A 139,817-nucleotide genomic window follows, 5' to 3' on the forward strand; every position below is an offset into this window, starting at 1 on the left:
CCATTGACTGACCCTATGAGAGGTTCAATCTCACCAAAAGAAAAGAAGCAAAAGTCACTTTGTTTTGCATACATCTCTTCCACTATTACAGTATGCCATTGTCACCAAGTAAACATGTACCATATTTTTTTTAAAAGAAAATAAAAGCGGCCAAATTCTTTCATTCTGACTTCATTGACAAAGAAACAAATGGGGTCTTACATGGAGTGAATGTTCAATATGCTTGTTGAGTGAAAGAACAAATGAAACAGACATGTTGCCCTTCTGCATATTTTATTTTCTTTCAAGTCCAAGCCTTTGTTCATTCCATTCTCTATAACTAGAATATTTCTCCTCCCCTTCTTTTGCCTGTTGAATTCTACTCATCCTCTAAAGGTTGACTCAAATGGCACCTCTTCCAGTAACTCACAAGGAAGCTAGCGAGGCTGGAAACATTCATTTCTAAGGATTACTCTTTAATTACCTGAACTCTGGGAAGGAAACAGCCAAACGATAGAAGGTTGCTAAGGGCCTGAGGCTTTTCTCAGGCTTAGTAGTCAAGCACACACCACCCACACACATTTGCTTATATTCTAAACTGTCATTGACTCTTTTAAGGAGGTAGGATCAATGGGATGAAAGTAGGAAAATTAAGTTCCTTCCTTCCACACCTGAAATCCATTCAGTCAACAAGCATTTATTAAGCTGTTACTATGTGCCCCTCACTGTTCTACACCCTGGGAATATAAAGAACAGCACTTGTTCTCAGAATCTTATGCTTTAAGAGTAGGGGAGGAATGTGTAAAACATATACAAGATATTAACAGGGTAATTGAAAAGTGATACCCTGGCTTCATAGGGAAAATATTTGCAGATGGGAAGGAAGGAAGGGGAGTTGTCTGGAAAAGGTTTCATGTGGGATTTGAGTTGAAATTTAAAGGGAAATTAAGAGGCAGAAGGAGTAGAATATTACAAGCATGAGAAACAATGCAAAGGCATAGGAATAGGAGAGAGTGTCATGTGTGAGAAATTGTCAATAGGCCAGTGTCTAAATCTTAGAATTTGTGAAGGGGTAAAGATTAGCCAGAGAATAGGAGTAATCATGAGAGCATCTTGTTAAAAAGAAGGAAAGGTTAAAATCAAGAGTACATGTAGAGGGCTTTGTCTTGTCTTCCTGCAAGTAAGGGTTGAAAGAAGAGTAGAAGAAAATATCTGAGTGATGTGAGAAGATGGAACTCTGCCTCAATCTTTTTAGTGAAGTATGAGGTGACCTCTTCAGCTATGGGGAGTGGAGAATGAAGGGGGTGTTGGGGGAGGTTTAAAGAAGAGACCAAAAAAAAAAAAAAATCACCATGGAGAGTGGTATGACCAATCCTTTAAGGAAGAGTAAATGATTGTTTTGCTGTACTAACATATAATGTGATATTAGAAAACAATTATTTGTAGTGAAACCAGTCAGTACTGTTTTGTGATCTCCAGATCTATTTAGAAGCATAGTAACAGGAGTGTAGGAGGTGAATGATAATGATAATTCAGGATTGAAGGGTAGGAAAAGGGAGAAGGGGGGGGGGGGAATATAGCCTGTGCAGTAATGATAGCCTAGGAAAGAACTGAGAGATGAAGGGATTGGAAGTCACAGTGAAAATAAAAATTAGATTTGACAGAGTGATGGGGGGAAGGTGATCAAAAGTCATAAGATGAATAAATGATTATCAGATGAAGAAATTATGGAGTTCAAAAACATGGAAGCAGAACTTAGGAAGTCTAGAAAAGAATTCTAAAAGAGAAGGGTCCAAAACTAAGTGAGCAGGGCGACATCTCTAGATCTGATTGCCCCAAAATAATCCATCTTTATCACTCCCACTGACCAATGGTTTTTAATACAACTTCCATGTCACAGGAACCAACCCACCCAGTGTTTGTTTACTCCTTAGCAAGAATCCAAATGCCTGTGTTTCAATCCATTAGAAAGATCCCTGTCTAAAAAAACAGGAATCAACTTGTTCAACCCTGTTAAATTACCAAGAATTTCAAATGTTCATTGGCTATTCTTCTCTTCTTTCTCTGAAGCATAGTTCTCTACCCTCTAACCTTCTGATATAGGTAAGAATTCCCTCTGCCTCTTCAAATCTGCTTTTTTCCTTATTTTTCTTGTAAGTATATCTTTCAGTTTTTCAAATAATCTATATTTCTTCCTGATAACCTGAAGAAAGAAATGTATGGAGGTGCAAAATATTCAAGAGGACTTGCAACTGTAGTGTAAGGGCTTGCTGAGTCCTTTTCATGACTGCCCATCTATCTTTGATGTCCACCTGATTCACTCAACTTTCACCTATGGCTCCAAGAAGCTGTAGCATGTACATTCACCACACCCTCATAGAGTATAGGAATAAATGGACTATTCCTTAAAATAATAAGGAGCATATATTTTAAACCGTCAGTAAACATTATATGTAATGGCGATAAACTGGAACCTTTCCCTGTAAGATCAGGAGTGAAACAAGGTTGCCCACTATCACCATTACTATTCAATATAGTACTAGAAACGCTAGCGTCGGCAATAAGAGCCGAGAAAGAGATTCATGGAATTAGAGTAGGAAATGAGGAAATCAAACTATCACTCTTTGCAGATGACATGATGGTATACTTAGAGAACCCCAAAGACTCTGCTAAAAAGCTATTAGAAATAATTCAGAACTTTAGCAAAGTTGCTGGATACAAAATAAATCCACATAAATCCTCAGCATTTTTATACATTACCAACACAATCCAAGAGCAAGAGATACAAAGAGAAATTCCATTCAAAATAACTTTCAATAGTATAAAATATTTGGGAATCTATCTACCAAAGGAAAGTCAGGAATTATATGAGCAAAATTACGAAACACTTGCCACAAAAATAAAGTCAGATTTAAATAATTGGAAAGACATTGAGTGCTCTTGGATAGGCCGAGCGAATATAATTAAGATGACAGTACTCCCTAAATTAATCTATGTATTTAGTGCTATACCAATCAGACTCCCAAGAAACTATTTTAATGACCTAGAAAAAATAACAACAGAATTCATATGGAACAACAAAAGGTCGAGAATTTCAAGGGAAGTAATGAAAAAAAATTAAATGAAGGTGGTCTAGCTGTACCTGATCTAGAACTATATTATGAAGCAACAGTCACCAAAACCATTTGGTATTGGCTAAGAAATAGACTAGTTGATCAGTGGAATAGGTTAGGTTCACAGGGCAAGATCGTGAATAAAAATAGCAATCTAGTGTTTGACAAACCCAAAGATCCCAACTTTTGGGATAAGAATTCATTATTTGACAAAAACTGCTGGGAAAACTGGAATTTAGTATGGCAGAAACTAGGCATGGACCCACATTTAACACCACATACTAAGATAAGATCAAAATGGGTCCATGATTTAGGCATAAAGAAATTAGAGGAACATAGGATAGTTTACCTCTCAGACTTGTGGAGGAGGAAGGAATTTGTTTCCAAAGGAGAACTAGAGATCATTATTGATCACAAAATAGAAAAATTTGATTACATCAAATTAAAAAGCTTTTGTACAAACAAAACTAATGCAAACAAGATTAGAAGGGAAGTAACAAATTGGGAAAACATTTTTACAGTTAAAGGTTCTGATAAAGGCCTCATCTCCAAAATATATAGAGAATTGACTTTAATTTATAAGAAATCAAGCCATTCTCCAATTGAAAAATGGTCAAAGGATATGAACAGACAATTTTTCAGATGATGAAATTGAAACTATTTCCACTCATATGAAATGGTGTTCCAAATCACTATTGATCAGAGAAATGCAACAACTCTGAGATACCACTACATACCTGTCAGATTGGCTAAGATGACAGGAACAAATAATGATGAATGTTGGAAGGGCTGTGGGAAAACTGGGACACTGATGCATTGTTGGTGGAGCTGTGAGAGAATCCAACCATTCTGGAGAGCAATCTGGAATTATGCCCAAAAAGTTATCAAAATGTGCATACCCTTTGACCCAGCCATACTACTACTGGGCTTATATCCCAAGGAAATACTAAAGAAGGGAAAGGGACCTGTATGTGCCAAAATGTTTATGGCAGTCCTTTTTGTAGTGGCTAGAAACTGGAAACTAAGTGGATGCCCATCAGTTGGAGAATGGTTAGGTAAATTATGGTATATGAATGTTATGGAATATTATTGTTTTGTAAGAAATGACCAACAGGAGGAATACAGAGAGGCTTGGAGAGACTTACATCAACCGATGCTGAGTGAAACGAGCAGAACCAGGAGATCACTATACACTTCAACAATGATAGTGTATGAGGATATATTCTGATGGAAATGGATATCTTCAATATAGAGAAGATCTAATCCAGTTCCAGTTGATCAATGATGGACAGAATCAGCTACACTCAGAAAAGGAACACTGGGAAATGAGTGTAAACTGTTAGCAATTTTTTTTTGTTTTTCTTACCTTCTGAATACAATTCTTCCTTTGCAACAACAACAACAACAACAAAATTCGGTTCTGCACATATATATTGTACCTAGGATATACTATAAGATATTTAATATGTATGGGAATGCCTGCCATCTAGGGGAAGGGGTGGAGGGAAGGAAGGGAAAAATTCGGAACAGAAGGGAATACAAGAGATAATGTTGTAAAAAAAAAAAAAAAAAAAAAAAAATTACCTATGCATATGTACTGTCAAAAAAAGGTTATAATTATAAAATTAATAAAATTTAATTAATTAATTAATTAAGAAAAATAAACTGTCTCAGTAGCTAGACTAACCCAAGTTGAGGGTAACCAATGTACCTCAAAACCCATTTGTGAGTTAGTGGAGTTTCTGTCTCAAGCACGTGAAGACTTCCTCCAGTGAAATGGGCAATGAGAATAATTAGTTCGAACAGCTATGAAAGTAGCTGTAGTAGGTATTGTGATTAGACGTCAAAGACACCAAGGTCATCCACTGCATCCCAAGCCATTACCAGTTGTCCTGACTTTTGTCCTGCCACTGGACTTTGATAGCTCTGGGAAAGTGAGATTGGCAATTTTTGAGCAACTCTGCCTTGCTTAAATCCAATTCACATACAAATAAGACATTAGCTCATAATGTTGATGATTCTTTTCAAAAATGAAAGACAAAAAACAACCAGAAGTTTAGAATAGCCCTTATTCCTTCAACTCTAGTAGACAGACCAACTCACATTTTGTACATATGTAGGTAAATGTTACTCAGCACTGGAAGAATCACAAACAAAATACATTAAAATATTCCTTCTTTTTTTTTTTTTTTTTTTTTTTTTTCTATGTCCTACACTGCAACTAGAACTTAGGTCTTGTTTGCTAAGAGCTTTCTTGGACATCTGTGGAGGCCGATGATTTTTAGGTAGGCATCAAGACAGAGAGAAAAATGGACTTGAGATGAAAAAGATTTTTCACTGAAACTGACCAAAAGGGGAACAAACCACAATAGATGTAGGAGAGAGGAATGAGGGACATTAGTTGATTTGCCAGTGAGCAAACAAGGATGACTCACTAGAACTAGAGTGAAAAAGTGGGATCAGACCTAGGTGCCAAAGTAGGGACCATCTGGCAACTCTGTTGTCTGCCATCCAGTGCAGGGTCATAGATGAAGAGTAGAAAGGAACAGTTGTCAATATAAATACTAATTGTGATTAAATACAGAGTGATTTCAATAAGCTGTATGGTTCTGATCTCAGGAGCTGAGTGCCATATCAGAGGCCAAAGAAGAACCTGCAATTCAGACATTCTGAACTTGCAGGTCCTCCCAGAAGGCCAATAATGTCTGAATCAAGCAGCAATCTCTTGAAACTGTGAAAGATAAATAATCTGATAGACCCAAACCTGAGTCAGAGTCTTGTAGGATATGAAATAAACCGCCCCCCCTCTACTCCAGACTATACCATTTTGGAAGCACTGATAGCTTTCATTTCTCCAGTCAGTGCTGTAAAAAACAAAACAAAACAAAACAAAAACAATAGGATGCAAAAGGATAGAAATTCAGATTAGACATGTTCCCCAGAAGTGTACAGAGCCCAGCAATAATATAACTATCAAAATCAAGAAGTACATTGGAAGAATGAACAAAAAAAAAAACATGACCAGAAAAACCTATTATGGCAACAGTGAAACTCAAAACACACAGGAAATAATGCCTGAAAACATCTGTAAGAAAAATCTCAAAGAAAAATGTAACTTGGAGGCAGGTAGGTAGTGCAGTAGATACAGCACCAGTCCTGAAGTCAGGAGGACCTGAGTTCAAATTCGGTCTCAGACACTTCCTAACTGTGTGACCCTGGACAAGTCACTTAACTCCAATTGCCTTAGCAAAAAAAAAAAAAAAAAAAAAAAAAAAAGTATCTTGGACACAAGTCCAACAAAAATTCCTGGAAGAGTTAACATATGAGTTAAAGAAGGAAGTTAGAAATTATTTTAAAAGTAAAATGGGATCAATGGAGGAAAAATGGTTTAAAAAAAGATAAAATTCAGAGGGGAACAATATGAAAAGAAAACCAATAGCTTAAAAAAAAAAAAAGCAAACCTTAACTTAAGTAAATAATGACTTAATAATTAGAATTGGCCAAATGGAAATTAATAACTTTGAGACATCAAGAAAAAAATTAAAATAAAAGAATGTAAAAAATCTCATAGGAAAAACAACTGGCCTAGAAAGAAAAGAGAATTAAAACATTATTGGACTACTTAACAAAACAAAACAAAAAAGGACCTAGATATAGTTCAAGAAATCATAAAGGAAAATTTTTCAGACATCTTAGAATCAGAAGGCAGATTAAAATTGAAGGAAGCCACCAGTTATCTTCCAAAAGAGACCCCAAAATGAAAACTCCTAGGAATATTATAGCCAAAATCCAGAGCTCTCATCAAAGGTTCTTATCACTCCAGTTCATTCAATTATCAAAGTGGTTTTCCTAAAATGTGACCATGTCATCCCCCTACTCAATAACCTCCTGTGGCTCCCTATTGCCTCCAAGATCCAATACAAAATGCTTTATTTGACATTCAAAGCCTTTCATAATTAGCACCACTCTAACTTTCCAGATTTCTCCCTTCCATCTAGTGACACTCATCCCCTGTGTTTCCATGAACAAGATCTTGCATCTTTCTGCTCCAGGTATTTTCTCTGGCTGATATCCATGCTTAAAATATTCTTCCTTTTCATCTCTACCTACTGGCTTCTCTAACTTCCTTGAAATCCCAGCTAAAATCCCCTATTAAATTATAAGTTCCTGGTAGCCAGAAACTGAGTTTTATCTCTTTTACTATGCCTAGAACTTTTTACCCAGTGCCTGGAACATAGTAGGTGCTTGATGAATATATATTAACTATATATTTATAGTAGAGATATAGATATGTATTACATGGATTTTGGAAACCAAAACCATTTTCACCATTTCATCTAGAGCCCTCTGCTGTCTCAAATTGGAGGTTTCCCCTTACAATTGTTGTGTAGGAGTGCCATCTCCTGGCTAAATAACATTATTTCTATTGGAAATGCTTTACAAAATTTGACCTGTCAGTACCTACTATGTGCCAGACACTGCGCTAAAATTCTGGGGATGCAAAAAGAGGCAAATGTCAGTTCCTGTTCTCAATCCACCAGGAATTTGTTTTCTAATGGGAAAGATCACAGGCAAACCATTATATACAAAGCAAACTAGATACAGAGAAAGAATTGATAAATAACAGTTTTAGATAAATAGATAGGTGTATACATACATAAATGTACATACATAAAATTATAGCCTTCTCTAGGGTAGGGTAGATAGGGAGGAAGAAACAGAGAACAACAGACAACTTAGAAGAAAGCACAGAAAAACAAGTTAACTTTGAAAACAATGTAGTACCTATTATGTAGTTTTTCAAAAAGAATAAACAAGGTGAAATGGAAATTCATGGCTTTATATTGAATCCTCTATGTTGTACTGTATACATGGAAATGGTCTTTTGTGTGTGTGTATGTGTGTGTATCTAAGTTCAAAATATATATATTTTTTAAATTGTTAAAGTAACTAAAAAGTAATTAATCCATTCTGACTGCTGGCCAGCTGATTGTAATATCCCAAGGAGGTCAAAGTTGGAAACAGAGATCCAATAAAATTTTTAAAAACATCCAGAGGATCATAACTCTAGAACCCTGAACTTTGAGTTCAACTCCCCATTTTCAAGTTAGGAACTAAGACCCTAAGTTGTCTATGTGACTTTTGCAATATCATCAGAGGCATGACATGAAATCAGCTCTTTTGGATCTGAAGTCAGTGTCTGAGTGACCACACTAGGGACAGGAAGGGGTAAGTGAACTTGCCTAGGATTATCTTGTTAGGCAAGACCTTGATAGGATATGAAACCCAATGTTCCCTATCTGAAAGACCAATGCTACTCTCACATTGTGTGGTAGCAAAGATCTAGAAACAAAGTGAGTGCTCATCAACTAGGTACTAAGTTATGATTCATGTGTCTGAATATGTTAGATATGCTTTAGTATATTGTAAATTTCCTAAGGGTGGGGATTTTGCCATTTTATCCCATTATAATATTGGCTCCTAATTCTTTAATTGAAGTGAATCTTAGTGGACAGAATGTGATTTATGAATGTGATGATATGCATGATGAATTCAAAGGAGAAACATAGTGTGATTGGATCAATATCTGACAAACTTTCCTCTATCACTACCATATTGAGTTAGTTTTTTTCCTAAAAAGGCAAGTAAGCTTCCTTTCTTGGACTTTCTTGACCCAACATACTAATGCATGATGCAGCTTCCTGGTGACCTGAGGTCATATTGATTTGGTTTTCTGATCACCTAACTTCATAAAAAGGCCCACCCTCATAAAGTGGGGATCATCTGCACTTGGAGGATGCCCCAAGATCATCATAATCACCACACAGAACCCCACACATGAAAAATTCCCATTATCCTTAGAAGATAACAGCAAAGTGAATGATCACGATCATGCTTCTTCTTTAGTGTCATATTCACTATTAAATCTTGTCAGTTTCTGATGTTTAACCTCACAACAGAGCCACTGGACATGTTCTTCCATGGGTCTTTAGGAGCAATAGCCAGGCTGAATCTTCCCAGGATACTAATTGAGGGCAATAATCTGGAAGCATTAGATTCTTAGGGTTCTTGGATTCTGGGTTCTTGGCTGTCTCCATTAGGGTCTGAGAAGGTGGGAAAGGTAGGTGGTGATTTGATTTGTCTAGGACATCCTGATTCTCCTTCAGGGTGCCTTGTTGCTTCAGTTAGATTAGCTTTCCTGATTTGTGAAGGGGAATTGGTTGGCAAGTAGTAATTGTGTATTTTCCTACATCCTATCCTTCTCTTTCTTTCCCATCCCCAATTTGTAAAGAAGATGGTGAGACAAGGAGTGAGCTCAACTTCAGTGTTTTGTTAGGTTTAATCTGCTTTTATTCCTTTTCCTCTCTTCCTTCCCCCAGAATTTTCTGTTCTTACTTTCCTTTTAACCCACTTTTCAAATCCACTCTTTTAGAATTGATTTTGTTAGGACTCATTTCTTCATTATCTACCTTACCTTTAATTCCTCCTTTTCACTTATCCCTTTTTCCTCCTATTTCCCTATTGAGTGAATCGTATTTTGGTTCAATCAAGTACCCAACTACGTCTATATGTGCATTCTTCCCTCCTTTGATCAATTCAAATGAGATATACAAGTGTCACCTGCTTCTCTCACTCACTCCTCCTTGTTTATATTGATTTCTACTAGAGTATCCTAAGCGTTTTTCTCATCCTTTGTTCCCAGTTCTCCTCCCTAATCTCTTCTCCCCACTCCTCCCAATATATTCCACTTTCCTTAAATCTTTTCTTAAAATTATCTTTCCAGTCTTTCCTTAATAGGGGCAGCTAGGTGGTGCAGTGGGTTAGAGCACTGCTCTGAAGTCAGGAAGACCCCAGTTCAAATCTGACTTCGGTTCCTAGCTGTGTGACCCTGGACAAGTCATTCAATCCCAAAAGCCTCAGGGAAAGAAAAAAAAGATTATCAAAAGAATAAGAAAACTACTCCCAGGCCTTCCTTCCAAAGGTGATAGTATTCCAAGGATACATGTATCCTCTTTCCACATTAAAATGCAAATTATGTATCCTCTTTTAGCCTCTTATGATTCCTTGCTTATGTTTTTTAAAAAAATATTTCTCTGGATTCCTGTGTTTGTATTTCAAAATTTATGTGTAGATCTAATTTATTTTTTTTTTCATAAGAAATAGTTCACTATTTCATTAAATGTTCATCCCTCCTCCCACTCTCCACAGAATTATATTCAGTTTTGGCAGGTAAATTATTCTTGATTATTAGTCTATATCTTTTGCCTTCTTGAATATTATATTCCAACTTTGCTTTATTTAAAAAATAAAATTTCTGTCTCAAGGGGTTATTAGTTCCTATTTGATCAATTCTAATTTTCAGAAAGTTTCTTTTCTCCCCCTTGAGTTAGGCTTTGTTCCTCTCACTCTAAGCTACTGATTCTTTTTCCAATTTTTGCTCCCATACCTCTCATTTACTGACATTTTTTTTTCCTCTACTGCTCTCATTTGGGTTTTTAAAATATTTTTAAAACTTTTTTTTATTTCTAATTTTTAATCTCAGAAATTCTGGTTGGACTTGTGCCCAAGCTGTTTTTTTTTGTTTTTGTTTTTGTTTCTTTTTTGGTGGGGCCTTTAAATGCAAAGTTATTTATATCTTGAACACTCCTGCAATCATACCTTTTTTATGTTGGATTCCTTTTATTTTTTTTCCCTCATTTTTCAAGCCTACTTCCTGATTTCAGATTTGATGTTAGGGTTGGACTCTGGAAATAATCTCTAATCTAGATTTTTGTCTTCTTGAATCTTTCTGCTGCTTTTTTGGGAATAGTGTTTTGTTCCAGAATCTCAAAAACAACTCTGGAACTTCTCTGTTCTGGAAACTCACTTTAGCTTTGAACTTTATATAGTAAAATACATCTTCACTCTTATGCCCACTTCATATGATTGCCTTGTTCTTCTCAGAACCTCCATTTTTAGGAAGAGGCCCAGGCTACTTATACTTTCATTCCTTTCCAGAATATCCTTCATTTCTTCCTCAGAAACCTCTCCATCCTTGGAAGTTCATTCCAATCCTGAATTTCACAAAATAGAAGTACTCACATCTTCTGTCCTATTCCTCTCATTGACTGGTTCCTCCAAGAACCTATATTTTAAGGACAATATCATGTCTTTGTTGCTTTCCAGGCTTATTCCCAACTCTTTCCTTAGATTTTCTCTGTCCCCATGCTCAGTGCTTCACCTCCCACCCTATAAACCCATTCCCAGATTTCTGGGTTCCTTTTATATGTTGTCTTCTATGTTAGATTATAAACTTCTTAAGGACAGGGACTATCTTTCTTACTGCTTGTATTGTATTCATTGTACTTAGTACAGTTGCTGGCATATAGTAAATACTTAATAAATGCTTGTTTATTTGCCTTTTTTTTTTTTTAATTTTTTTACCTAGAAGCTTTCAGTGCTCCCATTGTAGTTTGATGTAGGACAAAATTTTACTACTTCCATTTTAGTCTGACCTTTGCAAGTTCCAAATCTGAGTTTAGTTCTGTGAAATACTCCTATCAGATTGTCCCAGTTAGAAGTTCCAGTAGACTGCTTCTGGACTTAATCATTATTAGTCAGCTAGAAATTTCTGATTTCTCAGAGTGATACAACTTAAGGCTCTTATTTGATCTGGCATTCATGCCCTAGTTACATTGCTACAGGCTTCAGACTGGGCTGGAGGTTGTCACCGAGACCCTGAACTGCTCCTAAAACAGTGTTCTATTAGGTTTAATTATAACTCCTAGAGTCAAAACCACATAACTACTGTTTTCTTCTGAACTTGTTCCTATCCCAGTACACAGCCCAAGATAGTGCCTAATCAATTACTAAAGCACTCTTCACCCTGAAACCTCACTTCTAAAGCTCCCCACTATGAGAACCCCTTCTTAGTCTGCCCGGATCTGTGACCACAAAGTGGGTCACACTGAAGGACAATCTGCCAGTTGGTGGGGTTCCACATCCTGCACAAAGTCAAAGTCTTCCTGAAATAACCTCTTCTTGCCCTGGTGCAGAACCTGTTTTCTTCAGTTCTTGTGCACCTGTCATTGTCCACCCATCTCTTTACTTATATCCCTTTGTTGACCTGGGATGTAAATATGACTCATCCTGATTTGTTTTTTTTCTTGGATTTCCTGATTAATGTTCAATCTAGTATGTTTTCTGGATCTTTTGGAGGAAATTTGTCAGGAGGAATTTTGCTCTCCTTTTCCCTACCCATAATTTTTCAAAGATCTCAAGATTATAATAATCCTATCATTGGCATTATAGTTATGAAATACAAGTGGTTTGGGACAGTGTTCCCAGTTAGGGAGGAAAAAAGTCTCTAACAATGGGCTCAGGAATTGGGATTCCAGTTCCTCTACCAAAAGAGGTCTCTTCCCTGAGTGCCCCCATGTCCTCATGCTACAACTAATGGGAGAAAATGAAATTCAAGAAGCGGGTTATCTACAAATGTATATTTAACTACAGATATTCATGGGAAATAATATCAGATCAGTCAGATGCAGTCTTTAACAGGATAAAGAGACATGGTTAGGAATGGTTCTTGTTCCATACATCTGAACTAATTGGGATTAGAACTGTCAGTTCTTCCTGTAAGATGCTTCTCTCAGTGTTCCAGCTGAGTGCCAATAATAATAATAATAATAATAATAATAATAATAATAATAATCCCACAGTCTTATATCTCCCATTTGACTCTTTACCTTTCACCTTTCATGGTCTCAGCTTTGGTTAGATGAAGGGAACTGCTGCATAACACATTATGGTTGTGTTACTGTTCAATGTGTTAGGAGAAAGACCTCCCCTTATCTCCACCTTTTCATCTCCTTCTTCCAAAATGAGATTTTTAAAAAACTGATCTCTATTGAGATTTTCTAAAAATTCCTGAATTTTTAGCTGAAAAGAGAAAAGAAACCTACTCTCCAATCTTATCTTTTCTTAGTCCTCCTCTCTTTCCAGGGTAGGAAGAAACATAACTCCTAGGCTTTTGTCAGCTTTATAACCCTTGCTGCAATGACTGTTACATCAGGAATACACCCCCTTCTCATTTCTGCCAGCGTCCTTCTCTATTCAACTCAGGAACCACCTACTCAAAGACTATCTTAACATTTAAAACCCTGCACAATTTGGACTCCTACCTACTCTTCTAGGTTTGCAGTACATTTTGCCCTTTCATACATTCTTTTTCAGTCATGATGAGCAGTTAAGTGTTCCATGGATAGGACATGCCACTTTCTGTTTCTATGATTACAGAGATGGCCTAATTCTATGTGGTTATGCCTTCCTTCATTCTAAAAATAATTTAATCTTTGCTTTGTATATACTTTTTATGTATTTACCTGTGTATATGACCCACAATCTAGGAGTATACAAGTTTCCTGAGAGTAAGGACTATTTTGTCTTTGAATGCTCAGAACCTAGGACAGTTCCCTAAGCAGAGTTCTGCTTATTAAAGATTTTATAAATTAAAATAATTGGCTTAATTATGCCAAAATGAATTGTTAATATTCTCTTTCTCCATTCATTCATTTTTCCTGAAATGCTTTAGATCTCTCCTTTTTTCTCATCACACCCTCTTTTTGTAGACATATTTTATAGGTTGGATCTTCCCTGCAGTAAACTCCCTGATGACAGACACTATCTTTTTTTTTTTTTTTTTTTAATCTTTGAATCCTCATCTTATGTGCAGAATCTTGAAAAATAATTAGTATATAACTTCTATCTATTTATCTGTTTACCTATTTATCCATCTATCTATCCATCTATCCATCCATCCATCTATCTCTACCTAAATCTATCTAAACATATCTATAATTATCTATGTATGTCAGTGTGTGTGTACGTATGCGTGCGTGCACTAAATCTGGAGAAAGAGAAAGAAGGTTTCAAGCCTTGGCTGTGTCACTTTATACTTGTATAAACTTAGGTAAGTAACTTAGCTTATCTGAACTTCATTTTTCTCATCTGTTAAAATGAGGGGATTAGGTTAGATGCCCCTTCTGTCCCCTTTCCAATCCTAACAGTATGATTGTGTTTGTGTTTGTGTCCTTTGGAATTGAATGAAAAGAATGACAGGAAGCTAGAGGAGGGAAAGTGTGGGAGTTATTCACTAGTCAGCCAGTTCAAGGCCACATGCTCTTGACTACAGACAACATAACTCATTCTTTTCAAGTAATTTGGCCAGAAACAAAGGGAAAATTTTCCCCATAAATGTATAAAATAGAATACAATGTTATTTTAAAAGACTTCCTGAAGACCAAACACTTGATTAAGATGAGAAAGGAAACTGAGGATGAATATAAACAATAATTATAGAAGATGAACATAGTTAATACTTGTGGAGTTTTTTTTTTAATACATTGTTATCATGTAAAACATTTCCATATTCGTATGTTGTGCACAAACCCCCCCAAAATCAAGAAAAACAAAGAAAATAAAAAAGTATGCTTCAATCTATATTCAGATACCATCAGTTCTTTCTCTGTGGATGAACAGCATTTTCATTGTAAGTTCTTCAGATCATTCCATTTGTCTTGGATGTACTTCTGAGAATAGCTAATTCATTCAAAGATGATCATCTTACAATTACTATCACATTGTAATATCTTACTTTGCATGAGCTCATATAAGTCTTTCCTAATTTTTTTTTCTGAGAGCATCCTGCTCATCATTTATTATAATATAATAGTATTCCATCACAATCACATATCACATTTTGTTCAGCCATTCCCTCAATTTATAGACATCCCCTCAATTTCCAATTCTTTGTCATCAGAAAAGAGCTTCTATAATATTTTTGTATATGTGGATCTTTTCCTTTTTTTTTTTTTTTTTTTTTTTTTTTTGCTGAGGCATTTGGGGTTAAGTGACTTGCCCAGGCTCACACAGCTAGGAAGTGTTAGGTGTCTGAGGTCAGATTTGAACTCAGGTCCTCCTGACTTCAGGGCTGGTGCTCTATCTACTGCGCCACCTAGGTGTCCCATCTTTTCCTTTTTAAAATAATATCTTTTTAGATATAGACCTATTAGTGGCATTGCTAAGTCAAAGAGTATGCAGGGTTTAATAACCTTTCATATACTTTTATAATTATGTATAGTTTCATAGGCCTGGAGTCAGGAAGACTCTTCTTTCAGAGTTCAAATCCAGCTTCAGACACTTGATAGCTGTATGACTGAGCAACTCACTTAACCTTATTTGCCTCAGTTTCCTCTTTTGTAAAATGAGCTAAAGAAATGACAAATTGCTCCAGTATCTTTGACAAAGCAACCTCCCCCAATAGGGTCATAATTAGAAATGACTAAAAATGACTAAGCAGCAACAAATAAGAATGTTGTTAAAATAAATATTAGCAATTACATACTAGTTCTAATCTATTCATTTCCTCCTACTATGGAATGTCCAGTAACAAGATTTTCCTGTTATGTTTAAGGTATGCCTGGGGCCATTTTAGTAGATTTCCTCATTATTGGCTCATAAGTTCCATCCAGCAAAGAAGGGAAACTCTATCCATGGTATTCCATTTACATACGTCCTCTTCATACTGAAACTTACTTCCTCTACACTAGCACTTTACTTACCATATTGCAGAAGAAAGATTTTTTTTAAAGAAAGAAAATGAAACAGATCCTTGAATGGTAACCCATTAATCCCCAAGAAATATGTAAATCTTTAGAGTTGTTTTTCTTTTAGAGGAAAGCCTTTCTTTTCCTCCCTCCTTCTCTCCAGATCAGGTCCTGTCTCAGTGTGTTCTGCCCATCTACAGATGGTATTCTTCATGACCATCCCACAGTCCTAGTCCAACAGCTCAGGAGTTTCTCCAGCCAGATGAAGGCGAGTAAAACACTCTCAGAAATTAAAGCCAAAAGAATTCTTCCTTAGAGGTCATCAAAATAACCCTTTGATTTTAGTCTCTAGATCCTCCAGATGCCATCTCCCAGGGGTAGGACAATGGTAGAAATTCACTTCCTCCAAGACTCACCTATACATGAGGATGCACACGGTGTATTTTTCTCAGTGATTTAAATGAGAGGGAAGAGCATTTGCTATAATAAAATTGTTCCCTCAAAAAAAAAAATTGTGAAGCAATATGATAGTGTGGACTGGAAGTCAGGAAGTCACAAGTTCAAATCTTGTCTAAGACACGTGAATGAATGATTAAACAAAAGAAAGGGGGAAGCATCTATTAAACCTTACTATGTACAAAGTATTGTGCTAAGCACTGGGAATACAAATAGGAAAGTATGACAGTCCCTGATCTCAAGCTCACATCTAATAGGGAAAAACAATACACATAGAAAGTTTCAGCTGCAACTCAGCTGATAGAAAGGTTCCATGATCCTTAGGACATAACTTTAAAAAACATAGTAATGTCTTTTTTTTTTTAAATCATTCCCACCTACAAACTCCTCAATTTTTTAAAAGTGGCCATTTCCCAGTGCTAAGGATTTTGATGAAAAAGTATTTGTTGAGTTTTCAGTAGCAATGACCCTGGCACCCATGGGAATTGTTGCCAGTTCCCAGCTCTACAAGGATTGCTTTCATGAAGGATTTTTATGGGGCTTGAGCAGGAAAAGTCAGGGAAGGATTGTCCCAAGCAAGAGGAAGATATTTACCAAGTGTTGCCTAATCTTTTTTGCTAAATATGAGAACAAAGTTTAAATGTTTTCCTCTTCCCCAGCTTTGAACTTTTCTTGTTAGTCTTTCCTTCCATTTCTTCTCCTATTTTTACCAGTTACCTCTACATTCACCCTGTGAATCTCTCTGGTTGATCACTATTTATTTTCCCACTTTTCTCAAACAGGAAGTGAATGGGGGAGAAGGAAGGGCTCAAGAGATCTCCATATCTACTACAGAGAGGGCAACTTTGTCAACTGTCTTCCTCCCAGTACCTGGGCAGTAAGTACAATTCTTAGACTATAGGAAAGATGGTCTCAAATTGGAAAAAATTGTAGAATAATGCATGGTTTATTTTGGGAGGGAGGGAGAATAAGTATTTATTAAGCACCTATTTATGCTAAGTACTTTACAAATATTGTCTCACATGATCTTGATGTGCATGAGTAAAATGCTTCTGACTATTTCCTGATAACAAATGTGGGCAAATGATGTCCCCTCTCTATTTCAGTCTATGTGTTAAATGAGGATTTTAAGGCCTACAGAAAACATGTTACCAGGTTGTTTGAAAGACTCAAATTGAAGTCATACATTTTAAATTTGCACAAATTGCAAATTTTCAAAGAACACATATGATATGCTTGATATTTGTATTTCTATCTCCTGGGTTTCTAGTTAAAGCATTACTCTTAAAAACTAGTTATTCAATACCCTATTACCAATTCCATCTCCTTATAAATGGAGATTAATTCTCTCTGTTGTCACCTTTTCCTATGCTTTCCTTCTCTCCCACCTTTTCAAAATTAAGTGCCTCCTCTCTTCATTTTATCATCAGGGAAGCTAGGAAGAGCAATGGACAGAGCACTGGGCCTGAAGTCAGGAAGGACTCATCCTTCTGAATTCAGATCCAGCCTCAGAAAATTACTAGCTTTGTGCCTATGGGCAAGTCACTTCACTCTGTTTGCCTCAGTTTCCTCATCTGTAAAATGAGCTGGAAAAAGAGATGGCAAACCACTCCCATTTTAGCAAAACTCAAATGGAATCTCAAAGAGTTGGATATGACTAAAATGGCTAAATAAGAAAATGCTCTCTGAGCCTCTGTTTCCTTCTCTGTAAAAGTAATATGTTGGAAAGGATAATCCATAAAGATCCTCCCTATTTCTTTAATACCACCAAAACTAAAACTCTTAGAATCACAGAGCTGAAAGAGTCCATCAAGAAGTTGTCTACTCCAATGTGAATCTGAATATAAATGGCCTCTAAAATATTTCTGACAAGAAGTTATCAAGTCTTTGCTTGAAGCCTTTGCAGTGAGTACTTAGAATATGGAGAAAGCTCACTACCTTTTAAAACAATTCATTTTATTTCAGGAGATTCAGGTGTAAATGGCTTGAAAGTTTTCCTTATACTAAATTGAAAAGTGCCCCTCAAAAGTTTCTACCAGTTACTCATAGCATTTTATTGATGTGAAAATGTAGACTATAAGGGCAGCTAGGTGGCACAGTGGATAGAGTACCATCCCTGAAGTCAGGAAGACCTGAGTTCAAATTTGGTCTCAGACACTTAACACTTCCTAGCTGTGTGACCCTGGGCAAGTCACTTAACCCCAGCCTCAGGGGGGAAAAATGTAGACTGTATATTGTGAACAACATAAAATGTAGAATGTAAAGCCCCTGGGGGTAAGGAATATTTTCTTTTCTTTTTTGTACTCCCAGAATCTAGCATGTAATAGGTACCACAAATATTATGGATTTGTTTTGTCTTTTATTAATTGAAGTACTTAATTAATTAATTTAATTTTTAATTAATTAATTTTAATTTTAATTAATTTATTTAATTAATTTTATTTGATTAATTATTTAATTAATTAGTTTTATTAATTGAAGGGTTTAAGACAAATATCTGGGACAACATTCTCCTTCTTCTAGATTAAAAATTGATGACTCCCCTTTGGGTTGGAAGATTCAGCCAATTCTGAATCTACTTAAAGGTACTCTCATACAGCCATCTTGTCTTTGAAACTAATAAGAAACATTTGATTCGATGCTTTCCTGAAATCTCTGTGCTTATATTTAACTCAAACATTCCTCTGATCTACCAGGCAGATACCCTTGTACAAAAGGGAACAGAGGTCCCTATGGCAGGTTGTACTTTTGATGAAGCCAGCCTGACTTCGTGATGATTGTTCTCCTTTCCCAATAGTAACACATGAGGTAACTTCTAGTTCTTGCTAACTGCTTTCTGAGGAGGACTGGATAATCAGAACAGGTTGGACAGGTATTTCCATTTTGCATTCAAAGAATCTCTCCACCTTAGGTTCACTCCACACAATCCATCCCAGTCCCATTAATAGCCTTGGTTTCTGGATCCTCAACTCTCTAACAAACTCTAGTCAACCTTTTCATTTTTCACATTTTCTTTTTTTGCTTTTTGTTTTTTCCTGTCTTTTGAAGGTCACTGAGATCTTTTCCAATTTTAATTCTCTGGTTGTCAGGGAGAATAAAAGATCAGGAAAGATAAACAAATGCTTCCATTTATCCACAGATTCAGCACTATTGGCAAGGCATCAACCAAATGACTCTGGCTTGGTTATATGATGTAGGTGTATTCAGTTGAAATCAGTAATTATGTTTAAATACTGACTGGGAACAAACCATTGCTTTGGGTGCTAGGAATATGAAGATAGATACATCTATTATGTTTTCAAAAAGTTGATCATCTAATGGGGAGAAGGGAAAGATTTATTCACATAGGTTTGATGGGGGAAGTGCAAAGAAGAAGTCTAGATGCCAAGTTATGAAGAAGCTGGGAAGGAAGAAAGTGCCTTCACAGCTGCCTGGAAGAGATGGTAACTGAAATAGGTTAGACTTAGAGATGGGAGAAGGCAAGTCATCGAGATATGATGGACAGTGACAGTTTAACTGGAAGGTGGCGCATCGGAAGAAGCAGCTAGGTGGTGCAGTGGGCAGAGTGCTGGGCCTGGAGTTAGATTTTATTAAATTCAAATCTGGCCTCAAATATTTACTTGAGCAGTTCACTTTACCCTCTTTGCCTCAGTTTCCTCATCTGTAAAATGAGCTGGAGAAGGAAATGGCAAACCACTCCAGTGTCTTTGCCAAGAAAACTCTAAATGAGGTCATGAAGAGGTGGCCATGACAAGTCACACACTAAACAAAAGCTTCACAAACAACAGTGTCCAGGAAGATGCGTGGGGTGAGATCCTATTTCTTAACATTTACTGTGTGAAACAAAAATTCGGAGCTGGGAAGGATCTTAAAGTCCAACCCCCTCACTTTAAAGATAAATAAAACAGTGAAGTAGTTGGCTAAAGTCTAAAGGCCATAAGCTTAAGAGAGGGGATGCGAACGCATGTTCTAGAGCTTAGGGTTTTTCCTATTCTGCTTCCCTCATAGAGGGATACTCTGGCCAGCAACTTTCAACAAAGCAAGGAAGGAGGGAAATAAGTATTTATTAAGTGCCTACGAAGTGCCAGGCAGTATGCTAAACACTGGGGACCCAAAAAGGGAGATGAGACAGGGTCAGAGCTTAATCTAGCTCATGCTAACTCTGGGAGGGAAGCACTTCATTCCCATCTTAACAGAAAAGGAGGCAGGAAAATGTAAATCGACTTGCCCCAGTTTATCCACTCAACACCTGTCTCTGGACTCCAAGCCCAGCACTCCATCCAGAGTCTCCTAGCTGCTTCTATTTTCGAGACAAACCAAGGGAGGAAAGGGGGTGTTCAGCCGTCTATTTTGCTCTCCTAGTACACGTGGAAATGCAGGAAACGGAAGCTCGGGCCTGCTGGGCTAAATGGGGCTGATGTTTCAGGGTCGGTGGGAATGGAAGTTGGGTCAACTCAAATTTTTTGCACTCGCTCATGTCTCTTTTTCATTCTCCTTTCTCTCCTCTCTCCCCTTTTTCTCTCTTTCACTCTCCCTCTCTTTTCCACTCCAAGCCAGGGCTTTCACAGCCCGCCTCGGACATTACAGACTCAGGAATTCTCTTCACTAGGAGCACGCACGTCGGGGATTTTCCGGGGCGGGTGGGGCGGGGCCCCAGAGACAGAAAAAGGGGTGGGGGAAGGGGAAAGAGGCGGGGAAAGATTGGAGGCCGAGGCCTGCGTACGCAAGTACGTACGCTAGAGCCCCCCCACTGCGCCGGTGCGAGCTGTACGTCTGCGCAGAGCGTCGGGACTGTTGCGGAGGTGCGAGGATGGCGGCGGCGGCGGCGACCCCTGGCCTAGGCTCGGACTCGGAAAGAGCTGGTGAGCCCGGACTCCGGTCACGGGCCGTAGGCGGCGGCGGCGGTCCTAAGGAGGAAGAGCGGGAGCCCTCGTGCCCGCGGCAGGAGCTCACGAAACATTCGTACTGGTTCGACCTTTGGCTCTTCCTGCTCTTCGACCTGGTGTTGTTCGTGTTCGTCTACCTGCTTCCCTGGTGAGGGGCGCCGACGTGAAGGGCGTGGGGCACCCGAGGGGAGAGAGGACTCTGCGGGCCGGGGAGCGGCGTCCGCCTCGCCTCGGCGCGCGCTCCAGGCCTCTCGGCATCTCCCGGAGTTGCAAGCGCTTCCCCCATTAGAATTGGGGTTCCTGGGGGCAGGTGTCACATTAGTCTTTCCTTAGGTCCTTGGCACCCCCTGCCTGGGGGAAGGGCCATTCAGTTGTGGAGAGGAGATCGTTATGGGGGTGGGGGGTGTCTTCCCGGAACCTCGGTATCCATCGTCGGCAGGTATGCCGAGCAAGATGAGTATTGCTGGTTCTTTTCAGAAAGGTATGACACTAAACTGCGGTCTGCGAGGCCGAGAGTGCCAGGAAATAATCTGATGGCTGTGTCCATTTTACTGTGAATTTCTGTGGGTTTGAATGTGAGCACGGATGCTGTGATACTTGGATTGAGTTTTATTGTTCACTGTCCTAACTTTGTGCCCTCTCGGAGGCGGAAAGCCTAGAATGTAGTGGGCCAGAAAAAAGGGGATGAAAAGTGGGCGGCTGTGGAAGGGCCCAGGTTAGTCTGGTAACTTATGCAAGAGCAGGGTGGGACTTTTGATTTGGGGTACACGGTAAGAGGTAAGGACTCTTCTGACTGGAGGATAAGGCAGTATGTTTGGAAAAAGTTGGGATCAAGGACTTGGAAATACATTCCTGTCATTACAGGCATGCAGGGATTTGATGTTGCAAAATAAGTAACTATAAGGAAACTCCCGAGGGGAAAAAACCTCTGCTCCTTTCTTCCGTTCTCCATTTTCTAATTCTGTAAAATAGCATTTCTTAGACAGTCCTTCTAAAATTGGTCTTTGATAACTATGCACTTGTTTTAACTACTTGGAATTTAATCTTAGCAAAAGATAGGTAGGCTTAGACTGATTAAAAAGGTGGGTAGCATTGAGCTAAAAGGTGGGTAGTACTGAGAAATACTGAGAATCTGTGAAGCTTCCTTCAGTAATCAGTGTCTTTTTTTTGTTTTGAGGATATAAAAAATAGTCCCTAACAATTATTCCCACATGCAAATTTGACTCAAAACAGTTGAATGTAAAAAACGGAAGATTTTTTTCCTGTCAGTTCCTTCTCCTAATAGTTCATTAGTATTAAATTAATTCGGTAATATAATTCTCAGAATGAAGCTTTCCCCCCCCCTGCTTTTCTGTATGCAGATAAGAGGGAAACACCATTTTATATATATATATATATACATACACACATTTACATGTATATATGCACATATGTATATATACACACATTTGCCAACTAATTAGGTAACAGTGATTATCCTTTAAAAATTGCTTACAGTGGTTTAAAATTCTAGAAGGGCAGGAAAAGGGTTAAATAGAAAATTATTGAAGTACCTGTTTTTTTATTTTTTTACAGAATTAAAGTGATTCCTGTATAAAGACTTGGTGTGCTGGATGGTTTTTGAAAATAAGATGTTCAAGAGTTTCCAACAGCCATGGGACTTCCTTCTGTTCCGCAACAATCATTGGATCTTCTTATACTCTCAGATATTTGTATGACACTGTATTCATTGGGTAACAGCTTTTGCTAAATTGATACAAACAGCCTGCAGTTCTTGCAGCAATAACTTTTTTCAAATGTTTAATGACTTTAAAGTGGCATAATATAATGCTTCATTTTTACTCACTAATTATAGCTATATATATCTTTGATATTTAAGAAAAATGTGGAAGTATCTGTTATTGGATTTGTTGTTTACTAGGGGACTACGATAAAATGCGTCATCTCCTTTGGCCCTCTTTAATATGGTTTAAAAGGGAATCATTTGGTGACAGTGAAATTATAGCAGTCTCCTTTGCAGTTTGTTGTATTATTATTCTAGGCTTTTAAAAATTGTTCTTTACCTCATTTTCCCCAGGCCATCTTCTAGGACATTCTTTAGCCTTACAAGTCTCTAAACATCCCTGCATTTGGAAAGGAATTAGATACTCAAAAAAACCGGAAGTATTTTAATGGAGGAAATTAGATCTACTACTCCTCTGTCCCATTCTCCAAAAAAGTTTACAATATTGTGACTAAAGGTTCTTCTCTCCCAGAACTGGAAGTGAACTGTATGGAAAGCATAGCCAGTAAAACTGGCTCGATGATAACAGACTTTCTTTATGACTTTTCTGAACTTGCACCAGCACTTCTTTCAAGAGCTGTCTACTCTGAAGACTCATAATGAAGAGGATAGCAAGGTAACTGGCTCTTTGTAATAAATAATACTGTATTATTTGGCTATAATCAGATCAGTTAAGGGTAGCTAGGTGATATAGTGGATGTAGTACTGGGCCTGAAGCTGGGAAGATTCATGTTCCTGAATTCAAGTCTGGCCTCAGACACTAGCTGTGGTTTTTCCTTAGTTTCTTCATCTGTAAAATGATTTGGAAAAGGAAAAAGGCAAACAACTCCCACATCTTTACCAAGAAAATCCCAAATGGGGTTCTCAAAGAGTCTGAAAAACTGAACAAATAACCATTAGGGTCTAATTGTCCAGCAATAGACAATTAGATTTGTTTGCATTTTCCATAAAAGTAAACAGATAGCCAGCATGCCTCCCTTCCCTCCCCAAAAACACAGTTCATACATATTAAGAACACAAATGCAGAATCTAATTTAAAACTTATTTACCTTTTAACAATTTTAAACTAGAAGAAAATGATTTCCTAGGAAAATAGAGCATTCTAAAGATAGTTTGAAACATTTTTTTCATTACAAGAATTAACACATTACAAAAATTACCATGAAAACTTCATAATCAAATTATAAAAATAGGCACCCTAAAATTAAAATAAAAAATATAAAATGTGCATGACAAATTAGCAATCAGAAATTCTGCCTGCACAAGGAGTATACATTCAAATATTAAAAAGTAATGACATTTTGTAGTTTTATCACTTCTATGTAATTCAATAAAAGCTGTATAACCAAAGGTTCTAACTAAAAGTAGTACCTGGAATAAATAGCCTATTTGTATCTGATAGTTGGTATACTCAGTGTTGATAAAGTGCCAATACCAAAGACTTTTCAAATATCTGGAAGTCAGGATTAATATAGTTGAAAGCAACAATACATTAACGAATCTTTTGAAATACTTGAAGTGGGTCTGTTATTGCTGATGATCCAATTATGCAAGCAGCAAAGTTAAATACATTTTTTCAAGTAGAATTTTACAAACTTTATATTATTTACAAATGTCAATACTAAAAGCTTTATAATAGAGCCTTGGATAAATGATAAAATACATTTTACTTAGTCTGTTCAAGTATTTCTAAATTGTATGTAAAGATATAAACAATTATTCGGAGCAGTAGGAGGAGGACTTTCAAACCTTTGAAAAATTTTAGAATAAATGGAAGACAAATATAAGTCAGGCCAAGATTTGGTTACAAAGCAAATACAGAAACTTTGTACAAGTAATTAATTTCTATTCTTATGTTGAAGCATAGCAATTTATATTATCTCATATTTCAGAGTATTCTCAAATACTCAAGCATAATGTATGATCAGATGATTCAGAGAAAAAAGATCTGCTTTGCAAATTTTAATAAAAATTCAATTAAAAAAATTAAGTAATGACAATTTCCCATTTCAGTTATTTGCAATAGCAAATTTAAGTAAGAAGATTTTTTTAAAGTAGAATTTTATAGACATCATGGAGGTTTTTATCAGCCAAGGAATCATCCCTGGCCATGTGACCGATCAAGAAAGGACAAATTGCAGCAAGAACCAGATTATAAATTTTACTAGTAATATAAAGTATTGGTGAATATAAACTATTGTGAAGTATCTGTTTTATTTTTGGTAATTTTTAATTCTCAAAATCTAGTTTAGCTCCTTTTCCCTTTCTTAAACATTCTGAAAAGCTGCTTCCTCAAATTGTAAGATCCTTGATTAGCAACTAGAGTGAGGAAGCAAGTAGTATGTGAACAGTTGCATGCAAAATGAGGGCATAGTTAATTAGTTCTCAGGTAGTATACAAATTCCAGGTTTTAAAACCCTTTGCAGACAAAAAGCAGAAACATCACATATCTTCAGGATTCTGTTTCATATATATATATATATATATATACATATATATATATATATATAAAACAAAGCCCAAGGCCACAGGCTTAAAGCAAAAGAACTGTTTTTTTTTTAGCTCCAGGACATTTTATATCTAATGGAGAATTTGCTCTACTTTTTATGCAAAGTCTAGCTGGAAAGAGAAGATATCTGCTTTAAAATGTTTGCATAAATTAAAAGAATGATTCAGAATAACATTTTATTAACACTGAATTCCAATTGACCATCGAAGAATAAATTTTCCAAATTTAAGGGACAGAAATCATAGAAATCATTTTGCTGAATTATTAAATGAAGTTCACAATCCCTGGGGAAAGATTCAGGCAGCCATGGAAAGTATTTATTGGTGGCTCACAATAAGGGTCTGGCGCCATTTCATAGCATTGGTTATTAGCTTTCAAAATACAAAACATAAACAATACCTTCAGGATTCACATAAAATTAGAGACAACAATTAATAGATATAAATGTCCTAAAGGCTAATATCTGAATATTTTTTAGCTTACGTGACTGAAGTAAAAATTCATGGCATACCAAACTCACTGGCTTGATGTAGCTATGCTACTGTTGAAGAGGCATTCTCAATAATGGATTTTCAATGAAACACAAAAATAGAGCTCTAGGAGGGAGAGATATTTCCCTTCTGTTCCTGACTTTGAAATTTTAGTTCGAAATCATTCAGTTTAAGGCTTTTTCCCCTCCCAAATACTATAAAAAGGATAAAATTTACACATTAATCTATTTAAGACACTTGAAGGTATCATAGGTAGTAGACTATCATAGAAGTCAAAAAACAAACAAGACTATGGGTAAAACCTCTGGCAGTTTACCCATGAAAAGTGCTTCCTTATAAGCAAATACTGCTCCGACTAGCCGCGTCATATTACAGACACATGGCAGCATTGATCAAGTATATGTAACTGCTGGTGAGCTGCATACACATTTATCTAACTATCCTGAAGGTTACTGGCTGACTACACACATGCTTGCCTGAATAGCTTCTGCTATAGTTTCTGATGCCTACATGCACAATGAACCCCAAGGAGTCCCATTTAGGAAGGGTTAGAATGCTGTGAACACAATATCAACAAGGAAGGGCTTAGGACCAACAGGTGTCAAATGCCAAGGCTTACAAGCTTTTCTTCTGTCTCTCCCAAATCTCATCAACTAACTTGGTTCCTACTCTACTGTCTTGAGTAGACTGAGTAGTGCTTGCTTGCTGACCTTAGTTTAGTCTCTCTGTATGCATTGCTCACATAGCAGGCCAGGCTTATACATTGGCTGGCTCCAAATCTTCATGGAACACAGCTTTCAGCCTCGTTTCAGTTTGGGATAGAGATTTGTTATCTTGTATGTCACTGCTCTCTGAAAAACAAAGCTTAGGTCTCTGGCAGTATTTCAGTCTGTACGTATCAGTCATACAGTTGTCAACAGAAAAGTAGGTGGTAAGGGAAACGAGCCCAGGTGGCTCTGGCATATTGGGCCATGCTTCACTTTGGGGAATACCTTTACTAATTGACTCCAGAGGGATATGGAAATCAGTGGAAGGGCTGGATCGGACTCTCGGTTTGTACTCTGCAAGTTCTTTCCCTTGGCCTATTTCTTTCAGTCTTGTTTCTGCTCCCACTTGGGAAGGAGTATTGATGGCATGCTTCTGGATGTTTGGAGGCTTAGCTTTTCCCTTCCCTGAGAATTCTTGCTCAGGGCTTAATTCCTTCTTCTCTGACCGTGACACTGCCATGGCTTTAGTATACCTCTTTGGAGGCAAAGGAGGTGGCAGACTCTGGCAGGTGGCAGGTTCTAATACCCCAGAGTTATCAGAGGGGTTGACAGGCTGTACACAGTGAGTGACAGCAACCTGCTTAGCAGAGCTGCAGAGTTCTCCCAGACTTTGCTGGGCAAAGGACTCAACCACTTTCATGTGTATTGATGACTGGGATGAGGAGAGAGTTTCATCGCTATCAACTAACTTAGTTGAGGCAGAATGATCAGAGATGTGAAAGGGGACAGATCCCCTAGCACTGAGCAAAGATGGACCATTTTTTTCAGGCCTTTCTGAATTGAGCCTTTCAGGAAAATGGCATTCATTTGAAATTTCAAGCTGCTTTTCACTTGGTTGGGGGAGGTATTCTCTTGTAACATGGTCCTTGAAAATCTGTGGATTCGATGGGGATAAAAACTTCTCACTGGTATCATGCAGATGAAATCTAAAAAATAAAGGAGGAAATATTAAATATGGAGAAACAGCATTTTCAGACATAACTGTTACTATTTGTGTGTGTTGTAACCTACGTCTGATTTTCTGAAACACCATACACTTAAAATACTTAGTATCACAGTGAAGACATAATTTGCAAAATTTCTAAATATGTGTATAAATATGTATCTATAGCTGCTTTAATAAAAGATCGCTGAACCTTAGACTAAGAGATGAGAGAGAATCAATAATTCAGAGATCCAATTCAGTTCTTTCTCTGTCTCTTTGTCTCTTCTGAGAGTGACTTAATTACTTTTCTATTATTGTCCCAGTCAGCTGTCTGACACAAATGTCATAATCAATGAAATACAAGTTTGAGAGTTTTCTTTTGGGCTGAACTTTGGCATATAAAGGAATAACAGTAACAACAACAAAAACCCAGAAGCAGCCTGGTAGGGTGCCTATAATGCTGGCCTGAGGAAATCAGGAAATCCTGACTTCACATCCCCCTTTCATCCACTCTGGCCAAGTCATTTAACCTATCACTGCCCTGACAATTGTCAGTCTTCTGAGCTGCATGGGAAGGGGTAGCTCTACCAGCTATAAAAAATTTAATAATGAGGAGCAATGAAGAAAGTGTAAATATTCTATGCCAGGGGCATAAAGCCAAATAATAAATTCAGTATTTGAAGAGCTTAATCTTTTTAATAGCAATAATGAAACAAATGCAATCATTAAAGGATAAGATCAATCAGTAAGTACTTATTGTGCTGGGTGCTAAGGATTACCACAGAAGAACAAAAACCAAGAGAAGCCCATATCACAAGGAAGGGACATCTTAATGTGCTTGTTTGGTTTGCAGTTTTTCTTCCTTTGAACACTGTATTGCTAAGGTATTTTTCTTCTACAATAACTTACTGGTTCTCTTCGGTGACAGAACCTGCTCTTTAAAAAACATTACTTAAAAATAAAAATAACATTTTCCCATCAAAAGGTGGGGATTGTAACATTGTATAATTATTAGGAAACAATAAAAGACATTTATAAAGAACTGCCTTCACTGCAAGATTGAAAAAAAAGGAATTTCAACAATGCCATCATTTAGAATTTATTTCTTACTATTTCTATCATCATTACCTCTTCATTAAAGGATTTTCTACTTGTAGATGCAAATCTGGATGGAAATCAAGGGGTCCACAGGCCATTTCTGAAATCTTGTTTTCTCTCAAATCTAAAACAAAAACAAAACCCCATCAAATGTTTTAAATTATTCCTCAGAATATTCCCTTTTTGTTCCCCCTAAGAGGAGAATTTTCACTTTCACTTGGAGCTGCACAAGACACTGCAGGATCTCATTTGCCATTGAGAAACAACATGGTGCTGGATGGAAGACTGGCTAGGAAAGGAGAGCCCTAATACAAAATGTATTTAACCATAGGCATAATTGCCAAAGTTTTCTGTATTTGTTTTCTCAGATGAAAAAATCAGGGAGCAACCCTTAAAAATGTTTCTAAATCTCCTGGTGGCCTTCCTTTGAATGCACTCCAGTTTATGTCCATTCTTTAGACATGGTGCCCAGAACACAAGTAGTGGTGAAATACCTGATAAACTGCTCTGATAACTCAGCCCCAAGTGCTTTTGGCCATCTGCCTTGGGCCTTCAGATAGCCCATCTGGCTCCCAAGCCTACCTCTGACAGCTCCCCTTCCACCATGGGAGTAGAGCTCAAATTTAAAAAAGAAAAGAAAAAAAAAAAGGAGGAAAAACCACAACTAAACAAACAAAAAAAAATCTGACCACAGAAAGTTATTATAACAGGGATGATCAAAACATACACTCAGAAGAGGTCAATGTCAAAATATTATATAAAGTGGCCAAATGTCAGGGAGAGATAAGACTACATAGAACTATAATATTAAAAGATCAGAAATCGTGGAACACAATGATCTAGAAGGCAAGAAAACTAGTGTACAACCAAGAAATCATCAGCAGAATTAAATATATTAGGTCAAGGGAGAAAATGATCATTCAATGAAATAGAAGGATTTCAAATTTTCATAAGACCAGAATTAAACCAAACATTTGAGCTCCAATGTCAACATTCAAGAGAAGCTAAAAAAAAGATAAAAAGAAAAAGAAAACAAAGGATTCAATAGAGGTAAATTGTTTTGATACTTACAATTCTTCAAAACTGCATCACTAGTGGTTTAGCAAGAAGGAATATACATAGAAGATACAAGTATAAGGTGAATTTAAGGGAATGATAAAAAATAAGGGGTGAGAAAGAAGAGTACACAGGGTATAGAAGGGAGAGGATAGAATAGGGTAAAATATTTCACATGAAGAAGGAAAGACTTTTATTACAGTGGAGGGGATGATGGGAGGCAGAGTGATGGGCATCACTTAATCAATTGAATAGAAATCTCTCTTACCCAATAGGGAAGAAGAGAGGAAATTAACAGAGATGTGGGGACAAACAGAAAGGAAGGCAGATCAGAGAAGTGGTAAATAGAAGCAAAACATCGGTAAGGGAAACAATGGTTACAAGAGAAAGGATAAACAATAGGAAAAACAGGAAAGAGAGAAACATACAGGTAGTAATCATAATGTGAATGAGAGGAACTCTCCCTTACAACAGAAGCGAAGAGCAGAGTCGATCAAAAATCAGAACCCTACAATATAATGTTTACAGGAAACACACTTGAAGCAGACATAATATTCTATAATAAAGAAAAGGGGCTGAAGCAAAATGCTTCAGCTAGGGCAGTTAGATGACACAGTGGATAGAGCACTGCCTGTGGAGTCAGGAAGACCTGAATTCAAATCTAGCTTCATACACTTAAACACTTCCTAGCTATGTGACCTGGGGAAGTCATTTAATCCCAATTGCCTCACAAAAAGAAAAAAAAGAAAGACTTAGAATGCTTCAGCTGAAGTAAAAAAATGCAATTTTGATCTTAAAAAGCAAAAACAGACCTAATTAGAAGAGATAATTAAGGAAATCTTGCTAAAAAAGTACCATAGTGGGGCAGCTAGGTGGTGCAGTGGATAGAGCACCAGCCTTGAATTCAAGAGGACCAGAGTTCAAATCTGGTCTCAGACACGTAATACTTCCTAGCTATGTGACCCTGGGCAAGTCACTTAACCCCCGTCTCAGAAAAGAAAAAAAAAAAAAAGTACCATAGACAATAAAGCAATATCAAATATATTTAATATTTAATAAATATTTAATATATGCATTCAAACTCTTAGAAGAGAAAAAAGTCATCAAAACTGTAATGTGTGACCCCAACTATCCCCTTAGATCATTAAATCCAACCAAAAAAATAAGGATCCAAGAAACCAGCCAGTTGCATAACTTCTCTGCTGCCATCTCTCAGTGATTTCTACTTTCTTCAAGAGCTTCACATATCTTCCATCTCTTTTATCTGTTGAGTTAGCAACTCCAACTGTCTCATGGATATCTCAAACTGGATACCTTCCTGGCTTCTCAAACTCAGCATGTTCAAAAGAGAGTTAATTTTTCTTTCTTCCCAAATCCTCTCTCAAAAATCAAGGGCACCATTATCTATTTTGTCACCCAGACCCATAATGTTGGTATCATCTTTTAATATGTAACTGTCTGAACCTCCACATATTCTATCCAATACCAAATCTTGTTTCCACCTTTTCAATATCCCTTATAGATACACTTCTTCATTCACACAGTCACAAACCCTAGTTTAGGCACTTATCACCTCTTGTCTGGACTATTGGTCTAACCTTCAGTTTGATCTCTATGCCTCAAGCCTCTCCACCTGAATCGATCCTCCTTTCATAGCTGCCAACACAATTTTCCTGAAGTGTAGAACTGACATGTTGTCCCCTAGTTTAAGGAGCTCCATTGACACCTACAAGATGAAATAAACTAAAGTTCTTTATAAGCTGAGGGTACCTTTTCTGACACTTTACTCCCACAAACTACAAACTCCAGCCAAACCAGCATATTTCCAGTTCTTTGAACACACTAAGCCATCCTTCTCTATCTTTACACCATTTCCCTTCACCCTTCCAATGCTCTCCTATATTCATCTCTATTTCTTGGTTTTGCCAGCATCTTTCAAGACTGTTACTTCAAATTCTACCCAAAAACAAAAGCCCTTTTCTGGGCCCCCAAATTTCTAAATTCTCTTCCTGCAAACTACTCAGATATTCCTTATTCACTCTCTTATCAGTAGTTAAAGCTTGACCCAAGAGCTATTTCTCCACAGTGCTTTCTCTGATGCCCTGAATTATCATTCTGTCAAAAGATTGTATCCTTGACATACTGGTTTCATAATGGACAAGTTACTCAATCTCTGCCCGTCTCATTTTGCTCATGTATAAAATGGGGTTAATAATAATTAGAAAAACCTCCCAGTATGGTTGTAAGGGCAAAATGAGATATTTGTAAGATGGCCAAAGTTAATGAGGCATAACTATGACAATCTCTTCCATCCACCAAAGAGTTATTAATTCATAAGAACCAAAAAAATAGGCTCTTTTCCTAGCTGAGGTCACAGTGCTTCATGACAAGGTTTGACTTTCTGCAAAAACAGTACAATGAACACTAGTTTTATATAAGCCCATAAGCACTATAATGTATCCTTCTGGACAATAATACTTTTTTTTGATGACTTCTGGATATGAGAACAATTCTAATATCCTAGCAAGAGCATTAAAAAATAGTATTCTACCTAGTATATATATATTAAAGGAAAACCCGTTTAAGAGTAGTTTATCCCATAAAAATAGAACTGTTGACTTTAATATATTTCAGAAGTAGTGCCATTGATCCCATTAATCCTGGTGAGGGTTTCTATGGCAGCAGCAAATAACTAGTGATCTTCCCTGATATATCCTACCATCTAGAACTGAAAAGACCTCAAAGCCAGCTAGTCACATCTCCTCATCTTACAAAGGAGGAAATGGATGTCCAGAACAAGACTTGCCCAGGTCACACATGTTCAGAGGTGAGATCTGAACCCAGGAAATCAAAGCTCTTTTACTTCAGCTAAAGGGGAACAGCCTCTGAGCAAAATGAGTTGAGATCCAGACACTTTAATGGGAATGGGCAGGATGGAGTATAAGCCTTCACTCATGTTGTCATTCCTCAGGCTAAGTGAGATAAATCAAGAGATGGCATAATGTCCCCTCCCAGCCTGTGAGTTATGAGTGCTCATCATGAAAACACAATCATAAAGATGGGGACAAGACCAAGAAAAAGATGGCCTACTGTAATAACTGATGTTGGTGTCCATCTCAAAAAGCACCAGATAGATGTACACCTGTGATGACTGTGTTTAAAGAATGACCTGCCTTGGCAGGATGATCAGGATGCTGTAACTAAAATCTGTTAACTGACTGTGCTAACTTGTCTCATGGACAAACTAACATTACAGATGATGCAATATGTATGATTCAGATCAATTCTAGGAACATGCCACTGTAACTGGAAAATGCCAGTTTTCCTTTACAACGGATTAAACTTTCTAGTGAATTTGAACTCATTTTTTCTTTAGATCCAAATAAGGTCTCCCCTTCATAAAGAATACATTGCTCCTCACATTCGTTTTAACCTTTTTTAGTCAGTACAACTTGAATCCATAGAATCTCATGTAAAAATGTGTATGAAATGAGCATTTCATTATCTCTTCAAAACAGATTTTGTCATTCCCTAACCACTGCCAACCAACCACTGTGAATCAACTCATAATCTGAGAACCAGAAAAAGCATTTTTCCATACACACTGAAAAAAAAAATTAAATAGTTTGAAGTTTCACATACAGAAGGAAATGTGTAATCTGAAGAAACTAGTTCATCTCTGTCTTCGTACAAATCACTGACAACAACATAAGGCCCAAACCTACAGTAGTAATCTTACCAAGTAGAACACTGTCCATGACAGCTTCACAAGAGACGGGCAGCAGGAGGCAGCAGAACCTTATAATTCATGTACAGTGTTCTGTGCTTCTGGGCCTCACTGACAGCAGGATTCCAACAAACTTAAAAATAGACGTGTTATTTTTCTCTTCTGCTGACACAGGCATGAATGCATAGTTAAAACACATACTGGAATCTTTACTGGGAATTTTGGCTCTAGGTGCTATGCAAAACCAAAGATGACAGATTTTAACACCACACAGAGAAAATCACTAGAACATAACACACTGGAATGATAAACTAATGAAAACTCTGATTTGGCACTCCAGAGGAAAAAACAAATCCTGACATGTTCCTGTCCACAAAGTTTATCTGAGTAACCTACTATTCTGGGAACAAAATGCAGGATTAACAAAGCACACTAGGCACATGTAATGTGTTTTTGCAACATTTTAAATTAAACACTTAAGGCAAGTTATAGTAACCCTGGAAAAGTGAATATATAAATAATTTCAAAAGGTATATTTCTTTTTTTTTTAAAGGTATATTTCTTAAGAAAATTATGAAATTATGACTGCTACTTTTATCTCTAAGGTTGCCAGTTTTCAAAAGGAGAAATGGAGAGACTTGATTATTTTAAAAGCTATAGTGTAAAACACAACATATATAAGAAAACTGTCAAAAAAAAAAAAAAGCTGATAGCCTCTTTTTTTTCATTTTGACATCTATGAACTGACATAGGTGAATAAAAAATAGACTTTAATACTTTAAAATGCTAAATTTTAAATTTAAAAATACATTTAAAAATCAAAGTATATTAAGTTTTCAAGTGATATGGCATTTTGGAATAAAATGTGTTTTCACAACAAAATCTACAAGTTTATCTTCAAACAAGTTGTCTTGCAACATTTTTAAAAGCTACTAGGGAAAAGTGGCCAGTGCCTATTATTTTTATTTTTGTTTATATAGTTAAATGTTTGTTTTTGTTGACAGTTACTAAGTTTAGAATACATCTTTAAAAAGAAATAGTACAGTTCTTTACTACTCCCCAACGAGCATGGCCACCTAGGTTCCTCCCCAAATTCTCCACAGCTTTTCCCTCTAATCTATCTTTTTGTAGTACTATTAATGCTATCCTATCTTCCTGGTCCATAGTCCTGGATTGGGCTCAAAAAATTGCCATGACTTGCTACTTCCTAAGTAAAATACTAATGCCTCAATAGGGCCCTTGCCCCAATGGAATCCTCTCACTGGCCTGCCTGGCTTCTTCCACCCATTCTGCATCCTGGACAGATCTCACTACTCATTGTCCCCTGCATAAATTCAGTCCTTTCAGACTTGACTTCTGCTTATCTAGTTGGATTCCTTCCTTCCCTTAAAGCTCACCTCAAATATGACTTCTATGTCAGGTCATCAAAATGTAGTCCAGACACTGCTTGGTAGAGCTGCCTGTGCCACTGGTAAAAGAGTTATTGTTTTCCCTCCTGACACTAAACTGCTTCTTTGTAGCTTCTTCGTTCTAAGTTTAGCTATCACTTCTAGGGTAGTTGAACAGTTCTGCACAAATTTTCTTCAAACACTCAAAGCCAGTTCACGTGTTCTTTCTGATACTAAATGATTACTTCCAGGTTCTTTAAACCCACCCTCACTTGGAAGACTCTCAAGGCCTTTCACCAGAACACAGCAGATGCTTTTTAAAATACCATTTTACAGAGGGCTTTTAGGCTTATGAAGCACTTACCACCACCTTGGGAGACAGTTGTTATTTTACATTTCAAGAAACTGAAGCAGGCAGAGCATCCTACTTCCCTGTAAGTCTGAGGCTGGATCTGAATTCAGGTCTTCCTGACTCTAGTTCCAGTACTCCATCTACTGAGCCCCCGGCGAGCTGCCTTTACACTACTTTTTCACATTCCTTCTCTCAGCTGAGGTGTTATAGCCATACTGTGGACAGGTGTTACTTCACTTTTATTTTAAAAAAGAGCTAATGCCACAAAATGCTGGCCATACCTGTGTGAGACCCAGAGAACTCAGGCCTCCTGTCTTCTAGCTAAGAGCCACTAAGTGCTGCCTCTAATAGCATCCCAGGTGCTCTAGTGAAGGTCAAGTTTCTAGTTTTCAAGATCACTTTTCAAATCTGTGATTGTCTCAGATTTTTGCAGCTACTCCTCCAAAGAGGTAAGGACACAAACACCTACTGTGTGCACAGTGTTGTGCTAGGGTCTGGGTCTGGGTCTGACTCCCCCTGAATAAGAGCAAAGAGACAAAAATACAGATGCCTGGACTGTGATAGGGCCCCTTGATTGTCACCTCATACCATCTTCTTTGAGGTTTCTTCCTTTTCTTATTAAGTGTCTCATAGGGATGGCTTTGGTTCCTCAATGATCTATCTGCTAGTACCTCCTCATTATGGAAAATGGAAATGAACTGTTGTTGGCTGCAAAGGAGTATAATGTATATATACATTCATACATTTACCTATTGCTCTATTACTAGCACTTGATACAGGCATACAATAGGTGCTGAACATATGTGTTTTATTGGTTAGTTAAGGCCTTTCCCCATCTGCTGGAGTCTTGGTTTTCAGTCCCTTCTATTATGCATCCATCTTAGACTCTTAGTTAGGAATTCTATAAGGAATCCAGAAGGAAAGAACACAGGCATTAGGTTATTGTTCTTCACCATGGGAGCAAAACCCCACTGGTCTTGGCCAGGCAAGGCTGAAGTTTATTTTTTTATTATTTATTTTTTTTTTTCCCTTGAGGCTGGGGTTAAGTGACTTGCCCAGGGTCACACAGCTAGGAAGTGTTAAGTGTCTGAGACCAGATTTGAACTCGGGTCCTCCTGAATTCAAGGCTCCTGCTCTATCCACTGCGCCACCTAGCTGCCCCCAAGGCTGAAGTTTAAATCCACGTGAATTAGACACTATTTCTGCCTACACAAATAATTTTCGTTGCAAGCATTTGTTTTGAAAGCAATCCAGCAAGTATTTAGGTGCCTACTATGTACAAGAACAGTGCCTGGGCTTTAAAAACACCAGTACTAAGAATGAAGCAAGGAGTTGATGTTCTAATGAGGACATATCTAAGAAGGTACAGAATATACAGAAAGAATATACCCAGAGTAGTAAGGGAAGGAGGAAGGGAGGCCATTGGCATTGGCATTGGTGGATGGGAGGGATTCAGGAAAGGCTTCATAGCAGAATATGGGGCCTTAGCCCATAGGAAGTTCCTTGCTAATTTGAGAGGAGTACAGAGCAAAGGCACCATCACATTTTCAAAGTCTCATCTGTCTTTTAAAAAATAAAAAAGCATCCCCAAGGACAATATGATGAGTTTATTCACATTTGTAACAGAAAGAAGGCAAGTTTGACTGGTGCAAAGAAGACAGGAGGGAGAATGATGACTGATGAGGATGAAAGGAAAGGCTAAAGGGCATTTTCCTATTCTATCTTAGGTGCAATAGGGAGCCCCTGGATTTTCCAGTGACAAATCAGTTCTGTGCCCAAGGATAATCAATGGCAACCAAGTAGCTCTCCATGACCACCACTTTGAGAAGACCCCCTGAATCAGGCACTGCTTCTCCTAACTTTATTCATTGGACATTTTTTTCTCATCCTTCACAAGTATCTACCCCATCGAGGGCATTGTTCCTTCTGGCCTCCTTAGCCACTTTGAATGTGATGTCTTCCCAAATAAACTGCAAACTCCAAGAGAGCAGGGCCCGTTTTGCTTCCTTGTTTTTCTATGTCTCTAGCACTTGACATAATTCTGGCACAGTTCCAAGTATGGTGAAAATTATTTCTGAGCACCCTCACATTTTCTTTTTTTTTTTTTTTTTTATAAAAATGTTTTTATTCATGTCTTCTGTTTCTTACATGATCAGAGTTATCCCAAGCATCACCCCCTTCCCATTCCCAGAGAGCCATTTCATATGTAGTACATCAAAATATCTATATATGTATATGTACACACACACACACACACACACACACACACACACACACACACACACACACATACACAAAGACACACATGTGTCTATAGTACATTCCAAAATCTTGGGGAGGAAATCAGCAAAACTGTTCAATATGATGGGGGTTGAAGTCCCTTTAAGATTCCTTTCTAATTGCCCAACCCATGGCTGACCTTGATTCACAAATCCTGGTCTACAGCACCCTTTGAATATCTGTGCCCAGTCCCCACCCTCAGCTCAGCTTCCCCCAGCCCTCACCTGATCTGAGCTAACTGAAAAGCCCGCTGAGAACTTAGGGGTACCGCCCATCATCTTTTAGGTATAAAAGAGCACCCTCACATTTTCAAAGTCTCATCTATCTTTTAAAAAATAAAAAAGCATCCCCCCAAGGACAATATGATGAGTTTATTCACATTTGTAAAAGCAGAAAAACTCATATTGCAAAGTTAAAAACAGCTACAATATCTAAGAGCAGCAAGCACAGTCGGTCTACACTTCAAATTATCTAATTTTCCTAACTTTTAAGAAACAACAACTCTACAACTAATATTTGACTTTGGGGCATCATGTTTCTCACGATGAAAACCAAGGCTCAAAACTCTGGGATTATCAAGCTTGAGAGTTACTTGGTATAATCTCTTCCTCAATATCCAGCTATAGCAGCACAGCTATTTTAATACATGCCACAGAAAAACACATCGACACCCATTGACAAATTATCTATATTTAGACAGGAAGGATGTATCCTTTGATGGTAGAAGAAAAAGAACACTATTCTGAAAACTCTCAAAGGTCTTAGGCATGAAATATAAACCACAGAAAAATGTCTGACAGAAAAACTCATTTAAAAATATGATTCTCAAAGCAAGGACAGAATCACAGTAGGCTTAGAATCTATAACTAAACTTATTATCATCCTTGGATACTTTCCTGGGGCATCTGTGGAGGTAAGTTGGGGTTGTGGAAAGAGGATGGGAGGAGAGCCGAAACAGGTCTAAGAGGCCAAACTGAAGAGCCCATGACTGACCAAATGGTGATTTCTATGTCTGTTATCCATTAAATATTATGTTTAGCGAAGAAAGGAGCTATGTCTATTAAATTTTTGACAGGAAATTTCAGGGCAATTCTTGCCCAAGGATTAGCCTCCTCAAGTTTAGAGATGTTCACACAGCAACTCTCAGACTCAATATATGAAGTTAAAAAAGAAGCTGTAATCTGCATCAGTAAAGAGCAATACTATACTACAATTTATCAGGTTAACACACAATTGCTAGAAATTATATTTGTGGTTTGTAAAACTGTCTTAAGTATAGAATATTTTAAAATACAAATAAAGGAAAAGTGCTTTAGAGCAATTTTTAATAGCACCCAAAGCTTTGTGACTCTTTGTTGATGACAACCAGGAGACAAACAATGCTTTGTAGCTAGGAGTGAGTCTGATTGTTGTTCAAATTCACTGTCTTCTGGGGTGATTTATGGCAACCTTTTAACTGTCTCCTTTTAATATTCAGCCAAAGATCCTGTGAGGCATTTTAATTTGGGAAAATGTATTCTCTCAATATGACATCATCTGATGAAAACAAAATAATTAAAGGTTTCGTTACAATCAATGATGTATCTATGGCAGAAACAAGGTCCAAAACTTGTGTTTTTTTCCCCAAAAGTATAAACAAATGCACCTATTTTTCATTCTAAATGAAAATTAACTAAAAGAGGGAACACTGAACAGGAATGGATATTCTTTGGAGAAAGAACAGGTCTCATATCCCATATACATATATATCTATATATATCTATATATATATATACATATATATATATATAAACTGAATCAACTAAAGAAATAGAGATTTTAACTTTGTGAATTGGAACTGACTACTATTTCAAAGCTTGAAGGATGAGTGAAGATGATGTGCTCCAGGTAGTGAAATTCTACATTAGAGTATCTAAAATACCAATCTGGGAAGATCAAGAAATTTCTCAGAGCTGCCATTTAATCATGTGGTTCCTCTGCCCCAGACTTATTTCCTTCTTTTAGCCTAGATAAGTACATAAGAATAGGGAAGTTGGTGGCCCTGGCATGCTGCCTGTTGCTGTTTAAAGGACAGAAAGCCATCAAAGCTGATTCCTGACTTAAAGGACAACTCTAACATTGCAAGTATAGGAGTGAGCCTTTTATACCATTGGTAAGAGATGAGGGTCTTTGTCCATATTCCCTTCCTATTAACCAATTCAGAAACCTAATTAATGTTTCAAGTAACCAAACACGCCAGGAAGCATCCTGGCTGAAATGAGTAAACAGCCATTGAAGATTTTCACACATTTATAGTATGTCTGAACTAGAAGAGCTTTCCATCTGATCACCCTTTTCATTTTGCAGATGAGAAAAATGAAGCCAAGAGGATTTCTTCAAGTCATCTCATCTACTGAATGATGCCTGGCTTATACCCCACATCTCCTAATTCCCAGCTTGAGGGAAATGTTTTGGCCACTATACATGTGTGGTCTTTGGGCTTTTCTGCCTGTGAGAATGAACTAGATAGCTTTTCAATTCCCTTCCAACTGAGACAATGATTTCTATAACATGAAGAGTAGGGACTTTTCCCTTATGTTAAAAAGGTGGCGGAGTATCTTAATTTAATTAAATATAAAGTAAGTTATTTCCTCTCATCCACTTATAATATTTTTTTTTGGGGGGGGACTTTAAAGACATGTCAAAAATAAATATTAATACGCTAAAAGTTCATCAATCAACACAAAACATAAAGGAATATAAAAATCTTTTTCCTTTTTTTTTTTTTTTGCTGAGGCAATTGGGGTCAACTGACTTAAGTGACTTGCCCTGGGGCACACAGGAAGTATTAAATGTCTGAGAGCATATTCGAACTCAGATCCTCTTGACTTCAGGGTTGGTGCTTTATCCACTGTGCCTAGCTGCCCCAGGAATATAAAAATCTTAACACTGCTCTCATCTTGAATATTCCAAACTAAGCCAAAAAATACTGTGAAAATTGGAGTACTCCACAAAAAAAAAGATATTAATTTCTTTTTGTGTACATAAATTTCTTGGAAATAAGATAAACCAACTTTTAAAAAATGAAACAAAATTTTCACATTTTATATTTAAATTCTTAAAACTTCTAAAGAAAGTATACTCTAATATGCTCCAATCTTATTTGTGTGTAAGTGAGGAAGACTTAGCTCAAAAACAGGAAAAGAGTTAAAACCAGACACTTATTAGCTATGTAATCCTGGGCAAGTCACTTGTTTGCCTCAATTTCTTCAAGGAATATCAGTGTTAACTAAGTGTAGAACAATCTAGAATAGGGGAAGACGTGAAGCAAAGAGACTGCCTTGGAAACCAGTGTAAAAATCCAAGCATGAACTAAACTGGCTGCCTTTATGACCAGAAAGAAGGCCAGCAGGTAGGAAAGCAAGACTGTGAGAATGGGCCTACCACCTGATCACCAAGTTCGCCAGCTGAAGACTACTTACCAGATAGGGCACAGGGGCATGACTTTCTTGAACACATTAACTCTAAAGGATGAATATAAGCATGACATTTTATTTTTTACTGCTACTAATAAATGAAATTCCTACCTTCCGGATGGTCTTTGCACTGTCGGAAGTTTTGTTGCAAACTGTCTACATTCAGTTTATTTGATTGAATCTGGTTACTGTAAAAATAAAACAAAACATCTGGCTTAAAAAGAATACAAATGTATTAAGAAATTCTTTTAATTTTCATTCTGTAGATCTTTCTTACAATATTCCCCAAAGAATTACATGATTCAGTTTTTATGCTGAGTGTTCCAATTACCTTAGAACTAACTGAAATGACAGAAGAATATGAAAAATGACATCTGGCTTAAAAAGAATGCAAATGCAATAAGAAAGTGTTCCAGTATCTTTCATGCAATATTCCCAAAAGAATTACATGACTCAGTTTTTACATTGTCCATAGTGTTCCGATTACTACAGAACTATGTATGAAGAATATGAAAAATAAATTGCAGTGGCAAATATTTAAAATAAAAACAGGAAAGAGTTAAAACCAGAGTCATTACCTTGACTAGGGGTGATGAGGATTTTCTTCCTCAAGAAATATATGTACTTCATAATTCTACTCTGAACAGTTTCTCTTTTAAGATTTTGAAGATAAGCTATAGATGAAGAGACACTTTCCATACATTACCTTCTAATAGAGAGCAGCCATTTCTTCTGCTGGCCTAGCATGTCCTGGAACAACATCTAGAGAGTAGGAATGACCACATCTATTTTGCCGCCCCCCCCCCCATTTCACTAGAAATGCTCACCTTTTCTTACTAACTACCAAAAAGGGATGTTTATGTAACTTCTGGGGCTAGAGTAAAGCCAGGAAGCTGCTCAAGCTCTTCCAGTTTCCCTCAAAAACCACATGAAACCAAGCCTCTGAAAGAAGTGTGACAGAATGAAACCATTTTCCAGTTCAAGACAGATTGGAAAAGCTTAAAGAAAGGTCATTCTCACTGGGGTGAAAGAGGTGTTCAGCTCAGCTCAGAGTCTGGGAAAGCCAGTGAGAAGGTCTTAAATCACAACGGATCAGCAACTGAGACTCTTGGTCCTGACTCAGTAGTGAAGCAAATCAATAAAGCAGTCCACAGTCCCAGTTCATAAGGTGGGGAAAAAACAGGCTGTTTCCTGGAAAGAGCAGATAAAGCTACTCCTACAAACACAAGAGGTTCCTGTGTTCAAAGCTAAGGCTCAGAGCTGCACAGGAAGGTTGAGACAGTGCCTCCTTATCCCAAGAGCAAAAATAAAAAAAGAAGAAATGCCAAAGAAAAGGAAAGAATATGAGAAAAAAACAGAAAACAACCTTGACCACAGAAAGCTATTATGGTGACAGGGAAGACCAAAACATCAACTAGGGCAAGGACAAAATGTCCACAGAGGAAATCTCAAAGAATGATATCCAAGTCCAAAGAAGCTTCTTGGAGTGCTCATAAAAGATTTTTAAAAAGTAAATAAGAGAAGTAGAAGAAAAAGTGAGAAAAGAAATGAGAGGTATGCAAGAAAGTTAACAGCTTAGAAAAGGAAGGCAATTCCTTAAAAAATACAATTGGCCAAATGAAAAGAAAAAAAATTCACTGAAGAAAATAACATCTTCAAAAATAGAATTAACCAAATGGAAAAAGAGTTAGAAAAGCTAATTCAAAAAAATCATACATTAAAACTAGAACTGGCCAAAACTAATGACTACGAGACATCAAGAATTATTCAAACTAAAAAGAATGAAAAAATAGAAGAAAATGTAAAATACCTCAGTGGAAAAACAGCCAACCTGAAAAGTAGATCCAGAAAAGACAATTTAAAAATTACTGGTCTACCTGAAAGCCATGAGCAAAAAATCCCCAGCCTGGATAGCATTCTTCAAGAGATTAACAAGGAAAATTGCCCCAATATTCTAGAAACAGTGGGGGAAATAGTCATTGAAAGAATCTATCACCTTCAGAAAGAGATCCCACATGGAAAAAAAAACACAAGGAACATTGTTGCAAAACTCCAATGCAAGGACTACAATGTCAAATAAAAAATACTGCAAGCTGCCAGACAAAAACAATTCAAACTACCAAAAAGGTTCAAAAAGAAATAGTTGCCAGGATCCCTGGAGTTTGTAATATTATCAAACTGATAACAAAAAAAAATGAATACCAATATCTATCTTTGCATTGTGAGCTACAAAGTGATCACATGATGGCAGATTTTAACAGAAAGGTAGAAATGTATGGCTAATACATCGCTTGATTTGTTCAGATGTACTTATTATTCCTAAGTCATTTCCTTTTAGTTATTTCAGTTCTCCCCAACAAGCTCTCTCTCCACAAAGTCCTTCCCTAGGGTCTACTCAGGCTCCAATTGTGATGGTGAGTGACCTCAGGCTCTCTAAGAATCTGCCAGCTGAGGGCAAGTTCTGTGATATGTGGTGCCAGAAAGGTCTTTTGAGCACCAGCTCAGAGGACTTACTGGGTTTACAAATGAATCTGGCACTTTATCCATAAATATCACTTTATCAATAAAACAAAGAAAAATATTATAATATTTATATATATAACATATATTTTATTATATATATTTTTTAAAATAATATTTTTATTTCAATATTAATGTAACTGCCAGTACCAATGGTGAGATTCTTTTTCCACTGGCCAATGAGTAATGTGCTACTAGAGGACAAAACCTTATCAATAATGACATTCTAGGACCAGAAGACAAGCATCACAGAGAAGTGCCCTCAAAAAAGCAATTAAACCGGTGATGTCTCAAGATTAGGGATAACAGGATGACATGATGGTATACTTAAGAGAACCCCAAAGACTCTGCTAAAAAGCTACTAGAAATAATTCAAAATTTCAGCAAAGTGGCAGGATACAAAATAAATCCACATAAATCCTCGGCATTTTTATATATCACTAACAAAATGCAACAGCAAGAGATACAAAGAGAAATTCCATTCCAAACAAATGTTGAGAGTATAAAATATTTGGGAATCCATCTACCAAAGAAAAGTCAGGAATTATATGAGAAAAATTACAAAACACTTGCCACAAAAATAAAATCAGATTTAAATAATTGGAAAGACATTCAGTGCTCTTGGATAGGCCGAGCGAATATAATAAAGATGACAATACTCCCCAAACTAATCTATTTATTTAGTGCTATACCAATCAGACTCCCAAGAAACTATTTTAATGACCTAGAAAAAATAACAACAAAATTCATTTGGAAGAATAAAAGGTCGAGAATTGCAAGGGAACTAATGAAAAAAAAGTCAGAGGAAGGTGGTCTAAGTGTACCTGATCTAAAGCTATATTATATAGCAGCAGTCACCAAAACCATTTGGTATTGGCTAAGAAATAGACCGGTAGATCAGTGGAACAGATTAGATACAAAGGACAAAAAAGGGTACATCTATAGCAATCTAATCTTTGACAAACCCAAAGATTCCAACATTAGGGATAAAAATTCATTATTCGGAAAAAACTGTTGGGAAAACTGGAAATTAGTATGGCAGAAATTAGATATGGATCCCCACTTAACACCATATACCAAGATAAGATCAAAATGGGTCCATGATTTAGGCATAAAGAGGGAGATAATAAATAGATTAGAGGAACAGAGGATAATCTACCTCTCAGACTTGTGGAGGAGGAAGGAATTTATGACCAGAGGAGAACTAGAGATCATTATTGATCACAAAATAGAAGATTTTGATTACATCAAACTAAAAAGTTTCTGTACAAATAATACTAATGCAAACAAGATTAGAAGGGAAGTAACAAATTGGGAAAATATTTTTAAAAACAAAGGTTCTGACAAAGGTCTCATTTCCAAAATAGAGAACTGACCATAATTTATAAGAAACCGAACCATTCTCCAATTGATAAATGGTCAAAGGATATGAACAGACAATTCTCAGAGGAAGAAATTGAAACTATATCCACTCACATGAAAGAGTGTTCCAAATCACTACTGATCAGAGAAATGCAAATTAAGACCACTCTGAGATACCACTACACACCTGTCAGATTGGCTAAGATGACAGGAACAAATAATGACAAATGTTGGAGGGGATGTGGGGAAATTGGGACACTAATACATTGCTGGTGGAGTTGCGAAAGAATCCAGCCATTCTGGAGAGCAATCTGGAATTATGCCCAAAAAGTTATCAAACTGTGCATACCCTTTGACCCAGCAGCGCTACTACTGGGATTATATCCCAAAGAAATACTAAAGAGCGGAAAGAAACATATATGTGCCAAAATGTTTGTGGCAGCTCTTTTTGTTGTAGCTAGAAACTGGAAGATGAATGGATGTCCATCAGTTGGAGAATGGTTGGGTAAATTGTGGTATATGAAGGTTATGGAATATTATTGCTCGGTAAGAAATGACCAGCAGGAGAAATATAGAGAGGCCTGGAGAGACTTAAATCAACTGATGCTGAGTGAAACGAGCAGAACCAGAAGATCACTGTACACTTCAACAACAATACTGTATGAGGATGTATTCTGATGGAAGTGGAAATCTTCAACATAAAGAAGATCCAACTCACTTCCAGTTGATCAATGATGGACAGAGGTAGCTACACCCAGAGAAGAAACTCTGGGAGGGGAATGTAAATTGTTAGCACTAATATCTGTCTGCCCAGGTTGCATGTACCTTCGGATTCTAATGTTTATTGTGCAACAAGAAAATGATATTCACACACATGTATTGTACCTAGACTATATTGTAGCACATGTAAAATGTATGGTATTGCCTGTCGTCGGGGGGAGGGAATAGAGGGAGGGGGGGTAATTTGGAAAAATGAATACAAGGGATAATATTATAAAATATATATATATATATATATATAATAATAAAAAAAAAAAAAAACACAAGATTAGGGATAACAGGTGGATGGGAATTCTGTGGGTTGCATTGATGACAAGATGTTCAGACACCTAGAGAAAGAATCCCAGCATATGTACAAGGGTTTTAGAGGACAAAGGCAAATGGTGCTGGTCATGAATAAGCTATCTGGGAACCAGAAAGCAAATTAATGGGATCACAGATCCAGTCAAGGAATAAATAAAGGCAATCATGAATGAAAATGGTAGAAGAATTCTGCCATCAGTCCAGCTAGGCTGACAGATCAGAGGATAAGACACACTTTCATCACTACAATACAATAAGGCAGACCATGCAAGTAACATCACTTCCACTTTAAGATGAGGAAAGTTTGTTTCAATATAAGGAGACACAGTTATTTGAAACAACAGAATGAATCCCTGATTGCTGAGCAAAAGCCCATTATTTCACTCACTTATGAAATCAGTTCACATTTGTTGTTCAAAACCATGGAAAAATTCCAAAGACTTTCAATATTGCTAAGACATTTATCAAAGAGTTCACATTATTGAAATAAATAAGAAATAATTCATTGTCAATGTAAAATTATTAAGATCTATTTAGCACACAGTAAACTTGCTGGCTGGAATTTCAGACTGTGGCTATTCGGAGTGAAAAAGGCAACTGCTCCTCCAACATGAAAATTTTCCCTCAAAAATCACACACCTAATTGCAGCAGAAATACTATCAAAATGAAATAAAATACAGGATGAAAGACACTTCATCTTTTGATGAAAACTTTCAAAATGTTTAGGTGAGTGATACTTTTCCCTGCTTCTGACATGAAAATCTTTATGAATCAGAATCTGAGAGATGAGACAGGACAATCTTTTCATTTTACAGGTAAGGAAACAAATCCAAAGATATTCACAGATTTGCTGATTAGTCCTAAACACAGATATTTTGACTTTAAATCTTGAATTAAAGAGTTATCATCCCTTCCACATCACATGAGGTTAGGGGCAGTCTTGCAAACTGGAAAATTAACATGAAAATTTTTGGACCTCCCTTCATACCAAAGAAATCTGATTTTTTTTCCCCTCTTTTTTATGGTGTATTTAAAGTATATTATTATAAAATTTGGATTAAGTGTTTGATGAAAGGCTCTGTGTGATCTGCTGGCCTTTATGTGTCATCTGCAGCTTCCACAAAACTCCCCAAAAATTCTCATTTAATTTTTTATGCAACTCATAATATATTAAAATCATAATGGGGAAAATTGTGATGTAGAAGGGATAACTATACTGAATCATGACCTAAATTTGGATAAATGCTTCAGAATATGAAGAAAATGCCGACCTATAATTTCTTTAAAAGAAAAATGAATCTGTATTTGTATATAAATATTTGTTGAGAGCAACCAAGAATGCAGACAAAATGGTTTCCTTTTAGTCATGTGTATTACCTGCCAGACCGTATTTCTCTTGTACTATTGGGATTTGCTGTGTTCCCTTCTAGGAGTGGAGAATCCAAGCTGGCAGACCCACTACTGATCCGATCACTGCTTTCATAGCCTGACTCAGTCCTTTGTATCTGCCCACCATCACTGAGAACCTTGTTCTCCACAAGGCCTTTCCCTTTTTCAGGTCCTTTCCCAGTAGATTCAAGGGAACTCCTGCTTCCAGTCTCTTGCTTTCCTTCATCTTCATATATGGTCATCAAACCTTTTTGCTTGGTTGTCTCTTTGGGCCAGTTGTTGCCTCTCTGATCTTGGCTGTGTTTGGATTTACTATTTGCTTTGTGCCTTGGCGCAGCATGTCTCTTCTCAGCATCACTGAAAACGCTGTCAACATTCAGCGTCTCTCTCATTGGTTTCCAGCTGCGGGCCCGGCTGCGGCCACTGCTGCCACTGCAGGTGCTGCCCCTGTCCCGAGAGTCTTGGCTGCTGTCTGTGTCATATCCAGTGGCACTGTCGCTCTTCCCTTTGCTGGTTATCTTTTCCCCTGAAGCAAGCATCTGGGGTTTGATTGAATTTGGCACTTGTATGGAGGTCCGACCCTGGGGTGTGGCACGCTCATGTCGTGAAGACACTCTCCCTTGGCTGGAAGATCCAGGTTGGCTGCCATGCTGCCGAAATCCATTTGCTGAGGCAGCAAGGGGTGCTCCAGATTTGAAGCGAGACAGATCTTCACTGGGCAAATCTGAAAAATGAAAAAAAAAAAAATGCACTAAGTCATTTTTTTTACACATGAATTGAATGTGCTATCTGCTGTGAGAAGGAACACTCAACCACAGGCATCTCTGATAATAATGCTTGTGATATCTGGCTGCTGGGGTGAGGGCAGACAAAGGGGCCTCTACTGAAAGTGTCTTGGCTTATACGATGGCACCACAACCCCTAATGGATTTCTAAAGCAGTCTTTGAGATGTGAGAATAATAACCAAAATAAAATCAGGAACAGGGAAGGGGAAGGATTGTAAGAGGTCACAATCACCTATGTCTCTTAAAGGGCACATCTGAGAAAGACAGCTAAGCACTCAGCCTTGAACTGATCTTCAGGCATGTCTTTGTCAGGTGTTTGTTAACAAGACTTGTCACTTACCTCGGTGTCTCCCAGTCTCTTTCCTCTGTTCCCTCTCCAAATCTCTTCTTTGGGAGGAGAGGAAGTTTTTCTGTTCAGCGGCTTTTTGAGCACATTCCCTAGAAATGTCCTTGAGCTTCTCCCTCTGGTCACTATGACCAAGTTTAACTGGAAAAAAAATCATTCTGATCATGAAGGAAGATCTATATTTTCTTTTGAACAATTAGAAAAACTGGGATAAATCTTAGTACTGAAATATTTAAAACTGGTATATGCCAAAAGAGCACAAGATTACCATTTACTGTGTTATTACTAAAAATCTAAATGTGTCAGAATTAGAAACTGGTCCAGCTGAAGCCTGGAATGAGTATTGCCTAAAACAAAACAAAAAAAAAAAAATGTGCTCTCTGAAAAAGTAATATCTCTGAAAGATAAAGTTACATCAAACTTTAATATAGATTATTCTAGTATCAGAAAATAAAAAGAAAACTTCAAGCATTAGGTATTAAAATTTTGAAAGAAACAAACATTAGTCTTTTTTTTTTTTTTCCATAGATGCTGTTAAATTCTGGTTCCTACCTAAGATTAACCATTGTCAAGGCATAATAAAATATTTGTTTATAGTAAAAAAGGTGAACACTACCATGCTTGGAGTTTTGAGTTTCCTAACCAAAACTAAATACACCCTTGATCTGTTTCACTTCAAACTGAAGTCACACAAATTATAATCCTGACTAAGAATCAGACAAAAACAAAGCAGAATCTGATTGTACTAAGAATCAGGTCAAGAACAAACAATGGTTTTAAAGCATTTCCACTCTGCACAGCATTGACTAATGCCCCACTTACTGGGAGACTCGCACGTTACAATGTACTTCAACTCAAATTCTTCAAACATGACAAATATGGAACTATGTTTAAAAGGATTGTACAGATTTAACTTATTTCAGATTGTTTGCTAAGGGAAGGAAGAGTTAAGAGAGGAGAAACACAGACTTACAAAAATGAATGTTGAAAATTATCTTTACAAGTATTTAAAAAAATAAAATACTACTGAGGGGAAAAACAGCATATAATTACTGAACCAGGGGAGAGATGAAGGAAACAACTTTCCTCAACATCCTCCTCTATAAAGTGAGAAGACTACTAGATGTCCTCTGAGGTCTTTTCCAGCTCTCCAGTATATGGAAAGACACAGACAAAAAATGAATAGGATGAGATAATAAGGGTGGGATGATCTGAGGGGGATAATCCTATCACTGAAATTATGAGTCTATTAAATTATGTTATATGCCCAATTTAGATTATAGGTTTGGGGTAACCTCCTTGACCCACTGGTACCTCATAAAATGCTGAATTCATAGTTCAAACAAAGCTGAATGAAAAATGAGCCTTAAAAACATATATTAAAATATAATGAAACTGTGAAACACAAAACTTTGCACTCTACTGGTGACAAGACAACACTTGCTAATAACTAAGTGCCTTGTTTATGTACATGAGTAGGTCTACACAAAGAATTTAGGTTTCTTGAAAAAAATTAGGCTGCATTACAAATTTTAAAATGACATTTCATAGACAGACAGACACAGCCCACAAATCTATACCTGGTCCTTTCCCACCACTCGCCAAGACAGGGCTTCGAGTCAAAGTCACAGTGTCATCAACATGCAATTTTTGATTGATTCTCTGCTTCATCTGATGACCATATCCATCTTCTTTGGTACTTTCTGGTTTATGAGTAGAGGGCCTTTCAAAACCTTTGAAATAGAAACATTGTCAACCATTAGCTAAAAACTAATCATTTTCTGGCCATTCTTAAAATTAGCTTTTGCTTTTAGAAGATTAGTCCTCCTCCCTCTTCTCAATATGGTACCCTTTTAGCAGAAGGTGCAGAGATCCAGTTTCTAGCCCAGTGGCCTAACCAATTAGGCAGGGAGTTGTGAGTTTCAGTTTAGTCATGATTTCTGGAGTTGTGGATTTCAGATACCTCTGCAATCTCTATGAATTTCTGGTAGTAATTATCTTCTAGTCTTCCATACAATTAAAAAAAAAAATCTGGCTCACAGATTTTCACAATCTTTGCTCCCAATAAATCCAGCTGATGCACACTGTCCTTAACCCACCAATCACCTAATGCAGTCTGGTCCCCAAATCTGGACACTGATAGTGAAGGCACTGAAAAAATTACCCAGGTCTTCATCTGCAGAGGTTTTATAATGGGACCAGTGGACGACATGTCTAAGAGCATCTTCAGTGGACACAGCTGAACCATCCGGATTTGCATAAAACAGAAGCAGTGGCTGAAAATGACATCTCGTGCACTTGGAGACCACGTCTTTCCATTTAGTCCCAACCTAAAAAGATTTCAAGGTCAATGATCTACATAACAATCATTAGATGAACTGAGTATTAATGATACTTTAAAAAGAGGGAAGGGAAGGAGGACCAGAGAGGTGTCTGACATTCCCATCTTTCCAGGTAAAATCATTTGCTACAGGGTCACATTGTCTAAGGTTGATTTCCATAGGGCTACTAAAACTAAATAATGTCACATCCTACATGCATGGAGGTTCAGGAGTTGTCAGCCTCAAAATGTGTCAAGGGTACAAAAAGGAAAAGGTTTTTATTTAATTCACAAGGAATTTAGTAGCCTATTTCTCCACTTTAAACTGGATTATTTGTTTAGGGGAAAAATATCAATAAAAGCTTTTAGGAGATTACAGGGCTTTTAGAATTGCCAATAAATGCTATTTCTATCATTAAAATGAAAACCCAACAGTAAATCAGTGAATTGTTTTTTTTGTTTGTTTGTTTGTTTGTTTTTTTAAATTAATCTTTCATTTGCCTATAGTTTACTGTGTAGGGACAATTTAAAAAAAAAAAAAAAAAAAACATCTTCAGTGAATGATGCATGCTCAAAACAGTCCATGATTTAAGACAATTATGTTTTGAATCGTTCCATGACATTAATCTGATGCTCTCCCTCTCTTTTCCACCTCAGCACAGTGGGAACCCTGTGCTCCTAAAGTCTATGCCAAGGGATGCCATGTTGTGTCAGAGCTGACCTAGTTTGGTTAGAAACCAAGACCCATGACTGAACAACTCCTGCTGGTCAATGAAAAACCTAGTGTAACTCAAAGTTCCACATCACCAGATATCTGGCCTCGGTAGAGGGTGGGAAGTGAGAGGGGGCCCGTGGACTTTTTTTTTCCCCCCAGTAAACTTTCTATGATATGGAAAGATTCAAATATCCAAATCGACATAAAAAGAATAACCACACAGATAAAATTTTGAATCAGCTGAACTCATAAAAAGTCATTCTATCAAACAACAAGCCTGTCCCTGTGAATGGATCAATGATAATGTACACAAGGACGGAATGAGCACTACTTTCACCAATTAAGATCGCAACCTGTTCACTGTCATCATGAGTTTCTGGGCACCAGAAGACAGACTTCTAAGATGGCCTTTAATTATGTGTCCAGACTCATGTTTAGCAGATATTTCCATGAAACCCTGTTCATGTTTCTGAATACTTGCAGGTACTCAAAAATATGTGTTGGTTAGTCAATGGACCATGATTCTGTGTCTAGGATTTGAGGCACACCACCACACCCTCTTTCCTCACTGAGGCATGGAGTATCTTGGTATTAATAAAGCTTGGCAGACCTGTGTTTTATATCAGAGAGACTATATATTTCGTAATTTATTTTAAAAATATTTAACAAAGAAAAATCTGTCTATGTCTACAATTCTCCCATAATCCAAAGATCTTCTTGAACTTTTGGCAGCAAGAGTTAAAATAGTTAAAAAAGACAGATGGGTCAATCAGCCAGCATAAAAGATCCTTTACCTCTTTCACAGTGGCATCATCAAAGAACACCCACTTGGAACTCTTGGTATGAAAAGCGAAGGCACAGTAATGTCGGCTGGTGTAGCAGATCATGCCAACAAGATGAAGCTCACTAGTCTTGGCATTTTCATCAGTTACCCTATAAAATAACTGTATAAACAGATTACGCATTGGTAACTGCAATTTAGTACAACTGTACCAAAATGATTAACAGTCTTCCTGTATCCCTTCCTTTACTCACTCACTACTGTAGAAACTTCTACCTTCTCTTGTCACCATCAAAATCACTACAAATCTTCCTATCATTAATGTACAATTTATTGTTATTACTCCAATAGTGAAGATATTACCATTTCTGACTACATTAAACTCAAATATCAATGCTACTAAAACTGATTCCCTCAGGCAGTACTGGTAGAGTAGGGAAAATACTGGACTTGGAGTCAGGGAGACGTGGGTTCAAATACTCTCTTGGAGACTTCCAAGGTAGATGACACAAGTCCTTTCACTTCTCTAGACCTCAGTTTCCTTATGTAAAAAATGAGGAGGTTTGATGCAAGTACCTCTAACGTCTTTTTCAGTTCCAAACCTATGCTATCCAAATTTCTAGTGAAGTGATGAACATATCTTGAAAAACACAATGAAAACACTGCCCAAACTCCTCATTTTCTAAAACTGTACTAGACTCTCTTTAGTTCCCCTATATTTTTCTACTCACATAATTTGTGAAGACTTCGATCAATGTGGTGAAACATAATAAGTTAACTGAAACATTTATTCAGAAATATTTATGGCCTGCCTATGTCTGAGAGGGACTTGGTGAAAACTTTATTAGAAACCAGTTAGGTAGAATATAAGTTCCTAATAAACAGGGGCTGTTTTGTTCTGTCTTCGCATTATTGCCATCATTTAGCACAGTGCCTCACATATAACAGGTACTTAAATTTTTTTAAGCTGAATTTCTAAATGTTTCAGGTCCAGTTTTCTAAATTCTATATCAGAACAAAATGATCTAATGAGAATTATTACATACATATGTGAATAATAAGTGAAAACTTTTATTAGCTTTTTATAAATGTTGGCTACTGATTCAAAACAGTTCAGTAGAAAATAATAAGACAACTTTTTTTAAGGGATCAATGTACATAATCTGGAAATTCTGGGACAAGGGAAGACTAATAAAGGAAAGTACACTAGGTCCTATTCAAAACTTAATTCCTAACATTTCTAGTACTTGAAAATAAGATTACATTATCAAGATCAGTATGATTTAATGACTGTGTTCATATCATTGAAGGACAGCCTTCCAGACACTGGAAAAAGCAAAGGCACAAGAGTAAAGCCCTACTTTTGACATTTACTGTTTAAATGATCTTAACCTTCACAAGCCTGTTTTCTTTTCTGTAAAATGAAAGGGAGTTGGACTAGCTGATTTTGAAGGTCTTTTCCAGTTTTATGTCATGACCCTATATGTTAAGGAAATAATATGGTAAAGAGGAAAAGAGCCTAGACTTTAGCTGGCATTAAATATCCCAATGCTGCCACCTGCCTCCTTGAGGACCTTAGAAATTAGCTTCCTGAGTCTCAATCCCCCTTTTTTTTTTGGGCAGAGACAATTGGAGTTAAGTGATTTGCCTAGAGTCACACAGCTAGGAAGTGTTTAGTGTCTGAAGCCAGATTTGAACTCTGGTCTATCTACTGTACTACCTAGCTGCCCCCAATCGCCTTATCTGTAAAATCAAGACAAGGTTAGATTAAATGGCCCATAGCCCCTTCCTGTACTGTGTAGTCTGCAATCTTTTATGATTTCCTTTAGAATGGCTCTCTCATATATACAGACAAGTGTAAGAAGGAACCTCAAAGGTCATCTAATCAGATTCAATTCCCTCAATTTATTTCATTTAACTATGAAGAAATTGAGCCCAAAGAGGAGTAAATTGACCAAGGTCAAAGTAAACTGACCAATTATCAGTAAAGGAGGCAGGGTTCAAAATTTCAGTTACTTCTATACTATAACTATACTTCTATACTATAACTACAGTTATTTCTTTCCTACTAGACCACACAATTTCTCCAAATATCAGAATTATAACAAAAAGTTCACTTTAAAGACAAAGTTAAATGGAGGAAACAAATCGAATGTGTCAAAAATGAAAAGCCCTTTAAAAATAACTGGATAAATCACAATCACAAAGAGGTTCCCTGAAAACAACCCGGAGATACCAAGTGAAAATCATCTCTTGGTTTGGGAGAGTATGAGAGATGAAGCTATCTACTTAGGGCCACAAGCTTATGTCAAACCACAGTACCCATTGACTGCCCAAGTCTCTGCTGCCAAGCCCAGCTCTTATTTTTCATCATGAAGCCTCTGACTTTGGGGGGGGGGGGGAAACCACATATTAATGGAAATAGAAGAATGGAAATACCCCTGGAAGATAAAGGTGTGTAGCCAGATTGCGAACAACTTCCTCAGTCAGATCAGAATGTTCAGAATCCCAAACTAAGCCAATTGTGACGATCTCAGGACAATTCATTAGAACACGGCGGATTTTTATTTTTTGGCCACAGTTACTCTATAGGAGAAGAAAAAAAGGGCAAAGTAATAAAACTAATAGAAACAGAAGTTTCATGAATACCTTGCATGTTAGGTTTTATTATAAAAAATTAAGTTCATCTGGGTAATATTTTAGTTAGAAAATTTACTTTTTCTTGCAGGCAAAACCTTGAAATGGTAAGGAACTTTATTTTCTAATATATTTTATGTTGTTTTCTATTATGTTATATTTCTCATCACTTGTAAATTAATCAAGAATAGATTAATCTCTTAAAAAGTAGCAAAATTTAAGGGTAGTAATCAGGCTCTCTACCACAAGACCATGAAAGTTTTCAATACAGAATTTGATGATCTTATATATTTTATCTTATTCTTAAATTGAATGATATATTTAACATGTATTAGACTACCTGCCAGCTATCAGAGGGAATGGGGGGAAGGAGGGGAAAATTTGGAACAAAAGGTTATGCAAGGGTCAATGTTGGAAAAATTACCCATGCATATGCTTTATAAATAAAAAGCTTTAATAATTGAATGATAAACTTCAGGAACCAAAAAAGAATGACAGAAATTGAGGCCCATTTTCTCAACTAATACTTACGGGACATTTTCTAAAGTCATCAGTAGTATTTGCAGCTTGCAGTAATTCTGCAAACATTTCAGGCTTTAGGCGTTCATGTCTTTCAATCATTTTTTCCACTTCATTACTGCATGTAAAAAGAAATATTTCCAAATCTTAACTACAAATTTTAAAAAGACAAAATATATTGAGAACTAAGAAATACTTTGGCTGCAAAAACTAGACTACTTTATTTTTTTCAAAATAGTATTTTGGGTTTTTTTCCCCTCAAATTTTTTTTCCCTCCCTTGCCTTTTTCCTAAAATGGTAGGCAATTTGATATAACTTATATGTGTGCTATTATGTAAAACTTCCATGATTAATCAGTCAAAAGAAAAAAAAAAAACAAACAAAAAAAGAATAAAGTGAAAAAGTATATTTCAATCTGTATTTAGAATCCATTGGTTATTTATCTGAAAGAAGATAGTATTTTCCTTTATAAGTCCTTCATACTCATTTGTCCCGGATCATTGTGTTACTATGAAGAGCTAAGTTATACATAGCTTATTATCCCAAAATGCTGCTGATATTGTGTACAAATTTTCCTGGTTCTGTTCATTTCATTTTGCACAACTCTTTCCAGGTTTTTCTGAAATCTACCTATTCATCATTACTTATAGTACAACAGTATTCTTTTACATTCATATATCACAGCTTGTTCTGTCACTTGGCAGTTGATAGGCATCCCCTCCCTCCATTTGCAATATTTTGCCACCTCGGAAAGAGCTGCTATTTTTTTGCACATGTCGGTCCTTTCCCCTTTTTTATGATTTCTCTAAGATACAAGACCCAGTAATGGTATTGCTGATTCAAATGGTATGAACAATTTGGTTGCCCTTTGGGCACAGTTCCAAAATGCTCTCCAGAATTCACAATGCCACCAACAGTGCACAGTGTCACAATTTTCCCACATCATTTTCAATAATTATCATTTTCCTTTTTTGTCACATTAGCCAATCTGACAGGTGTGTGAAACATAGGTTATCTCAAAAGTGATTTAAAATAATACTTCTTGGAAATCTTCAACATAAAGAAGATCCAACTCACTTCCAGTTGATCAATGATGGACAGAGGTAGATACACCCAGAGAAGAAACACTGGGAGGGGAATGTAAATTGTTAGCACTAATATCTGTCTGCCCAGGTTGCATGTACCTTCGGATTCTAATGTTTATTGTGCAACAAGAAAATGATATTCACACACATGTATTGTACTTAGACTATATTGTAACACATGTAAAATGTATGGTATTGCCTGTCGTCGGGGGGAGGGAATAAGGGAGGGGGGGTAATTTGGAAAAATGAATACAAGGGATAATATTATAAAATATATATATATATATATAATAAAAAAAATTAAAAAAAAAATAAAATAAAATAATACTTCTTCATGTGGCTATAGATAGTTCTGATTTCATTAGATGAACACTGTCTGCTCATATGCTTTGATCATTATCAATTGGAGAATGGCTTTATAATCTTATAAATTTGACTCAGTTTTCTATATATTTGATAAATGAGGGCTTTAACAGAGATACTTGCTAAAATGATTGTTTCCCAGCTTTTTGCTTTTTTTCTAATCTTGGTTATATGGTTTTGTTTATACAAGTTTTTAAAATTAATAAAACCAAAATTATCTATTTTATACTTTGTCATGCTCTTCATCTCTTGTTTGGTCATGAACCCATAACTCAAATATTCCTATTTCTTCATGGTCTCCTTTTAGTGAAGATACAGTTTCCTTCATCATCTCTTTTAATTAGATATATTTTTGCTTTTTCTTTGTCTGAGATCCGGATTGTCATCCCTGCATTTTTGTACTTTAGCTGAAGCATAACAGATTCTGCTCCATTCCTTTACCTTTATTTACTCTGTGTGTATCTCTCTCCCAAATGTTTCTTGTAAATAAGATACTGTAGGATTCTGATTTTTGATCCACTCCGCTATCTCTTCATTTTATGGGAGAATTCATCCCATTCATATTCATAATAATCATAACTATGTGTATTAATTAACACCCTTATTTCTGACAAATGTTTTAAGTAAAGTACAGGAGAAGCATCAAAATACATCAAGAAGCACAAGACTGGGTAACAGAAAACTTGTGTTCAAATCCCATTTCCACAACAACTAATTAATAGTAGTGTGACCTACACAACCTCCAAGAGTCTTTTCAGTTCTGTGTTCATTAGTAGTTCCCAAATATTGTCCAGATAATCCATAATAAGGACATGGGAAAGAATGCCTTAAAATAAGAAGGAAAAGTTGCATCAAGTTTCTCAGATAAAAATAAATCTCATTTCTAAGATATGTACAGAATTGATTCAAATGTATACAAATAAGAGACATTCCCCACAGATAAATGGTCAAAGAAAATCAACAAGAAAGCAACTCTCCAAGACTCAAGAAAATAACTTTAAGCTACCAAGAGCCATCTGAAGAAATGTTGCAAAGCACTACTAATACACAAGAGTAAATTAAAGCAATTTTGAGGTTCCATCTCATACTTATCAAACTGACAAAGTCAATCAGACTTTTTCAGAGGAAGGACTAAGGGAAAACAAGTACATTAATATATAGATGGTGGAGTTATGAACTGGTCCAGTTATTCTGGAGAAAACAACCTTGGAACTATGTCCCCAAATCTGCAAAATTGTGCATACCTACTACTACTAGACCAAAACCCTAAAAAAAAAAAAAAAAAAAAAAAAATTATAGAAAAAGGAAAAGGACCCAAAAAGTACAAAAATATTTGTAATAGTTCTTTATTGAACTGGCAAAGAACTAAAAACTAAAAGAATACCTGCCCATCAATTGGGGCATGGCTGAACAATGTATTGCATATAAATATGATGTAATTTTATTGTGCCGCCAAAAATAAATAAATAAATAAAAGGAATGGTTTTAGGAAATCTGGGAAGACTTCTATGAACCAGTACTAAGTGAAGTAAATAAAATAGAACCAGGGGAACAATTTATGCTATAACATTATAAAAACAAACAGCTTTGAAAAATTTAACTCTGAACACTGCAATGATCAACCATAAACTCTAGAGAAATGAAGAGAAATGCTACTCACTTCCCAACAGAAGTAGTAAACTAATAAGCAGAATGAGAGGCATCCTTGGACATGACCAATGTAGGAATTTGTTTCGCTTGACTATATTATAGTTTTTCCCTCCTTTTTTTTTTGGGGGGGGGGAGAGATAAGGTTATGAGTACACACAAAAAAAACAATCCTGCCACTCTATCCTCAAGTGTCTGGACTATCAACTTAATAGCAGTTGAGTGGAATGCAGCTGTTTTTTTTCAGGAAGATTCTACTCCTATATTTTAAAAAACCTAGAAGGGCAGTCACAACATCACTCCTCTAGCTTCAAGCAGTAGATTCCTTCCATAGACCATGTAATTAGAAGAAGTATGACTGTAGGTATTCTTTAACACCTTACAACCCCAACTCTCTAAGACTAGGTTACAAACCAAGTGCCCATCTTTATTGGTGGAGGGAATAAGCACATTGGGTCTCTTTACACTAATGAAAATTAAATTTCTGGTACAAAGAATCATGTAAAAACAAAATACACACACACACACACACACACACACACACACACACACACACACACACACACACACGACTGCATACTTTATCCACTGGCTTTCACGGGAAGAGTAGTTTTGTTCAACTCTAGCTCTTCATGATCTCTACCATTCTCTAGTTTATAGTGAATTCTTGATTCTAAGATATGGCCCTCCCAGTCCTGACATTTGGAGTAGTTCTTCTATCACCCACCTGACAACCACAGTATTAGCTCAGGTGTCACTTGATGAGAGCCCAGATCCAATGAACGATTCTATATGTTGTCCATTTCAATTTCTGTTTGAACTGCTTCATTCTATTAAGTGTTTGGTCTCCTGGATAGCTGTTTACAGACTACAATCCGGCCTAAGTAAGATGATTAGTATGTTTGTTCATCACCCTTGCTAAGCACGTCTCTTGGTGTTAGAACTCAGAGGACCCTATCTCATTCAATTCTGGCCTATCTGGCATCTCCTAAACAATAGCCTACCTTAAGAATGTCTGCTGCCTCCTCTTCCCTTTCTATAAAATTTTTTTTCTACCATAGAAATGATGACACAGCACAGTGTCAATTCATAAGCACATAATTCATAAATACTTTTTTCCCTAAACAGTGCTCCTTGGGTCAATACTGTAGGTTAAATATTTTTGTCCTAATCTTTATGGCAACTCATCCATTGCAGAGATGCAGATGAAAACCAATCCACACTGTTTTACATCTCTAACATGTTCAACATTCTAACCATTCCTCAGTACACAGACTCATCTATATGGCCATGGAGGACCTCAAGTAAGAGTCAAACCTGTTAGGTTCCCCCCACCCCCAGAAAAAGAGTCCACTTTATATTGATCATAACACATAAATGGGCAATAAAGGGACAGCAGTTCAGCTCTTAATTTCATATCTTTTTGAAACCGACAGTCCCCTAAAGGGATAGGGACTATTAGTTTTAAGTTTCCCAGGAATGCTCTTGATGTGTTGTTGTTGTTGGGGTTTTTTTTCCCCATTTCATGACATCTTCCCAAAAAAGCATAATATAAATGATTTTAATTTTGTTTCTTTTACTTCCTAGAAATACTAATATTACCTTCAAGTAAAAAAATGGTTCCCATCCCCCTCCATTTCAAGGTCCAGAGAAGGTGCCTGGTCATGATGATACCCCTTATCCAGAGTTTCCTCTATTGATGAACTGGCTCAACCCCCCACAAGAATAAGATCATAAACATCAAATGTCAAAAAAATTGTCCTCAATTGTATAATAGAAATATCTGTGAAGGAAGGGAGAGGGAGAGAGGGAGAGAAGGAGAGAGGGAGAGAGGGAGAAAGAGAGAAAGGGAGAGAGGGAGAGATGATGAGCTACTTCTTACCAAAGGGCTGTTGTAGAAATATACCGGACAAATTCTGTAAAGGGCAGAGGATCAGAGGATGCTCCACAGGTTCGGCACACACACTACAGACAAAAAGGTGGATTTTTAGTCTGTGAGGGTTTGAATAAGGAAATGTATTTCATAATGCCACATAAACTAAAGCAATTCTACCTGTTCATAGAGAGTCATGGCAAACTTCTGGTGAGGAATGCAGGACTTCGAGGTGCACATGTCTGAATCTCTACCTGGCACAATATGAAAATGAATCTTCTCAAGGATATTTTCCTAATTTGATCATAAAAGCAAAAATTAAAAAAGCTTAAGAAAGTCTACTTTTTTTATTGTATTTAAAATCATTTGAATTGAAAAAAAAATTACAGTTTATCAGGAATACATCTATTATTTACCAGTAAGTAAAGCATTCCTAAAGATGGGTAATCTTGATGGCAATGCTCATTTTATTTGGTGCTTAAATTCAGAATGTCAAACCTAGTAAAATGTGTTCTGGACCCATTAGAGTACACCCCTGTATGAGCAGGGGTTGTTTACTTCTTGGGGAGGTAGGATCAAAGCCCTATTTGGAGGGATGGACTCTGGATAGGTGAAAAGGGAGGGGGAGTATTTAAGGAAGCAGGAAATAGTATAAACAAACACACAAAAGTAACAATACAAAAAGCATTGCACCCGTTTACTAACTGGAAACTGGAGAGGTTTATGTCAGGAAAATTACACTGAGGTTGAATCATAAAAGGCCTTAGAGGCCCAGCCAAATTTAAACTTTCTTTGTAGGTTCTGGGGAAATACTGCTTTTTCAGTAAGTGACGATGAAAGGATTATTTTAGGAAAATTAATATGATATCAGTACTCAAGATGAAAAACAGGAAGGAGAAACTGAAGGCAAAAAGACCAGTTTAAAGAACTGCAATAACTCATTGATAGAGAACTCACCTAAAATAATAATGGTAGAAATAGTGATGGAACAAGGAAACAAAAAGAAAACCAACAAAATGTAGTAACAAATTTCATGAAAAGAAAGGTAAATTTTGAGGCTTCTTTAATCTTTACCAGGGCAGAAAGTTATCTAGGGTATCAAATTCAAACTGAAAATATCCTATCAGGCCACATACTGATTTTTAAAAATCTCAAATTAATATAGTCTGTGTTGTATTTTTATTTTGATAATAAACATTTCCAATTACATTTTAATTTGGTTAGCCCTCACTGAGGATCCAAATCTTTGGATCTAGACGTTGTTTCTTATGTCTAATAAATAGTTAAAAAACAAAATTAAAATGTTTACTTAAATTTTTTTTTTGAAAAGACTTTCTTTTAAAAATCTTACTAAGCATGTTTTCCACGTTAAAGAAAATAGTTACACTTCCAGTATAGACACTACTGGCTCTGTTTGCTGTTAGGGCAGCTCAGCAAGGTACTTCAGAACTCCCAACCAGGTTTTATAGCTTCTATTTTGTCCAACCTTTTAAGTGTATCTAAACAAACATTTGACTAAGCCCAGGATACCACAAAACTGCCAGCCAGGTCTGGTACTCTTCCATTAGTCTAGCTGTGTTATAAATCTCTTTTTGCAGCTGCCTTAAAAACTCTGGGAAAGCTACCATTTCAGATCCCATATGCAAGCAGATGTATTTGAATGTGCTCATGAGTGTACCTGTATGTATATACACATACCCATACATGCACTTCCACACCAAGAATCCTTGAAGAATACTCACAAAGCACTCAGCAGCATCATCCATAAAGCCAAGCTGAAACCGCTGTTCATCTCTGAAACTCTCTGCCAGGGCATGCCTGATATTATCGGAGGGAAGCGCTTTTTCTCGGCTGTGCTGAAACTGTGCAAATATTGTCTGGTCCCCAGTCAGGACAATAAAGAAAAAGAACAAAAGATGACTTTAATAACTCACTTTTCTTTTCATTTTATATATCCCCCAGGATCCAGTGAAATCTAAAACTTATTCAGAAAGCCTTCCCAAAGTGGAAACTCATTCTAAACTCTTTATGAACTGCACATTTTAATATTAAAACTTAGAACTGTTAAAGTTCAGAGACACTTTTCTGATGACCATCTGGGCAAGAAGACATAATTCACAGCAGAGGAAAAAACCACACCATAAAACCAGCATATACAAACAAGTGAATGTAGACTAAATATAAACTATTTGCTAAAACCAAATTAAAAAAAAAAAAAAAAAACTTCTTAAGAAATACCTAACTCTTAAAAAAAAAAAAAAACACTCCAAAATCTATTACTTCACAAATAAATTAAGAATAATAACTTCTCAAAGGTTCATTTCCAAAATATGTAGAGAATTGATTCTAATTTATAAGAAATCAAGCCATTCTCCAATAGGTAAATGGTCAAAGGATATGAACAAACAATTTTCAGATGAAGAAATTGAAACTATTTCCAGCCATATGAAAAGATGCTCCAAATCATTATCAGAGAAAAACAAATTCAAGACAACTCTGAGATACCACTACACACCTGTCAGATTGGCTAGAATGACAGGAAAACATAATGCTGAATGTTGGAGAATGGCTGAATAAGTTGTGGTATATGAATATTATGGAATATTATTGTTCTGTAAGAAATGACCAACAGAATGATTTCAGAAAGGCCTGGAGAGACTTACATGAACTGATGCTGAGTGAAATGAGCAGGACCAGGAGATCATTAATACACTTCAACAATGAGATGAACCAAATCAGTTCCATTTGTTCAATAATGAAGAGAACCAGCTACACCCAGGGAAAAAACTATGGGAAATGAGTATAAACCACAACATAGCATTTCCACTCCCTCTGTTTTTGTCTGCTTGCATTTTTGATTTCCTTCTCAGGTTATTTTTATCTTATTTCTAAGTCTGATTTTTCTTGTGCAGCAAAATAACTATGGATATGTATACATATATTGTATTTAACATATACTTTAACATATTTAACATGGAGGGGTAGGGGGGAAAGAAGGGGAAAAAGTTGAACAGAAGGTTTTGCAGGGATCAATGCTGAAAATTAACCCATGCATATATCTTGTAAATAAAAAGCTCTAATAATAATTAAAAAGAGGAAATTATGTATGGAAGAACTACACATGTTTAACATATATTGGATTACTTGCCATCTAGGAGACAGGGTGGGGAGAAGGGAGGAAAAAATTTAGAACAAGATTTTAGGGTGAATGTTGAAAATTATCCATGTATATATTTTGAAAATAAAAAGTTTTAATTTAAAAAAAAGAGAATAATAACTTCTGCAAAATTTTTATTTTGGAGAAAAAATAGTAACACAATAAAATAGAAATTTCTGGCATAATTACATTAAGAATTAAAACTTCAAAGTGTGTTTTTCAAAGTAGGCAATAACAAATAACAAGTTACAAAGTGGTCAGATTGTGGCCTGAAGCAGCAGATGTTCATGGGAAATTGTAGGCAATTGGGGGAGGGGGGGTGACACGGGGGAGCAGAGGAAAAGAAGAGAAGATAGGAGAACTTCTCTTGAAGAAAAAAAAAAACACACACCCAAGGATCTGGGCTTCCAAGGCTAACTTTGCACACATACACACCTCCTAAATATAGATGACATGAGTTAAGTAACAGTAAGACAGCAGGAACATTTTAGCCACTGCTTCAAGCCACTTTCCTTCTCTCCCTCTCTCCCTCTCCCTCCCTTCTCCTGGAAGCAGAGGCTCACACCACATAGTCAGATTTCCCCTAAAAAATAAAAACCCAAAAGCTTAAGCTCTTGTTCCTCTTTCCCTTTAGTTCTAAACTCCCAGAAAGTCAATATTTATTAGATACCTCAAATTCTTGCAAGCTGCCTGTCATCCTCAGATCTCTCCTAAAACGGATCTCCCCAAAATCATGAATGACATTTCTTCTACCCTTCACGAAATCGAAAGGCCTTTTCTCATTCTTTAGCCTCCCTGCCCTTCCTGTAATGTTGTGTGGATACCCTCCACTCCTTTCATGATTCTTTCTTTGTGACTTTCCCTGATTCCTTCTCCTCCTTCCACCCTATGTTCTGTACTGGGTCCTCTTTTGTCTCTCCCTTATGACCCCATCCCTTGTTCAAGGCTTCAGTAAACACTTCTAAGGAGATGACTCCACTGTCACCTTTCTTCAGAGCTTTCTTTCAAGTGCTTGCTGACTCTCTAGATCTAGTTTGACTACCATCTCAAACTCTACATGTTGAAAATCAAATGTATTATCTTCCCACACTTGCAGGCATTCAAAGATTGCCTCCCACAGACAGTTTAGAAGTCTCTCTCTCTCCCCCTCCCTTTTCTCCTTCACCTTCTACTAATTGGTCAACCCCCAATTCATTCATGCTTCCCAATTTTACAGTATTTCCCCAATTCAAGCACCTGTTACCTTGCTCTTGAACTCCCCGCAGTGACCTCATAACCATTCTTCTTTTTGTCAAGAGTGGACTAATATTCTTCATATACTACCATTACTTTAATCCTATCCCTCCCCAGTACAAAAACATGAAAACTTCCAAAATTAACTATGACCTCCTTGGTCTGGAATTCAAGGCTCTATACAATCTGGCTCCAATTCACCTCTCTCATCTTATTTCTCACTTCTCCAATTCAGATTGTCCAACTGGATTGGCAGCCCCCATTCCTGTTTTCCCCATTATCCTTTCCCATTCCATTATCCATACCTGAAAAGGCATCTTCTTCAAACCTGCATGTTGGAATGCTTATATTTACCAATTTATTCCAGTGTTAAATGACCATTATTTGTGACACATTATGCAGGTCCTGGAGTTACCCATAAAGAAGACAAATCGAATGTGATGGCTAGAGCTTTCAAGGCCCAGCTACTATGTTCCTTTTCCTGATAAAATCTTTCTTGTAGCCAAGAAAGACCCCTGCTTCTTTTAATTGCTTCTGGTCTTTTGTTTCATCTAGTCCTTTCCACTATCTCAATCTAATTTTCATTACAGCAACTGGTATATATATATATGATCTTCTTCATTTTCACAGATGCCTGATAAACAGTCCATGTTTAATACATATTTGTTGGTTTGACTTTACTCTATTAGGAGGTAAAGACTATAAGGAGAGTAAGGACTTATTTTCTCTTAAGAAATAAAAGTTCACTGAGGATAGTCCTTTGAGAAAGTTGAATTTCAAGAAAGGTTGGAACTTTCACTGGATAGAATACTATTTAGGAAATTTTCTTCTCCTAATACTATCAACTGCTAACAAAAGATTACAGATAGCTTTGTGAACCCTATTCTCCAAATCCTCCAATTGGGTTCTTAAAGGCTGTGCTGAAAAGCCCCAGACCTGGCAGGTGCTCACAAGCTGGTAGTCTAGAGTACTGGCCTGGAGATGGAAGGGAAGGACAGATGGATGTTTACTATCTGAAGGCCAGTTTGACTTTTGAAGTCACAGCCACTCTAGAGAAGATCAGCTCCTGAATCACCAATGGTAAGGGGGAATATGCAAAATCACAGATTCTTCAAGGACTGAAATGGTGGTAGGTGTTGCTATTATAATTTTGTGACTAATTAAACTATTCATTAAACTATTTTAAAACATACTCACTTATCTGAGTATGTGACTTTTCAAAAACAGCATCCAGAAGCAGTTTCAAAATGGTATCTTTTTCAAGGTTTTCATCAGAACACAAAAATGAATCAGTTCCTACAATTTCAAGTGATTCAAATATTCAACACTTAATGACCAATATTCAATATTCAGCATTTATTGGGTATAGAACTAGATTTTATTTATTTTTAAAAATTAACAACCATCAATTGATTTAGTTAAGTTAAAGTCAGTAGTGTAGCCCAAGTCAAAAAAAGCTTTAAGAGCCAAACAGAGGTTTCTGTATTTGATATAGAGGTGAGAGAGCCTCTTTGGAATTTACTATATAAACAGGGGATAACATGGCCAGACTTGCTTCAGGAAGCTCACTATGGCAGTTGAGTGGAAGAGGTCCTAGAGTAAGAAGAGGCTTGAGGCAGAGAAACACCCCAAGCACCTACTGCCACAGTCCAGATATAAGATGATACCATAGCGTGGGGCAGTGTGAGAAGGCAAAGGAAAAGGAAAGGGCGATATTTCTGAAAGAGGATCATTCTGAAAGAGGATCCTGAAAGAGGAAAATTAGCATAAAATCAGATACAGAAATTATAGGGGAAAAAAAGGACTTAGCAATAGATTAGATTTATGAGATATGAGAATGAAGAGTCAAGGATGACCCCAAGGATATGATTCTGAGGGACTAGAAAGATGGCAGTATTCTTGATAGTGATAAAGAAGCTAAGAAGGGAAGTTTTGTAGAGAAAAAAAGGGAAAAAAAAAAACTTTGAAAATGTAGGGCAAGAGGAAGAACTATCATAATACAGGACATACATTTTTTGGCTGTTTATCAAAAGAAAATAGAATTCTAAGAATTCTAGTCTTGAATTTTTCCAATGTCTAAATTTTCCAATGGCTAGAATTTTATCATCATAAGTTTTAAAATGAAAATTAACAATTTGTTGGTTCAAAATTACTTAAAATTCCTTGAAATATCTTTAAATTCCCCTGAATATATGTCAATTTCTGTTACCTAATCATTTGTAGTTACTTTTATTTAAGAACTGAGTGTCCATTCAACCTGAATAAAGCACAGATTCCTAAAAATTTAAACAAAGACAAATGGTTAAATAGACATCTTAAGAACTCTATACAAACCTGTAATTTCCTCCAAAATCTGAATAATGATCAATTAAAGTTCTACCTTCCTAAGTATTATTGTGTTTACCTTTAAAGCACAAAATATGCAGGCATCTCCCTGACAAATATGTCCAGACAGAATGCGTAAACTCCGGCGAAATATATCCAATTGCCATAAAACCTAAAAGAAAAAAAGTCAGATATTAAGAGAAAGAATCTAAAAGGCACTTTTTGACAAAGAATTGGCTTGAATTTGAGTATTTTATCCTTTACAAAATCATTTATTCCTTTTTATCTTTATTATCAATAAAAACCATATAGGACAATTCATAGCAACAGCCTGGTAGGAGGTGGTCCTGTGCACTGGGACCTGCCTACCTGCAGGTGCCTATAACTGAGTAGATTAGAGTATGTAGGATTTGGGTTCTGGTGGGCAGTAACCAGCTCATGGACACACAAGTGGCTGGACAAAAGTATTTCGGTACCTTTTATATGGCAGGCACTGCATCTGTCTAAATGGGTAAATTAAATTTAAAACATCAAGGAAGAAGATGCTTGCCTAGGAATTACAATTCTGGATCTAGCAGGGTGGTGCTTTTGGGTGAACTTTTTGGACACAGAATCTCAAAAAGACCCTCCTCTTCCATCATGGACTCTATGATAAGCTGGGATCTCCATCAATGGAGGGAGTTAGCAGCTCTATCAACAGAAATCACAGATCACTCGGAGAATCAAGAAGCTTAAGTTTATGGAAATCATTTTTACTTTTCCCCAGATTAGCATAAAATCAGATACAGATTACTGAAAAGCATTATTAAGAATGCAACTGTTGACTATGTGGAATATCTTATGAGTAGAAATTAGAATATTTGTATAATCATTAAGAACTAAGAAAACTAATAAAAGAAGGCTATTCAGTTAAGGTACTTAGCAAAGACATACGGGAAAATATTACAAATTGACAAATTATTTTAATTTTTGGAAGAAAATATCATTTAAACCAATGCCATACCAAACAGATTCTGCATGGAAAAGGGGGCAGTGATGTGGCCTAAAAGTGAAGGAAAAGTCCCAGTCAAGTACAAAACTCTACACTAACTAGTGCCCAGATTGACTATTGTGCTGAAGGAGAAAACAGTAAATGCCAGACTACCAGGAGGAATGCTGGAGATGAGATGCAGCAGGCAAAAAATAATTGGAGCTCTGGGCATCTCTCTGGTTTTTGTCAAGAGAGAAAAAGTATTAAGTGCACATGCTAAAGTCTTTCTAAAACCTGGGCACAGAAATCTTAATAAGTATCATATTGCTTTTAAAATAATTTTTTAAAGCCTCAAACTCTCCTTACTAGTTCTGTAGGCTTTTAATTGACATTATGAACAAGTTGTTATTATTCAGTTGTTTCTGATTCTTCATAATCCCATCTGAGATTTTCTGGACAAAGATACTGGAGTGGTTTGCCATATTCTTCTCTAGCTCATTTGACAGATGAGGAAACTGAGGCAAACAGTAAATTGATTTGTCCCACAGCTAGTACGACAATGAAACTTAGATAATGAAATAAGCTAACCAGTTAATATCTCAAAAAAAATTTCTGAGTAGCATAAGGGTCACCAGCATTCTCAGCTGGGAGACAAGGAGTTTGGGTTTATAAGTGTTTCTACCAGATTTCCCGCCACAGTAAATCTGAAGCATTTTAGAATTTTGTCCCAGAATATATAAAGAATAGCAAATTCAGAAATCATTTCCCCAGCATTATTAGTAAAGGGAAGTGATGGATTTGAGACACTTCCTAAAAACTAGTGAAGCCAATTAATTATTCTACTATCTCACATTCAAAGAACACAATTCTCTTCCCTCTCTCCTGTCTCCCAAGCTTTCCTTTGTCAGTGGCCTCTCCTCATTGCCTATGTTCTTTTACTGTTACACAAGTGCAGAAATGCACACAAAACGTTTGAAAATAATAGTCATGCAAATATCAAGACTTCTCAACTAAATTAATATTACTTAAATTAAAATAACAAGTAAATTTAAAATAAATTAAGCCAGAACTTAGAATAAAGTCCAGTTTTTCTTATTCACCTTTCACATTCATTGCCAAGTTTTATGAGCATGCTTTCCTCTACTGTACACACATCATATCTTTTCCACTCATACAGGGTCACTCTAGTTTGGGTGGCATTCATTACCTTCATACTGTAAACCAGCTAAACAACTGGTCTCCCTATTGTGAGGCCTATCTCCACACAGTAGCCAAAGTAAAATTCCAGAAGGCAAAAGTCTAATTAACCACATCGCTTCTCAATCCTAAATCTTCAAAGGTTAATTGTTACTACTAAAATAAAATGTATCAATGATTATCTGTCACTCCCAAGATAAAATGTAAAAGTCCTCAGTCAGGAACTTAATTGCCCCCATCACATACAGACTCCAACTCCCAGATCACTTTCCTTTACAAGAATTTTCTTCCAGCCAAGGGGGCCAATTAGCTATTTGCCAAACCCATCATTCCATCCCTATCTCCACACCCTTCCTACACTTCAAGCCAAGAATGTATGCTACTCCCTCACAGATCTCTACTTTTCCCAAGATTTAGCTGCCTTTCTCAAAGATTCAACTTTGGGCATTTAGTCAGAAAATAGGTATATTTTATAGGTATAGTTTACCTAGCTTTTAGGGAAGCATTTGCTAAAGCTTTTCCTATCATTTCTTGGGGGAAAAACTGGAGAGATTAGAGCTTAGAATAGGGTAGGTGAAAATAGAGTAGACTTGGTACTGTTTGAATGACCAGTCTCAAGAATTAAAGAGAAGTGTCACCAAAGACTGGGATGAAGGTCTAGAGGGCATGCTCATCAAAACTGCAGATGACAAAAAGGGTAGTTTAACAGACTCAAAGAGTTAAAGATTCCAAAGTCATCAGAGTAGGCCCAGGTCAGAAGTACCTTTAGGGATCTCTGCTATTTAACATTTTATCAAAGATTTGAAGAAGGCCTTGAAAGCATGCTTATAAAATCTGCAGAAGGCACAAGGAAGGGACAGCTAACATTAAGACACTTTTCAAAAAGATCTAGCAAAGCTAGAGCACTGGGGGTAAATTCAAGAATAAATGTATGTTTGGATCCCAAAAATTAACTTCACAGGTAAGATAGGAGAGCTACAACTAAACAACAGTTTGAAAAAGGCCTGGGGGTTCCAGTGACTACAGTTAAGTTTCTTTGATAAAGGTCTAATTTCCATGATATATAAGAAACTCATTCATATCTAAGAATAAGGCTATTCCCCATAGATAAAGGGATAGATAAAGAAGCAGTACAAGAGAAAGAAACCCAAGCTATCCATAGCCAAAAGGAAACACTGCTCTAAAAGATAAATAAGTAGAGAAATGCAAATTAAAGCAATTCTGAAATCCCACCTCCCACTAATCACACTGAAAGATGCAAAAAAGTAAAACAACAAATAAAGTACAATGATGCACAGTTAATGGACTCAGGAAAGAATTCAACCATTCTGGAAATTGTTAAAGCTGGACTCAAACCCCAAAATGATCAAACAGAAAAAAGTCTTTTACATATAAAAATATTAATAAAGAAAATACTCTAGAAACTAAAGGTAAGCCAATCAATTGATAATGACTTAATAGTTTTGGTAAATTAATATAGTAAAGAACTTCTGTGGCATAAGATTTGTATGAAAAGAAAAATTTGTGCTATGTCAGTATTTTTTTAAATTAATTTTGTAATTATAACTTTTTTTTGACAGTATATATGTATAGGTAATTTTTTACAACATTGATTTTTTAGGTTCTTACTAAGTGCTAATGAGATAATGAGATATTAGGTTCTTACTAAGTGCTAGGTGGGTACTTAACAATTCTCTAGCTCTGGCCTTTAACGGGAGTTTTACTCTTTTGAACTCCTGGGGAGGAGCTTAAATGTTTAAGAGGAGCAAGTTCATTGGTTAAAGTATTTTTTTCCCAGAAGCCCCTGAGTTATTCCACGCTCATTCTCTGGGAGGATAAAAGAAGCAACATTGATCAAGAGAGAGGAGTCTACTCTAGGTCAGAGTTGGTGGCTCTCTACAGGAAGAAGAATCTGGCCGAGAGATTGAGTTGAGGCAGCAGATCTCCCTTGTACTCCTTCTGTTCGGAATTTTTCCCCTCCTTCTTCCACCCCCTCCCCTAGATGGCAGGCATTCCCATACATATTAACTATGTTATAGTATATCTTAGGTATAATATATATGTGCAGAACCGAATTTTGTTGTTGTTGTTGTAAAGGAAGAACTGGATTCGGAAGGTAAAAATAACCTGGGGAGAAAGACAAAAATAATGCTAACAGTTTACACTCATTTCCCAGTGTTCCTTCTCTGGGTGTAGCTGATTCTGTCCATCATTGATCAATTGGAATTGGAAGATATCCACTTCCATCAGAATATATCTTCATATAGTATTGTTGTTGAAGTGTATAATGATTTCCTAGTTCTGCTTATTTCACTCAGCATTAGTTGATGTAAGTCTCTCCAAGCCTCTCTGTATTCCTCCTGCTGGTCATTTCTTACAGAACAATAATATTCCATAACATTCATATACCATAATTTACCCAACCATTCTCCAACTGTTGGGCATCCATTCATTTTCCAGTTTCTAGCCACTACAAAAAGGGCTGCCACAAACATTTTGACACTATGTCAGTATTTTTTAAAAAGTAATTATTTGAAGACTTTTATAAACTGAAATGCACAGAACCAGGGGAAAAATGAATACTCTAAGAGTACTATAAACAAAACTTTGAAAGCCCTAAGAAGTGCTGATCAGACCCAGGATTATTCTTGATTCCAGAGGATGAATAATCAAATGTATTACTTATACATCTCCAAATCAATAGGTCAAAATACATTTAGGGCTCAGATTCTCTCTCTCTCTCTCTCTCTCTCACACACACACACACACACACACACACACACACACACGTTACTTGACTGCATACACTTGTTAGCAGATCATATTTTTCTTTCCTCTTTTTCCATAGGGGGGAAAGTGGAAAAGTGGGAGGGAGAGCAAATAGATTTTTAATAAGATGCTAATAGCTAATGGTTGTAATAGCTGTGGAATTTTGTATACTTTCAGATGGGGTCGTTGTTATATTGTTAGTGTTACTTAACTGTGAGACTTTGTTGTAAGATGCCTTATGGAGTGGGGTAATCTGTGAATATTTGTAACATAAAAATACGAGATTTTTTTTTTTAAATATTTCCTAGTAATTAACTCTAGCCCAAAATGAAATGGGCTTCCTCCAAAGTGTGTAGGTTCTCTCTCCTTGGAAGGTTTTTTTTGTTTTGCTTTGTTTTGTTTTTTTGGCTGAGGCAATTGGGGTTGACTTGTCCAGGATCACACAGCTAGGAGGTGCTAAGTGTCTGAGATCAGATTTGAACTCCGGGTCCTCCTGACTTCAGGGGCTAGTGCTCTATCCACTTCACTGCCTAGCTGCCCCTCCTTGGAAGTTTTAAAACAGAAGATGAATGTCGACAGAAATATCCTCCACTATGTTTATTTTCTCACTTAAGTATGTTTTGTCAATGTAGTATTATACTGCTCCTCCACACTCTCACCCCTTTTTTTCTTCACCTATGCAGGCTTTCCATGTGTTACAGAGAGAATTGTGCTTTCAGACAGGTTGTCTTTAGATAAGACTTCTACTAGATAATCAATAAGAGCCTTCAAATTCTATAGAGTGTTGTGACTGAGAGATGATTTAAATCCAGCAATCTGGGTTTAAAATTCTTGCCACCTGTGTGATCTCATATATCATCAATTTCTTCCTCTGTAAAATGAGAGTACTAGACTAGATGATGTTAAGGTTTCCTCTAGCCTAATAATGTTCTATGAAGTCATATCAGATATTCAACACCAAAGCAAATAAGTCAATGTAAAAAAAACAAGGAAAGCTGAGCAGTTTAAGGAGATTCATTCACAAGTGAGTAAATATTGGGTCTGCAATACAGATATACCATCTGCATAGGCAGTCTCTGAAGGAGATACAAGATAAGAAGACAAGCCCCAAATATAAAAAAGTGAAACAAAACAACATGCCTCAAGTATATCCTGATGCCACATCCTAATGAGGTTGTCTCTGACAGAGCCAGTTAAGAAGCTACAAAAGATTCAAGAATGAGCCCACGATAGTACACTTTATCTGAGATCCAATAGCGCCAGGTCAGAGGCTTATTACCTACAACTGGCCACGGGCTAGTGTAATACTGGGATATGAGCCATTATTTAATACTATTGTGCATGGGTGATCATAGCAAATATGTAGCAGCCAATTTGAGTTCACTCATCACCTCTCCACTGTACTTTGGATCCCCAAACTTTGATTCTTTGAAAGCTCTGTTGACCTATGATTCAGAGCCTTACCTTGTTTAAAGTATACCTGTTTTTCTTTTTTTCTTTTCTTTTCTTTTTTTTTTTTTTTTTTTTTTGAGGCTGGGGTTAAGTGACTTGCCCAGGGTCACACAGCTAGGAAGTGTTAAGTGTCTGAGACCAGATTTGAACTCGGGTCCTCCTGAATTCAAGGCTGGTGCTCTATCCACTGTGCCACCTAGCTGCCCCAAGTATACCTGTTTTTAAAATACAGGTTGGCTTGTCAGGGCTCAGTACCTTTTCCCAAATATAAACATACTTACCCTTTTCTTTTTTCTTAATTCTGAACCAAATTCAGGTCTTTAGGGTTTGTTCCAGATATGTATAATGAGATATTATCTTAATGGATTAAATAAGCATTCAATATATATCAGTCTGGCCAAAAGGCATTTTCCATACATTGTTTTTTTTGTTTTTTTGTTTTTTGTTTTTTTTTTTAATATCGATTAATATCGATTGCTTAAGTTTATTTTTCAAGTAATCTTGGTTGTCATAGAAGAAATCCTGTAATGTTTCAGGGCTATTGCTATCAACACAACATCATTTATAAATAAATGCATATGGAAGGCTGACCATCTCTATGGAATCCCTTTTAAACCCTGCACAAATAAACTCCATGAAACCATCTTTGGGGAAAGTGTGTATGCTTACATGTGTGGGCATGCATATATACATATATATATAAAACAATGTAATTCATGATCTTTCCTATATCCTATGTCTTTCTCTCCCAGAGCGTTTAATCAAACAATTCCTCCCCTTCATGCTTTCATTATTGGGCCACCCATAGCCCAAATTCCTTTCACATGTATGTCTTTGATATGGTCCAGCTGCTCTTCCTAATCCATGGCAATTTTATTATTGCTTATTGGAGACTGAGGAGATAGAGGGTAACAAATGCTAAGGTTCCACAGTCACCGATTGTAAAAACTGATTACATACATGCTCAAAACTCTTGTTCCTTTTTTTTGTCCAAGAACAAAGATAGCCAAGCTCCCTTTTCTCTCACACCAAATTCTCTAGAGACTGGTTCCCACTGCTACTGTTTACTTTTTTTTTTTTTTTTTTTTTGCTACTGTTTGCTTTTACGAAGTGATACTATTGGTAACTTTTTGCCATTCTCCTCTGTCATATTTTACAAATGTGTTTATTTTCCAAATCACTGTTGTCCTTGACTGCTAGCTCTCTGCTTGACAAAGAAAAAAAATATTTGATGATGAAAACAGTTTCTGGGTTATCTTGTCCCAACTATTTTTCATCACTTCTATGGTGATGATCATCAAGGCCAATATTTCTGTCTTTCTAGATTTTCCACTTTTAGCATTGATGGCCAGGATAGGTCAAGCTGGAAAACTAATAATCATAGGTGCTATCTTTTGTCCTTTTTTTCTAACTGGAACATTGTACAACTAGGGTAAGAAGATTCCCAAGTAACACCCTTCCCCAAGGAAAAAAAAAAAAATCTTCCAGAAGACTAGGTTTTAAATCCCCCAATTTCTTTTCATTTGATTGCATACATTATTTTTTCTCTTTTTCTTTTAATTATAGCTTTTTATTTACAAGATATATGCATGGGTAATTTTTCAGCACTGATAATTGCAAAACCTTTTGTTCCAATTTTTCTCCTCTTTCCCCCCACTCTCTCCCCCAGATGGCAGGTAGACCAATACATGTTAAATACATACACTGTTTTTTCAAAGAGTTTAGCAAGTTCATTATATTTCCTTGTTTGCTTCTTCAGCATTCACATTCCACCAATGGGACAGCACAGGAATAGCCTCATTTTCACAGATATAAACAAAAGTTGCCCAAAAAAGGGCTCTTCCTATTTAATGGTTGTTTTCCAATAGTCAGATTCATGAATCACTGCTGCAAAGTTTACCCATAACTAAATTTGGAAATGGGGGGTGCGGAGGAAGAAATAGGCATCCTCTGAAGTGTTTCTTAATATATTCATTACTAAATGAACACTGTATGTTGGGGTCCAGCTGAAATATTCCATTTCTCATATATTTATATCCCTCATGATGGGAGGTACAGGGAACAGGACAGAGATAGCAGCTGAAGCAGTAGGAAACATAGGGGGGTGATCCATCCTGTCACACAGGCGTGTACATACATGTACACACACACACACACACAAAACTTGCCACCAAACTCACAGCAAGGCAGCACCCACTGTGTGCCACACATTAGGAATACAAGGACAAAAAGCCTGCAGGCAAGGAGTTAATCAAGGTATGATTTTCAAGAGAATAGACTTTCAAGAGACTGATTCTCCACTTCTATCCAGAGCACTCAGCACAATTTCACTAAGGAGAAACATGTACATATGTAATACAAGGTAATTTGAGAGAGGGGCAGTCTTAATTGTAAACTGAAAGATAAGATTCAGTAAGCAATTAATTGGGTCAATGACCTCTCTGGATGCAAAAGTCATTGTTTTAAAAGACTGTTAGTTTTCACTCAACCACAAAGATAATGGAACAAAATCTCCAGCAACATAGATCTTCAATGACATACAGTTAGAATGGAGATTATAGATTTACATCATTACACCTCCCCTTCTGAAATCTCATTAAACCATTTGAGTCACAAGTTAAAGATTTCCAGGCAATGAGAACTACAATAGTTTAAGGTAGCTAGGGAGCTAGGCTCATCTTCCCAAGTTCAAATTTGGCTTCAAACATTTATAAACTGTGTGATCCTGGTTAAGTCACTCAATCCTGCATACTTGAGTTTCCTCATTGGTTACATGAGCTGAAGAAGGAAATGGCTTAGCCAAGAAAATCCTGAATAAGGTCAAAAAGAGAATAAAACAATTTAAATAGAAGATGTCTAATGACCTTTGTCTAACTGTAAAGGGACAATATTGAGTGGGGCCACAAAGATGGAGGTAATCATAAAATAAAAGTTTGCATTTAATACAAGGAAAAGTATTACTGCCTTAAGTATCTCCAATAAGTTTCTGCTAATTATGGGGAAATAACACTAAATGTAAGAGCAAGGTCCATTATGCAAAAGGAAAGGGAAGGAAAGAGAAAAGGTATTTATTAAGCACCTACTATATACCAGGCAATGTGCTAAACATTTGACAAAATGTTTAAATTAAAAAAAACTTTAAAAAGAAAACATTAAAAATTAATAAATGTATGAAAGAATGTGATAACTCCACTAATAAAAAATGCAAATTTAAAAAGAAAACCTCTGACACTTTACCTTCTACCCAGCAAGTTGGCAAAAATAACAAAAGATTGGAAATAATCAATTTTAGAGATGTGAAAAAATAAGCACACAAAAACTGTTCTGGAATTACGAATAAATTGGTCTAGCTGTTCTAGAAAAATAAGTTAGATTGTTTAAAAAAAAATGACTATCCATTATCTTTAAACTAGCTATTCTTAGGTAATTACCCCAAAGAGATTCAAGGACAGAAAGCTCTCATCCTAGTATCCAGAACTCCTCCTATGACAGTCAAGAAAATCAATGCTCTTGGGGAATGGCTAATCAAATTATAATCAGGAGAACATTTTTGTGCCCTAAGAAAAAATGAATATGAAGACTCAGCAAAGGAGAAGTACATTTTATGTGAACCAAAGGAAAGTGAAATAAAGAGATACTAAACACAATGACTACACTGCAAAAAGAAAGAAGGAAAAGATGAACCAAGAATGTGTGACTATAATGCCTGATTTGGACACCATTCAGTTTCTCTGAGTTGTGCTGAACTGCTGCCTTTTTCCTTTTTCCCTTTTTATTATCTTTTGTTACAAACAATTTTTTTCCTAGGGAGAGAAAATGGATAAACTTAAAAATGAAGAAATGTGATATTTTTTAAAGTTATTAATAAAAATGTTTGAGTGATGCTTTCAGATATTTGATTCTTCCTCTTAAAAAACCTTCCACTAGCTTCCTTCAATCAAACTTGAAGCAACCAGTGACACCAAGGCAAAGAGATAGGAACACACTCCAGCCCCACTTTGATCATCATTTCCTTTCAGATCCTGATGGAGAAAGCCTCGGATCCTGAACCCAATAAGCTTTGGGAAAGCCCCAAACCTCAGATCTGCTTCCAGCCTAATTCCTTTGCCAATCAAGGGGAGAAACCACTGTGGATAAGGCCACCTGTCTCATCATGACTAGTCACAACCAATGATCAACTGAGCACAAAAACCCTGGGAGAAGAGGCAGCCCTTACAGATTTCTGGTACTGCTTCCAGCTCATTCCTCACAACTATCACAATCATCATCTGGGGAGAAGGCTCCTGAAGATAAGAGGGCAGACATCTCCACAAAGTGCCACACACTGGGCAGGCATCCAGAGGAAGAGATAGGAAATATATATATAATAACATGGCAAACCAGCACTTAAATACAAATTCCCCTAATAGATCCTAATGGATACAGTATAAGAAGTGAGCCCAAGAGCCTGGGAAATAGGCTAGGAAATAGCCCAGGGTCCTTAGCCATTGTCCTGGGAAACAGTGGATCCTGGGGGCATGCTCCCCGACTACTGCTTCTGCAAGGAATATCATACCAGTTCCAGGAGACCCAGAAAAGAAGGTTTTTGTTACCAGACTATAGCACTGTCCAATGATTTGGTAGCAGAAATGGCTTTGATTTTCAGTGAAAATGACATAAAAGAAAAGGAAGCACCATCAGCTTTGCCACTATCCCAGAAAGACCCTCTGTCCTTTCCAACTAAAATGCAGCTGAAACTTTCCATGTTTCCCCACAGAATGTGAGTCCCTGAGGGTAAGGATTGTCTACCTTTTCTATCTGCATCCTCAGAGCTTTGTTTTGCCATAGTGTCAGACTCTTCAGGACCCTATTTGGAGTTTTCTTGGCAAAGACAATGGAGTGGTTAGCCATTTCCTTCTCCAGCTCATTTGACAGATAAAGAAATTAAGGCAAAAGAAGTGATTTGTCCAGGGTCACACAGTGAGTGAAGCCTTAGTAAATGTTTAGTAAATGCACATTTACCTCTTCTTTCTTCTGATGCTTCTCTTGACACCAGGGTGGCCCTGAAATGTCCACATATCAAGGAGCACAAGCTCTCTTTCAGGTTCTTTCAGATTGGAAAGCTTTATAGTGGAACTGCACAAAACTGGCAAAGACTCTTCAATAAATCTGATTTTTTTGGCTATAGAAATTCTCAAAGTAAATTTACTAAGTTATGGACAAGTTGCAAACTATATCAGCAGAGGAAGTAATGACACTAATCTAAGTAGAAACAGCAGAAGCACCAAAGAGAAAACGTACAGAGAAGGTCATTTCAATCAATAAAATCTTCATCCTTAATTTATGCTTAAAAAAACAATAACCATGGCTTTTCTTGCTAATTATTTAAACATGCAAAAAATAAAGTTTGGGGGCAGTTTTAAGCTTTATTAATTTATTTAATATTATTATTATTAATAGCTTTGACAATTTCTTTGGGAATTTCATAACTTTGAAAATTTTAATAATAAAAATTTATCTAGAGGAGAACCCAGTTTATTATTAAAAGTTATTAAAAGTGGATAGAGCACCAGCCCTGAAGTCAGGAATGTAAGGGTTAAAAGAGTCTCAGTCACTTAACACTTCTTAGCTGTGTGATTCTGGGCAAGTCACTTAACCCCAATTGCTTCAGGAAAAAAAAAAAAAAAGTTACTAAAGCTTAAAATTATAGTAAGACTTTAAAGAATTACATACCCTCCTGACCCTTAGAACAAGAGAATATCAGAGATGGAAGGGCCCTTACAAACAGATAATGGCAGAGGTGGGAGGGCCCTTAGAATACAGATTATCAGAGCTAGAGAAGTGTAGTGTAGACTTAGAATATAGAACATTAGAGCTGAGAGAAGGGTGTGTGTGGGTGTATGTATGTGTATGTCTGTGTGTATGCATATATATATATACACATACATATATAAATAGAGAATGGTATCTTTCAATATAATATATATATATACATACACACACATATATGTGTGTGTATATATGGATATATATATGGATATATATATATATATATCCATATGATCTAGTTCATTTCTGTTAATTTCCAGGAAACTGACACTCAGAAAGAGAAAATGTCTCATCCAAAGTCACATAGCTAAAATGAGTTGATTTTCAAAAGTTTCTTTAAAAATCAGTGAAATGGCAAGTTCATGCTACTCCAAAGTTGTAAGGCCTCCATTTTACTAATTCCAAACCTGGTAACAGAGTAATTGGAGAAAGTAGAGATCTTCAGAATATGCAGCATAGAATAACAAGCAGTTGCTCATTATTTCATAAGGCATCTTGTTTTTGTTGTTGTTAACTGATGATAGACTAATTGATTCATTCCTGACTCTGAATAATTAGCAGATGTTCAGCATTTTAAAACAAAATTAAAACTGGGACCAACTGCTAAAAAAAAAAAAAAAAAGAATTACATACCCTCCTACTACAGAAAGAATTGATAAAGACTTACCTGGACAGCACTGTTTAGAAAACAACTGTTTTGTCCTGGTTCATTTAATAAGCCCTTGGTAGGGGCTAGTGATAACATACTTCCAGGCTGGTAAACTTTTCCCAGGTTGCCCCCAGGTTTCCGTAAGAACTTCACCCATGCCATGTTTCAATTAATTTGTATGTGTAGAAGGTGAGCAATCTATTTCTCGACACTATCTCCAAAGATGAAATAGGTAAGGTCTTAACTGGTCCGCTTAAATTCAAAACAGTCTGATTGACTAGTCCAATATCCTTTTCCTTTGGAGCTTCCAAGTTAATGTCTTTCTTGATTCTGTGACTTTCACATCAAGGCACCTTTCCAATCTTCTAACAAAGCCCATGAAACATGAAGGCTCTAAAAAATTTAAAAAATTAAAAGCAGGCCCTTAAGCAGAAAACAGGGCCTCACAGAGGACTATGTCTTAAAAAAAGAAAATCACTACAAAATTCAAGTGATTCCAAATGGAGAATATTTAGGAAAGAACTGCTAAAAGGCATATCTCAAAACAGATCTTCGTAAAAACACAATCTGCTTATCTTATAAAATGTCAAAAAAATGGACATTTTGACATCTAAAATTCTAGTTCAACATCATTCATTTGGTCATCTATTTTACTTGTGTTTTTCTTTTGGGAAAGAAGAGTCTGTCTCTTATACATGAAAATGTCTTCAACAAGGCCATGTTTCGCATCATTGGTGGTCAATCTGCAAGAAAGCAAAAAATAAAAGCATTTACATGCAAGTAAACATTAACCACTAGAAAATTCTAATTAATATAGCAAAACCTAAATGCAGAACTGAAGAAAAAAAAAAAGCCAAAAAAAACCTAAAAATGGTATTTAAATGTTTTTGTAAAAATGAAAATGTACTTCATTCCAAACAGAAATATTTTAATAACAATCTTATTCACTATCTACTTCAAGCTTTCGAGGTTTAAAACAAAGTTTTATTGGAAAAAACAATGTATGTCATTATGATAATATCAAAGGGCATTAAAAATAAGCATCATGACTGAACCTATGATTCACTAGTTTGGTTAAAACAACAACAAAAAACACCCTTTTCCTAAGGCTGCTTGGCATTTTCTCTGCAGTTTAGTCTTAAATAGTTATCAGAATAAGGCAGCCAGATGGCTCAGTGGATAGGGCTTTGGGCCTGAAGTTGGAAGACCTAAATTCAAATTGGCTCAGATAGTGTCGTCACTATGCTCAAAAGGCTACCAAACTGTGCATATCTGATCCAGCCGTTTTCTACTAGATCTATATCTCAAAGAGATCATAAAAAAGGGAAAAGGACCCACATGTGCAAAAATGTTTGTAGCAGCCCTTTTTGTAGTGGCAAGGAACTGAAAATTGAGTGGATGCCCATCAGCTGGAAAGTGGCTGAATAAGTTATAGTATATGAATGTTATGGAATATTATTATTCTATAAGAAAAGATAAGCAGGATGATTTCAGAAAGGCCTGGAGAGACTTAAATGAACTGATGCTAAGTGAAGTGAGTAGAACCAAGAGAACATTATACATAGTAACAAGATTATATGATGATCAATTCTGGTGGGCGTGGCTCTTTTCAACAGTGAAGTGATTCTGGCTAGTTCCGATGGTCTTGTGATGAAGAGAGCCACGAGTGAGAACTTTGAGCATTAAATGTGAATCACAACATAATATTTTCACTTTTTAATGTTGTTTGCTTGCTTTTTGTTTTTTCTCTTTTTTTTTTCTTTTTGATCTGATTTTTCTTGTGCAGCATGACTGTGGAAATATGTATAGAAGAATTGCACATGTTTAACATATATTGGATTATTTGCTGTTTAAAGGAAGAGGTGGGGGGGAAAGGAGAAAAAAAATTGGAACACAAGGTTTTACAAGGGTGAATATTGAAAGCTACGCATATTTAAAAAATAAAAAACTCTAGACCATTAAAAAAAAAAAAAAGTACTGTCAAATGAATTTCCCAATGGGAATCAGCTGCAATTCCCATGATTTCTTGACCTATTCCACTCTTAAAGGGATGTTCATATTTTTTATTCATCCTTCTGTTCTAATATTCTACTTGTACCCAACTCTGAAACTTTTCTGCCTCACCATAGCCTCCTATCCTTCCATTTCCCCTTCCAAGGCTATGTATGCACTAGCCTGTCTTGGGGTCTCACTTTTCTGTTTTCAAAATCTTGCCTCTACTGTTAACCAGTTCAATTTTACACACTGTCCTCTATTCCAAAATTCTTTGCCTTCTTGTATTATTACCACTTGTTCCTTTTTAAAGCCAACCTTATATAATCTCTACCATCTTCCTACTTCCCTATCTTTCATACTACTAAATTCTTCAAGAGGAAATCATGCAAGCACACTGGCTACAAACATATGGGTCTATTATATATTTCTATTGTACAACCTCAATTTAAGCCCACTAGTTACATACCAATACTTTTACTCTTTCTTGACTGACCACCGATCCCTCATTGTCATTTGACAAGAGTACCCTCTTCGCTTTTAGTCTCAAAACCTCATTATATTATCTCTCATTCAATATTCCTTTCACCATTCTGACAAAGTGACTTTTGTCAACCCTTCCCCTAACATATGCTTTTGATTTCATGCTCAGCCCAGTCTTCACTATCTGATGGCATTCTTAATCATTCCTCATCCCCACTGAATCTTCAACATTTCCATATATCCTTATGTCTTCTTATCTGCTTTCAAACAGGCCCAAGTTCTCCTCAACTAATTCATTAAATTTTAGCACCCCCTCAAACTATAATACCACCTTTCTCCTTCCTTTGTGGATCAAACTCTTTGGGAAAAGTTATCTACATCTGCTGCTTCTATTTCCTATCCTCATATCTTTGTATACTACTTTTTGGCCTTTTCATTGAATTGCTTTGCCAAATTATGAAGTTCTAATACTTTTAGACACACATATTTAAGTCACTGTACTGAGCTCAGTCACAAATGACAAATTGCCATTTCAAATAAGATGCTAATGTCCAGAAGACATCTCAAAATCAATCTCAAAACAGGTGTCATTATTATGTTTTCCCCTCAAAATCTCTCTTCTCCCAAATTTCCCTTTTTTTCTTGTGAAGACACCATCATCTTTATTTTATCCTAGATTAAATCCCTTGGCATTATCCCTGGCTTCTGCTCACCCCTCATTTCCAATCAATTGCAAAATTCTGATGTTTCTCTATCTCTTGAATTCAACCCTTTTTCTCTACTCAAATAGCTGGAGAACTTTCAGTTCTCCAAATTATTTCAAGAGCCTCTTCCTACTTGGTCTTCTTGCTTCTCTAAAGCACTCTAATGACACTCTTCTGTCTAAATAACCTTCCTTAATCACAGATCTAACTATGGCACACCTCCCTATTCAATAAATTCCACTGGCTTCCTATTACTTAATATTCCTATTAAGATAAAATATAAGACTTTCTTTTTAATTTTTAAAGCTCTTCACAATGGATGCAACCTATCCTTTCAATCTCTCATATTCTTGAATTCTATTTCAGTCAAACTGGCCTTGTCTGTTTATCACACACAACATGCTGTCTCTGATATTTGTGTCTCTGCACTAGCTAGTTGTCCCCCCATGTCTGAAATACATTTCTTACTTCTACCTTAAAAGAAGCCCTCTTTCTTCCTTCAAGATGAAACTCAAGCACCATCTTTAATATAAAACCTTTCTTGATTCCTCAGCTACTAGTGCCCTGCCCTCCCCAAATTATCGACTACTTTGTATGTGTATGTATCTATTTTTAACTTGTGCCATATATACATTTCTATAGCTTATCTCCATTAAACTGCAAACTGCTCTGAGTAGGAATTATTTCATTCTCTGTACTTGTCATATCCCTGGTGCCACAGAGAAAGCATTTCATTAATGCTTGCTAACTGCTTGTCTCCACTCAATGTCCCCTGGGTATCTCAAATGCAACATGTCTAAAATACAACTCATTGTTTTATCCCAGACCTTCCCTCTTCCAATTGGCTCCAATTCTGGTTTGGATATGACAATCCTTTCAACTCACCCAGATTCATGATGTCAAAAATCACACTGGCCTCTTCTTTACCCTCCACACCTGGAGCACACAGATCAAGGACAGTTTCCTGATGTAATATATTAATTCTACTTCTACAATGTCATTGATCTTCTCTTCTTTATCCATATATGATCATCATCCTCCCTCCTAGTTCAGGTGTGCATATCCTCTAGCCTGGACTTCTGCAATTGTTTTAGAATTGCTTTCCTTGCCTCAAATCTCCAATCCATCCTGCCCACAGTTGCAGAAGAATTCTTCCTAAAGCTGAAGTCTCACCACATCATATCCTTGCTTGATAAGGTTGGCTTTCAAAGCCTTTTCCAATCTGATTTTCCCATTTTTCAAGGTTTGTTGCACACTGTTATCTAACATGTACTCTATGATCCGGCCAAACTGATCAACTTCCTGTTCTTTATATACAGTACTATCTTCCATATCTGTGTGCCTCTGACCTGACTGTTCCCTTCCAGCTTTAGAAACTGTAACTTCCTTCAAATTTCAGCAAAAATAAATGAAAACATGATTTAGATAAAAAGTCAACTCATAAACAAATTGAAAGAAAAAGAAATACTTTTCACAACTGTGGATGAGGAAGAGTTATAACCTTCAAAAAAAAAAAAAAGGTATACATATAAAGATAAAATTAGTTGCATAGCCGAACATAACTGAATAATTTGGGTTCCATAAAACTGAAAAGCTTTTGCACAATAAAAATCAACAGTTAAAATTACAAGAGAAACCTATATTTGGAGGGGGAAAAAAAACCTTAGCACCAAGATGTTTAAGAGCCATACTCAATAAATGGTCAATGGATATAACTTGTAGTGTTGAAAGAAATACAAGCTAACAGCAACCACCTGGGATAAATGATCCAAACCACAAGCAATTAGAGACATGCAAATTAAAGCAACTCTGTCGTTCCATATCTCACGCCAGTCAAATAGGCAGAGAATACAAAATAAAAAAAAGAAAAAAAAAAAAAGAAAATGAGAGCTGTGGGAGGGGCCGCAAAAAACCAAGCAAACATCACCAGCACAGTGCTGTTGAAGCTGTGAACTGGTACAAACATTCTGAAAGGAAATTTGAACTATTCCCCAAGTCACTAAACTGCAGATTTCTGACCCAGCTATTCCATTGGTCCAATTCCCACAAAGATGAAAAGAGAGGGAAAAGACCCATATGTAAAAAATAAATGAAAGTAGTTTTGGTTTTGGAGGGTTTTTGGTAGTGGACTAAGTGCTCAATGTATTGTGGTTGTGTACATATATACATATATATATATATATATATTTCAATGTAATATAACATTATTGTACCATAAGAAATGACAAAAGAGATGGTTCCAGATAAACCTAAGAGACTTGCATGAACTGATACTGAATGAAGTGAACAGAACTAGGCAAATGATTTATATTATAACATATTATAAAATGAACTAACTGTGAAAGATTTAACTACTCTGATTAAGGCAATGAGTTAGTAGAGGACTACTGATGAAGAATGCTACTTCCCTCTTGTCAGATAGGTAATATAGATAGGCTCAAGATGTAGACTAAGAAATACATTTCCAGTTATGAGAATCGTTTTGCTTAACCTGCATATTTGTTACAAGGGTTTTTTCTCTGATGGGGGAAGGAAACTAGAGTAATATAGTTCATGTAACTCCTTCTCCCAAGAAAATGGGTCATTGAAGTACTTTTGAAAAATGCATTAAAGAGATTAGAAGAAAGGCCAGAATCACAGACAAGCCAAACATCTTTGAAAGTTGCATGCTGAATTACAGACTTAAAACTTTAAAAGATGTTACATAACAGAGATTTGTGGTTTTGTGTGCAATATTTTATCTACTTTGTATATGGGAATACCCAGTTTAAACAGATACTTATTAAAGTCAAAATTCTTAAAAATTCAGTTCAGGGAAAATTCTAGCAGTTCCTTCAAGATGCATATCCTTCTGCTTCACAACCCACTGCTGCCACCCTACAAGGCAGAATTACTTTGCATCTACTTCATATTTAGTTTTCTATAGATATGTTCTATTTCCAGTTCTTTAACATTCCATTAAATGCCTAATACACTAGGTAATAAATGCTGCTGGATGAACTGTGTAAACAGGGGGAAAAAAAAAAACAAACAACTTTCATCTAGTTGTTTTTTTTTTAATTAATATAAGTTTCTCAGTGACCAGATTCCAAATTTTAAAAATTTCTTCTAAAAACCATTAGCAACAGTATCTCCCAAAGAAATCACACAAAAAAGGGAAAAGGAACAGTGCAAATGTTTGTAAGCAGCACTTTTTGTAGTGGCAAGGAACTAAAAACTGAGTAGATACCCATCAATTGGAGAATAGCTGAATAAGTTATGGTAAATGAATGTCATGGAGCATGTCTATAAGAAACAATCAGCAAGATGATTTTAGAAAGGCCTGGAGAGACTTGCATGAACTGATGCTAAATGAAGTAGAACCAAGAGAATATTATATACAGCAATAACAAGATTATGTGATGATTAATCATGATAGACTTGGCTCTTTTCAATAATGAGGTGATTCACACTAATTTCAATAATCTTGTGGAGAGATCGATCTGCATCAAGAAAGAAGACTATGGGGACGGAATGTGGATCACAACATAGTAAACATAGTATTTTCACCTTTTTCATTGTTGTTTGCTTGCTTTTTGTTTTCTTATTTTTTTTCCCTTATAATTTGATTTTTCTTATGCAGCATGATAATTGTGGAAATATGTATAGAAGAATTGCACATATTTTTAACATATATTGGATTTCTTGCTATCTAGAAGAGAGGGAGGAGGAAGGGGAAGGAGAAAAACTTGGAACACAAAGTTTTGCAAGGCTGAATGTTGAAAGATATCTTTGCATATATTTTGAAAATAAAAAGTTATTTAATTAAAAAAAATAAAAACTAGCAATATGACTATGTGATATCTACACATAAAACAAAAAAACCTAACATTGCAGAGGTGCTTTAGTATTTAGTATTTGGCTATACTTATGTACTCCTGAAAGATCTATGTAAATCAAATTTTAATTAAGTTCAGTAACATTTTAAGTGCATTGAATTGAGTTCACTATGTTGTTTTGTTGTTGTTGTTGTTTTGTTTTTGAAGCAATCAGGGTTAAGTGACTTGTTTAGTCACACAGCTAATAGGTATCTGAGGCCACTTTTGAACTCAGGTCCTTCTGACTAGATGAGGAAACTAAAGGCTAGAGAGATTGAAATAATTTCCCCAAAGTTGTACAGGTAGTATTAGAGGGAGATTTGAACCCAAGCCCTCTGATTAGCATCTCCAGCCTTTCCACTGTACCTACCCACACTACATACGATATGATAAATGAAAACTTTTTCAATCACATTGTCACCAATAGAATGAAATAATTTAAATGTTAAAAATGAATATAAAACTATAAACAAAAACATTATAATAATCACATTGTCACCAATAGGATGAAATAATTTAAGTGTTAAAAATGAATATAAAACTATAAACAAAAACATTATAATAAAATTACATTTTCACATTAACAATCAATTTGACATTGGGAAAAAAAAAATTTAAGATTTACCCATGATAACATTGACTTGGCATTTAACTACTAATAATTTCCTATTAAGGGCAAATGAAGCGAATTTGGCTACTTAACTCTTTAAAAATTAAATCAGGGTCTAGCCATATGAAGAGATGCTCCAAATCATTATTGAGCAAAGAAATGCAAATTAAGACAACTCTGAGATACCTCTCAAATTGGCTAGGATGACAGGAAAAGATAATAATGAATGTTGGAGGAGATTGTGGAAAACTGGGATATTGATACATTGTTGGAGGAGTTGTGAATGGATCCAATCATTCTGGGGAGCAATTTGGAACTATGCTCAAAAAGTTATCAAAATGTGTATACTCTTTGATCCAGCAGTGCTACTACTGGGCTTATATCCCAAAGAGATCTGAAAGAAGTGAAAGGGACCCATATGTGCAAAAATGTTTGTGGCAGTCCTTTTTGTAGTGGCCAGAAACTGGAAATTGAATGGATGCCCATCAATTGGAGAATGGTTAAATAAGTTGTGGTATATGAATGTTATGGAATATTATTGTTCTGTAAGAAATGACCAGCGGGATGACTTCAGAAAGGCCTGGAGAGACTTAAATGAACTGATGCTGAGTGAAATGAGCAGGACTATATGATGATCAATTCTGATGGATGTGGCTCTCTTCAATAATGAAATGAACCAAATCAGTTCCAATTGTTCAATAATGAAGAGAACCAGCTACATCAGCGAAAGAACTATGGGAAATAAGTATGGACTACAACATAGCATTTCCACTCCTGTTTTTGTCCGCTTGAATTTTTATTTTTTTTCTCTGGTTATTTTTACCTATTTCTAAATCTGATTTTTCTTCTGCAAGATAACTGTATAAATGTGTATACACATATTATATTTAACATATTCTTTAACATATTTAACATGTATTGGTCTATATGCCATCTAGAGGAGGGGGTAAGGGGGAGGAGGGGAAAAGTTAGAACAGAAGATTTTGCAAGGGTCAATGTTGAAAAATTACCCATGCATATGTCTTGTAAATAAAAAGCTACAACTAAAAAAAAAATTAAATCAGGGCAAGCCAGTTCCAATGATCTTGTGATAGAGCCACCTGCACCCAGAGAGAGAACTGTAGGGACTGAGTGTGGATCACAACATAGTATTTTCACTTTTTTGCTGTTGTTGCAGTTTGCTTGCATTTTGTTTTCTTTCTCTTTTCTTTCCCTTTTTTTCAATCTGACTTTTCTTGTGCAGCATGATAAATGTGGAAATATGTATAGAAAAATTGCACATATTTAATATATACTGGAGTACTTGCTATTTAGGGATGGGGCAGAGAGAAGGGAGGGAGAAAAAAATTGGAATACAAGATTTTGCAAGGGTGAATGTTGAAAATTATCCATGCATTTTTGAAAATAAAAAGCTTTACAAAAAAATAAATTAAGATTACATATAATTGAATTTCTCTAACAGACAGAAACACAAGACAACAAAACCCCCAAATATTTAGACTGAACAAAGATAACAAATAAGCTTAAGGGAAATGCACTGTCTTGCAGAAGCCAGCCTCCCTCTCCAAGCTGAAGGTTCTCTCCCATCCCTCTTGTTCATTGACTCCCCAGAGGCTACCACAGTCCTCAGAGGAAGGCTGCAGCTGGACTAGGCCCTGTTCAAATTAAGGCTTTGACTTGCAACAATATATTTCTAGACAAGTTTTTAAGAATATGTCAACTCTCAAAGCTGGGACAAATGGCCAATATGTCTTTTTAGGGGGGGAGTTTTTAGTAAAAGCAGTACTTAGACACTTCCATTAACAAGAACCTCTCAGTTGACGTAAATCCTGGGGCTGACACACCATCTGGAGTCTTTTAACACTACCCTAATAGTGGCAGGGGCAAAGATAGTGAGAACAGGGCAGTATCCCACAGGCCTTCTTTTTAAAAGTGAGCCAGGACAAACCCAACTTAGGTGAAAGCCAAATGCAGAGATCCATATGTAATGGAGAATGTAGGGAAGAGTTACCAAACCTTGGCACCACCAGCATGAAACCTATTATCTAGGTATCACTAGAGTAAAATCTTTATTATGTTAAATCAATTCATGTTCATATAACTCTTCTTAAAGGAATGTATTCCCTTTCCACCAGAAATACTAATCTGGCTGGGATTTCAGTTCCTCAGTGTAAAACAATAAAAATCTTGTTAATAATTTACTCAAGAAAAACACTTTGGCTCTTTAAAGAAACAACAAAGAAGAAATGTTATCTATTCTCAACGGTGGAAATAATTTCCTTTTTGAAACTCATTCTTCTACAACTGTGGCTGATTTAAGAAAATGCTTACTTATAAAAACTTTAATTTTAGAAAAGGGAAGCTTAGGAAAAGAAACTTTATCAAAGGATTCACCACTGCACTTATTAAAATAAAAAAAAAATTCACATACTTCAATTTCTAAGAAAACACTAATACCTGAACATATTCATTCCATTCTAGGCCCACTTTTCTTCTCTATCTGTGGAAGTATCTTCTACTCCCAAGCAGGGAATGGAGAGATAGTTTAAATTAAATTTTCTTTCTTTCTTTCTTTTTTTTCCAAATCCAAATTCTCTCCCTTGGCTTTCCTCACTCCACTGGGAAAGCACCTGTACCATTTTCATTTTTGTATCCCTAATATATGCAAAGGAGGGGCTTTGCTGAATTGTATTTTGTTTGGGAAATTCTTCACATGCAAGGGTGAAAAGTATAAATGTTGCAAATAAATAAACAATTAAACCATTTAACAAGTTATTTTCAAAAGATTACAAAGTTCTATGCCAACTCAGAAACCTAGTAGTTCCTCCCCCCCCCCAAAAAAAAATGAATTTGGATGATCACTCATAAACACACACACACACACACACACACACATACATATGTCTCAAGAAGGCAACAGGGGTATTACACTGCTAAAAGAAGAAAAAACATATTCTATCTATCCAAACTTCTAGTCAGCTCACATGACAACAACAACAAAAAAAAAATACAGGGGGCAAGCTAGGTGGCACAGTGGATAGAGCACCAGCCCTGAAGTCAGGAGGACCTGAGTTCAAATCTGGTCTCAGACACTTAACACTTCCTAAAAGCAAGTCACTTAACTCCAACTTCCTCAGAAAAATAAGTGAATGAATAAACGAATAAATAAATAAATGAAAGTAAGGCTTTTTTTTTGTCTTCATCTTCCCTTACCACCATCAGGTTAGTCAGAGATTTGGCAGCATAGGATTCTTAAGGAATCTAGTCTCAAATTTGTTATTGTTTTGCTATTCCCAGAACTTGCTTCTGACAAACAATTCCTGCTCTGTCACTAATAAGAATCAGAATAGAGCTTCCCTTCTAGAAAGGCAAATTAAGAAATTAGAAAAGGGAGGCAGAAACTGGGGTGAAGAAGGGAAAAACAGAGATGAAAGGAAATGAATGTCCTAAAGAAGCCAAGCTAACTAAAGTCCCCTTTCTTTACTACCTTTTATGGCATATTTCCCCAGAACACCTGTTTTGTCCTCCTCTGTCTAGGTGGTCTATAGTCTATTTCAATAACAATCCTACTTCTCAGACCACAGTTCCTTACCCAACTGCTCTCTACCAAGCCAATAACTAACCCCTTTTTAAAGCTTCCTCCCTCAGAATCTTCATACACAAAGCTGCTCCTTATTATTCCACCCTCTGCTTCCAGCCCCTCCCCAAACCTATCTGGCCTTTCAGTTTATGGTGGGTTAGCATGCTTTAACCTCCACATTGTACTCCAGAAGAACCCCAGTCTAGCCCCCACACAGAGGCACAAATTATGTCCAGTTCTAGGAACTAGAATGCACAGAAACTTGGCTTCCATAGACAATGTGAATCCTGGAAGTTGGAGGATTAAGTTGGAGGTTATGATTCCTGAGCATTTCACTGGATACATTTATATTTACAGAGGATATGTCTTATAAAAAAATCTCTGATACTAAAATAAACAATTTGCTATAGAGTAGACTGCTTTTAAAAGCATATTATTTAGAATTTTAAAGAAACAATCTATACACAATGGGTCCAGAAAATACTTCTATTAATTATATACACAATAAAATGCTATTTTCTAGAAGAGTAATATGGCATATCCAAACCAAAAATACACACACACCAGCACCAATAAGTCTATAATGACCGATTTATGAAATTGGGTCCAACCACAAACAGATCAAGTTTGATATTCAAAGTCCTGTTATGGACAATACACACCTCCAAGAATCCAGAGACTCCAACCAAAGAGGAGGAGGGACCTAAATGGGCACAGTATAGGACTGAGCACCAGAGTCACATACTATAATGCCAGGTCTACTTCATACCAGACCACAAAATGCTTAATGCTGTAAGCTAAATGATTTTTCATGATCACTGAGGCAGATACATGAGATGGAAATGTTTTACAAGTGCCTCTCATACATGAAACCAGTTCAGTATTTCAGTAACTGCACTTCTTTAAAAGGAAGACACTAAGAAATTGCTCTATATTATATCTTAGAAGAAAAACTTTTAGTTGAGTCAATTCTTGCCCCAAACACATCCCAAATTATTTCAACAAGCCCATATCTGCAACAAATAAACTGTTTACATTCTCATAAAATAAATCAGCACAAATTTTAATTGAAAGAAAATTAAGTTTTTGCTATAAAAATTTGGAAACCATCTGGGTCCTTTGGATTTTATTCCTGGATATTACTCAAAGCTAAAACATATATTTACCTGTATAAGATCTGGTTATCAATTACACCAACTCTTGCTTTATAAATCACAATACCTCAGATAATTTTCTTTAAGTGAAATAAGTTAATTTGAAGAAAGTGCTTTTGAAGAGCTTATCACTAGAAAAGTCTTTCCTAAATTAGATTTATATACCAAGCAAAAGAACAAAGACTTTGGGGGATGAGAAGGAAAAATCCTAAACACAATTATTTTATTAAAGAAAAAAAAATCCGCTCAAAAGAGCATTTACTAACAAAGTACATTCAAATCAACAAGCACATGCCAGTTCTGGGTAAGGCATAAGGACCACTGGGAAAAGTCCCTGTTCTCAAGAAGCATAAAATATAACTGGGCAGAGAAAGAGAGACCCTGTCATGCAGATAAGGAAACTGAATACAATGAGAAGGTAGAGATGGCTAACAGCTGAGGTTGGGATTGGGGAGAGTCAGTATAATCTAAGGAGGGGAGCAGAGCCAGAGTTAAGCCTTTCCAGCAAATAAGGTTCATTAATGGCCCAGGTGAGATGGCAATGTTTTCCAGGCATAGGCTCAGGAGAGTCTGGCTGGAGACAGAAAAGGGAGAGCAAGGCAGTCAGTGTGATTGAAGTCTAGAAGAGTAATGTCAAAGATGTTATAAAGGGCTGCTGGAGCCAGACTGGACAAAGGGCCTCAAATGACAAGCAAAGGCTTATTTTATTCTAAAGGCAAGTAAAGAGGCCACCAAAAGTTCATCAACAGGGAAGGGACATGGTCAGATCTGGGCTTTAGAAAGACTGCTCCCAGAACTAGGTGGAAAAATGAATCAAAAAGAGGCTAGTCAGAGGAAATCAATTAGGAGAATAGTCCAGTCAAGAAGCAATGATGGCCTCTAGAACATAAGTAAGGTGATTAGAAAAAGGGTTTCTGGGTAAGTCATTTCAAGAATAACCAATATTCTATTATCAAATGTGTGAAAAAACATTTTTATCTACAACTAAAAATAATCAATCAAGTGTTTCCCCCTACCTACACAAGTATTTGTCTATTTAAAATGGCCTGTTTATAAATGAAGGTAAATAGTGCATTATTTTCATTTAATTAGCTGAGAAAAATTTTTAAAAATGAACATTGATCTGACTAAGCACTATCAACTGAAAAAAAATTGAAAAAGATGGAAAATAAGATTATTAGATTTGGTTAAACATTTGAGTTTTGTGCAACGGTGCTGTGTTGTGTTGTTACCTCTCCCCTCCCCACCAATGAAGACAAGGCTGAAAGAAAGGTCCCATATACTCCAAAATCTCCATCACAGCTCTTTTTGTGGCAGCAATGAAGTGGAGAGATTAAAAAAGCCCAAAGACTGGGGAATGGTGAACAGAATAGCATATTAATACTCCAGAAAAAGATGAATAGGAAAATTTCACAAACGAAGCAGCTGAGTGAATAAAATATATGTACTTCACTTCAAGTCAGGAAGAACTGGGTTCAAATCTAGCCTCAAAAATTTACTTAACTGTGTTCCAGGACAAATCTGGAAGGTAAATGCTCTCAAGATCAGCTTCCAAATCTTGCAAAAAGAGGATATATATTATATAACATATATTCATCTAAGAGTATTCTTTTCCCAGGGTTGTTTTGAGTCAAGTGCTTGCAAAAGTGGAAGAGCTAAATAAATGCTAGCTCTGATTATTCAAAAGCAAGAGAAGATTTAGATGAACTAGCGCATTTACTTGTAAAACAATCTACACATTTGAAGAACGAAGATTTAGACTTGTGAGTTTATAGCATAAAGAATTTCCAATGTGGGTCTGTAAATTAGCATCTGCCTGGGGCACTTAAAGGTGTTGTAATGGAAGTAGTAATATACAGTGGTGGTCAACAGAAGATGTTGAGGTGGTCGGGTAATCACGGGTAATAGTAGTAACAGTATATCATAATAAAAAAATATAATCATTTCTATAGTGCTTAGTAGGTATCCTATCATTTGAGCCTTACAACTACCCTGTGAGGTACATTATTATCACCATTTTACAAGGAAGGAACATGAGTCAAAAATTTGCCTAAGATCACAGCTAGTGTTCTCAGATCTGGTGGCAATATATTTAATGCCCAGCTCAGAGTTATGAAGATTCCTCTTCTTCAGTCCAAATTTCACACTCACCTACTGACTACCTGTATGACCTGGGCAAAGTCACTTAACCCTGTTTGCCTCAGTTTCCTCAAATGTTAAATAAGCCGGAGAAGGAAATGACAAACTGCCATACCTTTGCCAAGAAAACCCCAAATAGAGTCACATAGGGTCAAACATGAAATAAAGGACTGAACAACAACAAATACTTGAAGCTCTATTTGCCAGCACATTAGAGAAAGGACTTGAATGTAGGTAGTTCTTCCACATTCCCAAAGCCCAGATTTCTATCCACTATCCCACTCAGTATCTTAAATAAAAAGACAACAGCGTCTAAAAAAGAAACAATAAGCACAACAGAACACGGTGTACTTCGATTAGCCCTGGGGGAGAACTAAGAAAAATGTACTTCCCTCCCTTCAGGGGGTGTGGAAAACAGCTAAGAACAAAACTCCAGGGCACAGCAGATTCTAGGAAGCTTTTGCTGAACTGCTTCACCCTTTTAAAAACTTTATGACAAAGTTTTCTTCTAGAGAGAGCTGCAGTGGCCGGTGTCCTGTGAATACCCTAGGAGACTTAAGGTGGGTCAACCCATCTCTTTGGGCCGTTTCATCATCTGCCAGAACTGAGGTAATGTGGGTAAAGCATTGTGCTAACTGCAGCCCTAAGTAATTGGATCGTGATCACGTCTTCACTCTCTGCTAAATCCAATGGGGATGGATATTGCACGGATAGCGCCGCTAAGACCCCCGAGAAGGGCTGCTCTGCTGCTGGAGGCGTCTGGATCTGTGCTTGCATTGCAGGTCCCGGAGTTCCCTCGCTCCCGGATGCCTGCAGGTCGGAGCCTACTCTTAGGACCTCCGAGCGTGGAGGGGGAGGGGCGAATGCATTGGAGGAAAGCAGGTGCCTGGCCCCTTGGCCCCAGGTTCCCCACCCCGATCTAGGCAGGCGGCAGAACTCGGACCGGGTTCCGTTCACTGCCCACGAGGAAAGCGAAGCAGCCCCTCGGCCCAAGAGAGTGGCCCAAACGGTGAAGAACCTCAGATACTGGGAGAACGATGCCCGGGGCTGGATTTTCTTCGAAAGCCTTGAGCCCCTCACCCGCCCCAAACGCTTGAAGAGGCCGCCCCAGAAGATGCAGCGGACTCCGGGACCTAGACAGCCCTGCTTGGCGGAGCTCCTAGACCCCTTCTCGGTCAGAGTGGACCCATTTCTCTCTCCGCGGCCCGCCCATTTCCCGCCTCCGGATCTTTGCCCCGGCAGTCTCCCCGCCAGGAGCGCCCTCCTCTTCCCCGCTGCCACCAGTCCCATCGCACCTGAGCAGGACGCCCTCCCGCCAGTTCAAAGAGAGGGCGGTCTCGCCGACTGGGGGGGGAGGCTGCCACCCCGCTCCAGAGCACACAGTGGACACCTAAATGGTGCCCGCGACCGCCAGGCCCAGCACCCCTCTCCAAGCGCGTACTCCCGACCCACGGGACCAAGCCCCCCCACCCAGACCGCTCCGCCGTAGCTCACCTCGCCGCCGCCGGGGCTCCGCCCCGGGCACTGCCCGCCGCCTCAGCCGCCGCGCCCGGAGCATGCGCGAGGCCGCAGCCGCCGCGGAGTCTGCTTCCACCACGTCCCGGAGCTCAAAGCAGCGTAGACTGGCTGCTCCGACACCTGCGCCGCCAAGACCCAGCGTGCTGGGCCCCGCCCCCACCCCACATAACCCCGCCCCCAAAATAGGCCCCGCCTTCGCTACCGTCAGACCCTGCCCCCAGCTAGCGGTCGTTCGACAGCGGCTGCGCAACTGCACAGGAATCTCGCGATATTATGGATATATTGCCCCATTTGGCCCGCCTTCGGAGCGAACCTAGAACAGATCTGTCTGGAAGGGAGGGGGCGGGGCGTACACTGTAGGGTGTGTGGTAGGGGTGTATCCTCTGCCGCGCCGCGCCTCCCGTAGTCTTTGCTGGCGCTAAAAGGCTGTGCCCCTCCCCTTATTAACCTCTCTCCATGCCCTGGGGCTCTGGGAGCGCCGGGGCCTGAACTCCGCACGCTCTTGGGTGGAGGAAGGAAGAAGGAGGGAGTGCGCGCACGCGCACGCGGAAGGTCAAGAGGCGCTGCCCTCGTGTCCCTCCTGCTTGGGAGCTTAGGCAAATGTTTTTAAATCGCCAGCACTGAGGAGCCTATTTTTTGCACAGTTAGCAATTTCTCTATCATCACTTCCTCAGCCCCAAACAATTACAGAATTGTAAATCCAGCCTCGATTTGCCTCATTTGCAGTGTCTGAGGTGCAAATGATCACGCTAAAAGTTTAATAACCTGCTCCCGAGCTCAAGTCACCGGCCCTGAAAAGGGGGAGCCGGGCTTTCCCTTTCTTATTTGGCCCTTACCTATTAAGGAAAGTACTTTTTTATTGCTTCGAGACGGGGAGGGGCACGCTGGAGGGCACAAAGCATTAGAGAGAGAGATACTATTGTACAAAGGCAAGGCAACAGTAACAGCAAGAATAACAGTAACTGTCTAACTTAAAGGTTTGCAAAGTAATTTATATATTAGCTGCCTGATAATCACCCATGCAAAAGCTTTGTTGCCATGACAATTGATGTGGTTCGAGCAACAAAATGATGTAGGATGATATAGACACCAGATGATGTCAGGCACCAAAAGTTCAGTCATGTGAAGAATTCACAATGGCCATTCTCTTTTTTTAATTATTTATTTTTTATTAAAGCTTTTTTTATTTACAAAACACATGCATGGGTAATTTTTCAACACTTATCCTTGCAAAACTTTGTTCCAATTTTTTCCCTCCTTCCTCACATCCCCTCTCCTAGATGGCAGGTAGTCCAATACATGTTAAATATGTTAAAATATATGTTAAATCCAATATATGTATACATACTTATACAGTTATTTTGCTGCACAAGAAAAATCGGATCTAGGGGGGAAAAAAACCTGAGAAAGAAAACAAGATGCAAGCAAACACCAACAGAAAGTGTGAAAATGCTATGATGTGGTCCACTCAGTTCCCACAGTCCTCTCTCTGGGTGTAGGTGGCTCTCTTCATCACTGAATAATTGGAACTGATTTGAATCATCTCGTTGAAGAGAGCCATGTCTGTCAGAAATGATCATCATATAGTATTGTTGTAGCTTATATAATGTTCTCCTGGTTCTGCTCATTTCACTCAGCATCAGTTCATGTAAGTCTCTCCAGGCCTTTCTGAAATCATCCTGCTGGTCATTTCTTACAGAGCAATAATATTCCATAACCTTAATATACCACAATTTATTCAGCCATTCTCTAATTGATGGGCATCCACTCAGTTTCACAATAGCCATTCTCTATGCAATAGGTAGATTTATTTAGGGAAGAGGTTGCAGACAAAAGGAAGGGATATAACAGACATCAGGGATGGTAAATATGAAATAGAGTAGGAGAGTGTATGAAAGACAAATTCCTCATTGGGACTCAATTATCCAGTAGAAAGGAAGCAGCATCCCTTGAGGCTGGGATATGCCCTTAACTGGCAAGCTAAATCCATAGAAAGATTAGCACCCTAAGAATTAATTAGCTATAAGAAGGAGACGTGGGGTTGGGAACCATAGTAGAGTTAGGGGAGATACCACATGGCATGGGGGAAGGGGAAAGATACCAGGAGGTAAAATGCTCTGGGGGACCCACCATGGAGGGCAACAGCCATGGAATGGCCCATAAGTGGACTTTATTGGGAAAATTTATTCTCAGAGACATGACTGGGATTTCTGACAGGGAACAGCAAGGTGAGACTGCTGAAGACCTCTACAGAAGATGGAGTCTGACATAATTTGGATTTCAGACCAAAAGACCTCCCCAGGGGATGAGACCATGGAGCTAAACTGATCTCTTAGAGCCTTCTCCCTGCCTGCCTCAGGAATTATTATTATTATTATTTTTTAAATCAATTCCTCTTCTAACCATACCTAACATTGAAGATCTCATCATCAACAACAACAACAATAATAGTGATAATGATAATATAGCATTTATAGAACTTTTTAAAGGTTTATAAAACATTTTATATATTCACATATTAGCTGCTTTTGTTTAGAACTCAGCTCTGCCAGTTTCTTAGTCTAGCATGGAACTGACCATTTCATGTTGCTACTGAACAGCTTATAAATGACCAGTAGAAGATTGTCCATCTGGAGCAAGCTCCTCTAACTTTGCCTTTTTTCATTTTATTCATTGGAATTATTCATAAGCAGAATTATTTTGTTGCAACTACAAATTAGAATGGATTCTGTTAGACTTCCAATTCAGACTCTTATCTGTTCTTATAACCCTGGGCAAGTCATCTCCTTTTTCAAAGTCATCAATCGGTGAATATATATTAAGTTTTTATTATGTCCTAGACAGTGTTCTACACATACCAAACATACCAGGACATACCAAAAAAAAAAAAAAATCCTTGCCCTCAGAAAGTTTACATAATAATGTGGGAGATAGTATACATATGATATACTGTATTCGTGTTCATATACATAAATATATCTGTGTATACACACACACACACACACACATGTATACACACACACGTACAATAGAATACAGAAAGGAGATACTTTAATAGTGAAAGCCATGTTTCTTCCTCTAAAATGAAAGCTTTATGCCCTAGCAGTTTTACAACCTGAGACTTGTGGAGAAAACAAAATGTAAGATTTGGAACAGACCTTAGCAACCACAGCCTAAACCACACCTGGAAAAAAAAACACACACAAAAAAAACACAAAATATTATTTTTATAGTTCTAGCCTTCACTGAAATTGCAGTTTCAGATTTGTCAAGCATTTTATTCATATTATCTATTGGAACCCCACAACAACCCTGAGAAGTACAACTGTAAAGGCTGGAGCTGGCTCCTGGTTCAGGAGATTTTCCTTCAGTTGTCCAATTCTTCATGAGCCCATGGACCATAGCATACCACTATCTGAATTCATATTCATTATTTCCATGATCTTATCTATCCATCTCATCCTCTGCCACCCCCTTTTATTTTGTTTTCAATTTTTCTCAACATTAGGGTCTTTTCCAATTCTCATTATATGGCCAAAGCATTTCAGCTTCAGCTTCAGTATTTGACCTTCCATTGAATAGTCTGAACCAATTTCTTTAACTATTAACTGATTTGACATCTTTCTATTCAGGAGACTCTCAAAAGTGTTCTCCAGTACCATAATTCAAAAGCATTGATTCTGCAGCATTTAGCTTTCCTTATAGTTCAGCTATCAATCATTCATTGCTACTGGAAAAAATTATAGATTTGATTCAGGAGAGCCAACTGAAAAATATTCAATTACCAATTAGGCCTTGATTTATTATTTTTTTAACTGTCTAGACTTAAGAAAATGTCAGAGAAAACATTAATAATGAAACTTAATCTTAAAAACATATCATATGAACTTTTCCCCCAGAACTATTATTAAACATGTAAGCTCTGAATAGTTATAGAATTAACCAATCTGATTATCCCCATTTTACAGTTGGGGAAACTGAAAATTAGAGAAGTAATGGTGACTTGCCCAGAGTCACATCTGAACATTGCTGCCCTTCAGAAGTAGTACAGTACATTCTTATCTTTCAAGACTCAAGATAGTAACAAGCTTTTTCATATAGTAAGCCTAAAATTTGCCTCTCTGTAATTTTTACCATTATGCAGACTGATGTCTGGATAATATGATTGTATAGTAAAATGGAATGTATTGGATTTAGAATCAAAAGCCATGATTTTGATTACTGATTTTGAATTCTTATTCTAGAACCTGAACAAGCCTGGGAACTTTCCTAAGGAATTAGAAGCAAGAGATGGCCATTGGAAAGAGTCATGTTTCAATATTAAGGGGGAAAGTTTTAGTAGCTGGTTGTACAAAGATAGAGTGGGTTTCTTTTTTAGATAACAAGTTCCTCATCATTGGGAGATGTATAAACCAAAGTTTAACATACACTTCAAGCCTTTGATCCCTACCTTAATTGAATAATGTTTGGAAAACTCCAGAGATTTTACAAAGCAACATTTACTTCAAATGGTATAATCACAAATATATAAACTTACTCCATCCAGTACATAGGAGACACAATGCTGTTGCCCCCTCTTCTTTGTACCACTTCAGTCTCTGAAAAGGGGAAAGGCATTAGGTTCATAGCTTAGCTGTAACTCCACAGAGCACAGTCCCAGATCTAAATCATGGCTTCTCAGTACCAGCATGTCAGAGTGATTCATGAGCAATCCTACCTGCAGTCCTAGCTCCAAGGTCACCACAACTCTGACTGCTAAATCCCTTGAGGATCACCTCTAGCACCATGCATTGCTAGAAAATTAGAGAAAAAAATCACCCAGAATAGAAGCAAACACACTCATGCAGACCCATGCTGGGTAAGTATCCATGCCAGGTGGGCATCCATGCTGAATGGGCATTCATGTTGGGTTAGCATCCATGCTAGGTTCAAAAGACAAGAATCAGAGAAAAGAGCAAAACTAACAAGAATCATGGGCACAGGCTCTGGCTCACTACTTTTTAAGATGCCAATAAAAGGATGCATATGGTAGGAGATACAGCAGGGCTCCTTGCTAAGCAACTAGGAGTATTCAAAAGCCTGTCATAGCTAACTCCATGTTAGAACTATATATGACCAGTTGTTCAAGTAACCTATCTATAGATTGCTAACACATTCATGCTAGTGTTTCTCATGTTAAGTGAGAAAGGGCCTTTGTGGGAGCATTAGACTGGACAGATACAAGGTCTATATCCTATCTGTTCCACCCAAAAAGTTCATAATTTGCTAGATCCATATCATCTTTTGGCAGGTGGTTCCCAGAATCTATGTATCACAAGCTCTGACTAATTCCAGACCTGTATATCCAGCCAGGGCATCACATGGAAATAACTAACTGAACCTCATGAACAAAACCAGGCTCATAGTTTTCCCTTTACTCCTGACTCATTGCTTCTTTCTCTGACAGTGTGATTCCACTAATCTTGGGGTTATCTTTAATTCCTCAGAAACCTGAACTCCAAGACCCTTTGGAATAGCAATGTTTCTAACCAAGTCAGGTTGTGAGTTTAAAATAAGATAATGTATGTAAAACCACTTTACAAACCTTAAAGTGCCTTTATTATTATTATTATATTATTATTATTATTATTATTATTATCATTAACCTACAGGCACTAGACCTCTACTTTGGTGATGACTTCATTCCCTGAGCCTTTTACTATACTCCTACTGAGCTCAAACAATGTTTATAGAGGAATACAAGGACTTGCTGGTAAATGTTTAGCAACTGGGTTTTCCAGAAGGAAAAATAAAAATGTATACACCTATAAGTTTAATTTGCTTTATTAGCACTTTCTTAAGTCTAAACATTCAACAAAAAAGGTCAAGCTCTGATTATAGCACATATTTTAAAGATATAAATGTTAACACTGAAAATTTAATGATCAAACTCTTGGAAGCTGGTTAGAACTAACTTTAGCATAGTCTTGCTCATACCTGCAGGTGGCCTCCCACTTTAGCACTAATGTTTATGTGAAACTTTGTCTCAAATCACTGAGAATAATTCATGTTGTTCTTAAAGGAGTGCTGACCTTGGACATATAATAATGCTCTAGTCTCTTGATGTGGGAAGCTAAAATGCCAGATCATTTACCACAAAGCATTCTTTTTTATGTCAGATTTCCAGTCTCACTAGCTTGCGATGGGCAGGGTTGCCAAGCCAAACAAATGGCACAATGAAAGGGAAAGATGATGGCAGTCCTGCAGAAATCAAGTAGTCAGGAAGAACAGGATAAAATTTGAAGATCTGGGAGTATTGAGAATGCTGATGATGCAGTAAGGAGTGAGGAAATGAGAAGAGAAGGAGGAGAACAGATACTGACCTCACAGGAGGTTTGTAGAGCAGAGTATGATTTGAATTGATACATGGGGAAAGTTTTGGTCTCAAGATCTCTCCATGATCCATTCCTGTTACAGCATTTAAAGGGTTTTAAGATAGAAGAGTGCTTTATACCTGTTCTATGAAAGAAGGAAGGAAAGAAGCATTTATTCAGGGCTTAATGTGTGAAGCACTGTAAAAAACACTGATAATATAAATAGAATAAAAGAGTCCCTGCTTTCTGGGGACTCATATTCTGATGGGAGACCCAGCACGTGGGCAGCTAGGGGATATAGCAAATACCAGGTTGATCCTGGAAAAGGGAAGATTTGAGTTCAAATTTGATCTCAGACACTCACTAGCCATGTAACCTGGGGAAAGCACTTACACTTTGTTTGCCTCAGTTTTCTCATCTGTAAAATGGGAATGTAATAGCTCCTATTTCTCATGGTTCTTTGAGGATCACATGAAATTATATTTGTAATAATATTTGTGAAGTGTTTAGCACAGTACCTAGTAAATGGTAGGTACTATGTAAATATTTTTGTTGTTGAGGCACTATTGCGTAGGAGAAACTATTAAGCAGAATTATCAGACATGCCCAAAGTCTGATATTTTGTGTCCAAGTGGTTTCTGAAAGTGCCATTAAACCCCCTCTTTTAAAATCTTTTCAGATGAGGCCTACTTTTCTAGGAAAAGACTGGCAGAGGGACTTTACACATATACCTCATGTAGGGGTTTGGGCTAATCTCTCTACCTCAAATTCCTGCTTTTTTAATAGGGGATTATTCTCAGATCCCTTGTTAGGGGTCATTGCCCTAACTTCCCAGTGGAACAGGCCTTATGTGACCAGCACTGCCTGTCCATCTTAAATGGCGAAGACTGTGAGCAATGAGGGGCAAGTACCAGGATGGTGTGAGACTGTTTATTACAAAGACTGCAGATTCTTTTATCATTTTGGTGTTTGTTTCTAGTTACTACTTCATATGTAATCACATCCTAGCCTGTAGCTACTGTATGATTCTCTACAGGAAGCTACATGCAGATATGTTGTGTGTATTCCTTTCCTAATAAAGATATTCAAAGTACTCCCCTCTAATGTCTAGCACACCTCTCCTAGGAACTGCCACATTGCTCCTTAGGGTGGGACCCCCCTTCCTCCCAGCACCATCTTGTTCACCCTTACAAGTCTACCCTCAGATTACCTGAGCTGCGCCCTGTGAGATGTCCAAGACTGATGCGTGGTTGGCAGGCCCTCTTACAATCCCTGTTAAGGGAAGGGTTGAATGCCTCAGTTACTCTGGTGGCATCCTTCTTTCTGAAAATCACTTTTAGGTTAAAAATAACTTCAGCTCCCCAAAGCAATCTCCTATTTGGGGATCTTGGTTACTCTCTTTACTTAGCAACCCCCTCCCAACTATGGCAGCCCATTTCTAAATATCATCCCAGACTTTAAGTGGGTCTTTTGTTCTTAAGCACACTTTTGTTAAAAGGACTTTTGGTGTAGGTCTCTGAAAACTGAGATCTCTGGAGAATCCACCCCCAACCCCCTTTTAATTGTTACTTGGTTTTAGACTTTAGGGAAGATATACTAGTGATCCTGAGACTCTCTGACCCCAGAGTGCTATTGTTCTGACAATCTGTGTGTCAATGATTCTAAAGTTTTCTGACCTTTGAATAGTCCTAGATATGCTGGTCAGTAATAATTAGATTCGTGAGACCACTCCTCAGTTCTACCTCTAGGTCATAAAATTAGCATATCAATGACATGAAGAACTGGATAAATGTGTCTCTTATCTCTAGGTCCTTTACTAAATTCTTTTGAACTTAGCCTGCTTCAATTGGCACTACAATTATAATAAACTTTGCCCCTTGACTTGGATATGGGTTCAAACCTGCAAATTCTTTTGACACACCTTGTGATACTTGTTTATAACCTTCAACCTTTTGGGGTCACTGCTGAGTCTCAATGCAATGGTATCATGGATCCCATTATAGAATATAACCTCTTTGAAGATGAATAGTTTTAGTTTTTGTCTTTGTATCTATTCTCTCTCTTGCCAGGCATCTTTTTCAGTTTGAGGACAATTTTGATTATTAGAATGTTCTTTCTCATGTCACAATTTTTCTGGTCTCATTTCTATGGGTTCTAGGTATGTTCTTGAGGGGGTGAGATATCTCCCTTATATTCCAGTGTGTTCTCAACCTTTTTAACTGCCAGGGGTTAATGTCCCAGTTTCATCTAACCAAGTAAGATCAATTAAGTCATAGTGATGAGGCAAAATAGGCACCAGGGGTGATAAATAGGAATAGATTTGGGAGAACAATAAATTTTAAAAAGAATATTATGTAAAAATAATAAAGTAGAGATTCAGTTCATGACATGGAGTAACCACAACAAGATATCCATGACAGATTACAAAATTTTACTATTTATTATGTGAATTAGCAAGGGGAAATATAAGTTCCCTAGAGGAATTCACAATTTACCCAGAGGAAGAAGCCATTAAAGGGGGAAAAGTGAGCTATTTATTTACATGAATAGTTTCATAGACTCAAGCCATTACAACACACAGAGTTATACATGAATGGATAGTTTGCATTTCAGGTATAAGATTTTTTTCTTTCTTTTTTTTTTTTTTTTTTTTTTTTTTTTTTTGCTGAGGCAGTTGGGGTTAAGTAACTTGCCAGAGTCACACAGTTAGGAAGTGTTAAGTGTCTGAAGTAGAATTTGAACTCAAGTCCTCCTGACTTTAGGGCTGGTGCTCTATTCATTGTGCCACCTAGCTGACTCAGGTATAAAGACTTGTAAAGTCTTGGGAGCAGAGTTAGGATCTATGAAGTAAACACAGGAACCAGGAAGGAGTTTGGTATCCCAGAGGAAGGGATCAAGAAGGAGCCAGATAGAATCCAAATGGCTGACCAGGTCCCAGACATGTCTAACAGATATGCTAATCAAGATCGTCAAGGTTGTTTAAATATGCTGATAAGGCAGTCTGGGCATATTATGGCTGACTTAAATATGGTAATAAGACAGGAAAACTAAGTTCTCAGGATTGATATTTTACCATTTCCTGAAAGGGGAGGGAATAAGCTGATTTCAAAATTCACATCAATAGTAACTGCTTAATAAATTGGATTGGATTATATACTTACTAAACACACAAGAGAATACTAAAATTTAATACCTTCCTTGTTTAGTACATAGCCTTCACCTTAGCATCCCTTAAACTTTTCTGCAAAATTCATTTTTGCTATTTGTAGCTACAACTTTTGGTTTACCAAAAACTCCTTCATTTTTTCTTTTAACTCTAATTATATTAACTTGTTCAGTCATTTTTCAGTCATGTGTAAATCTTCATGACTCTGATGTGATTTAGGAATCAAATGATGTGATATAGAAGAGCAACTCCTAGTTCCAAATGATGTATTTGGGGTTCAGTACCAGATGATGAGATTGATGTAAGAACCAGGTATTGGGGTTCAGTCAGGTGAAGAATTCACATAGCCATCTTCTTTGGCAAAGCAAGGTTTGTTTAGGAGACACTAAAATTGGTAAACGTGAAATAGAGCTTGGAGAGCTTATAGTTAATTTTTTAAAAAGGGGAGAGGGTTAACAATTAATGATAAAAAAGACAAGATCCTTAGGAATCCTCAATTAACCAAGACAAAAGGCAACCCATGAGGTTGAAGTATGCTTTTAATTGGCAGACTAAATGTATAGAGAAGTTTAGAACCCTGTAACCTCCCATTCTGAGGCTAATGATTTCCAGGGCCATACCTACCAATATTCCCTGGATGGAAACAAGCCTGAGACAAGCTCTCTCTCTCTCTCTCTCTCTCTCTCTCTCTCTCTCTCTCTCTCTCTCTCTCTCTCTCTCTCTCTCTCTCTCTCTCTCTCTCTCCCCATCCCTGAATCTCTCTGCATCTCTGCCTCTTTCTACTTCTCTCCACATCCTTTTACTCCTTTAATCTATGGTGAAGCTGGCCATTTATATTTACTCTCCTCTGGGATTACCTGAGTGAGCTATACTTAGCTCACTCAGCACTTCATAAGTGGATCTGCAGAAGGAAGACACCTGGAGTTATTGCTGTGTCCTAACACACCCTAACACCTGTAAGACAAAACCTCCTGCCCCAGACGCTAAGCCCCTTTTTACCTCCTGGGTCTATTCTCCCAGATGACATGGCATACATGGCAATTTTCAGAAGGAAAGTCTCTAACAGAACCTTAAAAGAATTAGTTATCTATAAGAGGGAGAAAGAATAGAGACATGGTGGACAATAAGAGAAGAGACATCATGTGGCATGGGGAAAGAGGGTAGGAAAAGACACCATGAGGCAAGTATAATGATGGACTGATTAAAAGGATTCAGCAAGGATAGTGTGAGCCAATGGACAGAGTTATGGGGAAAATTTAACCCCAGGAGCTTGATAGAACTCAGATTTGTGACCAGCCATAGCAAGTCAGGCTGTCTGCAACCTCCACAAATGGTGGGATCATGAGACTAAATTGATCCCTATCAGTGCCCTTCCCTGCTTGCCCTAGGGAGCAATTAAAACAATATCCCAACCTTCTCTGCCAACTGCACCCAGTTACTCAGGACCTCAACAACTTTATTGGAGTTTCCTTGGCAAAAATACTTTAGTTGTTTGTCATTTACTTCTCCAACTCATTTTACAGATAAGCAAACTGAGTTAGCCAGAGGTTAAGTGACTTGTCCAGGGTCACACTGTCAGGGAGTACCTGAGATTGGATTTGAACTCAGATCCATTTGAAAAATGAATCTTCCTGACTCCAGGCCTAGCCCTCTATTCATTGTGCCACCAATATAAACTTAAGCTATCTCATTTTACTCTTGTGACAATTTTTCCCCTACAGTGTTCAAACTAACTTATCTGTAAAATTGTAATGAGAACCTGTATTATCTTATAAAATCCTTTGAAATCACCAGATGAAAGGTAGCACAAAGTCCTATATGTGTTATTAATTTTATTGTTTTATCATTAATGTGATACTTCAGGCATCTATGGATTCTTCCTTTTGTACTCTTGTTATAATGTTTGTTTTAATAAATTCTTAGGATTGGGTAGAACCTTAAATATCATATTATCCATTTTCTTACTGGTACAAGAATTCCCTATAGAAACTTTTCTCATAGATGGTAATCTAATCTTGAGTACTACCAGTAATATGGAAGTTACTTTATTACCCAGCACCTCATTCTATTTTGGGATAAGACAATTTTGGTCACTGGAAAATTCTTTCTTATATAGCAGTTGATTTGGTTCAATAATGAGGCTAATTATGACTTTTCCTCAGCATTCTAGGGCTATCCCTGACCTATGGGAGTGTTTCTCTTCTAATGTTATTGACTTGAGCCTCTAATATGGTAAGTGCCTCTCTCTTTTTATCGTCAACGTTTCATTTAACTGATTCATTTTTATTGTTATTCAGTCATTTTAGTGATGTCTGATCCACCAGGACTCTGTTTGGGGCTTTTTTGGCAAAGAACTGAAAGTGGCTTGCCATTTCCTTCTCCAGTTCATTTCTTTTTTAACAGATGAGAAAACTGAGGCAAACAGGGTTAAATGAATTGCCTAGTGAAATAGAAATAAAGGTACCATGTGAAATGATTATATCAAATAGAAATATGAAATAGACTCAGGAAAGCATAATGGTTAGCAACATGGAACAACCATGACATAGACATCCATCACAGGTTATGAAGGTTTGTCATTTATTACATGAAATAGTTTCATCAACCACAAGTAAGTAGGGAAGAGTCAGGTGATTAAATAACTTACTTTTAGGGGACATGACTTTTAAAGTTACAGAGAAGTGGAGGGGGGGAGAGGGGAAGAGGAGGGGAAAGGGGTATGATCTAGGGACTAGGAACTAGGAAGGAGTTTGGTTATCTAAAGATATGCTTATCAAGATGGTTCAAAGGCTGGAGACTGGATGGATGGATTAACAATGGATTTAGACATCATTCTATTCCAATAGAACAATCTGGGAGAACTGACTTAATTATATGATTAATAATAGGAACAGTATGGGCTCATTTTTAGCAATTCCTGAGAATAGTTGGTTTAGTTCACAAACTGGTTTAGAATTCCCATCACTTGGGTCACATAGCTAGTATCTGAATTAAAATATGAACTCAGAGGCCCAAGGCTCTCTGTTCACTGTGTCACATAGCTGTCCCAATTCATAACCATTAGCTATAATAAAGGAGTATTTATTTTGAGCAAGAAGTAAAACTGTCTATGTACCTCATACCTGAGAGGCTATTCACTTCTTTATCATCTTGATTTCTGGGGAGAATATGCTTAGATCTAGCCAAAAAGAAAAAACAAAACAAAACAAAAGAGTATATACATTTCCCACTCCCCCATCCACACTGGGGAGCCCCTATTCATTAGACCCCCCCTCAGTCTCTGGGGAAAGACTTACACTTAGCACAGTTTGTCCATATCATTGGCTTCACTAAGTTGATATTCTAAGGCCACATTGCTGTTGGATGAGTCTACGTCTCAGCTAAGATGAGTTGGGTTCTGAACATCACTCCTTACATCATAGTCTCAATGCTTGACTTACTGGCTCCAAAATAGACTTTGTTGTCAAACTTCCTAATGTATCACTCTCTTGACTTTTTGAAACCATCTCTGGTATCCTTCATCCTAAAATGGGAACAATAAATACATATGTGTGGGTGGCATTACCCTCACTCAAATTGACTACTCAGAGGTGTCTCTAGATATAAACAGAAAGTTTCTTTATTTACAATCTCTGAGTCTAAAGGGGAAGCTTAGTGCTTGTGATGAGGTTTAGAATTGAGTACCTAAATGAAATTAGGTTTAATTGAGGTCTAGTGGTAGGTTTGGGCTACAGGGAGTCAAATAGAGCTCCCCTGCAACCCCTTTGGATTCAGTGTAAGAATACAGAGTCTAGTAGTGGTGCAAAAGTCCCCTGTAAAAGAATTTACAGACCTGAAAACCTAGATTGATAAAAGAGGTTTATTTTGGGGATTTGAAGTAAAGTCTAGTTAGTAAAGTTGAAGGTAGAGATAAAAGGCACTGGAACCAGGATTCCAGTGGGTAGAGATCCTTTGGCATGCTAGGCATAAGGCTGCCATGAGAGGCTCTTTTATAAGGGGGATGTGGGTGGAGTCCCAGGTTGGCTCCTGGCTGAACTTCAGCCAGGCTTAGAATTTGAATTGAATTCAATGGGTTTCAGGACTAAGCCAGATAACAAAGAGGAAATTGTTTGTGCTTAGGGTAGAGTCCCTTCCCTGAGGCAGAGTCCAAGGAGGTTTTCTCCTTTAGGGATTTTTCAGAGTTTTGGGGTTTCCTCATCATTTGGAGGCCAGTGGACAGAGGCTGTCAGCAAACTTTTATCATCAAGAACTACTAAAACCTCAGTACTTCTCTAACCTATCCCATTCCTATTGGCTTCTAATTTCATTGGCTGGGTCCTTGTCCAAAAGAATTAAGGAAACTCATGGACTTTCTGCAAGGTCTTATTTAGGGAGTAAGGAAGCTTGTGGCTTTCCTGAAAGGTACTTTTGCAAAGGCCTTACAAGAATATGGTCATCACAACAGCATTTTGCAAGGTCTGACATTAGCATTATTGTAAAGAGGTTAGTAATTTTATTTCTAAGAAATGGAAACTGGGGATTTTAGACTTTAATTATTTTAATAAATTGTCTCTGGGGGACTTTGAATTTATTTCACTCACATAGAAGCAAAAAGCAGAGGGCCATAGGTTGGGCTCTATAGGGAGAGCCTAGGCCTATCTCCCTCAGCATTCTCTCTCACCTAGCAAAGCCAGACAGGAAGGAATCAGGTCAAAATAAATAGGTCTCAATGGTTTAGTGTCTTTTGAGTACACCACATCTCTGTTTCCACAGCCAATCAAAGAGGCTTTTCTTCACTATGGAGTTAGCAAACTAGAATCAGTTACAAAATATCTACACATGATTCAGAGTCCATATAAGAATATCATCAGCTGAGCACTCTACCCTATACTCTTTAGGGCTGGTCTCCTTGGCTTCTTTGTCTTACTGGACCAAAATTTGTCTCCTTATGTGTAACATTATCTATTGGACCCTAATTCTTTAATTCCAAATAAATCTTAACTTCTTTTTTTACATGACAGCCCTGCGTGTATTTGAAGACAATAACCATATTTCTTATAATTCTTTTCTTCTTCAGGATAAACATCCCCAATTTCTTCATTCATCCTTCCTACTTCAAGTTTTCTACATCCTTTCCCCATCTTGGTTGCTTTTCTTTGACTAATTCTATTTTCTTTGAGTCTCTTTAGTCTATAAATATACTATATCAAGTATGGCCCAATCAAAACAAAATAAAAGTACAGTGGGAAATTGCTTCTTTTTAATGCAGTCACTATATTAAAACAATGCAAAATTCTGTTTAGCTTTTTTTTTTTTTTCAGCAGTTCATATATTCAATTTGTGGTCAGCTACAATCCTTGTTTCTTTCTCACTTCCCCCTTCCCCCAAATTACTTTTAAATGAAACCTCCCAAATCCTGTACTTAAACAATTGTTTATATTTAATGGATGATCTTGTTAGGTCTGGCCCATCAAGCTCTTTTTGAATCCTGATTCTTTCCTATATCTCATAAGCTATTCCTTCATAGTTTTAAATAATTTGGAATTCAGAAGAGCATGCCTTCATTATTTTCATCCAACCTACCTCATTGGTACAAGGAAGATTGCCACTTATTTACCATGGCTGGTGGGTATTATTTAGCCTCAGTTTCCTTACACATAAAATTGGGATATTAAACCATCATGTACAGTTATGAAAATATTCTATATTTAAAAGAATATATAAATGTATTATTTATAGACATACATGTATGATTCAAGTTATTAATCAAATTTTGAACAAATAGTTGCCATTTCTCGAGCCTTGAACCAATTTATGAGATATATGGAGTGGTAGGAAGTACTAGTATCTCTGGTATGAGGGCTTGCCAGCTGCTCATCCACTTTTGTTGTCCTTCTAGCACTCAGTTCTCACCTGTGACTCCAAGAAGCCATATCTGCATAAAATGTTAGCAGATGGGCTACAGTAGGTTAAGGATAATCAAAGGCCTCAAATTCATCAAAGAATGCAGGAAGATGTATAACCCTAGAATGTGAAGATTTCCCCTGGCAAACTGGGCAGTTGAGAACAATTTATTCTAGTAGCCATGAAGATGAATGAAGAAGGCTCTGAAGAGCATTAAGAGCCTGGTCAGCCATGGAAGACACTAAGGTCATCTACTGCATCCTGAATCATCTTCAATCATCTTGAATTTTGTTATTGGACTTTAATGATTCTGGAAGAAAGAGTAAGGCTGAATGAAGACTTTGCATAACTTTGCATCATTTTAATCTAATTAGTTCATGTCAAGACATTAATGTGATGCCACTGGTCTTCTTTGAAAATGAAGGACAAACAACAACCAGCTAGGTTTTGATGGTTCACATGGTTGACAGTTCTTAGAATGGTGGTTCTGCTAATCTTAAAATTAGCCAGCTAGACCTTTAAAATTCACTGACCTCTTAGGTAACCCTGATTTAAAACATTTTCCAAAGACTAGGATAGAGGCATTGGTAGAAGCAAAAGAAAAAAAAAAGTGATTGTAGGTTTTCAAAGGGAGGACAATGATTAATGAACCTCCATTCATCTGGAATGGAAGGTCTAGATTTAGGTACATGGTATTTTGTTAAGAGATGAGGAAGTATAGATTGGAATTAATGCTCTTGTCAGTCAGTCAGTCAATAAACATTTATTAAGTGCAGAAAGCAGCAGGCACTGCTCTAAAGTGTTGAGCATGCAAAAAAAGAGAATCCCTCATCTCAAGGAGCCAGGCATAAGACTTTCCTATGGAGAGAACAATTCAAAATGAGCAAATACCAGGAATTACTAATCAGGGTAAGTGGTCTGGTCTAGCTGTATCTAGTATTAAATGAATGACTATTTATAAAGTGCTTGACTTAGTGCCAGGCACATAGTAGGCACTTTATAAGTGCTAATTCTCTTCCCTTCCCCCCCATCCCTGCTTTTTGTAAGCAAAGATAAGATAGCAGCAGAATTGTTATTGTTCAGTCATGTTTTACTCTTCGTGACCCCTTTCAGAGTTTTCGTTTCTTTTCTTTTTATTACAGCTTTTTATCGACAGAACATATGCATAGATAATTTTTCAACATTGTCCCTTGTACTCATTTCTGTTCCAACTTTTCCCTTCTCTCCCTTCACCCTCTCCCCTAAATGGCAGGCAGTCTCATACATGTTAAACATGTTAAAGTATATCTTAAATACAACATATGTGTACAGATCCGTACAGTTCTCTTATTGCACAAGAAAAATAGGATTCTGAAAGTAAAAATGACCTGGGAAGAAAAATAAAAATGCAAGTAGTTTACATTCAATTCCTAGTGTTCTTTCTCTGGGTGTAGCTGATTCTATCCATCATTGCTCAATTGGAACTGAATTGGATCTTCAGATTTTTCTTGACAAGGATATTGGAGTGGTCTACCATTTCCTTCTCCAGCTCACTTTACACATGAGAAAGCTGAGGAAAATAGAGTGAAGTGACTTTCTCAGAGTCACATAGCTAGGAAATATCTGAGGCCGTATTTAAACTCAGATCCAAACCTAGTTCTCTATTCACTGCATCACTTAAATCACAGAATTATAGAATTTTAGAGCTGGAAAGGATAATAAAATATCTAATCTCACTCTCTTATTTTCAGATGGGAAAGCTGTGGGCCACAGAAATTAGTACAGTTACCTAAAATCCTCAACTAGTTTGTGGCAGGTCTAGAGCTTGAACTCGAGTGTTGTATTTCCCACTTCAGTGTTTATTCCATTATTAAAGATGGAGTAGAGAATATAACTTTAAACCTAGAAAAAAAATCTCCTAGTCTAATGCCTTCATTTGTTACATATCTGTACAAATTTTTTTTCTGAAACAATCTGAAATGCTTCAGTAGAGAATGGACATTATTGTGCTCACTAGAAATCTATAGGCTTTGTTTACTCAACAGTCTGATTAGAGATAATGATGAATTTGAAATATGATCTGAATGTACATTGGCTATTGATACTCTATGAAAACAAGGAAAAGGAATGTGATTAAGAGGAACTTATAAACAATTATTTTCTTTCTCTTTACAGTATACAGTATAAACTGGTGCTCTGTTATTATAAACAAATAGTCATGTATGGGAATTCACCAAGCCTATTTTCCTCCACCTCCTTGAAACCCAAAGAACTTCAAATCTTGCAAAACATTCAAAAGAACTCTCACATATTGGACTAATTTGTTTTTAAAGTTAGTCCTTTAAGAAATACAATAGTGAAATAACATGGTCTTGTTTTTTACTCTCAGGACACTGGCCAAAACAGCTGAAATACTCAGACCAAAGGAAGTTGCCCTGGAGAGAACATTTCTTTGTAGAAAGGACAAAAATATTCAGGCCAGCCTTGCTTTCAAGTTTAACTTCCTTGTTGAAATTCACTACATGAACAAAAGAGAAGAATAAATCAAGTTAGTAAATAATAAACTGATTGGAAAATGTCCATTGACCTCAATAATATATATTTAAAATAAACATAGGAGGTAATGGCTGACTGCAGCAAAACTCTTGATGTTATTGTTATTGTTTCCTGCCCTTCTGTTCCTCCTTTGCTTCCCTAGCTGTTCTTCCTTCTTTCACACAGTTCACTTCTATACAGATGATTCCTTAATTTATAGATCAAAAGAGGGCAAATAGCTTTGGTACACACATATACATATTCAGAGAGTGGGAAATAAAGGAGCAAGTAAATAAATTGGAAGCTCACCAGGAGTGAGAAACATTGCAGAAGCCAAGGGAGGAGAGTTTCCAGGAAAAGGTGATGACCAGTGGTGTTGAAGGCTGAAGAGAGATCAAAGAATGTAAGACTTGAGAAAAAGCCAATGGATTTAGCAATTTAAAAATCACCCTCTCTAGATGTTACCATCCCCTTCCAACTATAGTCCTAATTATCTCTAGCCCTTTTTAGCCAAATTCCTTGGAAAAACTATGTGATGAGGTCCTAAGTAACTGAGTGGGGTTGGCAGGGAAATCCTGAAGCACTGATATGATTACTCCCTGAGGCAAGCAGGGAAGGCATTGATGGGAATCAATTCAACATTATAATCCCATCCTCTTGGAAGGTCTTGGATAGAACCACTTTTCTGTGTCCAGTCAGGGATCCAACCTCTTGGGGGTAGTCCCTTTCTACTGGGTAATTATGAGTTCCATGGAGGAGTTTGTTTTTCATATGCTCTTCACTCTATTTTATATTTATATTTATTATATTTTATATTTACTATTTCTGGTGTTTATTGCATCCCTTCATTTTGTCTGTAACCTCTTTCCTAAATAAATCTATCTTGTGCCACAAAGAATGGCCATTGTGCATTCTTCACATGATTGAACCCTAAGTTTTGGTGCCGACCATCATCTGGTATCTATATCACCCACATCATTTTGGTCCTTAAACCACATCATTTGTTATCTAAACCACATCATAGGGAGCTTGTCTTTTCCATTGTTAATTGTTAAAACCACTTCCCTGTCTATATCCTCTCCCAAGCCTATTTCATATTTACCATTCCTGATGCCTATTTTATCTTTTATTTTGTCTGTAAACTCTTTTCCTAAATAGATGTCCCTTTAGACAAACAGAATGGCCGTTATGAATTCATTATATAACTGAACCTTTTTTTTTTTTTTTCCTGAGGCTGGGGTTAAGTGACTTGCCCAGGGTCACACAGCCAGGAAGTGTTAAGTGTCTGAGACCAGATTTGAACTCCGGTCCTCCTGAATTCAAGGCTGGTGCTCTATCCACTTCGCCACCTAGCTGCCCCCCATATAACTGAACCTTAACATTTGGTGCCCAAACATCAATTTCATCATTTGGTGCTATACCTTAAACACATCAAATATACAATAAACTAATTGCCTTAAAATATGAATACTAATTGCTATAAAAACCTATGTATTATGTACTAATTGCATCCATTTTCTCTTTTTTCACTTTCATCTAAACCTTCTGAAATTTAATTTCTAATCTTATCATTCAACTGTAACTGCTTTTTCCGAAGCTACTAATGATTTTGTAATTTCTTAGTCTAATGTTATTTTCTCAATTTTTAATCTTCTTGACCTTTGTATAGCATTTGACACTGTTGACCACCTACTCCTTTTGGATATTGTCTTCTCTTGGCATTTTCACATTATTATTCTTTTTCTTGATCATTTTCCTACCTATCATAAAATGTCCCTCGGTTTCCTTTGCTATTATTCCTCCATGTTATGCTCCTAACTTTCAGTGTATTCTGAAGCTCTTCCCTGAATGCTTTTCTCTTTGTTCTTTACTACATCAGCTCCTGTCAGTTGAATTATCATCTCTGTGTTACTTCTATTTCTATACATCCAGCTCCCTTTTTGAAGTTTTTAACCTCAAAAAATCCCACAAAAACAACTCTTTTAATAAAAGGGATGGGGCATCATTCATAGGAAAATTAAAGCTGATTCTATAGGAGAAGGCAGAAACACTACACAAGATAAAATGAAATATAAAAAAAAAAATGCTCGAGCTCCCCTCACTTAGTATCCCTACATCATTCCCCACTTTTCTTTCTACTAGGTAGAATTGATATGAACTGATTGTCTTCTCCTATAAGAAAAAATTCCAAATCCTATAGAATAATGTAAAATCAGAGTCTTAGTTCATCTATCCTACTTCCAATCTAGTCAGTATCATTAAAGACATTCACAACAATCTTTGAGACATTTATTAGCATATTTTTACTTTGATTCAGGATCTGATCTGTCAGGTGTATTCCATCAAGCTCCCTGACCCTCCCTCTTGAGTTCTGTACCTTTGCACCTTGGAAACCCCAAGGCTGTATTTCCTCTATAAAAGATCTGCTTATGATGATCTTTGCTAAGTTCCTTTCAGAACTAAGCCCAGTATGAGGTACTATCTCTCCCTCATGGTGATTTCCCTAAACTGGTGTCTTTCTCCTTGCTTTGGCTAACTCTGGTTAGTCTGCTAAATTCCTCTATTGGTCTAACCTGCCAGTCTAATCAGAATGCCAATGACATGCTTGGGTCTCATGGCATATTCCTTTAATAAATTCTTCCAAATTCCTTTCCTTTCTAACTATATGCTTTCCCAACTCTATTTCATAGTTGCCACTCCTGGTGCCTAATTTATCTCTTATTTTGTCTGTAAACTATTTTTCCTAAATAAACCTGACAAAGAGAATGGCTACTATGAATTTGTTGTATGTCTACTTCAAACTAAGTATTGCTACCTTGACCTCATCAGAATGGTATAAACTCAAAGACTTATAATTCAGCCATAAAGATTAATTTCCATTCATACTATTGTAGTGATTCAGTCTTAATTCCTGCCCTTCCATCACCACCCCCATTCCAATCTACAACACAGAACCACCTAGAAGGTAAACAAGTATTGTGGCCTAAAGGGTAGCATGCAAAACCCAAATGATACAAGTCTTTTACTCAAAACTATCAAAGCCTGGGAAGAGAAATTTGAGGCAATTAACCAATATTTAAGAGAGAAACTGAATAAAACTGTAGTTTACGATCAGATAGTGTGTCAGAAAGAGAGGAGGAATTTATGTCCAAAACACTATCAATAAATATGATATTTGTATATTAAGAAAAATGAATCCAAAATTCTGCTTAAAAAATTCTTTGAAGTTAGTAAAGCTGGTACAAAGCTGTTAAGGGGCAGTTCAATTCTCTGAGAGCCTTCACAGCTGTGGATCATAGCATCTGAAGGAGTTGCAGGGCAGCCTTTGCTGACACAGGTGTTGCAGACTGGAAATGAAATAAATTGGAGGCAGAGGGAAGAGGAAAGAAGTCAGAGAATAGCAACTGCCTCTCAGTCTCTTTGTAGCATCCTCTCACATGAGGTGACCCATTCTGCAGGTCTGGGTTGGATCTCCAGCAGCCATTGTCAGATGGCTCCGTTGTATTCCAACCTATGGTACCCAATGTGGGGTACAAGAAGCATAAGAATTACAAGAAGCAGCAGCAGCAGCATTTGAGAGCTATTTGTGAATAAGATCCTGCCAGAGTTCCTTAGGTAACTCATGGGGAAGGAAAGGAAAAAGAACCCTGGTAAGACATTTTTAGTGGGGATAATTAAATGGGCCAATATATTAAAGGGCCAAGCCAGGAGACTGATGAGAGGCTTAAATGCCTGTTCTGACTGTAGACTTCTTCTCCATTTGAAAGTTTGTCTCTATGATGTTTCTTTCACAAAATCAACTCCTGCTGCAACTATCCAGAAGTGATAGTGTGTGGACTATGCTGTGGGGGAAAATAACAGCAAAAAACAAAAAAATGGGGAATTGTTAAGGAGCAATTCAATTCTTTGGGAGCCTCCACAGCTGTGGATCATAGCATCTGAAGGAGTTGCAGGGTAGCTTTGGTGACACAGGTGTTGTGGACTGGAAATGAAATAAATTGGAGAGGGAAAAGGAGAGAGATCAGACAATGCAATGGCCTCTCAGTCAGAGAACAGCAAGTGCCTTTCAGTCTCCTTATAGCATCCTCTCACATGAGGAGATTCATTCTGCAGGTTTGGATTGGATCTCCAGCAGCCACTGTCAGGTGGCTCCCATGTATTCCAATACAAGGCCAAAACAAAGCAAAAAACAACCCCACAATAGTTCAAAAGATAATTAAAAGTCTTAAAGAAAAAAATTTAGAAAAGAATTGGTTGGAAAGTAAGTACTCATATAGATTCTAAAAAACAACACAACAGAAAAAAATGAATCTCTTCAAAGAAATAGAGATCTTAAATAAGAATTTGGAATTAAAAAATCCTGAAGTAGAAGAAAATTTGTTAAAAGTGTAGCAAAACTTTGAACACAGGTAATGCAGTGATAACTTAATAATCATAAATAAATCATAAATGTCCCAGGAGAAAATGAAAAATAAAACACCCAAATACTCTAATTCCTTAAGAAATAACAGAAGAGAAAATCACACAAATAGGGAGACAAGAGGTAAATAAAAACTTGGGTCAGTAATGCTACATGAAAGGAGAATCCCAGAGTTAAGATAACATAGCCTTGAGAAAAGAAACTGATCATTGTCAGTTTTAACTCATAAGTTGGGGCACAGGGTAATCCCTATCTTATATTGCTTTCCCCTGACATTTTTACTTTTTATTTCTAAGAATTTTTATTTCTAAACCTTTGATACAGCATAAAGTAGTGAAGATGGAGTAAGACCTACCAAAGCCTAACACTGAAATGGCATACAAGGAAGTTTAAATTTGCTACTTCAGATTCTTAATCCCCATGAGCAACACAAAGACTAAAAAAGAAAAGAATAAACACATAAATAAGAAAGGATATGGCACATGCATCAGAAAATAAAATTCAGAATAAACTGGAAGGAAAAAAAAAATTAGGTCAGAGTAAAAGAAAACTCTGTAAAGGGTGTGGCAAAATATGGTTACTTAAAATAAGAGGCTTGTGGAAAGAGAAGATTTTATATTTACTTGGCTTAGTAGAAGGAAAGAAGGGTAAAGGAAATGAGGAAATAGTGAATAAAAAGAAATTAAATTCAGAAAGCTCAGGATGGGTAAGCAAATATGAATGAGGGGTGGGAGTAGGAGGAGGAACCCTATGAAAATAGTCTAGCATCTAAGTGTAAGCCCAACTAATTTCAGGGACAAAGTTCTGACTTAAAAGAGCAAAGGAATTAAAAAAGCAAAATGGCAAATGAAACACACACACACACACACACACACAAGTCTAACAATAATGACTTTAACTTAAATGGATTAGATTACCCAGTAAAATAAAAGAAGTCTTCAAAATAGGGAAGAAAAAACCCTAATAATCTGTTGTATACTAGAAATATTTTCCCCACTTCTCTCCAGGCTTTTTGAAATCATGAAACCATAAAAACTTTAGGTCAAGGTGTAGCATATGGAGGGGAGAAGTAATGAAGGAAAGTTGCAAGAAAAAAAACAACCCAACCACATAATTTGAGTTATAATTATACTATCAAATAAATCAGAAATAAAAATTGTATACCATTGTGAACACACAGAGAAAAATAAGAAAACATAAGTGTAGAAGGGACATTTTTAATATGATAAAAATATTCATCTAAAAATAAAATCTAGCATTATTTGCAACAGGGAAATAGTACACTTTACAAAGTGTCTACAACCAAAGCAAGGTTGCTTCTTTTTTTTCTTCTGCTACTTAGAATATTTCTGGAAATACTAGCAATGTCAAAAAGTCATGAGAAGGACAATAACATTATGAAATGGCAGAAAAGAAAAAAAATGTCTATTTTCTAAGGTTATGACCATTTATTTATAATACCTCCAAGGACTTAGAAAAGACAAAGAATAACATCTGCAAAGAACATGATACAAAATCAAAAAAATCATCATTTCTAAATAGTAATTACAAAAAATCCAGAGGAAATAATAGAAATTAAAATTCCATTCAAAATAACTACAAAAGCATAAAGTATATGGAAACAATCTGCCAAGACACATAGAAAACAAATCCTATTGCAGAACATTCTTTAAAGAACTATAGAGTGACAGAAGACAGAAATAGTCACTATTGCTTGTGGTTGGGCTACACCATTATCATAAAAATGACATCACTTAAATCAGCTTAGAGATGTTATAGCATGTCAATTAAATGACCAAGAGTGTTTTCATTTGGAGGAAGATAATGATCCAGAATCCCAAGAGAAATAATAAAAATTAGGAATGAAGGTAAGGAAGGGAATGGGACTAACACAGACTTCAGATTATGTTACAATGCAGCTATCATATCAATTAAACAAAATAGAAGGGTAAAACCAATGGGATAGATTAAGGAAAACTGAGAAGTAAATAAAGTGTCTGATAAACCTGAGAATATATTACTTGGAGAATTCCCTATTTGACTTGAATTTTGGGGAAAAATAAAAGATAGCTTGGCAAAAACTACTTTCAACCATTGTTTGACATATAACACAATAAGATCAAAATGGATATATGAACTTAGTGAAAGAGAAAAAGAGAGAGAGGGTGGGAGGAAGGAAAGAAAGGAATGGAAGGAAATTGAGTCGAGTATCTTTAGAAGTTAGCAAGGGGATAGAAATGATGACAAAAGATAAAACAAATTATTTGGATAAGTGAAACTGAAAAGCTTTTGCACTACAAAACTAGAATAAGAAGGGAACCCATCAATTGGAAATAAATCTTTGAATCAAATAGCTATCATGGATTCTGATATCTAGAATATTTGTAGATTAAACTTTGTAAATGACCAACAATCATTTGCCAATATGTAAATTACCAAAGGATATGAACAAATAGTTCATGAATCATGAAGAACATTAATGATCATTCAAAAATTTCTGTGAATTCCTAAAGTAAATGAAATGTAAATCACAATAGCTCTACCGTTTCCTCTTACATTCAGAAAATTGACAAAGATGACAAAAATAGAAAAAGCCAATTTTGGAGAAGACAGATAGGAATACTAACACACTGATTGATAGAGCTATGAATTGAACCAGTTATTCTGAAAAGCAATTTGGAGTTATTCTTAAAAACAAACAAACAAACAGTGAGTTACGTGTCCATATTCACTGACTTAGAGATCCCACTTCAAGGTATATAACCTAAGAAGGTCAAAATTTTTTGGAAAAAAAGGCCTATATAGAGAGTAATATTCATAATAGTATTTTTTGCAGCATTGTAGAAACTATAAATGCCTTTTAGTTAGGCAATAAAGTATAGTTCATGAATGTAATAGGATTTTACTGCAGTCTAAGAAATAATAGATGTGAAAAATTCAGAAAAACTCACATAAATTGATACAGAATAAAGTAAAATGAGAAAAATTGATGCAGAATGAAGAAGAATCAGGAAGAGCAAAATGGCTACAATATAAATGGGAAAGAGGAAATTTAGGAATAATTAAAATGTCAAAGCTTCAACCCACAAAAAGTTGGAGAATCTTCACATGTCTTCTTTCTTTGCAGAAGTGAAGAATTATAATGCTCTTAGACAAGGTTGATGTGTTGATTTTGTTGAATTGATTTTTTTCCTTTAATATTTCTGTCTTTTTACAAGGGAAGAAAAAGTATTATATTCAGAAATGAAGATGCTGCAACAATAAAGAGGTTAACGTAAATAATTGTCTTGTTTTGGTTATCTTAAGAAGAACATTTTCAGTGATGGTGTTGGGGGCTGTGACCTAAATTACAGGGGAATGATGGTGAATGAGTGGTGAGGAAGTGAAGAATGAATAGCTATTCTAATAATTGGAAAATAAAAGGAAAGAGAGATACAGATAGAGCACACTAGCCTGAAGAACCGACAGGAAAAAAAATAATGATTTTTGCTTTGTTTTGTTTTAAAGATGAGGGAGAATTGATTGTATTGGTAGGTAACAAGGAAGAAGCCAAAAGATACCTTGAAGTTGAGTAATGAGAGGGGATAATTAGAAGTAACAGGTTCCAGATATTATGGAAAGGAATGAGATAATAGGCACAAGAAAAGAGCTACCTCTTCATTAATGATGACAGCAAAGAATGGGAGGAGTAATAGTAGAAAGGGGATTTCAAGTGTGGAATAGAAGAGATAAGCTCAGAATCAAGAGTTTTTTCTTATAAAATAGTTGAGGTGATCTGCTCAGAGATGGGATGTACGGTGCTAATGGGATTTTGAAAAGGTTGGAACAGCTACTGTGAAAAGCAAAATAAAAATATTACTGTGCACCATTAAATGATCAGTTGAAATTACATATCAAATAGTAGTAGATCAAGACCAATATATTGTCACATGGCTTCCTCAAGAAATATCCAAAGTTAAATTATGGTATATGAAGGTTATGGAATATTATTGCTCTGTAAGAAATGACCAGCAGGAGGAATACAGAGAGGCTTGGAGAGACTTACATCAACTGATGCTGAGTGAAATGAATAGAACCAGAAGATCGCTGTACACTTCAATGCTGTATGAAGATGTATTCAGATGGAGGTGGATATCTTCAACATAAAGAAGATCCAACTCACTTCCAGTTGATCAATGATGGACAGAAACAACTACACCCAGAGAAGAAACACTGGGAAGCGAATGTAAATTGTTAGCACTACTGCCTAGCTACCCAGGTTACTTATACCTTCGGAAGCTAATACTTAATGTGCAACAAGAAAATGGTATTTACACACATATATTGTATCTAGGTTATATTGTAACACATGTAAAATGTATGGAATTGCCTGTCATTGGGGGGAGGAAGTGGAGGGAGGGGGGGGATAATTTGGAAAAATGAATACAAGGGTAATATTATAAAAAAAAAATTACTCATGCATATATACTGTGGGAAAAAAAATTCTAAATAAAAAAAAAAGAAAAAAAAAACCTAGACTGATTTAAAAAAAAAAAAAAAAGGTTTATTGTAGGGTTTGAAAGTAAGGTTAGAGTCTGGTTAGTAAAAGGTATTAGATAGAGGAAGAAATACAAAAGTGGGGGACAGAGAGTCAGTCTATAATGCAAAGCATGGTGCTTGCATGTTTTGACCCTCTGCCAAGAGATGATTCTAGCTTGGCTCTTGGCTCTTTTATTTGCTTGAAGGGGCTTATGGATGGAGTCCCAGGTTTATTCCTTGAAGGCCAGAACCCACCAAGTAGGAGTTGGGAAACCTGAGCATATCATTAGACTGGGGGCTGGGGACAGCCCAAGTTAACTCAGATACAGATCTCTCCCCTTGGAATACAAAAGGGTGGTTTTTGACCAGATCTTGTAAATCAAAGGTCAGTCCCAAAGGGCATTGGAGATCAGAAAAGGAATCTTACAGGGGGGTACTGCCGGCATCACTAGGATGCAAAGAATCAATGAAGACAGATTGATGAAGACTGGTAAAATGGAAAATGATGAAAGGAAAGAATAAAAGATCCTAGATTTTGGCTCATATCTAGAATCTCCCAAAAGAAGGCAGTAGAAAGGTACTCACTATACCATATGAAACATGGACAGGTCAGTTATGTTTTTTCCACTACACATAAAAGAAATGTTAAACACAGAACAGTCACATAAATGCTCATTTTACAGAAACAAACTTAAGTGGAAATATTAATTCTCAATCTTCATTTAAACCTAAGGCATTTTATGATATTGCTGAATGGTCACTACATCTTGACCTCCTCTGCATTCTTCCCCCTTAGGGTAGGTGTCTTCTGGAATACTACTGTACTATAAGAAATGATAAGCAGGCAGATTTCAGAAAAACCTGGAAAGGCTGAGCACATTACACAGTGTTCTATCTAACTATCCTTAAACACTGAGCTAGTTCATTAGAATATAAACCCCTTAAAGACAGGGACTGTTTTTGCCTTTCTTGTGCACTTAGCACAGCATCTTGTACATAGAAATCACTTCACCAATGCTTGTTCCCTGGCTGCCTAGCACATCTGATTGGCTGGCATCAGGGAGGACTTCTTTGTGCATGTTCTGTTTAGCTCCTCAGCTGCAGATCGATTGTTAATTGAAAATTCTGGCAAAGGGGTCATTTTCTACTTCCCCTAATTGCTAGTACTCCACCCCTCCCTCCTTTGTTTCCCTTTTTTCTTTTTCTTTTTTCTTTTTTTTTTTTTTTTGCTGAGGCAATTGGGATTAAGTGACTTGCCCAGGATTACACAGCTAGGAAGTGTTAAGTGTTTGAGACCAAATTTGAAGTCAGGTTCCCCTGACTTCAGGGCTGATGCTCTAGGCACTGAGCCACCTAGCTATCCCCCTTTTTCTCTTTTTAGGACAACAGCATTAAATGATTTTCTCAGGACCTCATAGCTAGTAAGTTTCTGAGATTGGATTTAAACTCAGATTCTCCTGATTCCAGGACTGGTGCTCTATATCCACTGCCCTATCAAGGTGCTTTGTTCTGTGCTTATTTTGTAAACATTTTGTGCATACTCATTTTGTGTATAAGTTACTCCTTTAGTAGACTATAAACTTATTGAATTCAGTGATTGTATCATTAGTGATCTTTTAATGTACAGTATCTAGCAGTATCTGAAACAAAGTACTTAATAAATAAATGTTGATTTATTGATTTAAATAAGTAATTCCATTTAGCAATAGTAGTTTTGTTCTAAAATCAAGTATGAAATTAAACTTGTTCTCTCCTTACCTCTTTATTCAGCTTTATTTCCTGCCTTCTCTCCATTCTCTAACTTCCATCAGTCCCTAACATTGAAATATATTTCTTTTTTTTTTTTTTTTTTTTGAAATATATTTCAAAACATTGCCCAACACAGAATAATAAGCACATTCCTTTATGAATCTGAAATAAACCCTGCTGGAAATGGTCAGCTTTCTTCCTACTTGCCCATATGTACTGAATGTTCCAACTAACATTATACCAGTTCATATCAACAAGCCAAAGTTTATATCCTGTGCTGAAATTGAATTCCTGTGTTTAAGAAAGGTAGAAAGGGACAGGCACTTTCTTTTACCTAGTCATAGCTCTCATTTTTTGGTGTGCTTGCCTAGTCGGATTTTATTATTAAATTAGTTTTGGGAATGTTCAAATTTTTCATGAATTTTAATTTTACTGAAACCACATTCTCTGTATTATTTTCTTTTGTCACTTGATACTCACAAAGGAGACTGAACAGTTAGCCACCTTTCATTGGCTATGACATGCATGCCCTCTTTTGCTTTTGGCAGAGGCATCCCTCTTCTCTCAGGACAAAGAGAATGGCCAATGTTTCCCTAGAACAAAGTCAGTGGAGGTAGAAAGGCCTTCTTCAGAAGAAAAGCAAGATTGAAAGGAATTCCAGATGAAAGACTGTGCTAGCTGGGGGGAAAATGCACTGATGTCATGTAAGTTCTTTCTCCTTAGCAGCAATGTTAGGAAATGCCAGCATAAATAAGCCTGCTGATCCACCCATGCCCTGAGCTAGTAAGTTCAGAATGTTCTTTGCATAATTTGGGATTGGTCAATTTATTCAGCTATACCCTTTGTGAAAGCCAGTGGTTTCTGGATTGTCTGCACACTAGGAATGTTTTCAAATTTGAATTTTAAAATAGATGTGGCAGGGTCAGCTAGTGGTATAGTGGATATAGCACTGGCCTTGGAGTCAGAGGACCTGATTCAAATCCGATCTCTAGACACTTACTAGGGGGCAGCTAGGTGGTACAGTGGATAGAGCACCAGCCCTGAAGTCAGGAGGACCTTGAGTTTAAATTTGACCTCAGACACTTAACACTTCCTAGCTTTGTGACCCTCAGCAAGTCACTTGACCCCAATTGCCTCAGCCAAAAAAAAAAAAAAAAAAAAAAAAAAAAGGCAATTACTAGCTGGGTATTCTGGAGCAAGTCACTTGACTCGATTGCTTCCGAAAATAAATAAATAATAAATGGATGCGGCAAGTGTTAGCAAACTATAAACTGTTATGAGCATGTTTATCATCATCATCATTACCATCATTCTTGTTCACCTGAAGGGCCATGTGGTAAGTGTTACATATTGCTAGTAAATAACTGCAGAGAAAAAAAGGGATACTGAGAATATTACCAAATAAAGGCTTGGCTAGGCTCAGGGGAGAATGTAGGGTAGTAGATGGAAAGCACATTTGCTGTACTTAAGAGCACAGGAGATCCAGAGAAAGACCTTTTACACATAGGTTATGTGTCCTGGGCAGACTATTGGAGAATATGGATTATTGTTGTTGTTTTGGGCATCATTCCTCAAAGAGGACAAGTGACATCTTGAAGGTAATGTCTTAACTTGCAAGTGAATTGGATATAAGGGAGGAAGGGCTATGCAAAGTTGCCAGCCTCACTCTCTCCCCAGAGTCATTGGAATCCAGTGAAAGACATAGGTCAGGATCACTGGCACTAGTAGTGGAAGGGATTAGCCTTTTGAAGCGAAGGTCTTATTTTGCCTGAGGCAGTGCCCATCCAGTAGTTAAAGGGTAGGTAAGACTTGAGGCAAAAGATGACAAATTTGTGAGAGGAAGTAATCTGTGAGAGGAAGAAGCTCAGAAACAATTGCTATTTGTGCTAACTTTTAGCCATCAGACCTGGAGAATATGAATGAATGAGTCACAAAGGATGGAAAACTAGAAATGGATGGTCTATGATCTATATAATTGTCTCATTGCAATAAGACTCATTGCATTATTTCTTGTGTGACCAGATTTTGGTACCTAGGATGGAGGTCCCACTTTTAAGAATTTCTGGGAGAAGTCTTTCTGTTGTCCCCCTACACCAGGGTGGAAGTAGCCTTTCCCATTGGCTATGTAGCTAGAACAGGGTTTGCCTTTAAAACTATCAGTCTGGTACAGTTTTTCTCTCTGCTAGAAGGCAGCATTGGGGGGGGGGGAAGAAGAGAGGAGAGAGGGAAGGAAGAGGGTTGGGGTATGGTAAAAGTCTTATTTACCTGAAACCTGGTCTCCATGAACTAAAATTCATTTTCCCTTTATCCTTTCCCCACATCCCTAAAATAAAACAAGCATTTCCTTAACATAGTAGAAGAAGGGGAAAAAAGATCAAACATTTCCTCATAATAAATCATAAAGAAATTTATTTTAAAACAATTCTTTGGTATACATATAATTTTACTATTTATTAAAGACAAAAGCAAATTTGCATACTAATGAGATGATATGCTTATTTATTTTAACATAAAGAATTAAATCTTGGTACACTATTTGATACTTTTTGCTATTGCCAAATTTTTTAGGACCCCTACATTCAGTTAAATGATCCCATATAAGGTCATAATCCACAGTTTAAGAAATTTTGCTATATAGAAATTGAATGAAACTGTGATCCCCTCACTTTCTCAGAAACTGAGGTGCTATAAGGAGAGAGGGCGGGGGCAGGGAGAATTATGCCTTCTAAATTTGGGGGTTGGAATGTTTGTTTTTCTTGCAAAAGCTGATCTGACTGATAAATGGTTAAATGGCCCTGGAGTGGGTAGGGAAATCACTAAAATTGGGTAAATATTATTTGTAGTGACCCTAGCCAATGGCAGAGATTGAGACAAAAGATGACAAATCTGTGAGAAGAAACAATCTGTGAGAAGAAGAACTCTTAGAAATGTCGAAGAAACTTGGAGGATGAATTAAAGGTAACCAAACTCACGTACAGGTGGTTAGACTAGGATAATCTTTGCTACACTTGATTATATAAATAATATCAATGCTAAGAAACAAAATTCAGAGTGTTTAGTGATCTGTTATCTTGTATCCCGTGTTTTGGAATGAATGAAAATGAGTCTGAGATCAAAAGGATCATCTTTTTACAATTTGTATCATTGATGACCACACCCCCTTTTCTGGATACTATATCCTTTGACTCTCTTCTGATCTTCCATCTAAGGATCTTTCATTAAATCAGCTGCCTGACTTGTCACAGCCCTTGCCACATTTCTTATGGTTGTTCCCATCTCTCCACTCATGCAATCACTACCCTAATTCAGGCTCTCATCCTTTTCATCTGGACTAAAGAAAGGAATGTATCTCCCTGTTTCTCATTATTCACTCCCCTCTCAGGTATAGCCTTTTTTTCTTAGCTTCTAAAAAAATCTTCCAAAGACCTGACATTGTCAATCTCTTGTTCCTTGCCATAGTCATCTCCTTCTACATAAATTCTTGATGCTATTCCCTCCTGTCTTCTGTAGAATATTGCTCCTACAATAATTACTTTCATTTTTAGACTCCCCTTATCTATTACAACTTTCCCTGCTGCCAAGTATCCCTCATCCTTAAAAGGTCCTTACTTGTCATGCTAACATCCTATGTCCTTTCTCCCAATTCATAGCCAAACTCTTAGAAAACAAACCCTACTATTCTTAGTTTTCAACTTTCTCTCCTCATTTACTTCTCAAGCCTTTGAAATCTACCTTCTAATCTCATCATTCAACAGAAACATCTCTTTCCAAAGCTACCAATGTTCTCTTAATTGTCAAATCTAATAAGGTTTTCCTCAATCTTTTTTTTCTTGAATTTTCTGTAGTATTTCCATTATTGATCACTCTCTGCTTTTTGGGTTTTCATTATATGACTCATTCCAAAACCTTCTACCTGTCTAAATGCTTCTCCCTAGTCTCATGTGCTAGACCATCATTCATATTCCACTTCTTACTATGGACATAAACAGTTGCGTGTGTTGGTAAATGTTTTACAACTGTGTGTTCAGAAAAGAATTGTTTCTTTTAAGTTTCATTTGTAATATAACATTTTCTCTATCACTTTCTTAAGTCTAAACAATTAGACAATAATTCAAGCCCAGATGTGGTAACAATAGCTGATTGCTAGAATATAAATGTTCACATTAAAAATTTAACAATAAATCTTAAGAGCTAGATGAACTTTCTCCTGAACATTTTGGAAACCTTGGGTTTTGACTCCTTTCTTTCTATATACCCTCCCACTTGGTGCCTTTTTAGGTCCCTTGGGTTTAATCATTATTAAATTCTTTGGTATACATATAATTTTATTTAATTTTAAATTTATTAAAGACAAAAGCAAATTTGCATACTAATGAGAAAGATATGCTTATTTATTTTAACATAAAGAATTAAATATTGGCACACTATTAGATACTTTTTACTGTTGCCAAATTTTTCTGGACCCCCACATACAGTTACATGACTCCACATAGGGTCATGATCCCACAGTTTAAGGAGTTTTGCTATAAATTTGAAACTATGCTCAAAAAGTTATCACACTGTGCATCCCCTTTGACTCAGCAGTGTTACTATTGGGCTTATATCCCAAAGAGATCTTAAAGAAGGGAAAGGGATCTGTATGTGCAAGAATGTTTGTGGTATCCCTCTTTGTGGTGGCCAGAAACTGGAAACTGAGTGGATGCCCATCAATTGGAGAATGGCTGAATAAATTGTGGTATATGAATATTATGGAATATTATTGTTCTGTAAGAAATGACCAACAGGACGATTTCAGAAAGGCCTGGAGAGACTTACATGAACTGATGCTGAGTGAAATGAGCAGGACCAGGAGATCATCATATACTTCAACAACAATACTATATGATGATCAATTCTGATGGATGTGGCCATTTTCAACAATGAGATGAATCAAATCAGTTCCAATAGAGCAGTAATGAACTGAAGCAGCTACACCCAGCAAAAGAACTCTGGGAGATGACTATGAACCACTCCATAGAATTCCCAATCCCTCTAATTTTGTCCACCTACATTTTTGATTTCCTTCACAGGCTAAGTCCGATTCTTTTTGTATAGCAAAACAACTGTTTGGACATGTATACATATATTATATTTAATTTATACTTTAACATATATAACATGTATTGGTCAACCTGCCATCTAGAGGAAGGGGTGGGGGGAAGGAGGGGAAAAGTTGGAACAAAAGGTTTGGCGATTGTCAATGTTATAAAATTACCCGTGCTTATATCTGGTAAATAAAAACTATTAAAAAAAAAAGTTTTCCTATATAGGAATTGAATGAAACTGTGATCCCCTCTCTCCTTAGAAACTGAGAACTTTCAGATGTATAGATCTAGCTCTAGTTTTCTCTTGTGTTCTAATCTTCCACCATCAACTACATATTGGACATCTCAATCATCATAGTCTGTAGTCATCTCAAATGTGGCATATCCAAAACATAACTCATTATCTTTCCCCTCTAGAACCCTCCCCTGTTCTGAACTTCCTCATGCCTGTCAATGCCCATCAATGTCAATCATCCAAGTGCACTACCTGGAAATCATCTCCTCCTCATTTCTATTATACCCTCTTACCTCCACTCCCCCATAACTAATTCATTACCTTCTTATGTCTACATCCCTAATATTTTTCACATCTTCCCCTTCTCTATATTTGCCCAGCCACTGCCCTAGTAATGGCTCTCATCACGTCCCAATGGTCTCATATTTGGTCATCCTACTTTAAATATCTTTTCCTCTCCAGTACATCTTATATGCAACTACTAAACTGTCACTTCCCTATTCAGTAAATGCTGGTGGCTTCATATTGTCTTTAGAATCAACTATAACCTCATCTCTTTGGCATTTAAACTCTTCCCAACCAGGTTCTAATCTACATCTCCAGACTTATTATACATTAGTCCCCTTCATATGTTCTGTGCTCTAGCCAAACTCTCCTTCCTATTCCTTACAAAGGCCACTTCATCTTGGGGCAGCTAGGTGGTACAGTGGATAGAACACCAGCTCTGAAGTCAGGAGGACCTGAGTTCAAATTTGACCTCAGACACTAACATTTCCTAGCTGTGTGACCCAGGGCAAGTCATTTGACCCCAATTGCCTCAGCAAAAAATAACAATAAGACACTTCATCTCATATCTTTATACCTTTGAAAGCCTCTCTCCTATGCCTGAAACTTACTTTCTGCTCAACTCTACCTTCCACAATCCTCACTTTCTTTAAAAATTTGTGTCATCTTCTACAAGAGGTCTTTCCTAGTGTCCCTAGATATTTTTGTCTTCCTATTTCATACATTATTTTGTTTTTATGTATTTGTTCTAGATTTATTCTGCATGTAAGATAGGGGGAAGAACTGAGAAAAAGGAGAGATTGGTCAATGAGGCTTGCACCTTCCAAGTTTCCATGAACTTGTAAACAGGTTTATTAACATAAAAGTGGGGATTACAGAATACACCAAACATGCTCTTAAGGACTGGGTTCTCACTGGCCAGTTCCCATTACCTTTCTATATGTACACATTATCTTCCAAGGGAGGAAGTGAGCTAGCTCCTTGAATGCAAGGACCCATTTTTGGGGGGATGAGGTCTCTGCATATCCCCTAGGACAATGCTTAATAAAGCATACTACATGCTTAATTAAGTGTAATTAAAATAATATATATATATATATATATATATATATATATATATATATATATATATATATATATTATATATATTTTAGAACAAAATGCAAACTTGCTCAGCCTGGCATCTAAAGCCCCCAAGAGTGTGATACTGACTTATTTTTTAAGACTTATTTCACATTATTTCTTTCCACATAGTCTAAACAAAATGAACTTCCAAATATTCCCTTATCTTAATATTTCTTTTCTTTTCTCCATGTGTCCTCTTCGGCATTCTCTCTTGCTTGGGGTTACTTCCTCTTCATCTCAGCTTCTGAGCATCAGGAGCTCCCTTCCAGGCTAACTTACTTTGTTAAGTGAGTATATGAATATAAGTGAGTATTATGTACCCAGGCTCACACTCCTCTTGGGAAGGTCCCTAATTTCCAGTTGAGGCAAATAGAATTTAAGTAACTTGCCCCGTATGACACAGCTAGCATCTGAGACTGTCTCTAAGAGATGAAGGAACTGACCTGGGTATAGAACATTATCTAGAAGACTAGATTCATTTCTGATTTTTCATTTGTGTTTTAAAATACTTTAAAATACTTTGCTACACTCTAGCATGGACATTGCTCCTACCATTATAGCAAGTGAGAAAGATCATAGTGACTTTAGTCCCAGGATTTGGGCACTCTCAGTGATGATGATGACTGACAGTGGGGAAATCCTCTAGTTTAGTTTTTCTTTTTAATTTTCTCCCTTGCTTTTCTCAACAGGGGAATACCTTAGTTTGCTTCCAAAACAGACTGTTCAGAATAGTTAATTAATGACTTCAGAGCACTTTGGGAAAAAAAATAAAACAATTCTGTTTCTCCACGTTATGAATGACTAATTCAAAGCCACTTATTAATCCACAAATGCTTTCCTAGCATAGTCACTAGACTTAAAGAATTGGTGGTGACCAACCCCCACCCAAATGTATTTTTAGCTCATCCTCCATGATTCTTTTTCCTTCCCCACGTCTCTGGATTATGTGGATATATCTGCCAACATTCTAGAGGCCTCAAATTCAGATTTAATGAGTCAGTGAAGGGACAGAATTCCAAAACCAAATGCTCAAATTCTTATTCCAGACAAATTTGTTCAGATGACTTGGGTATAAGAGACTGTTGGAATTATTGAATTGGATTGAAATAACTCATATGATACACATAAGGAAGCAGTGGTATAGTGGAGTCAGAGGATCTGAATTCAAATCTTGACTCCCCTTTTATATGACTTTGATCAAATCCCTTGGGACTCAGTTTCCTCATTTGTAAAATGAAAGGGTTCAACCATATGGCTTTTTCGATTTCTTTTATATTCCAATCTGCAATTCCATATTAGAGTTTAGGAAAATCTCCATTTAACACTAATTTCAGATGAATTTCAATCAGTCATGGAGCAAATGTATATAAGACATTTGGTTAGGCGTTATGGAAAATCCATAATTTTGAACATACTTTCAGTCTGTTGGACATATATGGTTACAAATAGCCACATGAGAAGGAAGAATGTATAGGGCTTGCTGTGGAATCACCAAGGAAACTCCTTCTGACTGAGAGCTGGAAAAAAAAAAAAGCTTCCTCAGAGGAGTTGACATTTGAATAAGGAGGAGGATTTTGATAAGTAGAAAGGTGGAACGATAGTTTGTGAGCAATAATAACAGACATTGACATAGTTTACAAAACCACGCATGGATTATTTTACTCCATCCTCTCTTATCATCAAATAGGAACTACAGGTATAAATATCTTCATTTTACAAAAGAAGAAACTTAGGCTTAAAAAGATTCAATGATATTTCCCGAGTCACATAGCTTAGTAAATGTCAGAGGCAAGATTCAAACCCAGGACTTCCTTATTCCTATCCATCACATTTATCCATTTGCTTGGCAGTGTGGTCTGCAAGGTACTAAAATGGAGTCAGAAAGATTTGATTTCTACCATTACCAAAATCATTAACTGGTACTGTTACTTTGACAAGTTAATTCATCTTTGCCTCAGCTTTCTCATCTGTAAAATGGGGATGATAATGTCTATCACTCAGCCTGTTGGGAGGATTATGAGGATTATGTTAGGAGGATTAAATAGTCATATATAAATAGTCAATAGGTACTGTGTTGACCTTAAAGCATTGTAAAAGTATTATATAAATACTAGCTTGCTATTTTGAATCTGGGTCTGGAAAGGTAGTTGTGCTACTAATAATAATAACTCACATTTAGCATTTTTCTTATAATAATCCTATGTAAATATGATTGTGTTACCTTATAGAGGACTAGACCCTGGGAGGCTAAGTCCCTTTGAATGTGATCGATCAACCATGTTTTTGAGGCGGTTTTAGACTTTATGCAATTCTGCCTCACTTAAATCAAATTCATATGCAAGTCAAGACATTGCTAATCTAATATTGTAATGTCATTGATGTTCAGAATTTAAAAAGAGAATAACAACCTAAATCTAGAGCTAGGACTACTCCTAATTTGTCACAAATTGCCTCTGACAGAAAGATGGAAGGAAGAGGAAATATGTGTTTGCTCCACAAATTCTCCATGATGGAGGTATCTTTCTCTACTTAAAAGAAGGTGCTTCTGTAACCAACATTTTTAAGAGCCTGTTCTGTGCCAGACTCTGTGCTAAATCTGGGGAGATGAAGAGAAGCAAAGACCAGTTCTTGCTTTTGAAGAGTTGACAGTCTAACCAGAAAGCCAACATGATAAGCTTATAGATGGGACAAGTTAGAAATAATCAATACAGAGAAGATTCTGGCAGTAAAGGGAATCAGGAAAATTTTCCTTTAGAAGATGGGATTGTAACTGAGAATTGAAGAAATCCAAGGAAACCAGGAGGAGGATACGGGAATTGGGGTGGGAGTGGGGAAAGGAACTCCAGGCAAGAAGACAGCTAATGAAAATGTCTAGAATTAGCTGTGGTATGAACACAAGTGTTTGGAATTATTGGGTTTGGGGATTTGGAGCTATATAAAGCATGAGAAGACTGGAAAGGTAGGAAGGAGACAAGTTGTGAAGAGTTAAGAACAATCTGGAATTATGTTCAAAAAATTATAAAACTTTGGGTCTATTTCTCAGGGAAAAAGAAAAAAACTATAAAACTATATATTCTAAAATATTTATAGCAGCTTTCTTTGTGGTAGTAACTGGAAATTTGAAAGGATGCCCATTAGATGGGGAATTGTTAAACAAGTTATGATATAAAATTGTGATGGAATATTATTGTGCTGTAAGAAATGATGGGCTGATTGATTTTAGAAAAACATGGAAAGATTTGCATAAAATAATGAGTAAAATGAGCAAGACCAAGAGAATATTGTATACAGGAAAAGCAGTTCTGTTTGAAGAATAACTGCAAATGACTAAGCTATTCTGAATATTATAAATACTCAAATCAAGGACCTATGAAGGAAGGTACTATCCACCTCCAGAGAAAGAACTGATAAATAGAAGTACTTATAGTATGGTGGTGGTGATGGTGGTGTGTGTGTGTGTGTGTGTGTGTGTGTGTGTGTGTGTGTGTTTGTGTGTGAAGTGATAACCTTCTCTATTGTGGGGTGAAGAAGGGAGACAGTTTAGACTTAAAATATAACAAAAAAAAATTTAGAAAGAGCCAGAGGATTCTAATTTTTTCCCCCTCCTGAGGGTGGGGTTAAGTGACTTGCCCAGGGTCACACAGCCAGGAAGTGTTAAGTGTCTGAGACCAGATTTGAACTCTGGTCCTCCTGAATTCAGGGCTGGTGCTCTATTCACTGCGCCACCTAGCTGCTCCAGATTCTAATTTTTTAAATTAATGTTTTTGATGCAAAAATATATTTTATTCTGGACCTCTTTCAGATCTAATTCCAATTACAATTGTTAGAGCAATACAATGAAAATGAAAACTATAACAGGGACATGTGCCTCCAAGGGATGGGAAGCCACTGTGACGCAGAACCAAAATACATCCTAAATGTAATTCACATGGTCCAAGACAGCCTACAACATCTCTATCAGTCTTCCTTAGACAATAATCTTGGAAATTGAATAAAAGTCTTTAATAAGTACCAAAAAAACTATCTTGGACTGTTTTATAGTTTGACAAAGTTATAAATTAACTGAATAACTAAATAAATGTTGCAGACATTTGAATCCAGTGCTATTTATTGGTAGGCTCACAGAATTAGATTGAAAGGATTTGTCAAATCAAAATTAAATCATTACAATATAATGTCAAATCAGGAGAAGAAAAACAAATCACTTCTGTATTCAATGACTATATATAGCCTTTATAAAAGGAAAGAAAAAGAAAGAAATGGATAAGTATACTGGACTAGATACAACATGCAGAATGTTTTTTTGAACCTATCCACAAATTCCAAAAAGCATTATGAAATACCTACTGGGAAAAAAGGCATGCCCTAAGTTGTTACTCTGCATCAATATTGTATACTTAGAGGTGGAAACAGAATGCTACAATCTCCTCAGACTATTGATCTAAGATATTTTATCTCAAAAGCATTGTGTCTATACATACATATATACAGATATATATGTGTGTGTGTATATATAAATATACATAAGTAAACATAACTTGAACTTTACTTAAATTTTTTTTGTCTCTGCCGTTAACAATATATTTATGAAAGAAACTCATATGTTTAAGAAAGAATTATGATGCTTCGGAGCTATTACTAATTTCTCTCTCAACCTTCCACCTCTATTGACCAAGAGAAAACTTTCAGGGTCCCTTGTCAACTTGTTGCAGTTCCACAAATATGGGCATTTGCTGGCATGGCTTACCAAAAGTTAGGATAAGAAAAAAAGGAGGGAGTGGCGAGTGCTGGGGAGATATCCTGGAAGAGAACTGAGGGGTCAAGACAGAAGTCATAGAGGAAGAGTAGGATTTATGTGTGGGAGAGGAAGATGTAAAAAGTCACTACATTATAGTCAGAGAAGTGGATTTCAAAGTTCTTGAAAATAGAGGAGGTTCATTTATGAATTATATATGGCAAGATCAAACATATAACCATCTTTGTGTGTTACTGAAGTTGGGTAGAGGAGTAGTTCATGGAAGTGAATAGATTAGGGAACTGTGGTTTAGCATATTTGGGGCAAATGAGCAGTATGCTGGAGTCCCCTAGTATGAGGGCCGAAGATTCAAAGGAGAGAAAAATTATAAGCCAGGTATTAAAGTCATTGAGGAAAGTCTATAAACTTGGGTGTCTGTAGACAATTATTACCAAGGTTTTAAATTGATGGTACATGTGAATAGATGAACTTCAAAGGAAGAGAGATTACTGAGTGATGAAGTGGCAATGGAGACTACAGAGTATTCCAACTTCTCTGCCTTGACCAGAAAGCCAAGGAGAATAAATGAAGATACAGCAGTACTGGAAATACCAGGGAAATTGCACCATCAGGGGGAAAGTGACCTAGTAGATAAATGGAGAAGGAGAAGAAAAGATTTAAGATTGATGAGAGTTAGAGAAGGGGAAACTCCTTTTGGTTTGGCGCAAAGATAGTCCCCCTGTAAAAGGAATTTACAGTCCCGGAAACCTAGAATGATAAAAAGGTTTATTGTAGGGATTTGGAAGTAAAGTTAAAGGTAGAAAGACACCAGGGCCAGAAGTGGTTGCAGGGTGGACAGGAACCCTTACATGGCCGGAAGGATACCATGTTTGGGGGGAAGAGCTCCTGCAAAGAGAGGGCTCCAGTTTGGCTCTTTTATACCTAAAGGGGTTTGTGGGTGATGTCCCAAGTTGGCTCAGATCTGGTGGGGGGGCTGGGACAGGCCCAATGACCAGGATTTGTAAATCAAAAGTCAGCCATTGGGGGGGGTTCTTAAAGAGACCTCAACCCCCATCAAAATGAAGGGAAGTTTGTTCTTTATGAACAGGTATTTCAGTGATTGCAGTGGTAGTGCTGGGTAAAGTTAGGATAAAATGTTGGAATGGAAGGGTTAAGGCAGATGGGAATGAGCAATCAGGTGATATGGAACATGAAGTGGGGTTTGGAAGACAATTTATGGTATTTCAGTCACTGGATGTGAAGGGCATGGCCAGGTATGAGAATATTCATTGAGTAGAGGATGCCATTGTTCTACCCACAAAGGATAAGTATAGCAGGAGTAAAGTTAAAGGAGTAAAAGGGAAGATTACTTTATTTATTTATTCACTTCTTCCTTCCTTCCTTCCTTCCTTCCTTCCTTCCTTCCTTCCTTCCTTCCTTCCTTCCTTCCTTCCTTCCTTCCTTCCTTTCTTTCTTTCTTTCTTTCTTTCTTTCTTTCTTTCTTTCTTTCTTTCTTTCTTTCTTTCTTTCTTTCTTTCTTTCTTTCTTTCTTTCTTTCTTTCTTTCTTTCTTTCTTTCTTTCTTTCTTTCTTTCTTTCTTTCTACACCGGAGGGTTTCTACCCAGGCTGGTAATTAACTGGCAGCAGAAAATGGAAGATGCCTTGCTCTGTTATAAACAAATGTGGTTGCTTTGGGCCAGATGGAAAATGCCAGGTTTGGCTCTAAGTAGCTTTCCTCAGGAGATTCACTGTGCCCTAACACATCCTTGGTATGAGGTCTTCTTACCTTAGGAAGCTGGCTAAGAGGCAGCAGTAACAGTTTTCTTCTGCATCAATGGAAGATACTTGGAAGGAACCTTAGGAGTGATTTAGTCTGATCCTTTTAGTTTATAGAAAGAGATAAAAGTCCCTCAGAGCTTAAAGGATGACAGGTTTAAGTTCATACTAAATAGCAGAGCCAAAACTTAAGCCTGGAACTTCTGACTCCAGATCTAGGATCCTTCCCACTACTCCACCATAATGTTATCTTTGAAACCTAGAAGTTTTCGTTTTCATCTTTATTTACTCAGTGTTTATAAAAAATGGAGAAAAAGGGTACCTTCAATTACTTGAAGGAGTGTCATGGAGAAGGGATTAGATTTACTCTGTTTGACTTTTCTAGGATACAATTACTCCTACAAAGTGGTCAGAGGGCATAAAGTGGCCAATTTGATTAAAAAAAAATCTTTCCCAAAATTAGAGCCATCCAAAAGTGGCATGAAGGATAGCTAGGTGGCACAGTAAATAGAGCACCGAGCCTGAGGATAGGAAAACCTGAGTCCAAAACTCATACACCTTGGACAAATTACTTCACAGTATTTGCCTCAGTTTCCCCATCTGTCAAATAGAGTGGAGAAAGAAATGGCAAACCATTCCAATGTCTCTGCCAAGAAAATCCCAAATGAAGAGTCTGCTATGACTGAAGCAACTGAACAAAAATAACAAAAAGATATGGGAATATATCTCCCCACCCGCACCCCACTCTTCTCACTGGAGTAGAGAGATTTAAAGCAAAGCCTTGATCATGTGCTGGGTACATCATAAAAGGATTCATATATATTGGGATATTCTTTAAGGTCACCCAATTCCAAGTTTCCAGGATTCTGCCCCTGGAGTCAGAGACAGTGTGAATCAGAAGTTGGCAGTGGGGGAGGGGAGCTGGGATAGATTGAGAGACCTGAAATTGCACCTTCCTTTTCCCTTCTCATTCCCTTTCCCTACTTGACATGAATGTGTCTCAGACTTTGTGAATTCCTGAAAGAATATATAGAACCTCTTTATGTTAATTCTATTATTGCAGAGCTGAAAAAGACCAGAAGCTATATAGTCTAAAATTTGAATGGAATCCGTACTCTAATGTAACCAATAAGTGGGTGTTCATGCTCTGTGTGAAGATCTCCAAAGCTGGACCCTGACCTCTCAAGGGAGCCCATTTACTTTGGGCTGTTTCTACAAGTTAGGAAGTTTTTTCCTGATATCAAGCCTAAATTGGCATCTGAAACTTCCACCCATTGTTTCAGCCATTTGGCCTCTGAGGCCAAACAAAACAAGTTTTGTCCCTCTTCTACATAACAGTCCCTCAAATATTTGCAAGTAGCTATTAAGTCTTTTTCTCACCCCCACCCTCAGTCTAATTTCCCCTCCCCCAACCCCAGGCAAAACATGCCCAGTTTCTGAACTGGGAACATTCACATTCATGTCTTTATGAGACATGGACCTTCACTATTCTGTTTGTCTACTTTGGGATAGTCTCTACTTTACATTTTCTTAAGCCTTGGCACCCAGAAATGAACAAAATGCTCTTTTGAGGTCTGGAAGTGTCATCTCCCTATTTTCAGATGTTATACATTAATACAACCTAAGATCCCATTAGCTTTTGGGGTTGCCTTATCACAGTTAGTTCATATCAGCATAATAGTCCATTTAACTCTTCAGAACTTTTTCAGAACAAATATTCTCTGATCATGCATCTGGTTGTACTCAATCAAATTTTAATTTCAATCTTCAATGAATTAAATTATACTAAATATAGATTTGTGCTCTATCCTTCCTAGATCCTTTGGGGTTTCAGCTCTTTCATCCACTATGTTAACTATCCCTCTCAGCACAAATGTATTAAGCTTGTCATCTATGTTTTTCCAAGTCATAGATAAAAATGTTCAATAGATAAGGCCAAACACAGATCCCCGAGTTGCTCCACTAGAAGCCTCCAAGGAAAAGAGAGGGTTCTTATGGCCAGTGATTTCTCATATCCCTCCTTCATAAAGGTTTACCTGATAAAGATGGATTACTGAACCTTCCAGACCCACCTTATGCTATCCCTAGTACAGATTTG

The 139,817-nt window shown here is 36.9% G+C and overlaps 3 protein-coding genes across 5 annotated transcripts in view; 2 read left to right on the plus strand and 1 right to left on the minus strand.

The window, feature by feature from the left end:
* FABP2 (fatty acid binding protein 2) overlaps nt 1–163 on the plus strand; it is a 6,280-nt gene extending 6,117 nt beyond the window's left edge. For both annotated transcript variants that reach the window (XM_074272850.1, XM_074272849.1), the window contains one exon: nt 1–163. This exon is cut by the window's left edge and continues 162 nt beyond it. The gene's annotated coding sequence lies outside the window, so the exon portion shown is untranslated.
* Nucleotides 164–20,836: 20,673 nt separating this feature from the next.
* On the plus strand, nt 20,837–24,203 carry ARLN (allregulin). Its single transcript, XM_074273062.1, has 2 exons — nt 20,837–21,169; nt 22,597–24,203. Coding segments are annotated over exons 1-2 (225 nt in total). The 5' UTR covers nt 20,837–20,945; the 3' UTR covers nt 22,598–24,203.
* A 1,272-nt stretch (nt 24,204–25,475) lies between these two features.
* USP53 (ubiquitin specific peptidase 53) lies at nt 25,476–95,992 on the minus strand. 2 transcript variants are annotated; one of them, XM_074273060.1, is made up of 16 exons: nt 95,853–95,992; nt 79,858–80,582; nt 67,074–67,166; nt 62,022–62,156; nt 60,460–60,573; nt 60,289–60,371; nt 55,324–55,429; nt 54,595–54,741; nt 52,169–52,318; nt 50,504–50,669; nt 49,920–50,072; nt 48,334–48,480; nt 47,196–47,931; nt 40,964–41,040; nt 28,625–28,718; nt 25,476–27,497 (listed from the first exon to the last, which is right to left on the minus strand). In XM_074273060.1, exons 2-16 carry the CDS (start codon nt 79,999–80,001, stop codon nt 26,561–26,563), a joined length of 3,282 nt encoding a protein of 1,093 aa, XP_074129161.1. In that variant the 5' UTR covers nt 80,002–80,582; nt 95,853–95,992; the 3' UTR covers nt 25,476–26,560. The 2 variants fall into 2 exon arrangements, with proteins under 2 accessions (XP_074129161.1, XP_074129162.1); XM_074273061.1 differs by lacking the exon at nt 95,853–95,992 and adding an exon at nt 95,654–95,826.
* Between the last annotated feature and the right edge of the window lie 43,825 nt (nt 95,993–139,817).

Source organism: Sminthopsis crassicaudata, chromosome 6 (genome assembly GCF_048593235.1).
Source record: "Sminthopsis crassicaudata isolate SCR6 chromosome 6, ASM4859323v1, whole genome shotgun sequence".
Lineage (NCBI taxonomy): Eukaryota > Metazoa > Chordata > Mammalia > Dasyuromorphia > Dasyuridae > Sminthopsis > Sminthopsis crassicaudata.

What these genes read in the sequence shown, in the direction of transcription:
- USP53 (XM_074273060.1), bottom strand. Translation starts at nt 80,001, where the DNA reads ATGGCATGGGTGAAGTTCTTACGGAAACCTGGGGGCAACCTGGGAAAA. An exon ending in ATTTCTACAACAGCCCTTTG is followed by an intron (nt 55,430 to 60,288) that starts GTAAGAAGTAGC and finishes TTTTACATGCAG; the next exon opens with TAATGAAGTGGAAAAAATGA. An exon ending in AGAGAAATACGGTCTGGCAG is followed by an intron (nt 41,041 to 47,195) that starts GTAATACACATG and finishes TTATTTTTACAG; the next exon opens with TAACCAGATTCAATCAAATA.
- ARLN (XM_074273062.1), top strand. Translation starts at nt 20,946, where the DNA reads ATGGCGGCGGCGGCGGCGACCCCTGGCCTAGGCTCGGACTCGGAAAGA.